Genomic DNA, 144,179 nt, shown 5'->3' with positions numbered 1-144,179 from the left:
GATAAGCTAATATGGAAGTTCACTACCTCAGGAACCTTTTCAACAAAATCCTTCTACATGCATCGCCATGAAGCCAACTTGGCGAGTTCATCAAACCAAAGCCACATGAAGAAACTTTGGGAGATTATCTGGCACAAAAGCAACTCCATCCCTCGAATTAGAAAATTCATCTGGCAATGTGTTGTGGGAGCGCTACCTGTACTATTGGTGTTGCATAAATGCATTACTTCCATCACTGCCATTTGCACTATCTGCAAATCCTAGACCGAGACTATTGAGCATCTTTTTCTAGGATGCAACTTGGCTAGGGCGGTGTGGTTTGCCTCAAGCCTTGGCTACAAGGTCAACAGCTGCCCTTTGAGGTTGGACCAGTGGATCATGAAGCTTAGTGGCACTTGCTCAACCGACCAACCACTTTTGCCTACTCCATTATGTGGCTATCTAGAAAGCCAGGATAGCTAGGTATTTCAATGTGAGGAGATAAGCCCGATAGAGATACTAGCGAATGTTAATAGACTTGTCAACTGACGGCTTGGTTGCACGGACCAATTATCCCCCTCAACTATGGAGGGGGTGGCAGAGGAGGAAGTCGACTATCCATCTTTGGACGATACTATCTACTGGGTCGACGCTTCATGGAAAGGAGGATGCACGGGAGGTATCAGAATCGTTATATGTGAGTATTCAGATACCATTTGCGGTGGAAAATTGTTAATTCTCAACTACTGTGCTGACGCTAGGATGGGGGAAGCTTTGGCACTACTGGAAGGGCTAAAAGAGATCTCCAAAACGTGTGCGACTTCAAATTATTGGCTCTTTAGTGATTCCCAAGTTGTGGTCAAGGCGGTCAAGGTTGTGGACAATTTAAATACTAGTTGGAAAATCCTAAATTTGGTCAAAGAGTGCAGACGTTGGCTGTATAAGCTCCCTCACATCAAGATCTATTACACGAGTAGGAAAAACAACACCATAGCCCACTTGTTAGCTAGATTAGCTGACCAAAATGAACCTTGTAAAATCTAGTCCCACCCACCCATGGGTAGGGATTGTTCTGTCGAGATTTAAATGAATACAATGAGTTTATGGAAATTATCTCAAAAAAAAAAAAGATATGATCGCATCTTCTTCCGAAACATCTTCCTCTAGGCGATTCTCTTCTCCCAAGGTTGTTGAAAGATCACATAACGAATTTGATTCGGGTTGTAGTGGTTTCAAATCTGGTTTCTTAGCCCTTGCCATTTAGATAAGAGGAAAGGATGTTGGAGGCTCATATCCCTAGATCCACTGATGGCGGACGAGCAAAAAGGATGCAATCGAACGATCCAAGTGTGAGCTTGGGAGATCTAGGATATTTGGATTTTGGCAAAGTGCACGGTTCTAAAATTGTAGCATTAAATGTGACAAGAAAATATGTAATGGACGATAGATATCCTCTATCGTATTGGATATTCTCCTGGGCTCCTTAGAGAAGAAGAATACTTTATATGTGGAGGTACTATGCTCTAGTTCTTCTCTAACGAGTGATCATTATTTTTATTATAAGGAAAAAGGCCACTAGGCGATGAGTTGTCACAATTCGGTGCCTATTTTTAGTGTAGGTAATTACGGCATCAATTTTTTGCTTTCCTTGAGGTTAGAGGAGAGAGATGGAATTGAGTAAGGATAACTCTAAATATGTGATGGTGAGAGCTTTGGAGGAGGTAATGATCAAATGAGACTAATTTTGGAAGGTGTATGGTGGTTACTATATCCAATGGTTGGATATCTGTAAAAAGGTTATAGATTATTATAAAAAATCTTTTGAATTGGAAGCTTGATTGGAGAGTCTGAAGCATTTGATTTAAATCTTTCTAAGTGGAGTTTCCTAATAACCATCGGATAAAAGAGGTCCAGTGAAAACGAGAGGTAAACATTAGTAATGCTTCTCTTACCTTTGTTCCTTAGAAAAAAATATATTAGAGTAACAGGGGCAAAAGAAATCCATTGGGTTAGGGTGTTGGGTTTTCCTTAACAAAGATGGTGTTTACATACTTTTGGCGTTCTAGATATTGTGGATAATATAATGTTATGTATCGTGCGTCCATTCTTGACCAAGCTCAAATGTAAGAAAGCAATCCGAGCAATTAGAGGAGGAGAATAATCTCAAAATATTCTTCCATAGTCAGAAAATTATAAAACCAGTGATCGTCGTTTCGTATCTTTTCTGATCTATGTTTTTGATATCCATGCCCTTCGTAGATTCTAACTACACCTATTGCAAAAATATGCAATATTGTAGTGAAGGTGGAGATAATTAGTGATAGTGATGATGGTGATAAAAGCGGTGATAATGGTGATGGATTTGGTGGCACGTGATGTTGAAGGAATAAGGATGAGGGGGAAGAAGTTGATTGAGATCCAAAAAAGGAGGAAGGACTCAGTAGTCGAGATAGATTAGAGCATAGTTTCTAGTTTCTATCAATCCCGAGTGGGATCAACTGAAACGGATCAGGATTGGCTATAGCCGATCCCGATGCGAGCTAAAACCAACCAGTTGGCTGGCTTTGGCCATATAGCAACAGCTATGCTGCTAGCTATAGGCAGCTGCAACTGTCAGCTGCAGTTGTCAGTTACTGTTGACAGTAGCAACCAACAGCTAGAGAGAGAGGGAAAGAGGAAGAGAGAGTGAGGGAGAGAGAGAGGGAAAAAGGAAGAGAGAGTGAGGGAGAGAGAGGGAAAGATAAAAAATAAGAGAGGCTGAGGGAGAGAGAGAGAGAGGGAAAGATAGAAAGAAAGAGAAAGTGTGGGAGAGAATTGATACTTTAAACTAACAGTTAAAGGGATAGGAAAGAATAGAGGGAGGGAGAGAGATTTTTTTTTTTAGGCTTTATATGTGAGTAATTATTATTTCTTATAATTTTTCTAAATTTTTAGAAATTTCTTAATATTTTTAAATAATATTTAGAATTTTATTTAATTAAAATAGTCCAATCTGATACAGGTGGCCGATACGGCCGATATGTATCGTTTTTTTCGAACGGCTGATCCCGATCCCGATATCGATTTTCGGAACCTTGGATTAGAGGTAACGGGCAATGAGATGACACACGGCTAGGGTTTGAATGAGAGGGGAGAAGAGTTAGGGTAGAAAAGAAAGCGAAGAAAATTCAATATTCATTCATAATCCCCAATTAGGTTGCCATCCATATATTAAGAGGCTAATCTAATAGCCAAACTAAAAAATAATGTATTCTCACCGATCGCATTCGGCTAGGATCGAGCGCGTTCGAATGTACAATTCGTGTTTTCTGTATGTGTGAATGTATGTAAGCATTTAAACGAGGGCGTTCAAACGCGACCTTCACGCATTCGAACGGGACAACCGAAATTCTTATTTTCTGAAAAAAAAACTAATAAATCGAAACAAGAAAATAGGGTCCCTAGGTTGTATCGATGCATAAGATAACTTAGTGTGGTCCGAATCACATCATATAACTTTATTATGCATCAATCTAAAGATTGTAAGGTGGTTGTAAATAATATTTATGATATACCTCAATCTACCAAGGTGATGGCTAGTGGGCTTGTTAATGAGGCGAAGATGGAGGTGAAAAAATATATCATTAAAAAGCTTATAAATGGATGCATCCAGATGAAAGCAATGATCATTTACGGGTGATAAAGGATGGGAGAAATGAAAGACACCTTTTAAAGGAGTTTCATCTATGAGAACTTGTTTACAAAAGTATAACTTATCTTATAAGGGGGGAAATGTCTTATGCAAATTGAGAAGGAGATAAAAATTAATGAGAATGAAGTTAAAGGCCCTGGAGAGGAAGAAAATATAACAGTAGTGGAGGAAAAGTGGAAGGGGAAAACAATTTCAGTGGAGAAAAAAATTTGGGACAAGATTAATATAAATAAGAAATTATTAAATTCCAAGGGTGTGAGCAAGTAAATTAAGAAGAGGAGTCTGAGAAACAAGAGTGGCAGTCGGCTAATATAGATGAGAATGATATCATTAATGCTTAGCCTAATCAAATTCATTTTCCTGAGATTAAAAAAAAGGGGTCATGTTTAACACACAAGGAGCATCAATTTTCTGAAAAAGGGAGAACAATATACTCATACCAAAATAATAATGAAACATGCTGGACAAGTGGGAGTTCTAGAGATCCCCCCAAGAAGAGGCCTTCATCCTTAGGTCCTAAAGCCAACCTTTTAAGACGTCTTAATTTTTCAAATATTTTTACTATTGAATTATTATATATTGCTAAGATCTTTGGGATTGATTTAGGGAAGACTGATGTAGAGTGAATATTTTGATAGCTAAGAGAAGGTTATGGCTTTCTTGCAATTCTTAAAAATTAGTAATGAGGATATGAGACCTGCCATACCATTATGATTAGGCAATTCTGAAGTACCAAATGTTTGGGTAAGGCTGAGAAGAGAGGTCTGCTGAGGGATATTGTGTTACAAGCACCTAAATTTTATTTATCTTCAGAAAACTAAGCAAGAAAAAGAATTTCAACGATGCTGCATATTTTAGGGAGGGGTTGTTATATTAACAATAGAGTCATGTTGCCAACCAAACCCAAGGTCTACCTAGTAGTATTTTGGTGGGATTAATTACTTTCTTGCTGGAGCAATGGACTGCAAGTGTGAATAAATACTCAATTTTTGTGTTATTAAAAGGTACAAGTGCTTATGTCATGTGGATATTTAGCACTATCTATGAGTATGGTGGTTTGGGAAGAGAAAAATATATGTTGAGATAAAATAAAGAGCCTATGAAATATTTGGACCGGTTCTTGGTTAATTGATGAGGATTTTAATTCCACTAGATCAATCATGGATAGGCGTGGCAAAATGGGCAATAATAAAAAAAGACTTTTTAATAAGTTGTTGGTGAGTTGGAGCTTCTTGAGATTAGAATAGTGTTGAAAAGGAGGTCTCTTTTCCACCCAAGAGATTTATGACAATGGAAGCTAAAAATCATGCCCTTTAAGAAAGATATACAATTAACAACATCAAGCACCAAAGAAAGCTAGAATACCGAATTTATGTGTAAAACCCTTCTTAAAGGAAAAAATTCACGGAGCATGAAATTGAATCCACTATCAAGAGAATTTATACAAAGAAGATCACCACAATAAGTCTCTCAAGATCACAAGAATGGCATCCACAATAAACTAGTAACCCTAGCTTCAAATTTTAAAGTTTAGAAAACACTTCCAATGGAGAAACCCAAACCTTCTTCAAGCAAGAACACCCTTATAGATATGAAAAAGAAAATCTGTGACTTAATCCCAATCAAGAAATTCTCTAGTTACAAACTTTTATTTTATGTAGAGAAAATCTCATTTTTTCTTGTCTTCTTTTTCTTCTTTTTCACTAAGTGACATGACTAAAAGTATCCACTTAATAAAAGTCTAACTCAACTACTTATTAGCCAAGTAAGTCACCTCATAGAGTTAATCCAAACCAATCTAGTTAAGTAAAACCCAACAAATAGTGAGAAAGAAATTCACAATGTAATATGAGAGAACTTGCTATGTTAGCCCTTACGGAATTATGTCATCCATTGATTAGGAGGATTTATTAATATTATCAAATGCCAAAACTTTGGTTTAATATGGGTTAGACCATATACCATTGGTTATTGATTTTTGCAATATGATGGAGATAGTAAAACATATGTTTAGATTTAAAAACTTCTAGATTAAGAAGAAATGGTTCACTGAAATGGTTATGAAGCGATGATGTGTGACAATAGTTTTGCTTCTAAGGGATGGATAAATAAAATTAAAGTGTCAGGAAGAAGCCAAGGGGTTGGTGCAAAATTTTGAAAAGAATAGATGTGGAGGAGATGAAAAGATTTTAGATATTATTAAGTAGGGTTAAGTTCATTTTATTTTCGTATATTTATATTTAAAATTATTTTACTATTTTATACTTTAAAAAGTTTTAATCCAGTCCTTATACTTATAACTAAAGTAAAACTGCTAGATTTTTTATTAAATTTAATCGAGTAAGATTAAAAATCAACAGCCTTATTTTGAATAATAGAAGTACGGTGATTGATAAAATTATTGGTCGAGCTCAAAGTGTTTTCTTAAAAAAATAGGTATGTTTTGGGCTATATGAACAGTGCACATGAGGTCTTGTTTCATGCAATAAAATAGAACGAGTAAGGTCTAATGCTAAGATTATTAGTTCAGCTCAAAATATTTTCATATAAAACATAACGAGGAAGGTATTTAATTTATAACACATAATTAATGATATTATGCTCTTCCTCGGTAATATACATGCGACTAAGATATAATCAATAATATTAGTGATCACTCAGTTCATATTTTATACCGTGTGCTTTCCCTAGTCAGCTTTTTTATTTTTTTCCTGTTGGTTGATAAGAATGAAATGTTTCTTCAATATCTAGTTCGAATCAGTTGCAGAAAAATAGCTCATGCAATTAAGAGAAAATATTCATCAGATATTCTCTCATAGTTAGAAAATTACAAAATCAGAGGTAATAGATCCGTAACTTCCTAATCTGTATTTTTGGTATTTACACCCTTCTCAAATTCAGACAAAAATTGGGACGAAAATATGCAAGAGTGGGGGTGATGATAGTAGTGACGGGTGGAGGTAATAATAAGGTTAGGGATGACGGTGGAGATGAGGTGGATGGTTTATGAAGTTTAAGAAATAAGGATGAAGGGGAAAGTGGCCGAGATTTCAAGAAGGAGAGAGGACTCGACATACAAGGGAGGTTAGAAGAACATCGACGTCGAGATGGCACACGACTAAGGCTTGAAGGAAGGGGAAGGGAGATTAGGGTAGAGAGGATAGAAGGAGATAAAAATCAAGATTCATTCATCATAATATTTTTGGTTGCCATCCACACCTTAAGAAGCTAACTAAACAAGCCAAAAATAATAATTATTAACCCTAGAAACAGTGAATTCTCGCTACTCGTGTTCGAACACACAAATTGTGTTCTCTGTCGATGCAAATATATGTAGGCGTTCGCATGTGGATGTTTGGCCAAGCACGTTTTGAATGCATAATTTGTGTTCTCTGTCGTTGTGAAAGCCTACAAGCATTCGAATACGTCCTCTCCCGCGTTCGAACGCGACACACATAAATCTTATCTTTTTTAAATAAATAACTAGTACAGTAAAAAAAGACTCCAGTAAGTTGTATCAGTAACATCGCCCACCACAGCAATATTGGCATGACTTTGTTCGAGATGGTGTATGGGTGCATGACTCCGATATTACGCCCCTATGACCCTGTTGCATCTTGCGATCAAACGGATGTGGACTTGGCATTGATGGATAGAGATGCCACATTGAGAAGGTTGTGTACCCATCTTAAACTTGCTCAAAACTGTATAAAGCAAGTTTATAATCGCAGCCATCGGGAGTAGGAGTTCGACATCGGCAGTTGAATGTTTGTGAGGGTGCAATCGTACTGACAAGTGACCTTGCATCTGATACGAAACCAGAAATTAGCACATTGCTACTTCGGTCTGTTTTGGATGTTAGAGCGTATTGGTCTAGTTGCATATTGTTTAGAGCTACCCGAGGGGTCGAGAGTACACCCGGTCTTTTATGTTTCATTGCTGAGGGAATGGATTGGAGATCACCAGGTCGTGGGATCAGTTCTACCCAAGCCATTGAAGGAGACAACGGTTGTGGAGCTGGTTCATCTACTTGCGAGGCGCCGACGACATCATAGTACCAGATTGGAGATAGATGTCCTAGTCGAGTAGCTTTGCAAGCCATCTAGCGAGGCGACATGAGAGCTAGAGACAAACATCTTGGAGTGTTTCCCCGACTTTGCACCTTGAGGACAAGATGGGGGAAGCGTGGTGGGCTAATGCACCCTATTGGAGTCTTTTCTTATTGTATAAGTTATTTATTTCAGAAAAAATAAGATTTTTGTATGTCGTGTTCGAATGCGGGAAGGGGCGTGTTCGAACGCCCTTGCAAACGCATGTAGGTATTCACATCGATAGATAATACAAATTGTGTGTTCAGCCACATTCAAATGCCTACGTGCGAACACCTGCATATGTTCGCATCGACAAATAACGCAATTTGTACATTCGAAAGCGGTTGACTCGTTCAAATGCGAGCAGCGAGAATCCACTATTTCTAGGGTTAATTATTATCATTTTTAACTTGTTTGGTTAGCCTCTTAAGGTGTGGGTGGCAACCAAAAATATTGTGATGAATGAATCTTGATTTCTATCTCCTTCTATCCTCTTTACCTAATCTCCCTTCCCTTTCCTTCAAGCCCTAGCCATGCACAATCTCAATATCGGTGTTCTTCTAACCTCCCTCGCCTGTCGAGTCCTCCCTCCTTCTTTGGATCTCGGCCACTTCTCCCTCTTCACCCTTATCCCCTAAACTCCATAAACTATCCATCATCATCTCCACTATCATCCCTAACCTTATCATCACCTCCACTCGTCACCACCACTATCACTCCCACTCTTGCGTATTTTCGTCCCAGTTGCAGTCCAAATCTACGAAGAGCATAAATACCAAAAACGTAGATCAGAAAGTTACAGAATGACTACCTCTGCTTTCAAAATTTTACGAGAGAATATCTGGTGAATATTTTCCCTTGATTGCGCGGACTGCTTTCCTACAACTGATCTAGATATTGAAAAGGATGTTCGTTCTTATCATGGGTCTTCTATATATGGTTATTGGCTTCTCTAAAAATAGTCTCTCTTGAAACATATATAAACCTCAGCTTCAACTGACCATTATTTTAAATATTAGATAGTTTTCAATCAATTTTGATAACTGAACATGTTTACCATTATTGTCCATCTTGTTGATAGATCAAGCAGCATAACACTAGCCATTACATTTACATCTAACTCTGTTGACTTCTTAGATGATTTAGCCGATGATGGTCCAGCATAATGGATGATTAAGGTATGATTGCTGGTGTGCACCTATAGATGTAGATTTAGCCTTGAGAGATCTACAATATTCTCGGTAAGGATTTTCCTTTCAATTTGGAGCTTAATAATTTTATTCATTAAGTCCTCATGTCCTATGAGGATATACTTAATTTTTTTTTTATACAATTGTTGAGCAACAATTGAGTCCACTTTCTTTCTTTATCTCTCCCTGTATGTGCAGCATAGACAAATAAGTTAAAGGAAGATTATACTAACACTATATTTATTTATACATACATATTACCTTCTTAATTGCTTTTTATTTTACCCTTCCATGCCATTCTTCAGGTGTGCACTTTTATTGTCTTGTAATGTCTCTTGTTTTTCTTTCAGCAAGCTAGCAAGAAAAATAAACATAGTGTAATAGTTATATATAAAATGAAAGTAAGAAAATAACTAATAATTCTAATACTATGTTTAGATTGATCTTCTTAAAAGCCCTCCACAATGTGATGCGACTAATAACTATGCTGCCCTCCTATCAAAATAGTCTTAGAAATATATATGCTTTGATGGCTTTATCATATCCACATGACTAGAACTAAATAATTCATATAAATACTTTCACAATTGGGAATTCAGTGATTATTATCATATGTGAGCAAAAGAATGAGATGCTCAACTCTAAAATGGTTATTTGGCAGCCAACAAGCTATTAATTCCTCAATTATAGCATATTAGCATTCATGATAATTCAAGTTACTGGTGTTCGTAACAGAATTTCCATATGAGGCTACTGTGTTGCTCCATAAAAACTCTAGTATTGCATCGTGATATAAGCTTAACAATGTAAAGAGCATTCCGCAATTAAGTGAACAAAACCCTATTTTATTTATGTTGATTTTTGTAAAGAGCATGATACAATAAATTAGTTTAAAGTCACTGATACAGTGTTAGAGTGTTCAGGCATTTGAACGCCTTTTGGAGATGTTCGAACACAAAATCTCGAGAGGAGCAACACTTAATTGGCATTTAGACAACCCTAGATGTGTTCGAATGAGCATTTTCCTAAGAGCAGTGGGCTTTAACAAGCGTTCGAACGGCCTAGATACATTTGTACTCATTTGCTCAAGATAGAAGAAAATAATAGGCGTTCGAATAGCCTTGATTGTTTAGATTATTTCTGCTATGTGTGTTCGAACGACTTTTCATGTGTTCGAACGACTCTTTATGCGTTTGAATGCCGTAACGAAGTTAATCAATTCTGAACTGACTTAAACTAGATTTCTCATCTATCTTTAGAAATCTATATAAGTCTTTAAAGTTTAGAAGATTGGAGGTGATTGAAGAATGGGAATTGAAGCTTTGGCAAAGATTTAAGTGGAAGTTCTTTTTTGATCAAGAAGCTACATGTTTTGAGCGTTCAAAGATTGTTCGTGACTGTTGCAACATTGTGCATCTTGTCTCGAGGTTACTAAGACAAGATTTGCTTGATCTCAAGGATTAAAGAGATCGGTGTAATCATCCACTAGAAGCAACTCATCGTGGAGACTAGTGAACAAGAGATCTTCAGATATAGCTGTGAGTTTCAGCGGGTAATTTATAAGTGGTTCTTGTACTTAATTTTGATTAGTTGTTGATTTGATTCTAATAAAAATGATTCGTAGTTTTTACCCTAGTTTGGGGTTTTACACATAAATCGTGCGTCTTTGCGTTGCTTACTTTTTAGCTTTTATTATTTTTATTAAGTTTATTCGTTAAAGATTATATAGTTGAGATTAGGGTTGCCCTAGAATTTTTCAGAAAGTTTATTTGAGAAACTTATGAATATACATATCTAAAAAATGAGATAAGTAGAGTAATTATCACATGCAAGCAAAAATGTTGGGGTTCAGACTGTATGTATATCTCTGAAACAATTAATATATGAGTCATCTTTACTTGTGTTTTGAGTTATTGTAAAGAGTAACAATAACTAATAGTGTTGCCGAAGAGGTTAAAGATAATACATTTTTATAACAATAATTAAATTGATTATATAGGATATTGAAAAGATTAAGCATGGAGAGAAAAGAACCTTCAACTAAGAATCTTAAAACAAGTCATAAATGAAAAAAATAGGCTACATAAAAGAAATAATGAATTAAACTGTACTGCAAATATGCGCAGCATAAGAAGATTTTAGGTATAAATATCTAAAGAATGAGACAAATAAAGTAACGATCATATGGAAACAATGATGTAGGATCAAACAACATGCATTACCATGAAGATACAAAATCATTTCAAATTAGGAACTTAACATGATTTATTTCTAGTTGTAGTGTTATATAGATTATTATTGTTACTTGGGTCAAATAAATAGGTAGATAAGCTAAACGATAATCTTGAATAGGATGTTAAGTCAATGCAAAAATAAATTTACGAAAAAAACAACCTAACTAACTTATATATAATGGGTACTAAATGTTTTAAGACTTCAAGTCTATAGTGGTTAAAGTAAATATACTTGAGATTATAGAATGGAACATAGGAAATCAAATTATAGTCTTAAGACTATTGTAAGATAGTTGAAAAATAAAAATCATTGAACTATTAAAAGTTGAGAGATCTTGCCAGAGAGATAGTATTATTGTAACATTCCAAAAAAAAAAAAATATCAAGCTCGCGTGATTTTTTCTTCCCCTCCATTTCTTTTTTTTCTTTTTCTCTCTTCTTCCTTCTTTCCCTCCCTCCCCGCAACAGTTTCCCTCTTTAGCATCTCGTTGGCCTAGCTCGACGCCGAACTTGTTGCTGCCACTACGGCAAAACAACTCCCGATGAGTCCTCCTTAACCGATACTAGTTAGTTTATCTTAGTTGCATTTTTCCCCCATCTTAATTCTCATCGGTTGATTGGCCAGTCGACAACCTTGGGTCGCTGCCGCGCCGGTCCTAGGAGCTTCACCTCGTGAAGCCCTCATGGTTGGTGCCCTTCATGGGCTCTTCTTGCCTTGGGGAGAGGCCACACCAAGTGGTCTCTTCTCGCCAGCTACCTTTGGTGGATCCGGCCTCTACCGATGCCATCTCCTTCCCCTAGCTAGTTGGAAGTCTCTCTTTTCGTGAGACGAAGCTTTCGACATTGTTCTTTGATGTTGGCATGGTCAGGATCGTCGAGTGACTCTTCCCCGTAGTCGCCGCCCTTAGCGTGGGCTGCCTCAGCTAGTCATGTGCCACCTCATGTGAGCTGGGTGCGTTGCCTGTTGGTTGGGGGTCACTGGCCGGGACCATCGATGACACCCCCCCTCCCCCATTGTAGAGCCCACAACCTGCCAAGGGCTCCTTGCTTAGCCTCCGATCGAGTAGCACCTCGGGTGTTGTACCCATCGTGGGTGTCAGCTGGTGCACCGGCCTTAGCCATCGGCGGTGGGGCATGCTGGCAACCACCTCCTTCCTCTTGGTGGGTTTGTTGTGGGTGAGAGGAAGGAGATAGTGTGATATGGGTGTTGAGCTAGGCTGGCTAGCTTAACTCGGGCTTAGGTTGGGCTATGACCCAACCTTATGGTTTCATTGGGTTGAACTATAACGCAACTTAAGTTGGTGGTGGGTTCGGGCTGGGTGTAGCCCAACCCATGGTGTGGTTGTGGGTTGGGTTGCCATGCTCATGTTCTTGTCAGTTGGGCTGTGGCCCAACCCAAAGGGCTTTTTCTATGGATTGGGGGCTTTGGTGGGTTGACTTGTGGTTTTTGGGTAATTGCAACTTAGCCCGTTGCCTTAGGCCTTATGCTGCCTCAAATAGATTTAAAACTTTTTATTTTTAATTTAAGTTACTCTAATCTTTCCACTTATTTATCCATGTCAACTTAAGCCGTAAACATTACTCATTCTTTTAGCAAACAATAGCTTCAATATTTTAATTAGCTAATAAATAAATTTTAATGGATTAGATAATGGCCTGAGAGTGCCATTGCAAATAACGCTTAATAGGAACTAGCTTTAGTTGGAGTTTAGCATTGTAATTATAGTTTTGATTTAAATCAATTTTATCAAATTAGTCGGTGGTTTGGGTGTATTTATATTACTTGCTCCTATCGGAGAATTAGTATAGATCGATATAGGAAGATGATATTAAGCATGTTGTATTATTTGACGAAGCTTATTAATTGAATATTGTCTATGCGATCTTCCGTAAATTTAATAATAGTGATTTGGACGATAATTTGATGAGAATTTCATTATTACATTTAATAGCGCGGTAGGCCTTGGTACAGCCATGACAGCTCTACCTGATTAATAAAGGTAGGAATTACGAGATGGACCTATCCAAGCTTGTAGTGAGCGTTAGTAAGATTATTTAACTAATTAGTGATAGGAATTTTGTGCTCATATTTTTTATTTACTTTTCTTATTGAGGTGGACTCTATACCCTATGAGGATGATCTTGTAGCGTAGTTGCAGCTAGTATTAGGAAAGCAGTTTAGGCAAGTGAAACTTCTATAGTCTAGGAGTAGTATAGAAATATCTTACCTTATAACATCATCACATTCATAGCATGCATATGTATGTGTTTTCCTTATTTTTATTATTGCACGTCATGTATGGTAATTTATTTTGCTGTTCAGTAAGATTTTTCATATCATGATTTCTACGCATATTTATTGAGCATGAACGTATGTGTTGGCACGTAAATCATGATAATGATGTGTTTCATTATTCTAATTCTTCTTATTCTAATTCTTATTCTTATTCTTATCTTATTCATGTAAATTAAGCTAAATGGCTTATAGTTCTTACGTGGGCTTTATCTTATTTTGTTATGGATATATACTTTGGACTTTTTGTATGTATTATTTACGAAAATGTAGGCTTTTTGCTTGTATATTATGTTGAAATATTGACCAGCATAAGGGGCACATATTTAGTGACGAGTGTTACAATTATGCTGAAATTTATTTATTATGAACGATGCGCAAATTAAAGACTTCCTAGATAGATATGGACCATAACTGGTTTAAATATGGGTCACCTAATATGTCCTTAAGATAGTTGGGTGATGCACACTATAAACATAGATGGTAATAACTAAATGTATTCAATAACTATTAATAACGAACTTATTTCTTATCATATGTTAAAAATGTGATAGAAGATGATAAAAATGAGTTGTTATAGTTCTTTATCTCGACCATATTACCCTATATTTAGTTACAATTTCTGAAATAGAAAAACATATCACTTATCAACTGCCTTTAATCATATAGCCAAATGAGATGTAATTTACTTTCTTGTGCATATTTTAATAGGGGTGGTTTTAAGTTTTTAAAGCTTTGATGCATAATGTTGAGCATATGTTTTGCATACGGCTGAATGGCTTACATATGCTATATTTTAAGGAAAATGAATAAAAAGATTCAATTCAAAGAATTAGTTTTGCCAACATTATTCAGGAATTTGAAACCAAGACAAATGAAGTAAGAATTATCATTCCTCTTTGTGAAGCTAGGTACAAACTTTTGCCCTAGATTGGAGGCGGCTAAAGGTATTGGCCGAAATAGCGACAATCCTATCCTATTGTAAGCTCTGTAAACTGGACTAGAATCTTGGGAGAGATTCAACTCCTCTAATAGCTAATGATATGTGAACTCTTTGAAACAAGAGAATCGAATTTTCTTTTAGGGAACCAAAATGTTGATGATATGATCCGACTGGTCCAAAGTCCGAGCTTGAGTTAGCCTGAGCCGGTGGGCAGATTAAGATAGTTGAGTTGAGTCCTTTGCTTATTATGTTTAATTTGATTATTTACTTATTTAATTAGTTTGAATCTATGCATGATTCAGTATAAATTAATTTATGATTTGTTTTAGTTGGTTTCTAATCGAGTCAACTAGTCAAGTCAAGTTAGTTAATCGGGTTGGCCTCTATAAATATAAATATATAGATGGCAACTCTAGTTCAATTATGCTTATAATAATTTGGGATCATATTGATCAACTGCTACAGTTTAGAATGGATCAAAACAATTTCTTTTAGCTATTTTTCTAGGAATTATGCCCTTTATAGGCTATGTAGACGACTTATAATATATATTAGGGCTTCAATATATATCATTATGTGTTAGGCGGCAAATGTGCATCGCCATCACTAATTCAGGCTGGGCTAAGCCTGGTTCAGTTCGGGCCGGGCTTGGCCAGGCTGAGCCATTTGATCATATTCATAGCTAACGTTCGGCTCCATTACAGCACTACGATACCGGCTATACCCAGTTACCCACAATTGAACCGGTCCGGACCGGAGTGATTTCGGCCCCACCCAAGCTATCTAATCCGGACCGGTCATGGCAATGCTGAGGATAAAATGGAGGATAAGAGCAGCGGAAGAAAGGAGAAGAGGCTTTTGCTTTCTTGGGCACTGCGAGCTGCGCGAGCGCGATGGCGTTGCTTTCTCCTTCACTCCACTACCCCTGGTGCGTCTCCTTCTCCTTGGGTCTTCGTCCTTCCTTAGAGCCGTTCAGTAATTTTTAGCGGGCATGAGAAGGTAGAAGATAGTTCTGGGAGACTGTTGGCTCGCCTTCTTGGAGCCTTGTAGAATCTAGAAATAGTGCTACGAAGAAATGGGTTTGGGGATGAAACGATTTCTATTTGTTGGATGTGTGTAAAAAAAGTTTGCTTTTTCAAACTTTTTTTAGGCTCAGACAATTCGACGGTGAGAAATTATGTCCTGGTTTCTGCGAAGTTACACAATTTATGACTTTGGGTGCATACTCCTTCTCTTATGTGTTCCTTTTTTTTTTTTCAATTTGTACTTCTTTCTTTATTGGGGAACGGTGTGATTTCTGAGCTCAGTATTTCATAAAATTATCGTCAATTTTTTAGTTTTGATGCTTCAAGTTATTATTAACAATGCAAGTTCTTCTGTTGGAGTAATTCGAAATTGTTGCATACATTAAATAGGACAACTTTTCTGAAGTCGTTTTGGTTATCTCGTCCTATTTTGGTATCAGTTTCTGTAACAGGATGTTGGAAATTTGTTGTGAATCATATTGAAGTCGTCTGTGGTCTTAAAACTTAAGTTTCAAATGCATTGTGTATTTGAAAATTAAGTTGCTCTATATTATTTTAGAGGCCTGTTACCAAATCAGGTCTTCTCGTTAACCGTGCATCTTAATCTTGATGGGCATGCTCAATTATTTTGTGAACCATTGACACTGTATCACTACAGTTGAAACTATAACAGCATTCAGTTTTGTACTTCTTCCTGTTGTGGCATGAACTTCTTCCATAATGAATAGGAAAGCTGATTCTGTATTCCATCGTCTAGCTGTACATGTACCAAATGTAATAACTTTGAAATGGCCTTCTCAATAGATCTGAAGAAACATTAATTTTCTTCAGCTAGATAAGACAACTATTTGAGATGTCAGACTTGCATCTCAAGTATTTCCTAACAAAGTTTCCCATATATTGTAGTATTTCGACTGTGGTTTTCCAAATTGATGAGTCATATTATACAAAGTAACTTCATATCTTTTCAGACCAAGGGACAGATAAAGATTTAATGAGATGCATGATCCCTATCAATCACCATGGTTATTATATGTTTTTTGCTTTTTTATTCTAATGACTTATAGAAAACAATCTAATGAGGAAAGCATGACAGTGGTTCTTTTGAAGAGAAATTGGAAACTTACAATCATCATATAGTGATAATAGTTCAGCATGGAGTCCTGTTTTTCTATTTTCACCATTTCACTGGTCTAGGATATTTCAATTCACCAATTATGCCCTGTATGCTGAAGTATCTGTAATCTTCTTGATCTTGTGCAAGAAAATGCTTCATCAACTGGTATTCATATAAGAAAGATTTGGGTATTCTGTTGTCTAAGTTGGTCAACTTGAAATTTGATAATTGGTTTTTCTGATGATCAGCAACTTGAAATCTGCCTTTCTTGGTGAGAGAAGTGCAATTCGTTCGTATGTTATCCCACCCAGTAGAACTGGGGTATTGAGGAAGCCAGTAGAGTGCAAGGAATCTAGAATTGGTAAGATGCCAATCAATGTTCCTTCGAATGTGAGCATTACGTTGGATGGCCAGGATTTGAAGGTTAAGGGTCCACTAGGAGAACTCTCACAGACTTACCCACGTGAAGTGAAAATTGAGCGAGAAGAATCTGGTATTCTGAGAGTTTCTAAGTGTGTGGATAGCAGGAAAGCAAATCAAATGCACGGGCTTTTCAGGTATGACTTCTGGTAATGAGACTTACTAACTTTACTTCTTTTTTCTTAAGCACTTCTTCATTTCTTTTTTTCCATTAGGTCCTGTCTTTATGCAACATGAAGTATAGTTATGTTTGTTGTTTGATGTTTCTCTAGCATTATTCATTGTTATGATCTTTTCCTTGTATTAAGTTTTTTAATATTTGTTGTGTCATTGCTGACAGATTTCTACAGTTACACATGATCCACAGAGTTTTATTTTCCTAGTGGTGTTTATTTCTCTCTCTGGTTAGATATATGTTTTGGCGTAAGTTTGCGCGAGGAATATATTAAATGCATTCCACTTTCAAGAAACACCTTTAACAACACCTCATTGACCTATTGTTCATTAAATCAAGAAATAATCAGTTACCTAATGTTCATTAAGATTCAAGGATTGTTGTCAAAAGGGCTCGCACAGGAATTTCGCGGTCACATGGAGATGTCGGAGGAGATGTAGAGCAGACAGGAACTCCGGTAGCCATCTAGAGAAGTTGGATAAGATGAAAGGGCCATGGCTAGGGATTTTTTGTGTGTTTCCTTCATTGGATGAAGAAGAAGAGGGGAGGAAGATGATCTGGATCACTTAAAAATGGATTCAGATCATAGAGGAAGATAAGTTAGGATTTATTATCACTTAAAGGATCCACATCCCCTAAAATATGACCCTTTATGATAAAGCAGAGTCCTTTTTTACTTATAATAGGATCCGCATCTGCAATACTAAAAATAGGATCTAATTAGCTAACCCATCACCTGTCAACTTCCTCTCTTCTCATCAGTCCGCATCTTGTGTTTCACCCTACCTCTAAGCTGGTGCAGATGGATAGATTCCAAAACAAGTATCTCTCTCTCTCTCTCTCTCTCTCTCTCTCTCTCTCTCTCTCTCTCTCTCTCTCTCACGCGCACACGCACACATGCACTCACTTAGCCATGCCAGCAGTGCAATGTGTCGGCATGGCAGTCCTTAAATTTATATCAAGGTATAATCATAGTCCCCCTACTTCTTATCATAGAGATGATAAAGGAGGGCATGAAGGGAAAGTAAATCCTGCAAGCAGCTTAACCCATTACAAGGAAAGATCAATGGATTGTGAAGGCCTAATTAGACCCTTCCGAAGAGACACAACATTGTTACCAGAAAGAACTAGTAGTTTAGGTTTGGGTAGCATGATGACAGTATTGTCTTTAGTTTTGGCATGAATCTAGGATTTTTATTTTCAGCACTTAATGCTTTTCTGCTGTTTCTGTAGATTCAGATAATCAAGAAATTTCTTAGTTAGATTTACAAACACTAAAAATTAAGAAACTCATTATCAGAGATTTCATAAGATTTTGATGTATGTATGTGGTTTTATTTTATTTTATTTGTATTTTATAGCATATGGTTTACTTGTTCTAGCTGTTATACAGTGTAAAATATTATAATTCAAAGAATACTGAGAAGAAAGGTTCTCTATGACATCCAATCCAGTACTTAAGAAACCATAACTGAAGATATGTTTTAGGAATCTCAGGCAAAATTCAAAGCATAATTCTACCCAGTAGACATTGAGATTCTCCTTTCTTAGAGCTTGAGCTGGCTGTGCATCTTCTTTTATTAACATAAATTTATAATATAATTATATTAAAACAAGTCACAATCTTGTGGGCAATTTTCCTCCCAGTTATAGCTTTATATACAAGAAACCACAGTAAGGAATTCTATTTTTCTGTGTAAGAAAGATCCCATTGTGAATATTAGTTTCAACTCTCAACAAATCCACATTTGATAAGATTCAACTGCCTTTATTGTCATGCCTTGTATGCTGAATTTTCAGTAATGTCTTCCGCAGATTGTCTATCAAGGGTTGTTGTTAGGGAACAGTGCATACTGTTACTCCTCATGCTTGAATATTTTGGTCTTTTCTTGGTTAATTTTGTTGAGCCAAGGTGCCTATGGGTGATACTTAAGTTAAGGAAATCTTTGCAGAGGAAAAGACTCAGTTTTCCTATGAAATTTTACTGCTCAAATGCCCTTTTCTTGGCAAAAAAAGAGTTAAATCTCTGGGATTTACACCATAAATAGCTACATATTCTACTATAATGCTGAGAAGAATAGGTTTGGCTAGTCAATAGATTAAGTGAAGCATTTCATGTATTTGGCTGATTGTGCGGAGCAACTCATCTTTCTTTCTAGCATCTTGAAAATGATATATGTCTAAGTTAATTCTGGGATTCTTATGAGTAGTTGAGAGGAGAGAAGGCTTTGCAGCTGGTCCCATTTGTTTCTGGGAGTAGCTTTTTAGTCATCTGGCCTCCCTGCATTTTAACTGGGTTCGCCGTAAAGTATATAACACTCTTGTATGGAAAGTTCATCTCTTTGACTGTTGTGATCAAAGTTACACATATCCCTGTAATAGGAAAGCATCGAACTTCATTTTAATTTTGTATAAGAATAGGTCTTGGAATTACTGAAAATAATCTTGGCACTTTCACTAGAATTGCTAATCAGTCAAGCTTGCTAGTGGAATTTTGTGTACCCTCTCTGCTCTTCACCAGCACCTGCGATGTAGTTGGATATTAGTACTTGGTATTTCTCAACTGGCGGCAATATTTGAGCATATTACATGACACTGCCCAATAGAACATCTCTTGGCAGTTGGCACATGATTTTGAAGGATCAGGCTTATGTAACAACAGTATCCAACACTTTTCCTCTTTGTATAGTGCCATGTAAATGAATCTTATAAGAAACTTTTGAAAAGGCTTTATTCTATGTGTTTTTATTAGTGATTAAGATATGTTGAATAGGTAATCTTTACGAATTGATGGACAGGAATTTGACACATTTTTTCTTATTTGCTTTTCCTTGCTTTCTCATCTCTACTTGCTTTTAACGTAGATTCCTTACGGATGACTTGGTAGTTGGCATCTCCAAAGGATTTAAGAAGTTTCAAGTCATGTCAACCTTTAGGATTAATCCTAATAGAACTCATTGTACTCAGCCTCTATATAATAGAGGGGTTAGGCTTCTTTATTTATTAATCTAAGTATTGAGAAATTATTTTAACTTTGAGTTTATCTTAGCAATATGAGTAAGATAACTTGGGAGCTAAAGTAAATTAATCTTCCTTCATCACCACCATCATTGCCATTCATCTTCCTCACCATCACCACCACCACCACCACCACCACATCCCTCCTTCCAACATCTCCATCTACACCATTCATCCTAATCAAAATCTACACTCCCAGATTGATTCTAGTCGGTCTATAACAATTTTACGTTCAAATTTGGAACGATTTAGAGGTAAGAAAATTATAATATTTTTATGAGAGAAAGCCTAAAAAATTACAAATCTAATGGCTTTGATTTCACGTAATTTCGAGGTCGAAATAAAAAGATAAAATTAAAAAAATGAAAAAAGTCAGAACTAGACATATTGGTAATTATTCAATGCTGCCGAGGTCATCGAAAGGTGACTGCCAAGGGTAGTGGTGGACGACCCTAAGGTAGAGTGTCTCATATAGGAAGATGGTGGCTAGGGTTTGAAAAGACAAAATATGCGGTAATTAAGGTGATGATGGTATATTAATTTACTTTTACTCCTAGTTTACTCTTATGACTACTCCTATGCTACTCTTCTTTCTCCTCAGATGGACTAAGGCTAAAATATAATTTTTAATTTTTCAATGAATGATCAAACAAAAAAGTCCAACCTTTCTATGGGTACAATGAGTCCTAGGACTAGCCCTAAAAGTTTATATAACTCAAACTAGGATTTGTCTTAAATACTTGTATGATTTAATTAGACTTGCATTAGAGGTTTATAAGACTTAATTAGACTTGCCTTAAAGGCTTACATAACTTAATTGGACTTACATTTGAAGCTTACATGACTTAACTAGTCCTTAAGAGCTTACATAACAAATAAACATGAATTAACTAAAAAATAAATAGACTCGATCCATCAAATCAATGTCCTCATAATATGATCCAACATGATCTAGTTCATATCAAGCTACCGTGCTTCATACCATCTTGTTCTCAAGGAATCCATAGTTATTTTCATACCTTCTGTCGCTCTCAAATGGCATATCCTCGACCTCTGTATGACTCTTGTCTACCACGTAGAGAAAGCTCCATGGTGGGTTCTGCTCTAGAGCCTATTTGTTTGAGCCATGGTTTGCCCTAGCCACGAGTGGCTCGAGTCAAATCCTAACCATCGGTGGTTTGAGCAAAGGTTTTAGTGCATGCGATTTAGGCCATAGCTCGGGTGTAGAAGGTCCAAGAAAGTGATCAGTCATGATGGTTTGGGCTAGTGAGTTCTGGATCGTCGCAGATAGAAAGCTAGAGTTTTTGGCCCACGCTTCCATCGTAGGTAGGGAAGGCGGTGTCGCGACCGTTGTTAGGGGCTGCTTTGTCATTGCGACGGCAAAGGGCTCAGTCTGTAGGGATGGAAGGGGCTCCGCTGTGATTGGAGGAGGGTGCTTATTGCGGTTGGGATGATCTCCATGGTTTCACCATTGTCATTGCTTGAAGGTGGAAGTGGTGGCTGTTCCGCGGTGGCCAACGGTAATGGCGGTGTAAGGTGGTGGTGGTGGGTCAAGATATTTGTCATCAAGGCTTCGACCGAGTCCTTGAAGGAAGTTTGTATCTCCTTCAAGCTCTCCTTCAAATTGATCCAAAGTTCTTTGAATAACGCCTTTGCTTATATTGGTGGCTTGTCGTCAGCAGTGGTTGCTAGTAGTGGTGGCACCGAAGAAGACCTAATCGATATAGAGATGAGTTCTTGGTCCTTCATGGTAGTGATCTCCCTCGGATTTGTCTTGGATTGCATGTTCACCAACGACGGAGGAATAGTGGCTTTGATACTATTGTTACAAATCAGATTTGGGACGATCTAGATGTACGAAAATTATAATATTTTTATAACAGAAAGACTCAGAAATCACAGATCTAATAGCTTTGGTTTCACAGATCCAATCTGATCCGGTTCGCATCACAAGCTTACTAGTGGATTTTGTGTACGCTTCCTACTCTTCCCTAGCACATGCATAGTTGGATATTGGTACTTGGTACTTCTTAAGTGCCGGCAATATTTGTACATATTACATGATACTGCCCAAGAGGACATCTCTTGGCAGTTGGGATGTGATTTTGAAGTATCAAGCTTATCTGACAACAGTATGTCAGCATCCAACACTTTACTCTTTGTATAGTGTCATGTAAAATGAATTTTATGAGAAACTTTTGAAATGACGGATGAAGGCTTTATTCTATCTGTTTTTAGTAGTGATTAAGATATTTGCTTTTAACGCAGAACTCTTACGGATAACATGGTAGTTGGCGTCTCCAAAGGATTTGAGAAGCGGCTTCAACTAGTCGGGGTCGGATATCGTGCGACGTTGGAAGGCAGAGATCTCGTATTGAACCTTGGGTTTTCACATCCAGTTAGAATGCCTATCCCAGATGGTTTGCAAGTTAAGGTGGAGGACAACACCAGGATTGCTGTGAGTGGCTATGACAAATGTTCCATTGGTGAGTTTGCTGCTGCGATAAGGAAGTGGAGACCTCCTGAACCTTACAAGGGAAAGGGTGTTAAATATGCAGATGAAATAGTGAGAAGGAAGGAAGGAAAAGCTGGGAAGAAGAAGTAGAGAGAGAGTTGTTTCTATTTTCTGATAACATGTTTTTTTTTTCTTTGTATCTTCATCATTATATGCCTGACATCTTAACCTCAGAAATTTTATTGTTCTCTGTTTTTCTTTTTTCGAGAAGATCTAGTGGTCTCTGTTTACTTCATTGGTTTGAGATGCTAAAGGATGTAGAGCTGCATTCCTGAATTCCAATTATTAATCTCATAAAACTTCAAGTAATTTGCAATTCGGGAGGACTGGAAACTTGATTACAGGATTGAATGATGATGCTGTACTTATGGACCATTGTGATATGTTTGTTCCAGTTTTCTATCTCCTATCTTCCCATCTTCTTACAGGTGCCAAATGATTTGGATCTTCTTTTCCCTTTCTTTCTACCTATTCTTTTGTTAAGATTCAATCTAAACAAGATAAAACTTTCTTTTTCTTTTTCTTTTTCTTTTTCCTTTTCCTTCTCATCCAAAACAGTTGTGTGCAGCCTACCGTGGATATTGGAAAGTGTGTTTGTATCCTATATATAATGAGATCTTTCAGAACTATAAAAAAGAATAAATAAAAAGTATTAATTATATTTTGACCTCTTCAACTGTCACTTAATATTACCTTCATCCCAAGAGATATGGACAAATGCACCCGATAAATTACTTAAAAAATAATTTAACAATGAAAAATGAAAGAGAAGTCAACTAAAGTTTTAAAAAGTTAAACTACACTTCTCTCATTCCTTCTTCTCATCTCCCTTATTTTTTCTTGTCTTCCACCTGATGACAATGTCAATCACCTCTTCCTCCAATTTTCTTCCATGGTAACTTCTCCAAATCTAAACCAATCTTCTTTCGATCTCTAAAATTTACTTTCAATGTCGGCCCTATATTTCATTCAATTTTCAACAGAAAATCTAATAATTATAATTTAGCCTGGACGCAGCAGGACTTATGGACTTTAATTTGAAGTATATAAAAATAGTAAGTTAAAATTAAGCAAAATTACTTATGAATCAACTATAATTTGCCCTATAATTAACTCTAATAATTATGGTAAATGAGGCAAAATGGATTCCATTATCCACTACAAGGATAACTGACGAATCCCTCGCATTATCTACAACTAATTTTTTTTTAATCATTCATAAGCCCACATGTTAGATATAAGCTAGGCAAAGAGTCAATCCTCCCTACATATATAGATATTTAGACTCTACCGAGCTTTTAACTACCTAATCTAGGCTTCAAGTCATATGCATTATCGAACAATTACTCTGAACCAAATATCGTCGAGACCTACTTCAAGCCACTACGCTATCGAGCTGTTTTTCTAAGCTAACCACACTGTCGAGCTATCAATCAAGTCGAGCTAAACCACCCAACCACCAAACAATTTCTTTATAATATTATTTCGGATTGGAGTTGAACCTATAACCTCCTTGGTCATGAAGAAGGTAACTACTAACTCTACTAGAGTTACAGTTAATTTTCTCATCGAAAGTTTTACACTACCGAGCCATTAATCGAGTTAAATTAAGCCACCCAACCCCTTAATCATTTTTGTACTGTATTATTCGTGGTTGGAAGTTTCACAGTGGAGCAAATGCAAAATTCCAAAGTATCCCCACCAACGGTCGAGTTTCTGATCAGAATTAACATCGACATGCACCGTGGTCCATCCAAATGGGACATCAACATCCTTTAAACCATGATTGAGGCGTCCTTGTAACACTTCAAGTGGGTTTTTGACCAAATTAGCCCTCCCTAAATTTTAATTTTTCATTTTGCAAATTTGGCACACTTTAAAATTTATATACAAAAATTAGGTGCATTTTTAAATTGCTATCTTGAGAGCATTTCAACTGAACTACAAGACATCAAATTTGAAATCCTCCAATTGGATTTTCAAATAGGTTCCAAATTTAGAGCTAGTTAAATTTGGAGTCTAGCTTCAGTACTATTTAATTTTTTAAATTTTAATTTTATCAACAAAAGTTTAATCTAAAAATTTAAATTCTAACTTTATTTATTTGTTAAATAAATTAATTAGTTAAATTAAATATATAATTAGTTTTACTAATCAATTTTTAATAAAAATAATACTGATGATAGGTCTCGTCAAGATTTTTAAAATGAGTCTAATATTATATTATTTTAAAACTTTTATTTTTGTTTCGTGTAACATAATTTCGATATATTTAATTAAAAAATAGTAATTTAAAATTATTTATGAAATTGTTTAGTCTTATTATAAATATGTCGACGAAAGTTTTCTAACAATATATTTTTATTAAGAAATATTAATAATTTTAAATATAATTATTCACTGACTTATATTAAAATTTTAAAATTTTAAAAAATTTGCAACCTATGCTGGAAAAAAATTTCAATAGCAATTATTTGACTAATTTTAAAATTTTCACATAGGAAGTTGACCTAGTTAATAACATATATTTAAAAATTATTAACTGAGATGATAGTTTTAAAAATCACATAATTTCGTATATAAATTTTAAAGTAAATTAGACGTGTACAAAAATTTAGAGGTAGACTTAAAATAGTCAAGAACTCCACTAGTTTCGTATAAAATTTTAAAGTGAATTAGATGTGTATTAAAATCTTAGGAGCAGACTTAAAAGTTAAATAAAATAAAAAAACTCCACTTCAAGTTGGATATTTTAATAATACAACAAATGAGCTCTTATTAATCAACTATTTTATGTATATAATCCTCCCCTTTGCTCTGGTTTCTGGTTTTAGAGCTTCCTTTCAGCAGTAGCTCCTGGACAGAGATTTGTAGGTTAAGGTGGTGTCTCAGATTGGTAAGTTGTTTTCTTCTTCTTTGTTTTTTATTTAATGAAAAGGAGCAGATGAACTGCTTACATTATTTGGGCCACAACGCACACCAAATTAACTAGGTAAGCTGGTTGATAGTCAATGTAAGCAGTTCATGTGCTACAGTGGGTACATGAACTAGAGCTATTGCATGAGATGAACCTATTTATATTTATTACTTCAACTCATTTATGTCTCAATAATCTAATTTATGGCACCAGAGAACTTATTTCTTAATAAACATGTCATGTTTGTGTTTAATATTCTAACCTATTTTGTACCATTTTATAGTCAAATGCATAGTTTGTTATCATGAAGTGCATATAGTTTACATATATATTAGCCACTAAAATCTATTATTAGCAAAAAGTCTCAGTAGGTGTACTAAAAAACAGTGATTATGTCAGCTACTACTATCAAATTAAATAACTAAGTCCCAGATAAAAGTGTAATAAACTCTTTTACAGCCTTGTAAAAGAAAGTTTATTATGGACTTAACAAAAGTGAAAAATAAAAAGACAAGATTCTGGGTTTCTCCTACTGTCCTACACCATGGATTACCATGTGTTCTGAAACAAATACCAGGTGTATTCACATCAAGAGTGTGACTTTCCTGTAAGTGTTTGTCATACATAATGACATGAACATCCACTTCAATCGGTACCAGTGAAGTCCTATAGGTAACCCTATCATTACAGTCAGACATTGCTTGACAATCCCCAGTATTGATAAAGCAAAACCAGTGGGCCGGAGCAAAGAGTCTCTGTCTTCAAGTTGTAGGAATTCTTTTTATTGTTTTGGTGATGAAAAAAATCGCAGGAATAAGTGAGACTAGAATTTCAAGTTTATCCGGTTACGAGAATTAAAAAAATATTCCAAATAGAATATTAAAGATAGATGAAACTAGTGGAATAAAATATAAATAAAAAAAAGGTTTACCTCCAACATGGAATTATAATTTATAGGGAAAATATATTATGTGGAGATTTAGTACTCCTTTTGTAGAGAAAAATTTATTTTATGCCCTTATAGTTTGGTTAAGGTTCAAAGTATTTCTTGGACTTTTACTTTTTGACACTTGACACACTTGCAATTTTGATTTGTATGCAATCATTGTGTCTTTCATTTGTTAATCATGTTGAGGGTGATCACCTATGAAGCTAGTCAATATTTTGACAATTTTGTCCTTCATCTTTTGTCTTTTAAAAGATATTTGCATTCTCCAGATTAAGAAATGAGTGAGATTTACAGAGAGACAGAAGCGTAAAACTCTATTTTCCTAAATTTTTCTTTTTCTTTTCCAACTGATTATTGTAAAGTAAAAAAAGACATCTTGGAATTGCTCCAAAGTTGTAAAAAAAGCTTATCTTGGAATTGCTCCAAAGTTGTAAAAAAGTTATCCCTCCCTGTCTAAACTTTCCTACAGTATTGCCTAGTGTTGACGGTAACAATTTGATTCTAAAGAGTTACAAAAATTCGATCAAAAATAAATAAATTTATATATTAGAATATAAAATTTTGAATAGTCGAGTCTAGTGTTGAACACTATTTTATTAAGATCAATTCGTCCTCCACCGATTGCTTCTGGAACAGTGAACATCGATCTCCCAAGATACAACTGCCTTGCACTCGAAAGGAAGCGGCTATTCAAATATCTTGTTGAACTTGAACCGTATTGTACTCTCTTTCAAATGCAGACTCAGACTTAAGACTCGACCCAGACTTAAAAAAAATTAACCAAAATTCTATATATCTAATTTTGCAGACTGATAGCCTATTTATAGAATTAAACAAGCTTGACGAAAGGATGCAAATAGTCACGAAGGGATGCACCATTTCGAGTCGGGTTCAACCAACTAACTGACTGATTAACTGTTCATCGAAGGGACACACTACTTCGACACAGGTTCATCCAACTAACCCGAACCAGACCAGATTTGAACCTGTATCAGGCAAAAAAATTAAAATTGGACTTGACCCATGCAATTGAACCGAACCGAGTCAGGTTGGGCGACACACGTGTCAGTTAAGTTGTATAGTAACCTTTACCCACAAAATAGGTACCAATTTTGGGGCCCAAAGCCCATAAGAAGTTTATTACTTATATATCATACTAACATTTCTCAAACATCTAATATGATACTAAACTCATTTTTTTTCTTTATTTTCCATTGCCATGATACCTATTTTAAAGCCAATTTTCATTCACTTCTCTTCATAGATTTGACTAAGTGAATATATGACAATAAAATACTCTTTGAGCTAAATTAATTTCACCATTAAACTATCATTAATAATGTGTGGGCCCCATTTAAAACTTAGCTCAAAGTTAATAAAAAATTCATGTCAAATACATGAAATTACCAACACCTAATTGGAGCTATCCCTGTTAGAGTGACACTATGTTGTTGCATTCCTGCCTTAAATGTGATATGCCTTACTAACAACATTGAACTTGAAACTATGGAGCACCTTCTCCTTAGGTGCCATTTTGCCCGAATAACCTAGTTTGCTAGCAAGGTCAGTCTAAGTCTCAGGCTTAGCACTACCTCTGGTCATCTAGACAAGTGAATTGTGTTGCTAAAGAACCAACTATTACTTAACAAATTGCTTTATGCCTTCGCAATCATGTAGGGGAATCTAGAAGGTCAAGAATGACACTTTCCAAAAACATTGAAGCCTCGTATTAACGATTATCCCAGAAGTAGCTCATATCCGACATCCAGTGAGTCATGGAGCTCCCAACCTACAACCCTAACGAGGACCCCACTAAGCCACCTAAAGGCAACCTAACATATTTGGTTGATACATCTTGGAAGGGAGAGTCCTTAAAAGGCATTAGTCTCTTCATGTGTGTTTTTCTGAATCATTTTTGTGTTACTAAAGTCGTCTTCCTTAACCATTGCGATAACGCACTCGCTAGTGAAGCTGTGATATTGATTAAAAGCATAACTACTTTGTCATTGCAAAGTGTCTCGTGACTCTCAAATAGTTGTCAAGATCATCAATGAGCGGTATGACTAGGGGTGTCAAAATAAACGAGCAACTTGGGATTGGCTCGATTAAAGCTCAAGCTTGGCTCGGCTCGGCTAAAGCTAAGTTGAACTTGAGTCTTAAGTTTAGGCCGATTTACATTTTGAGCCAAGCCCGAGCTAGAGTTTTATATATATATTTCAAACCCTAAATCCCTATCTTAACATTCACAAATCCCTTAGTCTGCCGTGCCCTCCTCCAACTCATTCTCCATTATCGGCAAGACTGCTTCTTGGCAAGCTTCCTCCTCCTCCAAGCCGATAAAATCATCATCACAGTGCACCCATGTTGTTGAGCTTCTTCGAATGGTCGTGGTGGGGCGATGTGATGGAGCCGATCGATCCATGGCGATGGCACTGTAAAGCTTTCATTCTCCGGTGCTCACCTAAGAACCTAACATTGGCCATGTGGCACCTCCAATAGCTATTGCTTGACCTTACATGGCAAACCCCGACATCACTCCATCGCCATGGCGGTGCTGGTGGAGATCGTGGCCAAATCGCCACGTCGGCATCAGCGTTGAGTGCCATGGAGAAGACTCCATTAAGTAGCCATTGTCGATCCAAGCCAACACAAAGTCCTCAATCCCTTCATTCTCCTTTTTGCCATCAATCTAAGGCGTTGTTGAAAAGAAGAGACCATATCAACCAAAGGTGTAGGGGGAAATGGATTGGGGAAACGTCGACGTCAACGACAATAGTGGAAGAGATTGGCAAGACACCGTTCTAAGACGCAATAAGGGTGAAGAGGCAATCTCTAAGTCAAAGGCAGCTTGAATTTTTAGTTTTATGTAATTTAGCTTTGTTCAACTTAACTAGCAGGCTTGACAGCTTAAATAGTGCTCTATTAACATTTCAAATTGGTGTGAGACATTTTTATTTGATAATTTAATATTACTTTTAGTATTAGAATTGTATTATTGTTATATTTACTAGTTAAATTTTAATTTCTAGCTTTAGTATAATTTAATTTAATTTAATTATTAAATTTTAATTCAGCTTGAATAGTTCTTAGCTCGGCTCGGCTCAAACCAGCTCGGTTTGAGTATGGTTTGATAATAGGCTCGATTCAGACTTAAGTTCGGCTTAGGATTGATCTCGCTCGGCTCGAGTTGAGTCAAGCCGAGTTTGAAACTCAAAAACAAGCTCGAAATAAATTTTGAGTTGAGCTTGAGCTGGAGTCGACTTGCTAAGGCTCGGCTCATTTACACCCCTAAGTATGACTACCTACTCTACAAGAATATATTAGGTGGATTTCAACTCTCCCTTCCATAAGGGTGCCATTCATGAATGTATCTCCAAAAATTGGATTATTCCATCTTTATATTTAGATAGTGTATATAAGCTACCCTTTCCTTTCTGAATGAACCACATAATAAAGAAGGCCTTGTGGGAGTGTGAGGAAGAGATGAGGATCGCCTAGTCTTTCCTTTTCGAAACGATGGGTGAGTAATCAAATTTTGATCCTCAAAATAAAATTTGATAGGGTGGGGTGGGGGTGGCGATGCCTAACCCCCATATGCACGCCACCGACAACGTATTGAGGCCTTGGGTAGTGGGTCGTTGTCCCTTCCCTCCCATTTTCTCTCTATTTCTCCCCATCATCTCTTGGTTCACTCTCCCCACCTCTCTTCTCCTCATTACACCACTCTACTCACTCTCCTACCATTTGACTATCATTGTAGTTGCTGTTGACGTGGTCGGAGCTAGTGAACTCGTTATCGTCACTAAATCTTCCTTCCTCTTTTTAATAACCAGTGGTTTTGGTGTGGCGCTTCAAGGGCGTTACTTCCTCCTCTTTCCCTTTCCACCTATGGTGGTTAGGCGTCAGTTTGCCACCGGCGAGGGGCCTGCTCTTGTGGGAGGCTTGATTCAGACTTAATAACTAGTGGTTTTGGTGTGGCGCTTCAAAGGCGTTACTTCCTCCTCCTTCCCTTTCCACCTATGGTGGTTATGCGTCAGTTCGCCACCAGCGAGGGGCCTGCTCTTATGGTGGTTAGGCTCGATTTAGACTTAAGCTCGGATCAGGATTGATCTGGCTCGGCTCGAGTTGAGCCGAGCCGAGTCTATAGCTAAAAAACATGCTCGAAATTAATTTTGAGCTGAGCCTGAGCTAGAGTCGATTTGCTCATGCTCGACTCATTTACACCCCTAAGTATGACTACCTACTCTACAAGAATATATTATGTGGATTTTAACTCTCCCGTCCATAAGGGTGCCATTCATGAATGTATCTCCAAAAAATGGATTATTCCATCTTTATATTTATATAGTGTATATAAGCTACCCTTTCCTTTCTGAATGAACCACACAATGGAGAAGGCCTTGTGGGAGCGTGAGGAAGAGATGAGGATGGCCGACTCTTTCCTTTTCGAATTGATGGGTGAGTAATCAAATTTCAGATCAAAATTTTATTAAGGGTGGTAGAGTTGTAATAACCCCCATACACACGCCACCGACAGCGTATTGAGGCCTTGGGCAGTAGGTCGTCGCCCCTTTCCTCCCATTTTTTCTCTATTTCTCCCCCTCATCTCTTGGTTCACTCTCCCCACATCTCTTCTCCTCATTACACCACTCCACTCACTCCCCTACCATTTGACTATCATCGTAGTTGCTGTTGACGTGGCTGGAGCTAGTGAACTCGTCGTCGTCACTAAGTCTTCCTCCCTCTTTTTTGTGGATCCTAGAAAATCAAGCAATCATTTTGCCGAACGATGAGTAATTTACTGTAATTGACGAGAGTATTTAATTTAGAGAGAAAATGGTAGGATAACGTAGACCTAGTGAAATTCGATAATGGAGAGTGAAGGCGTCCTTGAACAATGATTCATGAGTTCTTACATGGTTGTGCGATGATGTGGAGCCGAGGGCTTAAATAATCGTATCGATATGCAATACTATCTTATGTGATAGGTTTACGACTGAGATCTATAGTCTGCAATGATAGACAACCGGTCATATTGTTCGTTAAGTGATGGGGAGACGATTCTACCGCTAGAACCTATCCTCCCTTATAGGTCGTTATGGTTGTCAAGCATGGTAGGGTCGTTATGGTTGTCAAGCATGGTGTTGGTGGTCAAGGGCATGCATGGAAGGTGTGCCATGTGTAAACGGTGGATAGGGCTAGCTACAGTCTAGTTGGACCATGCTAGTCAAATACATGACATGCATATTTCATTTTACATTATGATGATCAGTTGCATAGTACATTTTCTATGCTAAATGTATTGTTATCTAGGAAACTTGATTAGTGATAGTGCCACTTGCTAAACATTAGACTTATCCCATATTGATATATGATGCAAATTAATTAACACCCTAGTGAGATGCATAACAGTAGTTTACCTTGTAGGGTGATAGGCCTTTTTCCTTTTATGTTCTTTTTGTACTATTTATATAAGGGGTTTATATTGTTCCTTTGTTATATTTTAATTTTAGCATGTCATCTTGTAAGGGTTTTCACCCTTTTTAATGTATTTGAATGGATTTGTAGTGACATGTATGCCTTTTTTTTATTGCTATTTTATTTTTGAGTCTTTTTGTTCTCGATGGTATGTTGTTAGGCGCCTAAGTAAAGCGATAAAAGTGATATCATAGAAGGTGAAATGAATTGTAAAATATAATTTCCCTTTTCTTTTGCAAATAATCAAATATAGGGTGTAGACGAGCTAAGCTTAAGCGAGTTGGGCTTGACTCAACTCAAAATTAATATAAGTTCAACTCAACTTTAGCATAAGACGAGCTCAATTATACAGGCTCGGCTTGTCGAAATATTGAGCCAACTCGAATCAGCTGACCAGCTCGATCCAGAAAGCTTAACAACTCTATTAATCTAATCTACTAAATCTAATTTGACATTTTCTTATATGGGACTAAGCATCTAAAGATTCCTTGTATAAAAAATAGCACGAAGTATATATATATATATACTTACTTGAGCTCGAGTGAGCTGATCCTAGTGAATCAATTAAAATTTTGAGCCATAAACTTTGCTCGATTGATTACGCTTATTTAGAGTTGGAGCCGAGCTCATAAGCGTCGACAGCCTGTCAGAAAAGACTTTTTTGACCTCCCTGAAGACATTTTTGAAGGCCTGATATATTATGGCGACTTTCATTAAATAAAAAGGAAAAAAAATTCAAATATAAGAATAGAACATTCCGGATAAATTGTAGGGTGGGTAAGGAAAAAGCGCACTGGTGCGCCCCACCTCAACCGTACCCCCAAAACAATGGGTGATCCTGGAATATGACGTGGCAAAGCAAGGGAAGGCCGCAATATACACCCAAACCGTTGGCAATGGAAGATGTGTTTCTACATATAATAAAATATAACATTACGGATCACAATAACGGCTAACATGCAAACAAGAAAAGAAAAAATGACTAGTACTATCCACCAACTATTTATATATATATATAATATAATGAGTGAATGAAAAGCAAAGAAACCATCCCACATACCTTTCCATATCAATCGGCATCGATGAGTACAAATGCGTGCCCATGTCCTCGCACGAAGCTTCCGCGAAGCTCACTTCCCTTTTCTCACTTCTTTAAAATCCTCTCACTTCCTCACTTCCAAAGCCAATTACTTCTCCCCTGCTCTCCAACAATGAAGCTTTCTCTATCCTCTTTCTTCCCCAACTCTTCCAAGAAGCACAAAACCCGCTCCATCTCCCGATCCGACGCCCCCTCCTTTGGATCCGCCACCACCGCTTCCTCAGAATCCGGTTCCACCCCCAAATCCGTCCTCCCGCCGTGCGACATCAAGATCTCTAGGCGGGACGCGGAGGCCGTGCTCCGTCGCTTCTGCCCGGACCCGCCGACCGAGGAGGAGGTCGCGGCGTTGGAGGCCGCAGTCGAGGAGCTCGCTGCCGGCGAGGCGTCGGCGGCCCTGGAGGAGATCCGGGAGGCGTTCGACGTCTTTGACGTCGACGGCGACGGGAGGATCTCGCCCGAGGAGCTGCTCGGTGTCTTCGCAGCGATCGGGGACGAGGAGTGCACGATCAAGGACTGCCGCCGGATGATCGCGGGGGTCGACACGAACGGCGACGGGTTCGTCGGGTTCGATGACTTCGTACGGATGATGAGGGGTAATGCAAGGAATGGGTGGTCGTGATGCGGAAGAGATGGAAGGCGGCAAGAAGAATAAAAGTGCTCGTCCAATGTGTAATCTATATGTGTATATATTTGAAGTCGGTTTGTGTATAGAATTGTTTTTAGTGGAAGGTGGATAACTAAAATTTTGGAGATGAAGCGTTAATTTTACCAATATCTACTTGAGTCTTTGCAAATATTTATGTATGATGATTAGATACAGTTCCGCATAATACATGGTTTTTGTGTTTATCTTCAATAATGTACGAAGAAAAATTAAGAGAGGATAACGATTGGTGGGATATATATATATATAATATGAGTTAAATTAAACAATGTATGTGTGAGAGTGTTAGAGCATCTCCAACTGAGCTTTATTTGGAGCCAATACGAAGCCAAGAGAATGCATGGTCACCGAACTCTATATTTATTAATTTAATAATATAATATATATATATATATATATATTATTTATTTTAAATTATTTAATAAGTTTTTTAGTTTTATTTTTTAATAAAATATATATGGTTCAAAAACTTTAAAATAAAACTAATATTTAATAATTCTAGAAGTTTAAACGCATGAAAATTATATTATATAAAGTATACAGAAATTAATATTTAATAATAAAAATAATAGATATTTAATATAATTTTATTTGATGTATTTAAGTAATTATATTTTAGCGCACATTAATTTTAAATAATAAAAAAATATTTATTTTATAAATAATAAAATATTATACTTATTTTTATAAATAATAAAAATTTAAAATTTAAATTAACTTAAAAATAATTTAATATTAAACCCATTTTAAAGGTATCAATGGGATATTTTTAACGATATTATTTTTATTAAAATCTGATCAGTAAAACTAATTATATACTCGGTTTAGCTGACTAGATTATCTAATAAAAGATAAAAATAAAATTAAACTTATTAAATATAATACTTATTTAGTAAATTTGAAATTTTAAAAAAATTTAAAAAATTAGAGCTGGGATCTATTTCTACAGTGAGACTCCAAATTTAGAGTTATATTGCAATAGAGCTCTTAATTATTTAATTAGTTTTTGATTCCTCAGCGCTGGAGTGAAATTTTTGTATGATAAGAAAAAGAGGCTAGAGTGATATTGTTGTGAAGTTAAGGCATTGTAATGTTACCGTGTCAACTCCGCGTTTCCAAAGCCGTGTTGGAAGCTCGGCTCAATTTTCTAATCTATATTGTTGAATATTTAAGATTTGAAAATGACACCTCTTCTTTCTTAATTATAAAATAAGTTTTACTTATAATCATTCTAATAGCACCAAATACTTTGACTGAAGTTTATCATTTGCTTGAACTCCAGATGGAGTAGAACGAGAGTTTTTGACTAGAATGAACTGATTAGCATTAAGTATAAATATTAATTAGTTCAATATTTTATTAAGACTATAATAAATTAGATTCTATTTAATAATAAGTTTGAGGAGTAATCTATTTTGATAAAAATAAATTAAAATAATACTAGTTTAGTAAATAAACTCATAGAAAGCTTCTAATTTATTTCACTACCAAGTCATATGAGGTACCCTTAAATTGATGCTAAAAGCTGAGAATGATTAGAAAAAGTAAACCATGGTAAAAAAACTATGGTATAATCTTTTAATGTGAAAAATCTCTCAAACCAAAGAGAGGAAAATAAACTATGGATCTATTCGAATCGAATCAATCTATTTATTTAAATCATAGAAAAAGTTTCAGTTATAATTACTGTAACCACACCAACGAGAACAAGAAAGCAGACAAGCACACTAAAAGACTTGCAAGAGTAAGGTAAGACTTGACTGATTGAAATTCCTCATTTGCTTGAACTCCTTCTTGATAAACTATTCCATAAGAAGAAAAGTTCTAATTTATTTTACTACTAAGTCATAGGTATAACTGATGTGATTCGAGTCAGATTGAGCTCATGGTTTGAGTCACTTATCTAGATAGAAAGTTATTTTCAGCACTTAGTTTAAATTATTTTCAGCTTATGTTAGTTGAGTTGGTTTAACATTTTAATGTGGTTTGGTTAATAATTTTGGTTTAGGTTAACTAATGAGCCTCCAATATATAATGTGGAGTACAACATGAATTAAATACGTTTTGATGAGTAAGGTTTTTTTGACTACACTGTTTGAACACAAAGAATGGGCATTTGAACATCACGTACAAACACAAATCGTGTTCGCACATATAAAGAAACTATATTTAGTTGCTAGAATGTGTCGCAAGGCTGTTCGAACGTCCTCAACAAGAATGATTGTATTAAAATTATTTTTCTTAGTTGTTTGGTTGCGAGTCAACTTCTAAATATCTGCAAGACAACTTCATTAGGATTTTATTAAAGAAATTATCATTTTGAATCTATCTTCTCTCCTCTAATCTAAAGCTTCTCCCTCCTCATTCAATCCTAGCCACATGTTATTTTGCCATTGGTTACCTCTAACCTCTCTCATCCATTGGACCCCACTCTCCACCATAAGTTACCAACACCGTTCCCCTTCTCTTTCTTCATCCAGCAGCACCTCGTGCAAACCATACCTATAATCCACAGCCACTTCATCTCCACCTTCACCACCAACACAATCATAAACACAACCACTAGATCTTTGCTGCCTTTTGACCTAGCTACAGTTCAAACCTACAAAGAGCATAAATATAAAAATTGTATTTCAAAAAGTTATAGAGCGAACCTTACTAGTTTCTTAATTTTCTGGCTATGAAAAAATGTCTGGTTAATATTTTCCTTCGAATGCACTAATTGTATTCCTAGAGCTTAAACCAATACCGAGATCGGGTCATAACAAAAATACGTGTCATAATAGATGGTAGATAAATGTTTCAATGCCTTTGATGCTCTAGCTGATCGTTAGTTGAATTACCAACATTAGAACATATGATGAAGTTCTCCTCACTTAATTAATGAAATATATATACTCTGCAAGGGAGCTAGATCTTTAGGTTGAAACTCTAATTGCCATAAGTTCTTACTTTGATGGATCACTTCCTTCATCACTTTTGACTCTAAGTCCTTTAAGTTGACGTTGGAAGCACATATGTGATTTGTGCTAGGACAAATACCTTAAATGCTATTTGGACATAATTGAAGTTTTATAAGTGTCATTCCAAACATCTCAATGTTATTGATCTCTACTACTCAAATTTAATTTCTGCTTCAAATAACCTTATTTTTTCGCACGATAAAACTATATGTGTTGTTGGAGTACCTTTTTGAATATAACTATTATTTTATTAAATTTAAATATTATTAAGAATTATCTTGACATCCTCAAATATCATATCTTACATTGTTATATCCCATTTCGGACTCTTACTTTTTATAATGAAACATTCCATTTTGTAGTTTTACGCTAAAAACCTAGTGACAATACATAACCTAATTAATAATGTATATTCTAGTTAAGTCATCTTAATTGTATTTCAAGTTTATTCATTGTTAATAGTTATGTTACACTACGAGAATGATCCTAAGATATAAAAGTGGCCAAATAACTAAGAAGCAATTTTAGGCAAATGAATCATATGTAGTCTATTGGTAGTGTAGACAGTGTGATGATGATGCTAGCTAGCATTATGATGTTTTTGATATACTGTGACATGTATATGTGCTCATACATCCTTTATTATCATCATTGTACTTTATTAAACTATTATGATTAAATATGTACTTTATAATTTGTTGCACTTTAAATATGATCATGCCATGTATGATATTAACACTATAGCACTTTCATATACCGTCAACCGTACTCTTTTACTCACTCAACTGAGATTAGAGACATATTATATATATAGATATATATTTATTTATTTTGTTAGTTTTGGGAGGACAACCAGGTAACTAGATGCGAGGTTTGAGCATGTGTAATTGTTACCTAGTATAGAGATCAGAAACTTGATGATCTTGAAAATTAATGATAACTATAAAGAAAAATTGACATATTTTATAAGCCAAATGCTCGTAATCCTACACGAAGTACGGTGATAGTGAGATGAGTATGGGTTTACTATCAAAGTCCTTAATCTAACGATCATAAATAATTAATTATATATAGTAGCCTTAGGCATGTACAAATAATATTATAATAAAATATCTATCCATTCTTATTGTGTGATGCTCTAGAAGAAAATATGATGTTAGTACTTTGTGTGGTTGCTTTGAGAGAGCATGCAATGTAATGATCTTGAGGCTCTAAAGAGTATATGATGTGATGCATGATTTACTTTCTATTGTTAAATGATGAACTATTGTTGTTGTATATATGAGCTTATTATATTATCTCTTGAGCATGATATTTACGGTTGTATTATCTATTATATTGTTTTTAAATTATAAGGATATATATTTGCTAAGTTTTATGCTCATGTTTTTTGGAAAACATATTTTCAAATCAATAAATGACATCAAGGTCATGAAGGAGCAAAGGAGGAGATTTAGTTGAATTTTAGTTTAGTTACTTTTTGCATTAGTTATGTTGCCTCACGAGAGTATATTTTTTCACTTTTAATTAAGTTATGGATATATATTTTTGGAAGCTTATTAAGTTTTGTGGTAATTTAAACTTATTATTGGGAGTTTTGTCTTATAAACTCGAGATATTTTTTAAATTGTAGTTTCTCCCAATTTTATGTTTTCATTATAAATTCTTCATATTTCACTAATTTTTTTATTGATTTGCCCTCGCCTTATATTTTGTGTCTAACAACTCTAGTTTTCTTTTAATGAAGCACAATGAAATGATATAATTATTTTAGACAAAAGATTGCGTGTGAAGAAATATAAATTATTTTAGAAGGAACTCTTCCTTATTTGATGAGATTGAATGTGAGGAAAGACTTATAATGAATTTTTTAAGTTTTTTTTTTTCGTACCCATCCTCCCCTATTATTTTTTTGTAGCTCAATTGTTGAAGTCTTCGTTCATCTCCCTACTATGATGGGGTTAAAATATTTTCAATATGAAATCTGCTCGACATTATTTTATATGCGTTGGAAAGCTTATTTAATTATCTAAAGCTTCATCCCTAATGAATATATATAAATTCGACAATTTTGGTAACTTCAAATTAATTTAAATATTATAATTAAGAAAAAAGTCTACCTACTGACTTGCATTGGCGACCAACGTACGATAACATATACTCTTTTTCTTATAGATTTTTTTAATTTTAAGTCATCAAATTAATTGAATTTGAAAATACTCATTAGAGATGAAATTGTAGAGGATTGAATAAGCTTTCCAATACAAATAAAATATCATCAAAGTTTATATGAAAAAGATACAAAGGAGTGAAAAAAACTATTTTGCTCACGTCATTCTCGTACAAACACCTATTTAGAATATTTTATACACATTGGAAATGATCAAATTTGACTATAGTGATTAGAGATGAAATTGTAAAGAGTCGAATAAGTTTTCCAACGCATATAAATATCATCATCGGAGTTTATATAAAAAATATATGAGCAAAAGAGTGAATAGAGCTATTTCATTCATATCTTTCTCGTATGAACTCTAATCGACGATATTTTATAAGCGTTGGAAAGCTTATTTAATCCTCTCATATGCAAATATATATAAGCAAAAGAGTGAATTAAACTATTTTGCTTATATTTTTTATTATATAAACTCCGACCGATAATATTTTATATGTGTTAGTAAACTTATCTAGTCCTCTACAACTTCAAATGTAATGAGCATCTTTAATTCGTTCATTTTCGATAACTTAAAATTAATTTAAAAAGTTCATAAAAAAGGGAAATGTAAGGTAGATTTTTTTTTATTTTTTATAAGTTATAATGTTTAACTTAATTTTAATTTTTAAAAATAATCGAATTTAAAAATACTCATTAGATATGAAATTGTAGAGGATTGAATATTCTTTCCAATGCCTAAAAAATTATTATCGATCGGAGTTAATATGAAAAATTTATGACAAAAAGAGTAAATGAAAGATAGTTTTATTATTTAAATTAATATTAAATTTTAAACCTATAAACTAGTTGAATTTTTAAATATTAATTAGATAGAAATTTGTAGATGACTAAATAAGCTTCCAAACGCATATAAAATAACATTAGTCAGAGTTTATATAAAAAGTATGAGTAAAATAGTGAAATAAGAGTTATCGTAGTAGAGAGATAAACAATGACTTCGTTGCAATTTTTGTAGAGCCTTTTATGAAAAATATGCACTGCAATTTTTTTTTCAAATAATAGGGAGGAAGATAGAGATGAGGACAAAGAGCTTAAAAAGTGGTCACACATATTCTCTCAGACCTAGTCTCACCTAATAAGAAAGAGTTCTCTATATTTTGCGTATGAATGGAGAATATGTCTTATCATTTTATTATACTTTATTACATAAAATGTAAAGTTGTTAAAAACTTTTAAAAGGTAAGGCAATGACAAATCGGTCAAAAATAGTGAAATAGAGAGAATTTGTAATACAAATATAAAATACATAGAAAGTACAATATGAAATATATCGAGAATTTAAACCAAGAGTCTCCTTATTATCTTCTTGTATTATTTTAGTGATTTTGACTTTTTATCCTAGATATTATTTAGAAATATCAACTAATATAACTTAGTCTAAGTTATACCAAGGACTCCATATAACTTAGTCTAAGCTATACCAAGGACTCCTCAAACATGTACTTAGTGTCAGATGACATTTAATTAGAAAAAAAAATATACTAATAAGCATATTTTGTCATATATTTATCTGTGGATTTATAGTATTTACATATTGATTTTATGTAGATTACAATATTTATCAATAGATTATATTGATTATCTATGGGATAGTGTTTTGAGTTTTTTTTTCCTTTTCTTTTGAAAGAGAAGAAGTTTTTAGAGGATGCACTCAACCTCGTACTAATTACTCTTCATATAAGTATTGAAGATTTACAATATTTTTCAGTGGACTAAGCGGATTAGATTATTTTTCTAAGGCTTATATTTTTTTTTAAATCCATGTTGGGAATTGTAGACAATATTTTTTTTTTCATTCAAGAGCTTAGAAGACTAAATATGAGCTGGACAAAAGGTCAACCATCTCTAGATACAAAAATACTTAGATCCCACAAAACTTTAGCTAGTATATTAAGTTGTTCCGAATCATCAACCTAGCTAAATCATTGAGCCAAACAACTGAACCATCTAAATCTAGCATTCTTTTAACTCATTCAAACACTCATAAAAAACACATAAATTGTTTGAATAGTGCTTACCATTTGGTATGAGGCTAAATGATTAGACTTATTCTCTCTAAAAATATTATTTCACTAATATTTAGCATAACCTATAAAAAAATTTAATACAATCCTTTAATAAATACTACAAATTAGCACATAAGTATATGAGTACATATGCTCACAGATATGGTATTCTTTATTTTTTAAAATGATGACATATGGTGTTCAAATAATTGCTTGAGGAGTGTTTGATATGAGTTAAATTAAGTTAGATTTGGTTTTACACATTAATACTATGCAATTAATCGTTAGAAAAATAAATTTTCAAATACTTATGTGAAGAGCGTTCCGTAGGTCAAGTGACTCGTTTCATATTTCTTCTCTCTTAAATAAAATAAAATAAAATAAAATGACAAAAATAAAATAGAACATACTATTTTGTTGATAATCAACTTTGCTAATCAATATGATCAACAATTTTTTTTAATTTGATGTCATCCGACACTTAATTACATGCTTGAGTGTGTGAAATGAGTAAGAATACACTAATATCTTGCAATTCACTTATTGTATAGTTAAATCATTAGAAAAATTTCTAAAAAAAATCATTAGAAAATTAAATCCTTAAGTACTTGCGTGAAGAGTGCTTATATAAGGTCAAGTATGTTTCTTCTCTTTAAAAGAATACTATTCTGCTGATCAACAAAATCTACCATAAAATCAATCCAATTAGCTGATAAATATTGTAAATTACAAATAAATATATAAGTATATATGCTCATTAATATCGTTTTTTATATTTAAATTCAAAATCTCAAAATTTTATAATACACAGATTGTATTAATATTGTTACGAAGGAGCAAGTGACGTTAATGCAGATAAAAACAGACTATATGCTTAATATTGTATTACGTAGAACTTCTCAATATCAAATAAATATCATATTTCTCATTTGGGTCTATACCCGTAAATTCATATCAAGTAGAAATCACCGAGATAATTCTTAAGCCTTTTCCTCATAACTAATCTGGTTAGAATTATTTGGAAGTGTCACTGCGTAAAAAAATGCCCAATATCTTTTTTTCAAACTTCTTAGAGAAATTAAAGTTACCGAATGTTGACTTTCAATCTAGGCTAGATTGAAATTTGATCCGGCTAGAATTACCTAATAAAGACACTACAATGATCTAAAATAGATTTGTTTCTTAGACTTCTAGATAGATTCGAGTCATCAGAAAATGAAACAACTCGAATTAACCATACGCCTCCCACGTGGGGTTCATGTGAAGGCTAGGGATCTGGCAACACATGATCAATACTGAATAAGACCAAAATAACATAAATAAAAAGAGGGTCCACACGTCGTAACAAATTCATCCAAAATACATCATTAAAGGTCCACAAATACAAAAATACATACTGAAAAGAAGATACGACAAGAGAAAAACAAAAATCCCTCGTAAATACTACAACAAGGAAAATGAAAGAAATTGGGCCTAATGACCTACTAGGTAAAATATTGAGCTCCACCACGATGGCAATCAATCTGTATCATATGTCAATTATAAATAAGTCTAACACTCAGCAAGTGCAGATCAACAACAAAATAACATAGATATAAATATACCTAACATAGAGAATGCATTAACATTTAAATAGTTGATTACCATGATACAAAATGAGCCATACACATAAAATATCTGGTTAGCATAGTCCGACCCGACACATACTAATTTTATCTACAAAATCCACTTAACACTCCTTATATTTGGCCTATTGACCATCATTCATGCTCATTTGATATACATGCCTCCAAGATTTGATATACATGCCTCCAAGAAAGGGTAGAGGAGATTCATAATACACCTTATTTGGTGAATAGCATGATTGATTGTCTATTGTTGTAGACTAAGTATCTCAATAGTGAGCCTATTAGCAACTATCATCACTACTCAAGCAACATCATTGCACACAGCAAAATTGTTGCTTAAGACTGAATCATCGCACAAAGTGAGATCAAAAGCACATAGCTTAGAATGGATTCCCGAACTCTATGTCATCAAGTATCTCTAATCTACATCATCCTACTCTTCAATATCCAACTTAAATATCTTAAGTGGTTTGACTCTCATCAATCAATAGTATATCTCCACTACCCAACGAATAACATGCTTAATTACTTGGGACTTACTGACTAAGACCTCAAGCGTGGACTCTATTATATAATAATATAGTTCTCCCACCCTTTATCCTAGCTAAGAAGGTGTTTGGTACTTATCGATAAATAGATGTTATCCATTCATAATAGTATATGTGTGCTAGTAGTATGATAATATATAATACAAATAAGTATACTGAAAAGTATCATTATCATGGAGTAGCATATATGTGCTATTATACATAAGCATGCTAATAAATATACATATCAATTATGATAAAACTAATCAAATCAACTACTAGGTTATATTAACATGTACAACTACAATATTTAGGCTATGATGCCATCGATAATTATTTTACAATACAACTTAACACATCACATCAAGTAATAGTAGCAAAGGTTGATAGTCTGAACACGTTAAATTTCCCTAGTGACAAATTGGCCTACACTATTCCTAGTTCGCTCTCGGGTGGGCACTAGTTCTGAAGATATCTGTGACAAAAGGTTGAGTTAGAAATCAATTCATAACACCCTTAACTAATTTAAAGTCTAAAACTATCAACTATAGATTAGGGCTAAGGTTTAGCCCATAATAGGCCTAGGCTATGGTTCAACCCACTCAAGGGTTAGCTTGGCTAGTTGCCCTTATGGGCTTGGGCTTGCCAGCCCATAGTCCAAATGTGCTCAAGCTAGATAGCTCGGCACAATTCGAAAGGGATCAGGCCAAGTTGGCCCGACTAAGCCCACAAAGGAGGGAGTTAAACTCCCTCCTTCGCTCGCACCTCGTAATGGAAATGGGAAGAGAATCCGATGACCACTTGTCGCCGGTAGACTAGAAGAAGCAAAAGAGGAGTGAGGGTCACCAAGGAAGGCGATCCTATCTCAAAAGTGCCTAACCATCACCGGGTGGCCGCCGGGGAGGAGGAGAAAGGGGAGATAAAAGGTCGAGATGGGTTTGGCATTGGGGAGGGAAGAAGTAATATGACAAGGCGCCAAAAAAGTGCGATGGGGGTTGGGTAAAGTGGTGAGAGGATCGTTATGGCCCGCGAAGGATGTCGTTGAAAAGCCTAAACGCCAACACCAACGTGAAACAATGCGGCATGAGTGGGATAACCCGGGTCTCACCGACGATTAATGATGGCCCTAAGCCTTACTAAGTGGCTCCCAAACTCCCTTGACCTCGAAGATTGCCAGTTGGAGCTCGTCGACCATCAAAACTCATCACTGTCCAACCATGCCGACGAGCGCTAGATTATGAACACTTAGGGAAGAGAAAGGTCAAAGGGCTCATCAATGATGGAGGCGAGGAGTGATTGTCGGACTCCGATCGCAACAATGAAAATGCTAACCGATGAAACCGAGAGGGCCCTCAATTGGAGAACGCTAAGAAAAAGAGAGAAGGATGGGAGAAGATAAAGTGGGGACGGGATTGTCGGCCCTCTACTTGAGGCCGGCCTCCCTGCACACGTATCTAGTGGTGTGTGCAGGACCACCTGCCAATCCGCCTTGTAGAAGACAAGGATCCTCCGTCGGGCAAGTAAGGAGGGGAAAAGAGGTGAAGAGTCCCTCCGGGTGTTACACAAAAAGTTGTGGAGATTCATTTATCTTGGACTATACTCGAAGTCATATCTACTATAATTTCAGTTTCCATGGTTACCCATCAATATATTTACTAATTGCATTAAGGGCAACAAATTCTGAGAGTAATATTGTACAAATATAATATAACATATGTACTGCGTGAAGAAACTATATATTTACTAATTGCACCAAGTGTGAGTGAATCCACTCATGTCTAAGTATTATACTTAAATCTCTAATCTTGGTAAGAAAAAAAAAATCACCACCTTTAAATTATACATTTTAATTAAACTATAAATAGAATTTCTATATTTAATACTAATTTAATTATTAAATTGAGTCAAATCAAGCTCAGGGAGTCCAAAATCCAAACAGGAAGCCTAATTATAAAATAAAGAAATTCACTTTTAGTTGCATCTTCTTTCTCGAGGGATCAACGACGATGGAAGGATGGTTGTCGGCGATCGATGCTACTGACGAGCCAATTGGACACCAAAACAACCCTCACCACCAATGACACCCACACAAGGTGGGGCAAGGTTGCCGGAGCCGGTTGACGATGTGAAGCGCACCGTCCATGTTTGACGACCATGTTGGTGCTTGGTTCTTCCAACTACGCTACGAAAGCCATTACCAAAGATGTCATCAAAGTACTCACGAGGAGAAAAACTTGTCTAGAAGGTGGGACACGATTGACATCGACAATGGTGACTAGATGTGACAAGCAGAAACAACAATGGCTAAGTTACATGGTGTAATCTCTCATGGAAGCATAGAGTACGTACCCGTGAAGGGTACCTCGTAACCTATGGCATTGGGATGGCCATTCTAACCTTTTCGAGTTGTCCAAAGGCGATCGGAACTCACCAGCTAGCAAAATGCCCAAACAAAGCCAAAATTCAAAATGAGGATAAACTACATTATAGTTAATTAAATTAGATTTAATAGCTTAGATTTTTATATAGGAAATTTTTTAGGGTTAACTGTTGTGAAAATAAATGACTCCACGAAAAAAATTGTGGCCGAAAGAGGTGCACGTGCACTAATAGTGCACGACCTTATTGGATATATGATATATCATTACGAAGATGAAAGAAAAATGAACATAATAATTATGATCGAAGCATAATCAACATCAAATAAAAGAATAGATAAAAATATAAAGAAAAAAAATTTGTAGCATTCTATTTTATGTTCGCTTATCTGGTTTAGTCATAAAATATATTTTTTGCAAAAAAAAACACAATAGAAAGACGGTATCTTCTCTATTTTTTAATGTTTTTATAATAAAATGTTCAACTATTTAAAATTTTCTAAAATGCTGAACAATTTAATGCTTTTTAAAATTAATCTTTTGACATTTCTATCTGAAAATAAAATGGTAAATTTATGGGCGTTTAGAAAAGGGCTAGTATGGTCAAAAACTTTATTTTGATACCCCTACAGTTCACCACCACTCCACAAACTGCGTATATATCTTTCTCGTCTCAAATACTCCACAAACTGCGTATATATCTTTCTCGTCTCAAATACTCCACAAAGGCACAAAATATCGAGTATGGCATCCTTCCTCCCCTCCACATTCGCCTTCTCTCCAAATCCCTCGAACATCCGCTCGAAGCCTCTTCGCTTCTTCTCTCCTCGGAGGTTTCAGTCGGTGAATCCAATCCACGCCTCGTCTACCGAGGGGGAACCCGAGGAAGAAGACCCACCTGGTGCTCGCGATCCCCACAAGCTTGCTTTCGCCAAAGCCGAGACTTACAAGAAGGCGAAGAGGTCGACTCCGACCCAGGATCAAAACCCAGCTCCAGATTCTAGCAATGGAGCCGATGGCGGCGGCGAGCGGGCCCCTGAAATCTCGGCGTCAGTTAAGCTCGCGATGGAGCGAGCCAAGGAGTATAAGAAAAACAAAGGAGCCGTGGGCGGGGGCGAGCAGGTTTCTGTCGGAAGTCCGACCAGTTCTGGTAATTTCTGATGATAATTCCTTTTCTCCAATTGAAGTTAAATAGAACGATAAAATCTTTTGAATTTTCACGTAGATTTTAGCTTTTTCCAATCTTTTCGATGTCAGTTGCAATATTGGTACTGGATTTGATTGCTTTACATATCCATCTGCGGACTGTATATCAAAAGTAAGAAATTTGGAATGAGAATCCTAAAAATTTCGGAACACTTTTGCCTTTGTGCTTGCATTTCCTCTGTCTTATATCCGAATATTATATGCCAGGAAATTGCTGCGGAAAATGTAAGGAGAGGTAGAAATAGATATGTAGGAATTAATGTATTCGATGATGTCTTTGATGATAAAGAGTACGAAAAATATTTGGGATGTGTAGAAGTGGTTAATTTAGTTGGGTTTCATGTATATCTCTGGAGTTAAAACTTACGGAGTCATCCAGAAAAGAGCTGCCAAGAAAAAAGGCAAGCAAATATGCAAGATAATTATGTCTTTTAGCAACCAATGCACTGGTTAATGAGTATATCTAAGGACCATTGATGAGATTTTGATATGAAAACGCAACTTCTCTATGTTCATAGCTTAACTGTATATGCATATACCTTGATATGATATTATTGGTAATTATTCAAAGGGTGGTTGGGGACCTATTGTTTTCCCCTCTTCTCATTACGGCATATCCTCCTCCATAAAATTTTACGCAAGCATCTAGGACTTTGAAGAAAGAAGTTGTGGTTACTCATTAGAACTTTTCTTTTGTCTTTTTTGATGTTGATGATGGATAATCCTCATTTCAACCTTTCAAGGTTGGCAAATTTTCTCTAGACTTATTTATCTTATGCAACCTGTCCTGAAGGAAAGTGGGCCGAGATATTAGTGTAACATATGGAATTTATAGAAAGTGATAGATCTACTCGAATCATATGCAAATTAGATTCTAATTAATAAATTGCCTCAATTCTTCTCAAGTTATTTCAAAGTGGCACAAATAATAACTTGGGAAACCAAGATTCTAAAACTCGATATTGGGATCGGGGATAAACTGTTAGAAAAATTGATACATATCATCTGTAGCCTGTATCAGATTTGATCGGTAGCCTGTATTGATCGTATTGGTCATATCGGTAGCCTGTATCAGATTTGATTGTTTTTAATTATACAAAACTCTAAATATTACTTAAAATACAAAAAAATTGTAAAAAATAATAGAAAAATAAGAAAATAAAAATTAGTCACACATGAAACCTAAAAACTGAAAAAAAAAGTCTTACTCAAAACTATAATAAATTTTGACTTAAATTTGACAAATTTTTATATTCGTAAATTACTATCGCAAAACAATAGTGAAGAAAAAGATTTCTCTTTATTGTTGTTCCATAATAGTCATTGAGGAATATAAAAACTTGTCAAATTCAAGTTGAAATTTAAAAAACAGTTAAAATTGGATGAGAAAGAAGGAAAAGAGAAATGAGTAAAGAAAAAAATCACCTGAGTTTACTAAAGTGTGGAGTAGCCGAAGGAGCTCATCAATTGCAGTTGAGGACATTAATTACTAATGTCTTTTAAGTTAGATAAATTTTATATTTGACCTAAACCTTAAAAAAGTTTAGTTTCGATCGGTATGGTCGAGTTTTAGCAGATACAATTGATACAACTAAAACTGGTTGATCCCAGACCAAATTCAGTCACTAGGTTTGTTTTCGATCTGAATTGGCCGATTTTAAGATCCAAGGGAAAAACTGAAATTTCTTTTTGATTTCTAAAATTTGAAGTGTAATTTATATAGATAAAGCATCAAAAGGAAACAAGCATCAAAATGGGTTAAAGAGATTCAAAATCAAGTAACTTTGGGTAGGATATGCTCAATACTTAGAAGCATTGATCTCCATGGATGGCCATGAGAGTGTATTGAGATACTCCCTTTTTATTGTTGTTGATAATTCACTAGCAAAATATGCATCAACCTATGCTAACCGGCAAGGCAACTCATGGTCATAATTACTACTTCTTAGAGAACATGAGTTATTTGAAAGACTTTAGGGCATTGAGATAGTAATGTATTTTATATAGAAGCAAGGTGTAGAATGCACCAAATCTGAAGGCAATTGATATAACCCGATCCCAGATACTGGTTAGGTTTAACGGGTGCGGTCACAGAATATCTGGATCTACTCAGTCAGAAAAAAAATATTTGCTAAATATTCTTCCAATGTCAAAAATTTACAAAACCAGTTAGAATGACTTCGTGACTTTTCGATCTATAACTTTTGTATTTGGCCCCTCGTCAGATTCGAACTCGACATAGGTTAAATCTGGACGAGTTTTTGACAGTGGTGTTAGTGGCAGGTGGATATAATCTTGGTTTAGAGAGCTAGAGGTGGAGTTGCAAGTCTGTAATGGAGGGTGGACAATGGGAGATAGTTGGGTATCTAGGATGAAGGAGGAAGGCTTAAGGAGGTGGTGATTGATGGCGGTGAGACAGGAGATGAAGGAGGGAACTAACGATGGTGGCTTGCGGCTGAATGAAGGTAGCAGCTGGTGGTGACAAGATGGTGGACAAGGGCAAGGTGTGGCCTATCTAGGTGGTGGCTGGATGTGGCAGGGTGAGAGAGAAGAGAAGGGTGGAGGAAATTAGTGCCCAAAGTAGATGGGATGCTGATGAATGAAGTGGGGAGGTAGCTAGTGGCCTTTGTGGCTTGCTCGGCTAGGTTTTAATGACATGGGAGGGAGAGTCTAGGTCGGAGGGGGAGAGAGAGGAGAGAATAGAGACTAGGGAGAATGATTCAATTACTCAAAAGTTGCCCTAACCTGATTGCACTTCACAATATGTATTGAAGGCTAACTGGTTTAATTCAACTAAATACTTAAACCAAGTATGAACAACCAATTAAACCATCTAAGTCATATGCTAAAATAGAAACCAATTGATGCTCAAATAAAAATAGACTAACTAAGATAAGTGACTCGACTCAACAAGTCCAATGTCCCACAAGGTGGTCCGACCTGACCTGGATCACATCAGTAATGCTTTGGGGACCATAAGGACTATGCCAAAATATATATTTAAGTAGGCATCAATTTTTTAGTAAATTCTGAAAGCTATTATTGCTGCTAGATCTCATTACCCAAGAGCCAAATTTAATTGCAACATTAGGTTTAAATTTTAAGAAAATTCTACAACTGACTAAACCAATGATATAGTTCCCATGGAAGAAGCATATATAAACAATAGTGAAAGGTGAATCCATTAGCTACTGTCTTTTATCAAACATGCTTCTATTGTTTAATTAAGGATTTTTGTTATTTTTTCGTAAGCAGAGCTAAGAACATTTATGTATTGCATTACTCTGGAAAGATTTGACATTCATTTTTATGTTTGTTCTTGCTCATACATTGGTCATGATCACTGTCCTTGGTAATTTCATATTGTAGGTAAAGGGAATATAACAACTTCAGCAGATGACATCTTAGACAGCAAACTAAGTAAGAAGGAAGCCTCAAGAATTTCCAGCATTGACTTTTTGGGCCTTGAATTCTCTGAGAAGAAAAGTTATAGAGGTGCACCACCTGGTTTGGTTCCAGTTGTGGAACCTTTTCTGGATGGTGATGTGCCTGAGGTGGAGATTATTGTTGGTGATTCTAGCAAGTTTGATGACTCTGCAGCATCAACCAAGATGAAATCAGAGAAAGATGATAATGCAGTCCTATACAAGCCTAAAGTATCTACTTGGGGAGTGTTTCCAAGGCCGAACAACATTTCAAGGACGGTATGGTGTTACTTGTACGTACCTCCACTAGATCTATGATCTGTCCCTTCTCTTTCTGTTAACATCTATAGCACACAGATGTAGATTCTTTTGCATTTTATAGTCTTTATTTGTTAATTGCCTTAGAGATCCTTCTTAGTTCTCTTTCTTCTTTTATTTGGTTGGTTGTGTGAGATATCATCCATAAATGCCATATGTAGTCGCAAATCTAGGTTTATGGTAATTAGACCAATGATTGCCTTCTGTTGGCATGTGGTGGCACGACTGGCATGGCTAAGAAAAAGATGAGAAGAAAGAGAAAGGAGAGAGGATATGAAAGAGAAAGAAGAGAGGAGAAGAGAGAAAGGAAAGAGGGAGATTACTTACCATGCTATCATCGCCCTACCATTGCTCGCCTTCATTCTACCATGCTGTAGCGGGAGGAATAAGACAGATAGAGAAGATGACCCAAATGGGTCGAAATTAAAAAGATTTACTTTATGATCTAACTTAAGTAGAATGAAGGCTACAAAGATGCATTGTTTTCTATTGATCCCTACTTATCTTCCTTTCAGTTAATTTCATCTCATATCAGCTCTTCCTATGCAAGAACTAGTAAACTGTTGAAGGTTATCTCATAATACAATGAATATCTCTCACCCCAATAACTTGCAAGTAACAATTAACATTTTGCAAAAACGTCCTTTTTTTTAGTATTACGAGGAAAGTAATCTCTTATCTACTATAGTTTGGTGTTACATCAAATTAGAGAAAAATGATAACAAAATTGTAGAGTTCAAAGATCTTTATATGCATAGATAATATCCAATCTTCTCTCTCTTCACCCTCCATAGCTTGTGGTATAATATCTTTTTCATCCAAGTCTAATTCAAGGATGGTTGTGCCGACCAGAATAGGGGGTGCCAGTGACGTACCAGTACGTGGCACGAGGGATGCTGCATGACACACCCTCTTGGCTTGTAGCAGTGACTCGCTCACCATCTTTGTCATCGTCAGGTGCCCGATGTCCTTATCACCATTGTCGTCACCCTTCGCATGCCCTAGCTCGACGAAGAAGACTACACAGAAGCGGATTGAATAAAAATGATCGGCTTTGTAGATCTGACTTAAATTGCGGATCTTTTTAAGTTATAAAAATGATCGACTTTTATTCAATCTGCTTTTGTGTAGTCTTCTTCGTCGAGCTAGGGCATGCGAAGTGTGACGACAATGGTGATAGGAACATTGAGCAGTGACGATGACGAAGATGGTGAGCAAGTCACTACTACAAGCTGAGAGGGTGTGCTATGCAGCATCTCTCGTGCCACATGCTGGTACGTCATTGGCACCCCCCATTCTGGTCGGCACAACCATCCTTGAATTAGATTTGGATGAAAAAGATATTATACCACAAGCTATGGGGGGTGAATAGAGAGAAGATTGGACATTATCTATGCATATAAAGATCTTTGACCTCTACAGTCTTGTTATCATTTTTCTCTAATTTGATGTAACACCAGACTATAGTAGATAAGAGATTACTTTCCCAAAAATACTAAAAAAAAGGACGTTTTTGCAAAATGTTTATTGTTACTTGCAAGTTATTGGGGTGAGAGATATTCATTGTATTATGAAATAACCTTCAACAGTTTACTAGTTCTTGCACAAGAAGAGCTGATATGAGATGAACTTCACCGAAAGGAAGATAAGTAGGGATCAATAGAAAACAATGCATCTTTTATCTCTTATTCACCTATGAAAGCTAATGCAAATCTGAATAAATCTGGAACGAATTTATTTTGATCACAAAGTACCTAGAACAGCATTTTGGGCCAAAAATTAAGTTTACTTAATCCTATGAAGGAATCATTTTAATCTGAAGGTGAATACGTGAGGACTGCAAATCTTTGCTCTCACCCTAGTCACCCAGGTGATCCTGGCAACAGTAATTATGGTCAAAATTTGGTTGAGTTTCAGCAATGTTAAAGGTGAGGAAAGAAGATACAGTAGCAGCTTGGGAGAACAGGATTCAGCAGAAGCAGCAGCAATGAGCAGAGGGAATGCTAGCAGAAAAACTAGTCTGCAATATTTCATATATTCAACAGTAGAAACAGAGGAAATTTGGAGAGGAATAGAGAGGGAAATCAGAAAGGCAGCAGCAATAGGTGGAGCAGAAGAAGAGGGATTCTGTGGGCAGAAAGATATGGAAGATAGTGTGTGAGCAGCTTGACCGCAAGGGACAAGAAGGCCTATATGACAGAAGGAAAAGAGGAGTGGAGATTCTGCAGGGGCTTTTCACATTATATCATCTGTCCTTCAATTGGTTGCCACATAAAACTAAGTTTAGTTTAATTTTCGCTCTGTTTACATTAGAATAAGGCTAGGACTCCTTCCTTTTAGAATTCTAATATTCAAGACCTCCAGAGATGGTCTCTTTTTCTTAAACAGTGTCCCACCTAATTATATCAGGAATGCAAGTTGCCTATCAACATAGGGACTCCAAAATATGGTTGACTTGCCTATTTTAACAAGGAAATCTATCTCTAACTTAGGTAATTCCATATTTCAAGACCCAACTGAACTTAGGTTATGTCAACTTGATGTATGCAACAGTAATGATACATCTGTACGGCATGGATACCGTGAATCTGCACGTGCCCACCTTGCTTATTGACAAGGTAATTAATGTTTTCAAGGAGAAAATTTTCCGAACTGAGTTATTAAAGTTTTAGACTCGCCTGGTGCAAAACAACATGATACTATGTCATTGAAATCAAGAAGTTGCATACTTTAATTCCTGCCATGTTATCAGATTGATGTTTCAATTCAATCTCTCCAACCATTATGCTAAGCTTTGTGTCAAGGCCCTCTTCAGTTTTCACCGAAATGGGATATCCCTTCTTGCCAACAAACATTTTGTCAAATATCTATAAGGTTGTGATTTCTGCCTCTCTATAATTCTTAGAGTAAGAAAAGTGGCTCTATCCAGTTTATATCATATTTGTGAAAAATTCTTTTGTCAATGATCCTGTAGGAAAGGAGAAAGTTCATAGTTGATTTGTACTCTTCCATTTTTAAGTGTGACCATTTTCAAGTTCATGAGTGATAAGCTAAATCTTGACGTTCTTAAAATATTATACTAGTAAGTACTGGTGCACGAGTGCATCCGAGCGGAGAAACATCTGCCACCTATCTATACCACCACCAACAACCATGAGCTTAAATGGTATCATGTTTCCTTACTACTTCCTTTCACGTCAATTTTGTTTTCTCCTTCTCAATGAACCTTCTACTTCAGTAAATTAACTCTTTCATATTGGTGAGGAAAGCTCTTTTTATTTGAACTTGAAACAAGGAAAATTTTGGCCATGTGCTAGAGAAGAAGATTCTTGATTGAAAAGATTTACAATGAATTTCAGATTCTTGAAACAAGGAAAGTTCTTTAGAGATGACCCCATGTGTGGCTCAGCAAGAGACTTAAACTTAGAAATTGTGTTTTGGAAATTGAAAATGTTGAATATTGATAAGAAAAGAAATGCTTAATATTCTTGGTACTCCGTGTATATCTCAAGAAAGAGCTAGAGTGTAAGTGAAGATAGTTCTCCAATTTCTTGCATAATATAAGTTGTCTTAGTGAGCAGAGAGAAAGATATTAGCATAGATATTTGCTATGGAGTTGCATGAAATAACTTATGTTGTGCTACAAACCTTCTCAATGGTGTCAACATATAGAGTACATAATAAGATCTATAACACTAGAGCAATAATAGCATTTTCTAGATGAGAATTCTCCTGTGTCCCTGAGAGTTTGCTGAAAATTCTTCTGTGTTTTACCTATTTGTTTTCCAATATCGAATGTCGAAATTTCTTTCTATGGTGTAACCAGAAGAATCTAATAGATTTTTTTATCTATAGGATTGTCGTGCTGCTGGTGTGCCGGCACCTAGCACAGGCCATGTAAATGTCACTCTCCCATGTAGAGGTGTGTCACCTCGTGCCAATGTGTGTCATTGTCTATCACTCGATGCAAGTAGGGTATCGAGTAGCATGTCCTGAGTGATGCCTGATACCTATTTAGCATGCTCACAAAGATCCCTTTTTTGAGGTCTCTTAAGTAGTATGCTTATTTTCCAAAACCAAAAGAAAGAAAAGGAGGAGAAAGAGAGATTTAAGAGAGGAGGTCAATCCCAGGTTGGGAACTTCAAATCCCATTTAAAGATATTCTTTTCTTATTTTTCTCTTCCTAATTTTTTTGTTTAGAAACCAAATCCGAGATTAATCATCCTTAATGTAGCAAAATGATGTGGCAAAATGAAGCTAGATCTATTATTTATAAAAGTTATTCTACATTAATCTAGCAATTTGTATTGGATCTATATAAAATACTCTTCAAAATATAGAAATCAAAGGGAAAGAGAAATTATTTGATAACTATTTGATATTATGTGTTGAATCATATTTCTATTTGACTATTGTTATATCAAATTCTTTACAACATTATTTAGGGATAGAAAACATAAAGACTTTAATACATATATTAGAACTTAAAATATGTATAAATGCCTAAAAAATCTATTTAAAGGCATGGTAGTAGCACATTGGGGTGTGCTAGTGGCACACTAGGGCATGCCAACTGGGTATTAACATGACACGTGCTACTGATACGGCAATCCTTGAATATATATATCCATGTCCCTTGCTTATATTATGTCTAAGGGCCAACATATTATATATGATGTATATATACTTCTCCTGATGATAAAATACTATAAAATTGTTCTTCTCCTCAAATGGTATCAGAGCATAGGCTTTGAGCTCAAATCTTGTCAAGTCTATCTGTTATTTAAAAATATAAAAACCTCCACTCATTTGAGTCAAATCTACTTCTTAGTTCCATCAAAATATTTGAAGGCCAAAAGTGAGAAAGAGTATTAGAATATAAAATATATTCATACATCCTTATATTATGTCTAAGGTGATGTGTATATGATCTCTTAATGAGAATATACCATAGAGTTATTCTTCTCACAACAACCATCATTATGCATCTATAATTGTCACTAGGTGCTTGGAGATTGGATGATGTTAGTTGCTAATACTTAGCCTTTTCTCATAATATAATCTCAAACCAATTATCAAATGGAAAGGAAATAGGTATTCTATGGGTAAATATATTTTACCCTCCATGCTTTGGACCAAAATCACTTTACTCTCTAAACTTTGTTTTGCATCACTATGCCGCCTTTGCATTTTTAATTAAGTTACAACTGTTAGGCTTTTCGTCTGAATGTAACAGTGTTTATATTTTTTCAATTTAAAAATATTTAATAGTTTGAACAAAAATTATTTCACCTCCCTATATTTTTATTTTATATCAGTAAGCTGCTCTAAACTTTCTCTTTGAATACATATTTTATTTAATAGAAACAGGGTCATTTAAGTCTTTTTCTTGCTCTGCTAATGGCGTTTGTATTTACAGTTTAGTAAAAGTATAGGAGACATAGTAATACAAAACAAAGTTTGGAGGGTAAAATGATTTGGTCCAAAGTACAAGAAGGTAAAATGTATTTGACCTTTGCTTTGTGATGTCATTTCTGTTGCTTTACTCGGGTTAGTCCTTTCACACTTACTGGATCTGGTTATTTACTCTTGTTTTGTAAGATAGTGGTTTATGCTCAACCATAATGAACTCTAAGGGTGTTTTACAACCAAGTAATGTCCTTGGAAATAAGTTGAAAATGCATTGATGATTATGATGATCTGATCTTCATATCCACATTTTCTCCCATTTAGGATTTCATTGCATCAGCTTTTATTGTTTGAAGTTAAAAAATATCTCCTTCTTTCTTTCTTTCTTTCTTTTTTCTTAGTTTGGTGGTGGGCGAAATATACAACCTGGGGAAGTGCTTGAAACTGCTGAAGATAAAGCAGAAAAAGAAAAACGCAGTAAGGAGTTAGTTGCTGCCTATAAAAGTAAAATGGGCTTAACAATTGATGCAAAAGTAAAAGCTGAGTGCGAGAAGGTATATGTGAAACATAACTTATTTGCTTCTGCATGTTTATGGATTACCATATGATGCATTGCCTTGGTCATTTATTCATCTATATTTATTTCATGATTGTTTCTTTTCTATTGTATACCTTTTATGTCTTCTGGCTTTATTTTTTTATTTTGTAGGAGATCTTTGTTTTAGAGTAACACTGGATCAGAGAGTTATTATGGTATAATGTTTCACTTTGGTTTGATTTGTGAACAACTTTTTGATGATGTAGACATACCTAGAATAAGAGTAAGCACAGATTGGAAGGAATGTTATAAGGCCAAAGGCATGAAAGTATAGAAATTAATGGTGAACCTTCTACTAGTCAAATTAGTGAAGCAGATGAGCAAGCTGTTCACTAAATCATGCCAGACTATGTATTTATATTCAAAATTTTCATGGAAATTACTTTTATGTTGAATTTAGTTCCCCTTATACACGTATCTTATTTGTATTTGTATGACTTGTTGAAACTAGTTACTATGAAATTAGCTCTAAACGTTGCCTAAACCTTAGTGAAACACCCAAACCTCCAAATACACGTGTATACCGCGTGGGTAAATCCCCCCACGCTGTGCATCACGTGACCTGTCAGTAAAAGGTTTCCACAAGGCACATAGCAATATAGGTTCATACCATAAATAATCTCAATAATATGAGTCCAGATACAAGTTCCACAGGCCACAACAAGCTTCCAAGATGCATATCCAAAATATAACTCTAAGGTCCAAAATACAACGCCAATCATAACGCTCTCGCAGGAGCTCAATACAACTAATAGACATAGACATAACTGAAATAAAGGCAGCTACTTCTCGCTACCCGCACCTACTTCCCTTAGCTCTGAAATGATGCCACCAAGAGGTGGTGAGCACACAGTCCAGCGAGTAGAATCTATACAATCTATAATAATAAAATCACAGGTGCATATCCAATGCACGCCTATAATTGTTAGCAATAACAATACGCTTGTTTAAATGACTTATCATGAGTTAATAAATCAATACAATTAATAAAGACTACACGTCACTATCCCGGAACATGCCAACTCTTAATCATATCAGGATAAGTCCACACAGATATAAAACTTGATACAATCTTTTATTCATACAAATCTCAATCATAGTGTTTACATGTTATGCTTAGTAATAAAAGAGTAGTTTAGTCATTTCATGCTCACGAAGACATTAATCATGTTTTATTATAGCTTACCGAGCCATTCACCACACAGTATAGATATTCTCAAGAAAATCATCTATCATCTCATATATCGAGGAGGGATATATATACATCTAGCGGTAATGTCACCCACAGATGCATGACGATACTGTATGTGACCGATTGTCTGTGGTCATCAGACTAATGACCCCGGTCGTGGGCCCATATCTCACTCTCTCTAAATCATCACCGCCCTCAGCGGGAGAATCGGGAGCCCTCGGCTTATCAATGAACGCCTTAACCCTACGTTGTCGGGTACCGCTAGAGATATATCTCCACTTCACAATTATGTTCTTCTATCATCATAATCTAGTTCTGACTATACAGTATAATTACTTGAACGCCACATAGACTCTCGACCTCAGGTGTAGGCCGCTAATAGTATAGTCATATATAATACACTCTACCCTTAACCCCGAGCTGAGTGAGTAGAGGCACTGCCTAGTCAGAACCCGACTACTAATGATAGGTGGAAGTGTTACAGTGTCTGTGAGTGTATAAGTCATATCATAATCATCATGATCGTTACATTCTATATTCACAATAGATATTTATGTAAGAGTTTATCACATAGGATACATGTAGAGTATCGTTACACTAATGCATATGCTAACATTAACATTCTCATAATATCATAATGAGTAAACTATCAATAACTGCACATATCAAGATATATTATGGTATACTAGATACATGCATTAATACTAACATTTCCTATAGTGTCATGGAAGGTATAATAGCTGTAACTACATTATTCTAGATTTGTATAAACTCTACTCGCCTGGGGGGTCTCCATAGTACTCTAGTTTTTCTCAACTAGCCAACTCCTCTGAAATCCTAAAATCCTTCTCACGCAGTGTCGATCCTATTAATTCACGCAAGTAAAGCCATACGTAAGGTTAGTGAATTAATAAAATTAATTACCTTATTAGAGAATTTAGGTTTAGGCATATACATGAGTCAATGGTCCCCTAAGGTGAGTTCTATGTCATCCTAAAATTCACACTATTTAAATGATAATAAATTGTCTTTAAGGGAGTGGTTAGGCTAATTAATCAAGTGGAATAAAGAAATGAGGCTATAGAGTCTAAATAACCCCAAATAGGCCTAAGCTAGGGTGTTGGGTTGGGCTCAAGCCTAACCCAATAGGCAAGCAAGGTCTTGGTGGGCTACTGCAGCCCACAAGGTTAGCTGTAGGCTGTAGTCCAACCGCAGCCCACCAAAGGGTTGGATTGGTGGGTTGCGGTCTGTAGCCCACCAAAGCAGCCTACTAAGGGGATGGGTGGGGGTTAAACAAACCCCCACCCTCCCACACCATCTCCTTCCGAGGGACGAAGATAGAAGGGGGAGAGAGAAGGGCCCGGCGCTACCGGTGGCCCACGCCGCCGGTAGCCCGCCCTCACGGTCGACGATCTGCGACCCTCGCCGGAGGGGGAAGGATGGCTAGTCGGAGGGAAAGGAAGGGAAAGAGAAGGAAATCGAGGAGAGATAGAGACGCCGCGACCATTGAGGTCGACGACGCTGGTGATGCAACCACGCGGTCGAGAAGGGTAAGGCACGGCGAAAGAAAGAAAGAAAAACAACAAAAAAAAAGAAGATTTACCGAGGGGTCGCGCGGTTGGTTTCGCCGGCCGTCGGCTCCGGGGCTTCGTCTTTGGCGTTGGCAACTCGAGAGAGAGGAGAGGGAGAGAGAGATGGTGCAGTGGGGGAGAAATACGGGAGGGCGTTGGTGGTGTGCACGGCAGGGGAAGAAGAAGAAGAAGAAAAGGAGAAGAAAAGGACGGGGGTGGTAGGGGCGCTAGGATGCACACACGCGCTTGGCGCATGCACGGGTTCCCCCCCCCCCCCCCCCCCCCCCGGCATTTTTTTCTAAAATTTTTGGGGTGTTACATTTAGCAACAAAGATAGTAATGGCTGATTGTACATGTACAATTGATAGGAATGGAGGTGTAATCGCTCCATTCCGGTCTACTTATTAAAGGAGACAACGTTTGGCCACAAGAGAAGATTCGTCTGAATGGACAAATCCTGAGCTGGACATTCGAATGGCCTTCCTAACATTGGAACCCTAGCGTTTGAGAGCAAAAAGGGCCTTTGGTAGTGCTTGAATAGCCTACCTAGCATTTGAATGCCAATATGATTCGCTTCGAGAAATTCCTAATGCATTCGAATGCGACGCTAAGTTGATTTATTTCAAAGTTTGATTAGGTTTAGCTTATTTTCTTTCCTTAAGTGATTAGTCTGATTGAGAGAATATATATAAGTTGTTTTATGTGAGTTAAGGCAAGCAATAAAAGTATTTTCTTATCTTATCCCTTCTCTCTCTAAGTCTAGCCAGAGGGCTAGGGTTTGTGATCTCTTTTCACCATTATTTTTGCTGTCATATTGCTTTATAAGGCTCCGTCGGATCTGAACCTATCAATTTGTATCAGAGCATTTGTGGTGAATTGACGGAACCTTGCACTTCAACTTATCGCAAGGGTTAGAAGGATTTTGAAGACACGGGCAACATTGGTTGAGGACCATTTCGATGTGCCAGAGTTAAATCCTTATCAACAAACAAGAAAATAATTGGAACATGAGAAAGCCATACAGACAATCAATAACAACATAGAAGAGATGAAAGAGCAGATGCTTCACATTGAGAAGATGCTGGTTAGGATGGAGGGAAGATCAGCGGCTGCTCATGCTAGAGGGGTTGAGGGGGCTAGATTGGGAGAGTTCAACCTCGAGTTACCCGTTTGGACTTTCTGAGTTCTCAGAGGAAGATTTTATAGGCTAAATATTTAAGGCGGAGCAAGCTGTAGCAAACAAGAACTGTTAGTGATTATTAGAACGATTTTGAAAAACTGGCTTTGAGAGTCTATTGATGGTTGGAGTTGGCATTGTTGGGTTGTTTTATTGGAGGGCTATAAGAGGAGATATAATTGGAAGTGAAACCTTTTAAGCCTCAAACGAAAGCTCATGCCATAGGCCTAGCATGGGTGCACAAGGATCGACTTGTAAGAGGGAGGCAGATATAGGCCGACCGGGGTTTTTACCTATGGTAACCGCAAGGCTAAGTTCGATGCTACTTATAGACGTCAATGAGGGCTTGGCTGGTAGGCATTGTACAACCTACAGCTCTACTGAGTAATAATTTTCAACAATTGACTTATGAGAAGATGTTGGAGCAACAAAAAAAGGCTTGTGCTTTGATTATGATGAGAAGTTCATCCACGAACACCAATGCAAAGGAGAACACTATTCATTCTCATAGTTAATTTAGGCTTTGATAAGATGATAGATATGGAGGCTACCGAAGTCACTCTTAAAGAGATGGTAGAACCATTAGAGATTACCTTGCATGCCTTATCAAGATGTCTGGTGCCATGAACCTTATGGATTACAGGATTTTTTGAAGGAAGACTGGTGTTAGTGTTGATTGATAATGGGAGTTAATTTTGTAAGCAACTCGATCATTCAAGAGCTTTGGGCAAGATAGAGCTTGGTACCCATTTTTTCGTATTGGTGGCTGACAGAAATAGGTTGGAGTGCAAAGAGATTTGTCATGGTGCAGAGGTTATATTGCAAGAATATGTATCCTTTAGGATTATAAGGCTTCGATATTATTTTGGGGATGCAATGGCTGCAAAGTTTGGGACTAATTATCTTTAACTAAAAAAGTTCAGTTGTGGAATTCAATGGGGGTGGGAAGAAGTACTGGTTGCAGAGGGATTTAGGGGCGGGCCTTCGAATAAGGAAATGGACTCAATGTAGCGGATGGTGTGTCATAAAATGAGGGTATTCTTGATAATGAAGATGGAGACAACTTCAATCGAGCCGTCAATAACCTAGAGAAACCTATGAGATCTAGGTCAGATGGTCTGGACATTACGTAGTGCCATTAATAGAGGGGAAGAATTGCCATTGAAGGATGTTATATGGGAAGATTTTGAGGAGCTAAAGCTTCGGGGTCTACATCTGAAACTTGAAGACAAGGTTCATCTTCAAGGGGAGCGGAGTGATAGAAATAGAGGTCCAATCACTCCATTCCAGTCTACGTATCAAAGGAGACGATGTCTAGTCACGGGAGGAGAAGATTTGTCAGAATGGGCGAATCTTGAGCCGTACGTTCGAATGACCATCCTGGCGTTCAAGTGTTGCTCTTGAGAGCAAAAAAGGCCTCTGGTGCATTTGAACGGCTTTCCTAGTGTTTGAACGCCAATCCTGTTCGCTTGAGAAAATTCCTAATGCATTCGAGTGCCCTTCAAGCCGTTCGAACGCCTGATAAACGCTAAATTGATTTATTTCAGAGTTTGATTAGAGTTTGGCTTTTTTTTTTCTCAAGTGACTAATCCAATTGAGAGACTATATATAATTGTTTTATGTAAGTTAGGACAAGCAATGAAAGTATTTTCTTCTCTTATCTCTTCTCTCTCAAGTCTAGCCAGGGGGCTAGGATTTGTGATTGCTTTTCACTGTTATTCTTGCTGTGATATTGCTTGATAAGGCTCCATAGGGCCGGAATCTATAACAAATGCGTTGAGATATTTGTGTTATGGGTTAAAGCCTAAAGTTTAGTGGCCTCTGAGTGCATTTTATTCAGTTTGTAGTAGTACTGAGACAAGGGGATAATGATAATATATATGTACTTATGTTAAATAATTTCATTCACTGATGTATGTAAGAGCTGATATACTTGATCACCAATACCACATTCTGATATGACGTGCTACTTTAGGAATTGTCCTACATGTTTTCAACTATCACCAAGCAGGGGAGTGAATTCATATCACTATTTTAGTAGTCTAATTTAGTAGTCTTTTTTTTTTGGTCTGTTATATACCAGAAATAGTCCTATTCATGCATTTCTTCTCAGATAGCATCTTCTTCTGTTTAAATATCAAACAATATGATGGAAATCCTATGATTATTAATTCTTCATTTTAAGGCTTTGAAAGAAGGTGATAACTTGATGGAGCGTGGAAAGCTTAGAGAAGCATTGCCATATTATGAAAAAGTAATGAAAGATGTGATCTTTCAGGTACTTACAAATTGCAACTATAATTGTTCTATTCTTCCATGGAATTGCATTTGTTCGATGAACTTGGATAAGTATGAAAAGAAATGCTTAATTTTCAGGTTCTCTAGATTTTACTTTGTTGCTATCCAGTTTCTTGCCTGATTTTCAGTAAAAATATACTATTTGTTGGATATGAATTACATACAAGTTTGCAGAGAAAAGGAAAAAAGAGTACTTACTTTATGGACATAGAAGTAAATTTAGGTTATTACTAGAAAATAGAAGTATAAGCATAGTTTGCTATTAATTGATTAGGATTTGTGATGGTAGTAGATGTGTTAGTAAACAACAAACGTTAAAAAATTTATACATGCTTGATGCTTTTTGTAATATATCTGTACATAGCATTACCTAAGTGGCCTTCATTCAATGTCTGTCTGTCTATCATGCCTACTATGTGAACCAAGGATAGACATTCCTAGCAGCAAGACCATGCCAATTGGTGTCTTTTGTCACCAGCTTGGTGGCATGGATGGTGGGTGCCATGTGTCCCTTATTGCACCCTTCTATTGAGTTTATATGGGTTGGGTTCCTGCTGGTGCCATGGGTGCAATGGGGAGTAGGTCTGGGAAAGAATGAAGAGGATTTTATATTTATACTTCTTCTTTGCTTGAAAACTCTTTTGGAGCTCAATATGAGGTAGAGAAGGAAGAGGTGATTTTGCATCAAATCACTGATGTTATACCCAGTTTCTCTCCAAAGGTTTTTCTTATCTCACCTAATTTTCTCTGTTTTCCATTTGAAATTTCGGTTAAGTTAGGGGAAGATGGATTCTTTCCCTAATTTTTGTTCAGATTCAAATGTATGAAAATAATTATGGAAAGTGGGAAAATTGCAGTCATTCATTTTCCTGTTCATCGTATTGGCTCAACTCGTCAAACTTGTCTCTGTACCTATCAACTTGTCAAATTTATTGGGAAGGTAGATAGCTAATCCATATGGCATATTTGCTATAGCATTAGGAGATATTCTCTTCCAAGTTCTCTATCTTGTTCGACTAAGGTGAAGCTGCCAAAAGTCCTTCAGTGCTGATCCAATGCTATTATGCTCATCCCAATTAAATTCATTTAAGTCCTACACACCTGCTACCTGCAATATTATGTCTGTCAAATGCTGGTCTATGTCAAAACCATTGTACAATATCGGGTTCAATTATTCACGAAATCTGCTGCTTGTTTTTCACTTTTCAGTATTTTTATAATGATCAACAATAATTTCTCTGGGGATTTGGGATAATTTGAATCATGATGGTTGATGGCTAAAGTAAATCATATAGAGCAAAATATCAACTTTGAAAATTCCATCCTACTCAATGGATCATCACATGGTGAGAGTAAAATCTATCAAAACAGTAACACAACAAACATCTGTGTGAGATACTGTAGAATCAAGACTACAATATGACTGATGAAAAATACCTTGTCCATGTGCAACTTTGTAATTTGTATTAGTTTCTATATCTTTTCTGTTCCAAATTCCATTTCTCTTGCCTTAAGATTTTGTTTTTTCTTTTTATTCATTGTGATACCTTTTATGCAGAGTGAACTTCATGGCAGGGCTGCTTTGCAGTGGTCTATTTGTCAAGATTCACTTAGCAGGTATTGCCCTTTTTCTCAGCCCTTTTTCATCAGTGCATGACTATCCTCTTTCTGCATCAAAGATTTTGGTAATTGTGGTCATTGTTAGATAAAGATCACTGATGATCAATTGAACTGTTCTCAACTATTGGCTCAAGATCGGGCGTGGTGCGGTTTAGGTGGGTGGATCGGCTTGTAGATCTGGTGGGGCCCAAGTGCTTGGACGTGGTTAATAATGTTAGGGAAGATCTAGGATGTGATAAGGAGGTCTAGGAAGATGGTGTTGGCAGGGTGTGGTGGATGAGATTTAGCCTCTGGTGATACCGTTATAAAAGTAGGAGGATTTCTGGATCTGTGGTAATGATTGGTCTCTAATGGTGTCCAAGATGTGGTGGACGTGTGGTTAATGGTTCAAAGGGTAGGGAGGAGGGTTGAGAGAGAGAGAGAGAGAGAGAGAGGAGTGGTGGAAGAGTGCGATGAGGACAAGGGAAGAGATAGTGGCAACGGTGGAGCCGTGGAGGTGTGTGGTTGTTTGGTAGCAGATTCTTAGGCGGAATTTCGAGAGTAATTCTAGAAGATCTACCAATTAGACTTTCTTGGAACATTGGTTTGCTGTTTCTTTGGAAGAGAGGAATCCAATGCATCCAAGATATCAATATTTAACTAGATAGATTGAGAGTTATGGTCAAAATAGTGACCAAAAATCGGTAGCACGTGATGGATGGGCTGACGGGAAGATTGTGATCAAGAGCGAGGTAGGCCTATCCAAGTGGCACTTGGATGTGGCAGGGAGATGGGGAAGAAGTTGGAGGAGGTGATTGGTGCCCAAAGGGAAAGGGAGGTCCGACAAAGGAAGGAGGGTTGCTGGTGGCCAAGGATGAGGCTTGCAGCTATGGTTGAGTCAAAGGAGGAGAGAGGAGATTAGGGAAATGATCAATCTTTAATTCATGCTTAATTTAGGTTGCACTCCATATTATATATTAGAGGCTAATCGGTTAATTCAAACTACTTGGTTAAACCAAGTTTATGATTAATCTAACATTTAATCAAATCGGTGCATAATATGACCTGTCAATAATAGGTATTCACAAGGCATATAGCAATATAGATTCATACCATAAATAAACTCAACCATAAGAGTCCGGATACAAGTTCTATAGGCTACAACAAGCCTTTAAGATACACATCCAAAATACAACTCTAAAGTCCAAAAATATAACGTCAATCATAATGCCCTCGTAGGGACTCAATACAACTAATAGACATAAGCATAACTAAAATAAAGAGGCAACTACTCCTCGCTACCCGCACCTGCGTCCCCTAGCTTTGAAATAATGCTAGAAATAACAATACGCTTGTTTAAATTTAAATGATTTATCATGAGTTACTAAATCAATGCAATCAATAAAGACTACACATCACTATCCTGGAACATGCCAATTCCTAAACTTATCAGGATAAGTCCACACAAATATAAAGCTTGATACAATCTTTTATTTATACAAATCTCAATCATAGTGTTTACATATTATGCATAGCAATAAAAGAGTAATTTAGTCATCTCATGCTCACCAAGGCATTAATCATGTTTTATCATAGCTCACCAAGCTATTCACCACACAGGATAGATATTCTCAAGAAAATCACCCATCACATAATCATCCATCATCTCATATATCGATAAGGGATATATACACATCTAGCGGTAATGCCACCCACGCATACATAACGACACTGCATGTGACCGGTTGTCTGTAGCCATCAGACTAAGGACCCCAGTCGTGAGTCCATATCTTACTCTTTCTAAATTATCACCGCCCTCAGCGGGAGAATCAGAAGCCATCGGCTCATCAACGGATGTTCTAACCCTGCGTCATCGGGTACCGGTAGAGATATATCCCCGCCTCATAGTCATGTTCTTCTATCATCATAATCTAATTCTGACTATGCAATATAATTACCTGAATGCTATACAGGCTCCCGACCTCAAGTGTAGGCCGCTAATAATATAGTCATATAAGATACACTCTACCCTTAACTTTGGGCTGAGTGAATAGGGGTACTGCCTAGTCAGAATTTGACTATTAATGATAGGTGGAAGTGGTGCAGTGTCTGGGAGTGTATAAGGCATGTCATAGTCATCATAATCGTTACATTTTATATTCACAATAGATATTTATGTAAGAGTTTATCATACATGATACATATAGAGCGTCGTTACATTAATGTATATGCTAACATTCTCATAATATAATGATGAGTAAACTATCAATAACTGCACATGTCAAACATAGTACACTAGATGTATGTACTAATACTAGCATTCCTATAGTGTCATGGAAAGTATAATAACTATAACTACATTATTCTAAAGATTAGCAAATTAATAGAATTAATTATCTTATTAGAGAATTTAGGTTTAGGTATATACATGGGTCAAGAGTCTCCTAGGGTGAGCTCTATGTTATCCTAAAATTCACACTATTTAGATGATAATAAATTGTCTTTAGGAGAGTGGTTAGACTAAAATAAAGAAATAAGGTTATAGGGTCCAAATGACCCCCAATAGGTTAGGCTGGGGTGTTGGGTTGGGCCCAAGCCCAACTCAATAGGCAAGGGAGGAAATAGCTCGTGAGCTGTAGTCCAAACTATTGGTGACTTCTCTCTTGAAAATATTTTAATTTTAGTATTAACTCTTAAACAGAGATCAAATTAAAAATATAGAATATAAAAAGATAAAATAATTTTCTATTGTGCAGAGAGAGAATCGAAGAAATAAAAAGAAAAAGCCGTTGTGCAGTGAAGAAGAATAAAAGAGTGTGTAGAAGAAAAAGAAAAGAAAAAAAAAACTTGTGCAATAAATAAGAAAAGAGAGGTGGTTGAACCATGGAAGAGAACGAAAAGAAAATAATTGTTGTGCAACGAAGAAGAGAGAGAGTCAAAGAAAACAAAAATAATAAAAGCTATTGTGTGGTGAAAAAGGAGGAGAGAGAGATTGGAAGAAAAGATAAAAAAGTTGATGTGTAGTGAAGAAGAAAAGAGAGTGTGGAAGACAACTAAAAGAAAAAAAAAGGTTGTTGTGCAGTAAAGAAGAAGAAGAGAGAGTGGAAGAAAATGTAAAGAAAACTAAAAGAGCTAGTACAATTAGTGAAGATAAAAGAGAGAGAGAGGGTGAAAGAAACAAAAAAAACTGAGAGAGAAAGAAAGATTTAAATTTTAAAAACATGTATCCAAGGTTGTGGAAGTTGAATCTGCATTGCCAAAGTTCGTCGGAGCTGAATCTCTCTATTAGAGAAACAACTGGTATGGTAGGGAGAAAAAGAGTGAAAGAGAGAAAGGGAGTAAGAGAGAAGGAAATTCATAGTGGATTAGGGACGTCAATTATTAATGTCCAGATTCATTATGGATCTGGCTAGTTGACTCGAACTGGCCGATTCTGATTCAGATCGGCTGATCCCACCTGATCGCAGTCAACTGATTAGGATATGTTCTAGATCGTAGTCAACTAATCCTTGTATTTCATAGACGATGCCATGTTGTGGTGGCGTCGACGATCGACGGAGATCGAGAAGGGTCTTTGCCATATCGACTTTTGGGTGGACTTGAAGCGCGAGCTAAAGGCGCAATTTTATCGCGAAAATGTTGAGTTCTTGGTCTGAAAGGACTTGCCAAAACTGAAGCATAGCGGGATTCTTGCCAACGATGTCAAAGAGTCACTCGTTTGATATTGTCCATCTCAAACATGTCGGAAGACAATCATGTGTTTTTTTTCCTTGATGAATTGCAGCCATGGGCATACAAAGAGTTGGTGGCCATAGGAGTTAATAACCTCAACACCGCCATTTCTATTGTAGAAAAACTTTCTAAATATGAGCAGAGAAGCGATCATGTTGCCAAGCCAAAACCGTTGACATTTAGCGATGGCAATAGCAATGGCAATGACAATAGCAGCCAAGAAGTCTGCAAGGAAGGTGTCAAGAAGATCTAAGGATAGAACGAAGAGTCGACATATTAGCCCCAAAATGCAAAGATTTTATGCTATATTTGTGGGGATAACTATTGGGCACATAACTGCCCAAATCGAAATAAATTGTATGCTATCCAACTCGCAGAGAAAGAGGATAGCGGCAATGACAAGATGATTGTAGCCATTTAACTCATCAATACCATCCAAGGACAGACTTAGGATGGCAAATCCCTTTAAGAGAAGGGTCTAATGTACATTAACATGAAGGTAAATGATGAAGCCACTCGAGCGATGATCGATACTGACGTAACCCACAACTTCATGCCACTCGCGGAGGCCAAACAGCTTGCCTCAAGCTAGAGAAGGAAAATAGCCAAGTGAAGGCTATAAACTTTAAGTCTTGCTCAGTTTTAGCCATGGCCAAAGACTTAGAAATTCAGCTTGGCGCATGGACAAACTGACATATCAGTGACAAATCTTGAAGACTTCCAACTCATCGTCAGTTTGGAACTCCTTATTGCTGCCAAAGTCATGCCAATGCCATATCTTGGAGCGGTGAGGATCTTGGACAAAGTTATGCTATATGTTGTACGAAATAATAAATGCCAAAATGCGCAAGACATTAATGACAAGAAGTAACGAGAACGCAGTTGAAGAACTGCGAGTGTGCAACTGTGGCGGCCGCACATTAGGTGGGGGAGAATATGATGCCCCATAGAAATTTTAGTTAAAACTAAAGTGTCATGACAGTCTAAGTGCATCAGCGATGCAGTAGCAAAGCTAACTCAAATGATACTGCGATATTTCGCCCAGGCTTGATCGTATTCACTACTGAATAGGCCTTAAGTTTATCCACTGTTGAATCGATAAGGGCAAAGGATAACACCTCTTTGATCTTTTTAAATATCTAGAAAAGATATTTGTTAAGGTAACTTAGTAGCTAAGTTTTCTTTTCTATATAAAAGGCTTGAACTCGCTAGCTTTTCTCTAAGTGTTAGTGAAGGCTCTCTCCTCTTTTTTACTTCTATACTGACTTTAGTTTGAGGCTTATTTCATCTTGCGAAGTTGAAGCATTGAACGGACTTGCCAAAACGCTCGGAAACGTTAAGTCCGTAACAACTTGCTCATCTCAAGTCCATTTGGCCGTACACGCATGAATAGCCATATCCATATTCATATGCTTGATCGCCTTGGCATGCATTGATATAGATTTCGATTACCCTTTTGATTCAATTGTAAAAGCTATATAGTAGAACAACAGTACCATCTATATTATTATTGTTTTTTTCATTCATATATGCTTATTGTACTACCAATTGAGTAAATCCATTTTACCCATTTATATCAAACTATCAGACTATTTGGGATACACCACTTAAGGGTGAATCGACAAGTTGTTCCATCAAAGGGTTCATTTACATGATATATCCTTAGGGATGCTCATACGAGTTGTGCCATTAAAGAGTTCACCTACATGATCAGCAAATCCACTCATTTGATCCTATCTTTTGGAAGGAAAGACTCTTCTTGACAGATTGTCTTTCATTTGGTTCATTGGTTAACTATGAACATCTTCGCATCTTCATTTTCATCCTAGCTCTTCCCATGTACGAATGATGAGTTGAAGTGTTTCTGTTTCATTCCTCGCCAACCTCAGTTTATGTCATGGGTTTCATCTTGGTTGAGATCTCAGTTTATGATGCTATTGATCACTCGTCAGTAGTCAATACTATATGTGCAGAATATATGTCACTAACATGGACTGATTTACAGACTTATTGTCCAAGAAAATGTCGTCTCACCTCATGTTCAGAATTTATTTGTTTGCCCTCGAGTCCTTTGATTACTAAAATATAAAGAGATGCATAAAGTGATTTTCAGCAATATGTCTACTATATTGCTGATACTCAATAACCTTAAGACTAAATCTTATATTATTCTGGGCGAGAACTTGGTCAATAATTCGGGAACCATCCTGTCTGAATGTCAGGATTCTCAATTTACATTAAAATCATATACATTGATAACTCCTGGTAAGGGCAGCTCGCTAAATCTTTATCTACTGTCTCGTTTTGCACTTATGAGGAGTTCATACTAAGTCACATCATCAAGTCTATGAATTATTATTTACCAGGTTTAATTTCACATCTTTAAACAGATTAAGCTGAGGCTCTAAACCTTTTCCACAAACTTTAGTGCAAAGGGGTCATTCGATTCACCCATCTAGGGCCTCCGGAATTCTGCTTGCATATTGCCGTACCAATTCGCAAAAATCTATATCTCCATCTTGGCATCTTTATGCATTCATTGCAGCAAAGACCTATAATGTAATGGTGTTTTATTCAGTTATGCGGACAGGTCATTTATATATTATAATGTGAAATAAAGGTTGCAATTTTTATGTTTCAGTCAAAATGTTCATGTTTATATTATCTACTCAAGTACTAAACAAAGTTAATACTTTTTATATCGAATACTCAAGTTTGACCATCTTACAAACAAGTGACAAGTTGTGGTGCGCTGCATTATAATGATGATGATACTGAAATTGAAGTGCAGTTTGTATTATTTTAGTTCATTTTTCCTTGAACTTTGTACATTGACAGGCCAAATGAAGCTAAAGTAATGTATGAGAAACTCCAGTCTCATTCAAATGTCCAAGTGAGAAAAAAGGCAAGGCAGTTCATGTACAGTTTTCAGGTAAAAGATTATATTATGGGATAAAATAAATTATCCTAATTAGTTTCTTGATATAATTGAAGCTCAAGGAGTGAGGAGTACTTTCAACTATAAAATCAAGTAAGCGAATTTTCATGGTTTCATATGGTTATTCTTTTTCTGTTCTTCCCCAAAACAGGCTATGGCAATGATGAAAGTTACTAGTTCATCACGATCAAAAACAACTGGATATGAAACATATTTTGATGCATTTGTTGACAATAAAAACAACTACACTGCTAAAGAAGAGGAGCAAAATGAAGATGGAATAGAACAGGTTATCCCGTATATTATGTTTCTAATTTCCCCGATATTTATTTTGCTTCTGATTGCTGTAAGAAAATCCTTTCCTTTATAACCTATTGACAGAAATACAATTATATACAGCATCATAATTCTTTTACATTTGCTCCAATCCTTTCCTTCATGATCTAATGACCTAAAGATCTTATACACAGCACTGTAATCTTTTGCACTGCTTTTTTCATGTTAATACTCGTGTGTATGTGTGTGTGTATCACTATATAATTGTCTTAGTTTTCTAGATGAAAAGACATACAAATGTTTGAAATATCTACTGAAAGTCAAATATGATATATTTAATATATAGTTCTTGCTCCACCATGCCGTGGTGGATTACCTTGAATAATGGATAATTCTTTATGTAAAATGTGAAAGCTGAGCTTATTGACCATATATTGGAGAGATTGCAGCACAGAGGGCATTTCTGGTATAGGTTTCCATTGGAGGGACTTACCAGCTATCAGAGAGGAGAGGTTAGATAATGAAATACTGATGAACTCCCTTTGACCATGTCTTATCAATGTTTTAGGAAGAGAGTTCAAAGTATTGACTCCTTTTCACTCATGAGAAGTTTGTTTATGAATAAATGCCCTTATCTCTATCTCCGCCGTCCAACTTTAAGTTGTTCTGGAAGCGCAAATGACTGCTTAAGGTAGAAGGTTATTGAGAATTTGCTTTTATGTTGTTTATATAGTTATATCTTGTATTGATTCCTAGTATGTGAACTCAAACTTTTAATTGCATTGCCTGTATGTTTTTCTTGATTTGGACTAGGTTACCTCAATAATCCACGGTTTTCCTCTACATATTTTGGGATATATGCTGAAAGTTCATCCAGCTCCATGTTAGATCAGCTATTTGCTTATCAGATCAAAAAAAAAAAAAAGAAAAAATAACCCAGATATCTTTGATCTGCACCCATGCTTCAGTATCAATCTCAGATGGCAAACTGCAGGTAAGATTGAGGTGTGTCACAAGTTCATAATTTGATTAAATCCTTTGCTATCTGTGAATCGGCAGCAAAAGTATAGTGATTTGTTTTATTCTTGCTTCTTATGATTCCATTGGGTTTTATTTGCTTAATATTTTTACTGTTTATAAATCGAGCTCTATGAGTTAACGAATATGTATATAAAATATCTTACGGTTAGATTTGTTAATTAAACTTAATTAAACTCATAAATTAAATATACTAGAAAGATTACGAAAATAAACCTAATCTATACTAAACTTAATTAAATCTAGCCTAAACTCATTCAATCCAACCTAACATAATCTAATAGTATTTTATAATTTGAAAAAATAATTAAATTTGACACAATATTTTTATTTGTTTAAACGGTTTAACTCAAGTTATTTTCTGTATATATTTTAAAAATATAGAATGTTATACGCAAATTTCCGTTCAACTTATGATACGAAGATCGCTTTTGTGGCCTTGTCGTTTACAACTCAATCAAATGTTACTCAACAAAAAAGAAAAAGAGAAACTCTTTTCAATGTACTTTTATTCGTTAGTTGTGAACTGTCAGGTCCGTTGTAGCGTTCATTATGGACCGAACAATTCACCAACCAACCAATAGCAATGGCAGATATGGATTTTCCAAGATGATCAAGAACAATCACGAGAAACAGTAGGTAGATCTTTGATTCCCCACTTCTTTCAAAGCCTCTTTTTTCTTTTTCTAATCCTTTGTAGGAAAATTTATATAAAACACACTACTATATGAGTACTCGAAAGCTCTTATGCAGATGACTTAATTATTAAATTAACTATATGTATAATTATTATACTACCCTCCTCTAGTAAACAACCTTATTAATGGGTATTTTTACTATTTTTCTCATTTTTTTTCTTATATTCGACCGGAGAGTTATTTAGACGAGAAATTATTTTTTCACTAGTAGTCTCAAAATTTATTATCCGAAGAATAATATGAAAAAAAGGGCGGTGAGCAGAGATGGGTGGTAGGAAAAGGAAACATTTTCATGGTAATTACATAGCCCACAAGAATATTAAGACCTCCTCATCCGAACAGGAGAAGATTCAACTTTCAAAGAAAGGGAGAGTTTCGGAATAGATACTTAAGGTATTTACATCTACTATTAATAATAGATTTACATAGGGAACTGGTGGAAAAGATCCCATTAGTGTTCAATGTCCAACAAAACATGTCCTGCAGATCAGAGGAATGTAAGGATTGTTTGATTACATCAACAGCAATAATTTCATGTCCCATGTAAGTAACTCTGAATCCTCCCTAAATATGCTCCTCTATTGCTGCTAATTTTTTTGAACTTGTATTTATTTTATATGTCACATTATATTATCAGCTCATTTAATATTAAAATATGGAGTTGAGGTTGATTACTATGTAGGCCAATCTAGAAACTAACTTGCAGTAATTAATAATTAATGCAAGTCTAAAGTAGTTTAACCATATTCGAACCATACGACTACTTACAATCAAGTAAGTACTTGGCGTTGTATGTAAGCAGGTTATGCTGGCACTTGGCTAATAGATGGAATAATTTAGTAGAATGGTACATATTTTCAAAAGAAAAGTATTTCATATCCCCTGAAAATTACTCTCCATTCCCATTGATAAGTAAACTTAATTGCCTCGGTTACGTTAGATCAATTCTATAGTAGATATTTTTTTTATTATTCTCAAAATATGAGATATATATTCTATAAATAATTATTGTATGTTTATGTTTGTTGTAGAATAAGAGTGTAATAATTATGTTTAATGTGATATAAAGTGAAAAAAAAATATACAAAAAATGTGTTTTATTTTTTATGAAATTATTATAGATATATTTTGATTTGATACAAAGTAGGTTGATATGATAGATGTCAAAAGTAAATTAGTAATTTGGTTAATATATGGTATAAGATGTAATTTTGATAAATGGTATTTATATTCTAGAATGGAGTTATTGTGATGTTTAATTATTATTCTAGAATAAAGAGTTATATTTTAGAATAAGAGAAAAGTTATTCCTAAAGTGAACAGAAGGTAAGTCTATTTCAAATCAAGTTTGAATCAAGCCCGAACCAAGGTAAAATAGAATCTTGAGTTGTCTTCGTCTTTGTAAATTTAAATTAAGTATATAATCATAATAAATTTTATTTACTATATATATTGAGCCAAACTTAATGAAACCTTATCGAGCTAAGTTCAACTCGGCCTTATTATTTTTGATAGCCCCGTTAGTATTAGCATTGGATTTCAGAATGCCATCATCTAATCTAACTTTAGTAGAGATAAAAGTATATTTTACTCTTCCATTGCCGTTCAATCTTACCGCAACATATTTTTATCTGTGTCATATCATATGTCAGTAATTTAATATTATATTATAAAGCTAGTTTATAAATTGCAAAAAAACTCTTAAAAGAGAAGATGAGCCTGCAAGTAGGCTTGAAAATAAAAAAAATCAATTAGTGAAGCATATTAAAAGAGTTTTATTTCTTATATTCGTTTTGTCATCTAACCTTCAGGAGCTATTATGCTTGCAAAGCATAACAGTTGGTTTGAATTTACAATCAGAAGGTTAGGTGTCGCACAGACCTTATCTACCAAAAGAAAAGATTTAGCCAATGATAAATGATATAACACGAGTTATTCAATTAGCCCTCATTCTGTCTGCATTATTCACAAGTAGAATAAGAATAGTATTATTCTGATATTCGCTTTTTATATTAGTATAAGGAGTAAAAGAATTACTTATCTCAATATTAGTATAGTAATATCTTTGTAAATTTTTGCCTTAAAAATCTGAGATACGTTCCCGGTTGCACTTTCCCCCGTTTTATGTTTCTATTGCAAATTCTTTCTATTTTACTATTTTTGACTGATTTGCTTTTGTTGTATTTTAAAAAGTTTATGACAACTTTACTTTTTCATTTAATAAAGTATCGAGAAATGATAAAATATGTTTTCTACTTATACTCAAAACTTAGAGTATTTTGAAGGAAACTATTTCTTATTAGGTGAGATTAAGTACAAGGAAATAGCTATAACTGTTTTTTGAGCTCTTCGTCCTTATCACCATCTTCTTCCCTATCATTGAAAAAATACAATGCGATGTTTTCTTTATGAACATCTCTCTACTACAATAACTTTTATTTATTGCTTTGCTCTTATTTTTGACATATGAATCTCAATTGATATTACTTTATATAAGTTGAAAAGCTTATTCAGTTCTCTACAGCTTCTCTAATAAGAATATTTAAATTAGACTATTTTAGAGGCTTAAAATTCACTTACGCTTGGTCTATACAAGTGAACAGTCTATGTAAGTGAGTAGATAATTACATAAGTGAATAGTTTTATTTACTATTTTTCTCATATAAACTTAGTAAAATTATCTTTCATTCACTCTTTTGTCGTATATTTCTTATATGAACTTTATGTTATTTTATATGTATTATAAAACTCATATTCCACTGCAAAAAAAGCTCATATTTCATTGGAAAGCTCATGTTTTACACTGTGATTAGAGTTTATAATGAAAAGATTGTACTGCTATCATAGTAGGGAGATGAATAAAGATTTTAAAAATTGCACTACAAATTATTTTTTAAAATGATAGTGAGGATGATCGGACCCACCGACCCGGTCAATCTTAATAAAGAAGAGTTTTTCCTCTAAAATACTATATATTTTGCGTATGAATTAGGATCATGTCTTATCATTTCTCTATACTTTATTAAATAAAGAATGTAGTTATTAAAAACTTTTAAAAGATAAGGCGAGGACAAATCAATCAAATGATAATAAAATAAGAAAAATTTACAATGAAAACATAAAATGGGAGAGAAAACGCAACCTAAAATATATCTCAGGTTTCTAAAGCAAAAGTCTCAATATCTTTTTTTGTTTACTCTCATCTCCCGTATAATATTTTTATATTTATTAACTACTATTTACCTTAAAAAAGATATCACTTTAATTAACTATCATCTCAATCACTCCCTCTGTTTTCCACCTCTATATCTTTTCTCATCTACCTATTACAAAAAGTGCTCTAGTAATCTATCAATTCTATTGTTTTTAACTTTATACCACATCAAATATAATTAATGCTAATATAATCTCTTTCATGCAAGTATAAAAGATGAGCATAGCTTACACGAGGATAAAACTTAGTGCATAATTGGACTCTCTATAAGCTCATAATCTATATAAAAAATATAGTGGGCAAAAAGAAATCCTTAGAGAAAGGCATCGAAAAGAGGTGGGCATAAACTTTATGATCTTTTCTTTGCAGGTAGGGGGCGGCGACCCGTGGGGCCCGGAGAACCTCATATCTCCGGAGCTCCGCCACTACTTTCTGCCGACCACCTTCAGGTGGGACACCACCACTAGTAGTTGTAGATTTTCTTTTGTCCTTCTTGTATCCAAAGCCGCACGTGACGGCAACCGCCCCCACTCCCCCTTCTCTCTCTCTCTCTCTCTCTCTTCTTCGCCGGTGGCTGCGCGTATCGTCTCTTTCGTCTTCTGAACGCTTAGAAGTAGACACGTGGATTTGAGGAAGCGTTCGAGGGTGCCAATGTTTGACCCAGCGGTGAAGATTTCAAACGGAATACTTTCGTCGTATTCTCTAATAACCTTATTATCAAGGAAATTTACATATAGCACCTTATCTTTTAATAGAATTATAATGTATATTTTATATTTTTATTATTTACAAATTGAGCCTTATAATTTAATAAATTTATATAAAAAATATCTTGATATTAGATCAGTTAGTTAAACTTAACTAAATCTCTTAATTAAGTTAACTATACTAAAAAGATTATACAAATATTCTCAATCAAGTCATACTGAAAGTATTTTAATTATTTTAGAAATAAAATATCTCTACTTAACATAATATTCTTATGATATTAGTTAAAATCTAACCCCCAAGATGTTTTCTGTATATATTCATTAAATTATATAGTTCAGTTTATAGAGTGAAAAATATAATTTTATTAAAAAAGTGGGGTGTTATATGCAAATTTAAATTTCTTCGTTATTAAATGACACCTGTCGGCATATGGAATTTCAACTTTGAATAATATAATTATATATAGTTATTAGGAACGAAACGAATTTGACCTGATTGAAATTAGGTGACGAGCTTAGCCAATTGAGTCACCAAGTTGGACCCGCAGTTTAATTTTTGCTTTTAACTAATCTTTATATTTAAGTACATAGAAGCAATTAAGTTATACAAACTTAATACTTTAAATTTAGAACTAAATTATCATTAGTATAAATAATACCTATCCGAGTAACGGTCCCAGTTCTGATTACTTTTATAATGACATAGCATCCCCTATAGGTATATGTTTATGGGTGAGACGAAAGAGAAATGTTTGAGTATAATTGTCATTTTATTTGTGATTTATCGATTTCTCTTCTTAAACTCGCATGAAGTTAACTCGATCCGATTCAGACCCTAACAGGATTAGCTATTCCAGGAGGAATAATCAAAGCAAATTATAAGATTAAAACCTTTCTTTCAATTATTGTCTCTCAACCTCACTGTTATTTCACTGATTAAGACGCTTGGTTTCTCTTGAGAGTGCCAAAATTGTGTGAGTTAAAAGTGTAATTATCTCAAGTTATTACAAGGAGGAGAGTGAATCCTTGGAAGATCATCACCCTGAATATACTACCAGAACCAATGATTTATGATCAATATGGTACTGAGACAGGAATTGTTAAAAAGCTCCAGTTGTGTGCATTGCATACAGGGTACTAGAAGGTTTACATTACAATGTGAAAAATGACCACAAGAAGCCAATTGTAGGGTTTCCAATGTGTCATACCTACTTAGGAAAAAAAAAAAGAAGAATCCAAGAAGCAGATAAAGGTGGTTGATGATGAATACAAGAGACCCCATTTACAATCCATCACCCTTAAAGTGTGTGTCAGCATCAATCTTCTCCATTCTCATCAACTTTGGCTTTGCCCTCTGACTCACCTTAAGCAAAGATAAACCCTCTAACAAAACATCAAACTCCAGAAGAATCTCTTTCTTCTTGGGTCTCCTTGGAGGCTTGGAGTTTCCTTTCACCAACTTCATCCCCCCAGTACAAGACTTCCTTTCTTCCTTGTACTCCTTCCCTTCCAAGGAAGTACCAAAAGCTTAATTAATCCAGATCTCAACTTGGGTGTCTTCTTCATTCCACCATGGTTCAAAGAAAAGCATCCAACAAGCCTTTTAAGCCTGACAGCCCTCAAGATAAAAGTAGCAAAGGAGGAGCTGATACCAAGAAGAAGGTGAAGCATCTCAGCTCCATCAAGACCATGGACATGGAGAGTGGATGTGATCATCTCAACCACCAGGCCTCATCCTCATCCAAGAGGAAGAAGACTAAGAAGCTTTCTGCAAGCAAAAAGTTGGATGGATTGCCTAACTATATGAAGCCCACAAATAGTTCAGTTGCAAGAAAGGAGCAGCTGCAGGTAACTCATCACTCCCCAGCTGCTACTTGTAGAAATAGAAGCCCAAGGAACTTGAACAACTTGACTTGTTCTACTACTAACCCTGCAAGAATCATAAAGAGAAAACCCAGTTTGAAGCCAATTAGGCCTTCAAAGTTGCACATGAACAGGGCAACTTGCTCCTCAACCATAAAGGATTCCAAGTTCCCCAAGTTCTTGGACCTTAATCCCGGCGCCACCGAGGCCGAAGGGACTTCGGTGTTTAAGGTTTGTCCTTACAAATATTGTTCTCTTAATGGCCATTGGCATGAGCCTTTGCCTCCTCTCAAGTGTTTCTTGCGATCAAGGAGGAATTTGATGAAAACCCAACAGAGCATGAAGCTGAAAGGCTTTTCTCCATTCAGAAAGAAAGGGCTAAGGACGGGGCAGAAGGACATAGACACTGGGCAAGGGAGTGTTAGTAGAACACATTCTGGTTTAAAGATTACCCCCTTGATGGAAGAAGTAGTTAATGATTTCTTTATTGAGATCTATGCTAATCCTAAAGATGGCAAAACGGAAGAAGAGGACGTAAAAAGTGCTGTAAATGAGAGAACTGAGGCCATTTCTGATATTAGCTTTGAGGACGATGGAGATTCGCATAATGATATTTCAATTCCAGAAATGGATTCAATGATGAAATCTCTTGAATGTGTGAGTTGCGACCAGCAATATGTAGCTGAGGACATCTCCCTGAAGCTACAAACAGAAGATGATGAAGAGCAGCATTTGGAATGCTGCAGACTGGAAGAATCCGGCAAAACTTGTCATATGGGTCTTGTAGAGGATCTAAATCCTTATCCTGGTAATGATACTGATAGCTTTGATTGCACTGTTGATGAATTGGGTCCTACACCAGGATATTCACCTGAGAATGATGATCCTAATGATCTATTGTCATTTGAGTTATTCTTTGCTTTAGACACATATGAGACTGCTGAATGCGATGAAGAGATATCTTGCGACATTCTTGGGAATCAAGTTGATGAATTGTCACAGGGAAAAGATCCAAATTATTCATCAACAATAGAGGGGAGCATTGCAGATGCCATATACAAGGAGATCCTGGAGGAAGATGAAGAAAGTGAAATAAGAGATTCTTTTCCCGAACAAGACGTCTGTGTCATAGTTATCTCAGAAGATGAAGCAAATGACAGCTCAGAGAATGATATCACAAATGAAGAAGATAGTAATGAGGGAGAAGACACAAAGACTAGCTCCTTGGTAGGTCAGCTTTCCATCACTAGTCAAGGATTTGATACAATCAGTAAATCTCCAGTAGAAGGTGTTGCCATGCAGGAGGAAGTAGAGATCACAATAAGCAAAGAGGAAGTTACAATTAAAGAGCCAAGTATTCAGCTGGAGAGCGAGAATTTCTCTTTCTGCAACCAATCCAATACAGGGGAGCAGGATGAAGCCAGTGAAGAACATGAATGCACTGGCGCACATGATGCATTCGATGTTCAGGATGAAGATGCATCTGAAATTGATGACATATGTATTGCTTTCAGTGCAATGAGCCTAAAAGAAGATAAATCTAGTGATGTCCTCACAGTGAATAATCTGCAAAAGAGAAGGTTTGACATTACGAGGAGGAGAAGAAATGAAGAACCAGAAGAAATGAAGGATTTCAATCCACGGGGACCGCGGTTCCTTCCAGTGGAACCGGATCCTGAAGCAGAAAGAATTGATCTCAGGCATCAAATGATGGATGATAGAAAGAATGCAGAGGAATGGATGCTAGATTATGCTCTTCAGAAGGCAGTGACAAAGCTGGCTCCAGCTCGAAAAAGGAAGGTAGCACTGATGGTTGAGGCTTTCGAGACTGTTCTACCTCTACCTATGTATCAGGAACCGATGCAGCATGTCACAACAAGCTTCACGCAAGTGAGACCAATCCAAGCTTGCAGCTAATGGTGTTAGAGGTAAGAATAGTGAGAAAACTAACTTTAGATGGTTATCTTGATGTTAAGAATCTTGGGTGTACTTTATTATATCTCCTTATTTGTTTCAAGAAAGACTTTCTTGTAGATATATGCTGAAATCTAATCTCAATTCCAAGCGAATAAATCTGGATCACTGCAATATTAGAGCCAGGGACCAGCACTAGAGAAGAGATTGTCTATAGCAACAAGTTCTTTGGCGTTTGAACTCCTTACAAGATGGAAGGGTATCATCTGCAGAGAGTATACTGAAATGTAAATGTCGCATAATATGTGATCATATGGTTAGTCACATTGATGGATGTGTGCTTTTTAATTTTTAACAAAGGTGTCTGATTCTGGAATTCTCCTGTAGATAATATCTTTACATATACTTAACGTTAAGAGATCAGAACGTGTGAATGAATGGAGATAGTTGTGCTTAAGCTATTATGTCTCTGAATATCTCCAGTTGCATTTATAGCAAATCCAGAAAGATGATCATTAAAAGAAACTTTGTCTATGTTCTATCCTTATAGAATATAACTAAGATCTGGAGCATGACCCTTTTAATTTTGGAAAGCTTTATTTATGGGCATGGAGCTTAATAAGCTATATGTGCTCAAAGATTGCACTATCCTTTAATCTATTATCAGCATATGAAGAAATGAACAGAAGATCCTATGCTGCAGAATAAGAAGACAAACATTCAAACAGTATAGTCCATGCTATTCAACATTCCCAATAGATCAACACTTATCCAAGGCCCGAGGCTAACACGCACTTATCCAACTCATATATAGACATATATAAGAAATAAGAATAAAAATAGATGTTGTATTTGTAATCCTATGTTAATCCTTAACTTGTTTCTCTTATAAATCTGCTAATTGCGTAACAGTTTGATTAATATCACATTCAACATCTAATCTATATGTGCATCCGAATTAGGTGAACATGGTGGCCAACTTTACTATCAGTTAAGGATTCATGTCGTATTCGAAAACGAAACGTAAACTATCTGATATATGTGATCTGCTTTCAACTCTAGTAATTTTTGTAGAGAAAGAAATCTCTCTAAAAAATACGAGTGAGTAATTCTAAACTTTTAAAACTGGAGGGATATGACGAGTGATTCTAAAAATTAAAAATAAGATGCAAACATCAAGAGTTCAATCTATTCTTACTTTGAAAGGGCAGTCATCTTGGCTGAAAGGATACTGCCATAATATCCATTGTGAGGTTCGGCATCGGCCATACCACCTCCACTGCTCAGCCATACCATACCCAATCTGACCTCCAATCTTAAACCCAGACCTATTGATTAAGCTTAGCCTAGCCCAGCTCAGCCAACACACTCTCTCACGAGCCGATGGGTGGTAACGGGCTAAATTATTCTAGCCCGGCTCAAACCCAACTTGGCCCGATACACTAGCGAGCAAGCTAGCAAATACAGTGTCTAGCCCGGTTGGCTCGGCCTAACCAATCCAATAATCACCTGTGTCTGTACCCTCTTATACCTTAACACCACACCCATTTAACGGAGTGTGGTGATATTTTAGCTTAATACAGCTCAATTTCTTTAAAAAAAAAAAAAGTGTGGTACACCGTACACCTCAAAATTTTATAAAAAAGAAAGCAAACAAAGTGTGGAATGTATAGTGCATTGGAACTACCAACCACCAATTCCGTCTTCTCTCTTTTATCCTGATTAGTTATCTCCTCGTTCCCTTTCTTCTCTCTCCGCATTGCCATGGCTCTCAATCTCTTCTCTCGCTCGCTTCATCACCTCCCTCTCCCCCTTGACAAAACCCAGAAGGGCTTTTCAATTCGACCATCCAACCGCAAGCCCCTTTCGAGCTCTCTGCTCCCCAAAACTGCCTCATTTCGGAGCTATGACAGCCATGGAAGACTTGTTACTCATGCAGTGCAGGAGGAGCAGTCCCAGTCTGCGAAATTGGACGAGACCCAAAAGCCCAAATCTCCTGAATCCTCCTCCAAGCTGGTTCTTGTCGTCGGAGGAACCGGCGGCGTTGGTGCGAAATTTAATCTCCTTCTGTTTTCCTTGTCTCGTTGATCATATTATCCTACAGATGTTCTTATCATGTAGAAGTAGAACTAGCAATTGTTGAATATGAACTGTTCTGCTTTAATTCAATATGCTCTTGACGATTAATTTGAATTTTGATGTATTATAATAGTTGATTTTTTAAACCAATTACTGATGAAATGTTATTCATCCTCGCACGAGTATATCTTTATTAACATTTGGTATAGGACTTTGGTTCTAGTGATGATTTAAGTAAGTAATCAGGATTGGATTGACAATTTGATAGGAGTCACTTTTCTTGTTGTTGGATTCGGTCGCTCAAACTGTTGCTTCCATTGACAGGGAAGTCTTTCCTGCCAGTTATCTGTCAATGAGTCAAAAAATAAGTGAAATAGCCGTGATATTTAGCCCTACATAAAGGTTAGATGCTAAAAAATGGGTTCACAATTTATAGGTTTAAGCTTTTGGGTGGATAGATTCCATTATGTGTACAAGTATCTAATCCTAGTTAGGTTAGGATTGTGGTGACTCCTACATCCTAAGTGTTTGGGTTTCGCTTCCCTTGTTGTTGCTGATACCTAATAATTGAAACAGGGAATATGGATGAGCTATACAGCATGACTATTTATGTTTATGGATTTTAGATATGTTTGCAGCTTAGGTTGTGCTTTCTTCTTGTGAGGTAAAGGGTGGTGGATCCACCATTTCATTTCACCAGTAGTAAACTTAAAACAGAAGGGCAAGAAGACCGATAAGGAGATAACAGTGATAGTTAATGACAGAGAGTGGCAAAATCCACACCTTAGAAATCCAAAAGTCAATGACAGCACTTAATATATTTACCAACTACAGATAAAGGTATCAGTTTATTTTATTTTTTCCCTTCATTTTGTTGTTCCATATTCACTTCATCAGGTTCTGTGATGGAAATAATTGTTGTAGTTCCCTTCCTCCTAATTGATGTTGAACTGACTTAACACATGCCATCAATGGGATAAAATAAGTTTTTTCTCTCCTAAACATCTATAGAGCGTTATTTGCTTTTTGTCAAGTTATATGCTGCATTCACCAGATGAACTTTCAGCATGCCTAATGAATTCATATTGTAATGAAAAGTGGAAACGCTTCTTTCCAGGGCAGTTGGTAGTTGCATCATTGCTAAGCAGAAACATTAAATCACGCTTGCTGCTGAGAGATCCCTTAAAAGCATCTTACCTGTTTGGTGAACAAGATGACAGCATTCTAGAGGTATGCACATATCAACCAAATTACGTCTCTGTAGTTATCCAGTTGTACCTTTTCCTTTTTAATTTTTTTCTTCCTGGTGCATTGGTTTGTGATAGATATGTGAAGGAGATACAAGGAATCCTAATGATTTGGATCCAGCTTTCTTTGAGGTTTTTCTTCTTGATTCCTATAATAGTTTCCAACCTAAATACATAAGAATTTTGTACATGATTGAGTATTAAATCAGATTATAGGGCTCTTGTTTCATAGGGAGTCACACATGTGATTTGCTGCACTGGAACTACAGCATTTCCTTCAAAGCGCTGGGATGGAGACAATACCCCTGAACGAGTAGGTAGGACTAGTGCTCTTGCCCTAGGACATCATTTTTCTTTTCTGGTTAATTTTTTGTTTCTCGGTGTATTTTACTATTATTTCGTTTATGTGGCATTCGAGAATACACTTACAAGAAAAGAAAAGGAGGGGGGAGAGAATACTGTGCCTAGAAAATGTTTTTCAGTTTCTTAGGCTTAATTATTGGAAATTTGGAAATACAGTTCCTATGCTTAATTTCTGGCAATTTTGTTAGCGAGCTATATTATGGTATACTCCTTGTAAATGCTAATGAAATTCTTCTCCTTTTCCATAAATGTCAGAAATAACTGCAAACCTTTCTTGACTTTTTATGTAGCCAGTTGATTATCTTTCAAAGAAATTTGCTCCAAGATTAATTGCAGAATATTTCAATTATTAATATTATATTTTTACTTAAGAGTTGTTTAAACAACTTTGTTTAACCTTAAAGGATGATTCTTTTTTTGAAGATTGGGAGGGCATCCGGAATCTTGTAGCAGCAATTCCTTCGACATTGAGCAGATTTATTCTTGTCTCATCTGTTGGTGTCACAAAATATAATGAATTACCATGGAGGTTTGTTTCCTATTTTTTCAGAATTCAGAGTATTGAAGAAGTTATGATATTTAAGATTCTAAATTTGAATTCTTTATGAATAATTATTTGCAGTCAAAGCAGCTTTTTATCAATGACTTTATAGTGGAGTATTGAGAATGTTTAAATAGTTCATGCTAATCAGTTTTTCCTCATAAAATATGTTTGTTGTTTCTACTGAAAGCAATATGTTTAGCTCAGAAGATATTGGTTTCGGTTGCATCTTAGTGGAAATCACTCTCAAAACTAGCAAGATTGGTTTCAGGGGTAAACAATGAGCTAGAGCTGAGTTTTGTCCAAAATGGTCTCAATGACAACTCTTTTAAGTACAGTTCATATTGGTGACTAGATTTTGCCCTAATCCAACTGTACCAACCCAATAGAACTTCTTCTGACAAGCTATTAAGCCTAATGTAATGCATTGGAAATCTAAGAGAGAATAAATGCACACAGGTTTTCGTGGGATTTGGCTTGAATATGATATCTTTCACTTTGCTCCTTTCCGTCCCTTTGGGCAAATTTCCCTTTGAGGCTAGAGTATGATTTACTATGGCACTGTAGTAGTCAAGGCAAAATTATTCAATAATGCAAAGCATCTGTTTATATCTATGTCTTACGCTCAAATCTGCTCTTCTTATCTCTGCAAGTGACAGTGACCATTTTCATCATGTCATATGAGTCTTTCTTTTCTTTTCTTTTTCTTTTTTTGTGCTAGTTTATCTATATTAGTACATATGTTGTGTTGTATACAAATATTTTGTTTTTTTAATATATTTAATAAGACCAAAACCCCATCAATACTAGAGAAATGCAGACAAAACCTATGGGAACTCGAAAAGTTTCTTTTTTTTTTTTCTCAAGAGACCGAAACCATAAATTTGAACCATGGTTTTCCTAGACTTCAATCTTTGATACCAGAAAAGGAGCGTCCGAGCATGAGGTTCCCACAATGCATGTTTTGGGGAGGTGCAAGATTATTCAGCCCCACTTCCATAACTAGAGCGACTATGTGCAGAACTTGAACTCCCCCACCGCTCGGGACACATTAAGTATGCCTAAACTACCATATGAAGTGATGGCATCAAAAAGATAAATATATGTCTTTCTAATCAAAATAGAAGCGTTGAAAAAAATTTTTAATGGATTCTTTCTAAGCAATTGGGCATGAGATGATTTCTTATTAGTAAAGAATTGCTGATTTTTCTAGATTACTAGTATGTTGTACCTTTGAGAAATAATAATATGTTGTAGTTTTTAGGACTTCTAGAACTACCAAGTAAATATATACTATTATAAGGTGTTAGAATCTAAAAGATAAAAAAAAACACTGTTCTCTTGATGCTTATGCTTTTAGAGTATTTAGTGAGCAAAAATGTGGTATCACCTTCTGAGTTCAAATCCTACTAGGCTTGCCTTATCAATTAAATATAAAAAATCTCTACCCAATTAAGTTGAGTCCCATGTTAGAAGTAAATTAAGCTTTTAGAATAGTTAGTAAATTAACATAAGGAATTGTAGCTTTTATGTACGAAACTTTCATCTTGGCATACTAAGTAACCTATCATTAATACATGTCATCAATGTAATGATTTTAATTTACTAAACTGGTACTTAATGTCCTTTTTTGGAGGATATTATGTATAGATTATGTAATTCTGTAAAGGTATGCATCACCTTTGTCCTACTATATGTGCAAAAGCATCAAGTGTATCATATGCCCATCCTCTCTAATATGCTTGTTTGCTTTTTTATTTATAGATGAAGTCTTCCTAAGAGCTTTTGACTTTGGCTTATCATTTGTAGCGTTATGAACCTCTTTGGTGTTCTTAAATTTAAGAAGATGGGGGAGGATTTTGTTCGCAACTCAGGCACTCCCTTCACCATTATAAGGTGCACTATACTTTATCTCAACATAAATCTTGCTTCCGTATCTACTCAAAATAGGTGTTTCTAATTGACAGTGCCAAACTACCCTCAAATTTGTCTTTCTTAGTTAAGATGGTTATCTCTGTTTGTCAGGCCGGGAAGATTGACTGATGGACCCTACACTTCATATGATCTCAATACACTACTTAAAGCAACTGCTGGAGAACGAAGAGCAGTTGTCATAAGTCAAGGTATTGTTTTGATTGTTCTTCCCAGATGGAGATCTCAAACATATTAAGAATTTTGTTTCTTTTAATTACAAGTATGTACAAATTCATCCAGTTTTCTGCATGTTCTGTTATTTGTCTGTCATATGAATATCTTGTAAACTTGTGCTACATGAAAAACTCTTACCATCCTTCATTCATCTAGAATTTTATTCACATCTTCCAGAAATTTTCATGGTGAGAAAGCACTATAAAACTTTTTGAACATATTGTAGCTTTGACATACATAGGATCAATGTTGGTAATCGCCATTTTTATGTGACTTCTTAAATTTTAAATTTTCACCATCTATATGAAAACGCTAACTGTGGTCGAGATGGATGTTATGTGGTAGATCCTTTAGGAGGATAATTCCCACTTAACGCATTTTGGATCTTCCTGTGCATGCGTGCTAAAAGATCCTACAGCTTATCCATCTGACCTGTCCCTCTTTCCCTGTAATGAAGAATATTTCATCAATACTAGGAAAGGGAAAATAAGAAATAAAAAAAGATTGACATGATATTAGAGATAGGTTAAGTCTACATTGATCACTGCTGACATGTCCATAGAAGCAAAGACATAGATGCTAATTTAAACAGAACAAATTACAAAAGCATCAGGTTTATATGAGACAAACCTTTTATAAACTCAAACTTTTCTATATTACTTGGCATCGAAGGCCATTGAAATCGAGAAAATGGTTCTTATGATAAATAGATACGCAGTAATGTTATTCGAAGAAGGATATGATCTTATATTAAGCACAACATAGACTATTGAGAACATGGATGAGTGAAGTACTTCGTTGAATGCTTTTGGTTCGGTCCGCATAAAAAGGGCTCCTTCGAGCTTTGCTTCTGATATGGAAGGCATCTGTGGGTTCTTGCTATAAATGAGTATAGCATGAACTGTTTTGAACTGCTAAATATAAGATATTGCTTTTGCCAAGTTCTAAGACAGATTTTGAAGTTGATCCAGTTGTTTTTGGTTGCCTATTGTCACGACCCAAAATAGGAATCATGACCGGCCATGCATCTCAATATGCTTGAGATGCACGAAGCCTTATTAATACTCTCTAATATATAAATAAAATGAGAACATGCTTTATTAAATTTTATAAATAATTGTAATAAAAATAAAATTAAATAAAACACAATGTTAATGTTTTTGAGTCTCTAAACTAAATAAATAAAACATCTAATCTAAAGCATAAAATCAAAGGAGCGGAAAGGTAAATAGGTGAATCCTAAGTGGAGGTGGAGTCCGGGTACATCTCGCTCAGTCTCCCCGCTGACTATTACCTGAAATAAATAAACAAATACAAAAACAATAGAACCCATAAGCCAACAACTATAGCTCAGTGAGTGGAATCCACTCGAAAACTAAATAAATTTTAATTCATATTAAAGCTGAATAAATTAAACTAAAAGCAACAATATCCATCACAATATGCAATAGGCATGCTCTCTAAATAATAACAATGATAACAATAGAGAGATGTCACATCTTGTACCTTGCATGTTTTCAACACATTAACATCTTTTTGATATTTATACTGTCATATGTCTCAATGGGTCTAAACCCTGTGGATCCACATCAATTAGAAGTCACTTCGAGATGACGCTCGGGACTTTTCTTTATAGCTGATCCGGTTAGGGTCATCAGAGGGTATCACCCTGTGATCAACACACTCTGTCTTTTCCTCTAACCGTTGAGAGAAGTTAGAGTCACTTAGGAAATTTTCTCATTTTTCCTAGGGACTGTTCCCTAACCCCGTCAGAATCACTTAAGAAAGTCACCGCAGTGATCTAGTTTAGGACTTTCTCCTGGACTTCCAGATAGACTTGAGTCACCACGGAAAATCGTAAACGATTTATACCGGGACTGTTCTCTAAGTCATATCAATACTAGTCTCATTTTTCTTTTCACAAATTTCAATATTAGCACAAAGTATGGTGATGCACTGAATATAATAATTAAATGCACATAGAAAATAAAACAATTAAATTTTCGCACGTACGGATGAAATAAATAGACTTGCACACAGAAATTGCAACAATTTAATTTTTACACATGAGGGTGAAATAAATAATTTTCACACAGAAAATTTATATGGTCTGATAAAAATACGAAATACAATAAAATAAACACGTGAGTGAACCCACTCACCTGAGTCTAGGCAAGACAACCGAAACCTCAAATCTCTAGCTCACGTACTAGAATTTCACCACCGGGAATGAGTGTGGTGGTTCCAATTTCCTCCGGCGACGCTCCGGCTGGCCGATTCCACGGCGACGACTCCGACGGTGAGGAAGAAGCGAAAGAAGGGAGGAAGGAAAGAGAAGAGGGCTAATTTATAGATTAGAAGAGGATTAAATCTAATCCGATTTGGATTAGATGAAATCCCCCCTTATCAGCCTTGACGCGTGCTGGAGAGGGAGAGGGGAGGGGCACCCTCCTCTCTCAACCCCCATATTTTTATTTATTTATTTATTATTATTCTGGTTCAGACACCAATTGTATACTCCGCAGCAATAGTTTTTCTCATCTACGCTCAGTTGCACCTAGTGTGAGTTTGCTTCTTACAAAATATGGCGATTTCCCTGTTATGCTAACAGTGATGTATGAGAACTAGCAAAACAGTCTAGTATAGTGATCCTACAGACTAAATCCTAGCATGATGCAACATTACCGCTCAAGTACTTTCCAAAATTGGCATGCTTTTAATGGAATCAATGTTCATTTATGGTATCCTGCAGTTCTAACTTGTAGTCAGTAGTAATGTCTACTTCTTATCCAAAACTAAGTAAATAAAGAGGTAGATACCTATATATTCATATTCTTAGACAAACCAGGTCTGTTTTTCTATCATTTCCACGACACACTTGTAAAGTTTTCATGTGATAATTATCATGGCTGGATGCTATTATGCTAATTTTGCTTCTATTTAATTTATATATATATATATATATATATTTGTTCTAATAGTTACACTTTCTTGTCCTATTAGGAGACAAACTTATGGGAGAGGTAAGCAGACTAGTGGTGGCAGAAGCCTGCATACAAGCTCTGGATATAGAAGAGACTCAAGGACAAATATATGAAATCAATTCTGTTAAGGTAGTTTTCTTACACTTGATTAATGTCTTTATGAAGCTTTATGAAGCTTTTTTCTTTCAAGTTAAAAAATATGGGCATTCTCTTTTGACCCTCAGAAGAAAGCAAATAATTCAAAGTGCATGATAATCAAAAGGGAAAATTATATTTAGAACCACATATTCAGGCTACCTGCTTTGTTCCCTAATTTTTTTCCTTTTTATTCACCCAAAAACACCCTGGGTTAATTTAGTGGAATCAAATAGAGAAATATGCCTTGAGATTCAAAGTGGAATATTGTAATTCCCTAAAATATTCTCCTTATCAGGGCTTCAGAATTAGTTATGGTGAATTTAAATTTAGAAATTTATGTAATGTTCATGAATGTTCCTGTTACCCAAGGTGAGTGGCTCCATGAGGAAGGATGAAAATGTATTTTGCAAAAAATAGTTAAACTCAAAACCTACACTGCTAAAATATACTGTGTTTGGTTCGAGGCAAAGCTTCGAACTTAATTAGCTGATCGACCCTATTTCTTAGTCTTAATTTAGATATTTTAAACGAGACTAAGAAAATATAGTGTTTGGTTATGAACTACGTTAAAACATAATTATTACTCATGATATGATTGTAAAAAAAAAGTGAAAAAGGAGGAAAATAAATAATGTATAAAATTAATGGACCAAAATATCCTTTGACTTTAATGATAAAAGTGATGGATTTAAATTATGTCAAGAATAAAATTGAAATCAATTCGAATTTATACTAAAAATTTTATTGTATTTAATAGGAGTGAACTTGGTTAAAAATAAATAAAAATATATTTAATTACTGAACTTAGCTAGAAGTTACCCTCCGAACTTAAAGCAAGCAACGGCTAATATTTCTAGTAACTGAATGCATTCATATTTTTTTTGACTGTGATGGTTAGTTAAGATTAACATTTTGATACCCACTGTAGATGAAATAACTTGAACAGTTTGACCTCTCTGTATAACTGAGACAACTGAAATGGACTACTGCAGGGAGAAGGACCTGGAAGTGACCCTGAGAAATGGAGGGAACTTTTCCAAGCTGCTCAAACAAATTAGTTGGGCAATGCGCAGCTTATCAGGAAGAGTACTAAAAATATTCCATGATCTTAATCTTGTCCATAGCAAGGTCATCATCCTCTCTGTAAAAAATTTAATGCCGTAAAATTCTTTGTAAATCCATCATTTGGGATGTAACATTTGTATCTAAATTATACTGATCATCTCCAAGGTTCATTTATAATTTGCATTCTTATTCATTTTTGGCAGATATTATTGTGAGCAGGGAAATTGAATCAACCTCATCAAAAGCCATAGTTTGACTCATGTATCAACAGTTACTTCCTCTTTAGAAGTGAACATGAAGTCTAGTGCTGGATTATTAATAGTTCGATGTTAGATTATTACTCAATTAGAGTCAGCAATTGCCTCTCCTCATCCTTCTATCGCTCAGTGGTTATTAGCGATTTATTAATAATAGTGGCTTAGTTAAAATCCTTATGTTACTGTGGGATAGTAAACACATTAAAATTTAATATAAAATTTTAATGTAGTTTGGTCAAATACTCAAATATCGAGTACGGATTCAGATCCAAATTGAAGCCCAATACTCCTGACAATCCTATAAATCTTTCGACAACTGGTCAACGGACAACCCAACCCTGTAGGCTTTCTCCGACCCAACTCGATTCTACGTCTAGATCTGTCCGAAATCCGAATTCAGAGCCGGGGACAAACATTTTGAGAAATTTTCCAGATTCGGATTTGGATTTGGGTACCGTTAAATATAAATCGGTCGGATCTGGATTCAGATTATCTGATATCTATTTACCCGCAAATACAACTAATTCTAATTAGCCAACCCTATCCTATCCTACCCGACCCGACCCACTAGCCCAATTTAACCCTAACTCATATATAACCAACCACCCCTCCATCCGACTCTCATTTCCCCACCTCCATCGCACGCTGCCTCCGTTGCCCGTCGCCGCCTCCCTCTCGCTCATACCTACTTCAAGGAGATTCACTCCGTCGATTTCCGAAGAAAGGTGAGATTTTTCTGCACCTTGGTTTGCTAATACCTTAGTTGGGTCTTTCGGTTTGGTGGTTAATTTGCGAGAACTACATTTAACTTGTAGTAAATGTGATTAGAAAGCTCAGTTCTTTATTATTTCTTAATAAGCAAGCTCAAAGTTTGGTAATTGGTGCGGGTGCAATGACGAATTACTTGTTCTATTCTGTTTTTTTTCTTTCCTGGTTACTATGCGTTCTTGGTTTTCAAATCAGATAACCATATAATGTAGGGATTCAAGCTACTCGTCCACTTTGTCCCTGTCAGGCCAACTCCAAACACTTCACCTACAATGCTCTACATCGTTGGTTTAGGCCTAGGAGATGAGAGAGACATCACTCTCCGAGGGCTTGATGCCGTTCGAAGCTGCCACAAAGTGTATGTCGAGGCTTACACTTCTCTCCTCTCCTTTGGCCTTGCCTCCGATGGCCTCTCCAAGTTGGTACGTACAACTTCAATGGGTTTCTCTTCTTTCTCGCTTTTCCCCATTAGATGTTCGTCGAAATGCTTACATGGGGATGGATACCGATTAATTGAACCAGGAGAAGCTTTACGGGAAAGAGATTGAGGTGGCAGATCGAGAAATGGTGGAGGAGCGAGCTGATGTCATGTTGCAAGAAGCTCTCGAATCTGATGTGGCTTTCCTGGTTGTTGGGGATCCTTTTGGGTATGGATGCTTCTTTTATGTGGTAATATGAATTATAGATGCAAAGTATAGCAAATTTTTCTTGATGATATTGTTTTGATTTTGCCTTTTTGGTAATTCAATCTAAATTAAATAGTCAATTGGGGAAAAGGCATTTTCTTTTCTACATCATCTTTGCCTGCCTATTTTGAGACCCAATCTGACCTTCTTAGCTAGCCAGAGAAATTATTATCTTGCCTAGTATAAGGTAGTGTTTGTTTCATCATCTTACTATCCATGATTTCATCATCTTTTTGGTGTTTTTAATTGACTGCCTAACATTTGATGCAGTGCAACAACACATACCGATTTGGTTGTCCGTGCAAAGAAATTGGGGCTGGAAGTCAAGGTGATACACAATGCATCAGTTATGAATGCAATTGGAGTTTGTGGATTGCAACTCTACCGTTATGGTGAGACAGTTTCTATACCTTTCTTTACCGAGACTTGGAGACCAGACAGTTTTTATGAGAAGATTCAAAATAATCGACAACTTGGTCTGCACACTCTTTGCTTACTAGGTGTGTAAAGCTTTCCTTATTTTTAAATTATACTCAGAAGCCTTTAATATGTGAAGCATGAAGTCATAGTAATTTGAGAAAATGAGCACAATTAGTCATGTAGTGGCTTGGTTTCTTTGAATGTGATATTGCATGTTGATTTTGGTTCTAGTATGAGTTGTTGATGAACAGAACTCTGGAAAGTACTTAACTTGGTCAAGGAACTTCTATGCTTTATATACTGTCAATGTAACCCGAGCTAAGGTTGAGGACTGATCCATCAACTTGTTATGCAAGATAGGAGTAGAAGCTGCAAAGAAGAGAACTCTGATTTACCGCTGATGTAAATATTAATCTGATACGTAATTTATGAGAAAGCAGTAGAATATAGAAAAAGCACACTTGAAATTTCATCATTCTTTGTGGAAAAGAACTTTGTCAATATATTTTTAGCCTTCAAAAGATATTTCTCTAGAATTTTCTTTGAGTTGCTCACTTCAGCTATATTTGATGATTAATGGAGATGCTAAAGTTCTTTATTCTCTTATTAAATTAAATTTATGAACATTGGTTCATCAAGTAAATCACTCAGTTTGATGGTTAGGGTTTGTTGGTGTCTGGATCAAGGAACCAACCTCTTGCCTAACAGGGGTAAGACTGATATCATTTTCCTTTCCAAGACTTTGCTTTGATAGGAGCCTCATGAACTAGGATGCGCTTATCAATTATCTAAAACAGAAACTAAAATGTTTATGTACTCAAGAAATGGTGCACATCTATGTGAAAAACTAGCCATCAACTTTTTCCTTTTTTAAACCTAGCTGTAAGATCTGAGCAGTGCTGAATGTCAGAAATGGGTTCAAATTCTCACGATGCTTATCTTGTCATGTCGAGGTCTGCTTGTGCTGAAGTTACACACATCAAGATTTTACATGATGATCTTATGTCTTATTCTTTTTTAAATTGCAGATATACGGGTAAAGGAACCGTCATTTGAATCGTTGTGCAGGTAACCCTCAAATCCTCAAGGTTTAGTTTAGAGTTTCCTTGGCTGTGTGGAACTACACTTTTGGAATAGGTTTTCTTCTAATCTTTAAATGTGTCATAAAGTACTACATGTGCATGCCCGTCCATGAAACATTATGCAGTTAGATATATGTTTGTGTTGTTGAAGTACAACTGTCCTCTCAATACCAATTTGGTTCTTGTATTTACAGAGGAAAGAAAGTTTATGAACCACCAAAATTCATGACAATAAACACTGCTATAAACCAGCTCTTGGAAGTGCAGGAAATGCATGGAGAATCAGGTACTTTTTTTTACTTGACTCAACCATATAAAGCCTATGAGCTTATTACCATAAATTGCATTTACTTTGGAGCACAGCTTCTATAGAAACCTTTCTGGTTTCGGCCATTGTTTCAGATCACATTATCCGGTATCAACTGATACTTCAAAGCATGAGTCCACAGTATTTGTATTAAGTTAAACCCACAAAATTATAGAAATAATTCATCTTTGTTTCAACTATCATATCTCTTAAATGGTTACAATAAAACTGATCATTCAATTTCAAAATTATCTGAGAGCATGAAATAAAGCATGATTCCACGAGTGTATATATTTATAGGTAAGAGTAGCTTCATCTGTTGCTAGCTTACATATACACATTGTATCACATGGAAGTTGGATGTACAACATTGTCCAAGATAGAAACCAGCACCTTTAAGTAGAGAAAAATTTCAGTTTGGAAAAAGAATCTGAAACAATTAGGGAAAAAACTTAAAATAGGTACTGGGCCAGCTCAGTTGTGCTCCATCAACTGAATTGATAGCACAACAAATTAACCATTTGAATTAACCTTCAATGTGATACAACAAAGATAAAGTGTAAAAATATACTGTCGCAATGCATGGGGTTCATGCAAAGATGAAGTGTCATTTGCTAATTATGTGAGTTACATGGATCCCTTTTTACAGTTTAGATCTAGAGTATTTCCATGAGAAACGGCATTATAACCAATGAAATGCTCTGGGATATTGAAGACAATTAGGCGAGCATAGATCAGATATTAATTATCTTAATAAAGCAACAAGAAACTTGATTTGTACCATGAAAATCAAGAGGATTTGTAATGTAGCTTCATGATACATGCATCTATGTCATGAGTGACTAATATTGGTTGATTTTCAAGGTTAAGATGACAAAAGCATATTTAAAATTATTAATTCTTTTTAATTTTGAAGTTTCTCAAAGTATGAAAAAAGATGCTCATCTGTTTCATTAGTTATGTTTAGAGACTTTGAAGATGTAACTTGATCTATGACACCAGAACTTGCAAGTCTTGCATATAGAAGGGGAAGGAATTATTGTAGTTGTCCCATAATGCACTGATGTCTAATCGTTGTGAATAAAAAATTACAACACATATCTCAAGGAAAGTTGCTTATGTCTATAAATGCAAGTCCAACGTAGTACATCATGGTAATTTCTGGTATTGGTAATTGTAATTGGGGATTTCCCCCTTCTCTCAAAATTTACTTTGTTCAATCTATAGCTTGTAATGAAAGAAATTATTCTGCTGGCCTGCTTACCACAACCTAAGACCATTTGGATGTTGCACTTAATGTTTTCTCTTGCTTCATCGAAGACTTTATAGCAATTACTATGTTCTTACTAAGTTTTGTTCAAGAAATGAAAGAAAATATAGTAGAATACTTATGTTTCTTCTTTTTGGTTGTCTACCAGTGTACAATGCAGATTCATTATGTGTAGGAATAGCTCGCCTTGGAAGTCAAGATCAGATGCTTGTTGCTGGTTCAATGAAGAAATTGCTCGATGTTGATTTTGGTGCACCTCTTCATTGCCTCATTATAGTAGGAGAACTTCATCCTGTGGAAGAAGAGATGATGCAATTTTACTTAATTAAGTAATCAAGTGGAAAAGACTAATCTCTAGCACTGGTGCTGATTAACAGCTGCCTTGCAAAATTAAGGTCCGTTTTTTTTAATAATAACTTTTGACAGATGCCATGTTTCCTATGTTTTTACATTTTCTTTATTCCTGCAAGTCATTTATTTCTTTAAAAATTATGGACATTGGCCTTTTGTTTTATCTGTTAAGCTTTTCATGGCAGTTATTCAGCGCCAGAGAGAGCTCCACATGCACCATTATGTTGTTTCTCTTGACAACCTTTGCTAATGAGAACTTTTTGCATGAGAAAATGATCTGTATGTATTATTATAGCATCAAAAATTGAAGCATGACTAGGAAATACATTTGCTCTATAATGATAGATCATATAAGTAACAACAACAGCTACAACAATAGCAGTTCAGGAAGATCCTTACATCACAATCAGTTAGCTCCACAGTGAGGTCCTTGTGCATGCGACATTCAAGAGATTTTTTTTTTCCATGGCATGCTGCATGCAACTAGTCTTTGGTGCTTGTTCTTGCCTTTTGCACTTTCAGCTATTGATTAGAATTCCTGCTTATGCCCATGTTATAAGTAGTATTCATGGGGCATTTCCAAACCATCTCAAGTGATTTTAGCTCATTCATTTCCTGCTACCTTAACTTTCTAGATTCAACCTTTTGTTGTTTATAGTGACATTAGTTGTCCATCTTAGCAGCTTCATCTTTGTTATGAACCTATCTTTTAGCTACCCTTTATCTTTAGATAATCACTGATCTCATAGTTGGTCTTAATTTCTCTAAGATGGTCTTAAGTGATTATGTAGCAGTTTTCTACCTCGAACTATTATGCTATGACCAAATGGCCCAGCAACCTATTACTACCACCGAGCTTTTAATCTTTTAGTTTATGATTGTAGATTTATTTTAGTGCAAAATTCTCTACAAAATCAGGTCCTATTATGGTATTTTTTTTTCCATTCCTGTACTCTCAAACACCTATTCAGAGTGAAATTACTCCATACTAGTCTCTAGTGTACTATGAGCTCTTTGTTGGGCATTGTTAAAACTCGTAAATTTGTTTCTGAGTAGTGTAGTGTAGTCTGTTCTTTGACCAACAGTATCAGCAGAAACTTTATGTGCAAGCAAATGATTAGTGTAGAATATGTCAGTGTTTTGATTCAAGAACTCATTAACAATTTGACATGCAAATCAAACATTTCCTTTTTCTTCCACTACTGAGACATATTAACGTCCTGCTTTTTTTTCTTATTTGCAGCCATCATTGGAAGAAATGTTCTTTTGTTGTAAGATGATCTATATCCTCCAAACTGAAATGTTATCTGTATCCCCCTATTTACAGAAGAGGTGAAGGAAAGAAAAACGTATCCTTGTTTGGGTGTGAGAAGAAGGGTGATGTGGAATTCTTTTTCCGTGGATCAAAAATTGGTTCAACACCACACAGTGTCCAGTTATTTATTCATGTAGAATTAGGGACTTGATTGCTCCCTCTTTCACACTAAAGAGGGTGATTTGGAATTTTACTTTGTTGAAATTGATACCAGATTAACAGGTAGCTATGTATTTATGTACAACTCAGTGACATGATTTGCAAAATTTAAATCTTCACACCTCGTGATGTTTCAGCATAGTTAAATTGTTGAGTGTATAATCTCTGTAGCTGCAGTTTACATTTGTGCTCTCAAAATACATTCACATGAATTTGAACATATTATTTTTCTAATCTTCTGTAGAAAGTTGAATATAGCTCTTCTTTATTTTAATGAAACTGAATGAGGAGGGGGGATCCTATTGGATCTACTTCGTTCGACCTTTTAGATTGTGCAGCTAAACCTTGGCCTTAAGCTCATAACCTCTTAGTATGGCGGTTGCAGGCCGCAGCTAGGCAATTCTACATGTTTAAATATCTGCACTCTTCTCTTGGAGTTGTTAAGTATGGTCCATCGATTCCTACTGGGGATGATGATTACTCCACCGTTCTTGGTAATTCGTGGATTTTCTTTGACTTTCCTGAATGTTTGTTTACATTAATTTTTGAGACAACGCATATTGTATGAGAATTTCTGATTTTGAATCTCAACAGCACAAATAAACTTAGTGACTTTTCTCAAAAAACCCAAAAAAAGAACAAAAAAATAAAATAAAAAAGAGAAAGAAAATGGGACCGATATGCACTTAGGAATAAAATAAAAGGTGAAGTCTAAGAAAAAAATATGCAAGCTATGTGCATATCCACTGGAACATTGAACCAATAAAAAGTTAGAATTTTCACTTTTCATTCAGGTAGCTTAATATATGTTGCTCATAAATCCTGTTTATATCAATCGTAAGTGGAGCCTGCTTAGGCAAATTCCAGCCTAGTCTCGAGTCGGGGCTTAATATACCAGTTAGAGAGGCCCAGGTAGTGGCCAACCATTGGAGGTCCATTCATCTGTCTCTGCAGTGCTGCATCAACCTGATAGTATCACAGGAACACGAAACTTGGGAATGAAGATATGATCATAGTTGACTCAAATTTCAATCGCGGACGACCTTCTTGCATGAATATTGATACAACAAATCGTACATACAAGGCCAACTTCATACAGATCTCTCACAGCAACTAGAACAAAAGCAAACTGGAGAGCTTACTGAAGAGAGCTGTTCAATATTTATGACACGAGAACAAGGGAAGACCAAAATGATTTCAGATTTATTTCCACAGCATCGCCAGAACCAAAGAAACAAAAATATATCTGAAAGATGAACAAATTTTTCTTAGGAATATACTTTTTGGGCTCTAACTGAGCTTTTAGGAAATAACAGCAGCCTAAAGAAGGTCAAAAGAGTAAGAGAGAAAGCAACAAATTCACGAACAAGTCCGTTCTCTCATTTTGCTTGTGGATGTGAAGCAATGAAATCGACAGCAACCTTGATGGTGTCAATCTTGTCAGCCTCGTTGTCAGGTATCTCAAACCCAAATTCCTCTTCCAGGGCCATAAGAACCTCCACAGTGTCCAAGCTGTCAAGGCCAAGGTCCTTCTGGAAATGAGAATCTGGTGTCACCTGCACAAGACCAGTCCAAAAGACACTTCCTATCAGATTTGAGCAAGCAGCGTTCTGACATACATTGCCATTTAGATTAATTTATCTGCCACCAACTTCTCAACATTATGCAACAGTCTACCAGAAAGGCAGGAATTTCAACTTTCAGAAATGATTATGTCCAATATTTAACTTATATAAGAATTTTATGAATCCTACACATTTGTGCAACTAAAGTTGAAAAGAAAAATTACCATTGGGTGCAAAATTACATGGAATCTAAAGGTTTGTGCAATTAAATGTGAAACACAGATCTAATAGAGAATGATGGTAGGGTCTAGAGACCTAAGAATCAGTTGGTATTGATGCATGCGGTAGGCTATAGTAAATTGCTTACATCCTACAGTATATCAGGATGCCCTTGCCTATTTCTACAAATGATGATGAACTAATTTTGCCAAGAGGCTTGCAGGAATTGCTTCTTATTAGAATAAATGGAAGACAATAGACAAGAATCTGAGAAAAGAAAGGCAATGATGCAACAACTGGAGACTTGATCTGAGGATTGGTCTTCAAGCCTAGATTGTGATACAATTTTATTTTTCGACAACCGCTGGATATGACATATCACTGATCAAAGTACTGAAAATGAGTTGCTTGGCAAAGACATATGGCCCATAAATTAGCAAACTGAAGATTTCTAATAATATTGTGGAACAAGTGGATAGGATGAAACTAATAAGTTCGAACTACAATATGAATATCTTGGCCAGCTTAAATTGAATATTAATTGATCAAAGAACACCAAACATTTGGTTTCAACTGAAAATTGATGGATTGAGGAGCACGAGAGATGAGGACAGGTATATGACCTTTTCTATAGATAACCAATGAAGTAAGGTGGTGTATTATTCAAGTGTATCTATGTAGAGGGCTCAAAGCTGCAGAAAATAGCTAGTATCTCTACTAGCATATGCTGCTAACAGGGGAACATAAGCCAAATTGGGAACATTTGAGGAAACTAAGAAAAATAACTTATATTTCTCTTAACACAGTCAAGCAGGCAAAACTAAAATTAGTCCTCATATATGTGTGCCAGGTTCTCTGTAAATAAGAACAAGTCATCGTTAATCCAAACTCTGGAGAAAAATACAAAGTGATATATATTTTTTTCACAAATCATTATGGCACACTTGGAGCAATGTAGGTAACAATGAGTACCAAATGGAATTTGTGGAGTTTGCCCTTAGAGACCTGAAAGAAAAGCACACCAAAGGACAAAAGAATGTCAACAGTGAGATGATTTCAACTTTTAGCTCCCAGCAATCTTTGTACAAGATTTACTTCTCTTCACTAACACATGATTCTGTTACTCCTCGTCATGTACAAACCTACTGAATTTCATAAGTTAATCCATAGCACAAGAAGCACCATTCAGAAAGGTCAATGATATCTCTTATCTGATGATGACTGTTCTGAGAAGCGGTCAAATGCAACTGCCTCATAGTACAGGATTTGCTTCTCTATTCACCAAAACATGATTTGGATACTCAATGTAATGCGTCAATCTACTTAATCATAGAAATTAATCCATAGCAAAGGAAGTACCATTTCAGAATGCTTAGTTACACCCCTTATCTGAGGAGCACTCTTCTAAAAAGCAGACAATGTGAATGCCTCTGCAATTACTTATGCAATTTTAATACAATAATACTTATAATTTATACTTCCCCTCTTAGGGATAGCCACCTTAGGCTCTAATATGAATAACTAAAGTTTTGTTATTTAACTTCTTTAATAATACCTATTATTAGTTTATTACAGATACGCAATGTGTCCTTGAATAGAGAAAAGAGCCTATCTTCCACATTCCTATTCAAGATCTTTCATTTCTTGGTTTCCAACTTTGCTTTACATATATTTAAAAATTTAAGGACTATTAAAAAGTCAACTTTTATAACACTGCTAAAGGTAATCAAGCAAAAGTATCACTTTTGCATGCTATGGTGGGTATCATTCTCGAGTTATAAGACATTAACCTTTAATGTAAGTTATATGTATGTATGCAAAAAAAAAAAAAAAAAAAAAAAAAAACCTCAATGTGCATGACTACACAACAAATTCCAAAATACATGATTTCCTAGAATCTCATAAAACTAGGAAAGATAAACAATGCCAATGAAGAAAGAGACTAATTGCTCTGACCCGATAGGTGAAAAATCCACTTAGTTTCTGTTCTCTAGATCTGCTTGCTATGCAACCACCAGAAGAATGCAGGAAGACTTTTCTCAACTAATTTGAGTCTTAAATTCAGCATATAAAATGTAGAAGCTCCAAAATATTTGTTTGCTAGAATCCTTATAAGAAGTTAAGAAGTTGCCTGCTATCTTTTTAAAAGGGAAAAAGTAACCTCTGAACAACCAGTTGACCCAAATGTGGCCTCACTCAATTAAAAAAAAAAAAGACTATAATACCAACCCAGCATCACTCCCAATTCTTGACTAGACCACCTCTCTCTATAGAGTTTTTTTACATGTATTTAAGTAAATCCTCCAAGATAGTTATGACCACATATTACATGGAATCTCCTGTGATTCTCCAACAACATCTAAGTTAGAATTTAAAACCAACTCAGAGAACTTACTTATCAAGAAATTCCAAAAGAACTTCAAATTGATCGTTCATTTTTGTAGGAAGATAGGCCTCTAAGGTAACTTATTTGTATAGTGCCATGTCTATATGACATCACCGGGTATCTTATGCTGCTCAAGCATGCACTCACAAGAGATGTCACTGTCTTACAGAGTTTTCACTTCTGAACAGCCATGTAAGCTTACTTAAATCAATCATCATAAAATAATTGACATGGCATTATACTATTATCCATAAAAGATATTATTTAACCTATTAGGCTTTTAGGTCTTCCATTTCCTAGTGAATCTGTTTTATCTACTGTCTAGATAAAGGACATTAAGAGTCAAAAAGAGAATAACAAGGGTTCACAATATCCTACTAGTGGTAATTCCTTCAATTACGGTTTGTCATGCCGATCAGCACCTAGCATGTGTCACACAATGAGTGCAACCTGAAATCTATTAAGGCAAGTAAAATTGGTCTCTTTGGCAGCAATAGCAATACTTTCCCAATAAAAAGTAAAAGTTGGAGAAGAAGAAAAAGATATGAGAAATATAGGAGATCTATAAGGGATATAAAATATTCTTCTTCAAAACATATCAAAAGGTAAAATTTTATTTCATTCTCTTGACACTTTAATACATATATTCAAACCAAAAATATGTATAAAATTCTAAAATATATATTAGAGGTATATTAGTGGCACACTCGCATATTGGGGTGCCCTGTAGTGATCGACATGTGTCATGTCATGCTGTGCCAATAGAGTATCGGCATGGCACATGCCACTAGCTTGACTACATCACAATCTTTGCCTTCAATGTCCCAAACCAAGGTGACATCTAAAATATTCATGTATGAGTTGGCATAAACAACAGAGTAAACAATTCAAAATAATGGCATGATAGGCCTATATAAGAAGGGACAATAAGTTCTCAATCAATTTATTTTGTCTGAAACAAGCTAGATTTATGCCAACACTAGTTTCTTATTGCACTTGCATTTTTTTTAATATATTAAGATTCCTTAGCCCCTAGATAATCAAGTGTTGGATCATTAATCCTTCTTTGTGCATGTCGCTATCATGATCTCTAATAGTTAATTGAAGGAAATTCTATTCTAATAAAGAAAAAACAACGTAATTTTAGAAGGTATGCAAGAAGTGTATCAATTTGTAGGGGTAAATTAAGACATGACATGAACATATTGTTCCCAAAAGAGAAAAAGACAAGCACATTATGATCTTGGTAATCACTTCCTAAGAACACAAACCCCTTAAATTGAAGGTGGAAGGCTGAATTTAAAAGAGGCTTGATAATAAAAACACCCCATGAATTATAGAGCGGTATCACTTACTACTTTTCTTTGTGTGTGTTACAAAACACAACCCAGCTGTTATGACGTTGTTGACGAAATTTGACCAATTACCCTTTTACCCTTGTAATAAAGGTCACTAAGGCACCAGTAGAGGAGTTTAGTAACCCTATACCCTTGGAAGGGAAGGTTTTTCCTTCCATCAAAGGGATAAATCGCATGGCAACCCTGTTGCCCTCTGCTCTTCTTTGATCTTGGTTAAGCTTTCTTCCAATTTTGATTTCCCTTTCTCATTTAATGATATCATCCCACATTTCACTTTGAAAGGGAAGGAAGATCAAAATCAAAGTGTTTCTATTGGAAAGGTTAAACTAACTACAAAATATCAATATAATAAAGCTAGAAGGTAGAGAGGGAGGAGACAAATTGGGACCCCATGGTAAGAATTCTGATATAGGAACTTGAGAAAGATAATAAAGCTAAAAGTTTGGGGAGAGGTGTCAAACTTACTTTGGCTTGTTGCACTAGAGAATGTGGAGAGAGAGAGAGGACACTAGATAAGGTGGAGAGGAATGAGCAGAGGGAAGAAAGACGGGTTTCCTTTTAATTCAGAAAAAGGTGCTTCGGCATATGACATGCTTAAAAAGAGGATCCTATAACCTTCTATATCCAAAATTTAAAAGTCCGAACAGATTACGTATAGGAGAAATTGGTGGGCATTGAATTATTGATAGTTCTGATCTACCTCCTATTAGGTCATCTCATGGAAGTTTCTCAAAATTTGTCAAGAAATTTGGGGTCCATAGGCCATATACAAGAATCTTAATGAGGGCAATGCCACATATATCTTCCCTATTAAGATCTCATAAATGGCTGGAGCCTCTGTAATGAGGCAATCCTTTTCTGCACATGAAATTCACAAAGTCTGAATAAGAATTAGGCCAGCCTTAAATAAGTAAATTGGTTATTATGGAGTGGTATTTATGTAGGTATATCTTATCATAGGTCACCTCCTACAAATCCCTCTAAACTCTGGGATAAAGTTTCATGCCAAATCAGGGAAAAATGAATTCCTCAAACATTTACCTAAAACTAAAGAAACTCAATAAAAATCATATGCAATGCGTATGATTGAAATTCTATTACACTTGACAGAAAATATGGAGCAAAACAGTCTTAAATTTCCTCATCTTTCTTTCATTTATCATATTCAAATTTAAAATGCAGCTTAGGAATTCAAATTTACAAAGGAACATAACAGCATGTATATTCATTGATCAAGTCTTGTAACCATTCACTGACATATACAAACAGCCTTCTAGTTCATAGTCCTTGAAAAAATTTAATGATCCAAGTGCACAGAAAATTCAAGCAAATGAAGGAGATAATGACTAATAAGGTCGCAAAGGAGAGAAGAAGAATAAATCTATGGTACTAAGTGGGCTTCAGTCCTTTTTCATACTTTGAAGAGTCTATAACCGAATATATAGAAAGGATTCACCATCATCATAAATCCTAACATCTGGCATCACCTCTTATAAAATGGTCACTCCATCCTTATCCTACCTTCAAACAAACGCCTCTACTATTACAGTCCCAAAACAAGTTCAGCAATGAGCAAAGATTAACTTAAATCATTATAATTTCAACAGTTAAAATACTCAATATGCAAGTACCAATATTGTGTGGTACATATGCAAGTACTAATTTGAGAGGTTTAACGCAAATAAGAGACCACAGATAGTATAAACAACTACTAACTAAAAAGCATCCCTCCATAGACGGCATTCATGGAATCAAACATCTCACATGCATAAAACTGAAATGATCCAGTAACCGAAATCTACCTATTATTCAACCAGCACGGGATAAAAACGAAAATTACGAATTAGAAACTAAGGGAAAAAATAGATCCCGATGTAAGTGAAGCGATCTGTTGTATAATACCTTGGCGGGTTCGACCTTGTGGAAATTCTTCACGACGGTGATGATGCGATCTCTGACCTCGTCCTTGTCGAGGAACGTCCCCTTTACCTCCTCCGAGAATCCCCGCTGGAAGAGGAGGAGCTTCCCGCCGGAGAACAGAGCCGGCGCAGACGCCGGAGATCCGACCGGGATGCGGATGTGCTTGAGGAGAGCGCTTCTCGCCGCCGCCGCGAAAGCCATTCGATAAAATTCCGCAGAGAACACTCGAAGGTTCGAAGAAGTGGGGAAGGAGAGAGGGGCGAGTCTAGCGGAGCGAAGGGAAATATGAGGAACGCACGTGAGGCTGGCACGTGAGGATGCAACGTAGTGGTCTAGTTTGGACTTCGGATACGGGCTAATTCAAACCCGACCCGTCTTTTTATTTGTTAAACTATGATTCATGCGACTAAGAAAAGAAAATGTAAAAATTCAGCATAATAAGGTGAAAATTTTGATACTTATTTATCCTGTCTATTAATTAGTTTTATTACTCGTTAATAAGAGAGCTTTATAAATGGAAACATTACATTATGTTAGTTAGTATATCAATAATTTTTGGGTGATTTGCAAAAAAAAAATAATAATAAAATACTTGGTTTTTATTTTTATAACTTATGTTGTTCTGTTTTCCCTTGCAAAAATAGTTTTTTTTTTTTTATAAGTTTGTCATTCTACTACGAGCAGATGCATCCAACAGTCAAATCATTTATAATCTATGAGTTCGAATCAGTGTATGGAAAGACGATCGCGAATTATGGGCGATCACTATATCGTGCAGCTTATTTATGGGATAGAGTGCCTGTGGTTTTAGTACGATTAAAATTTTAGTCTGTTTGTATGTTATGTTTGCAAAGTCAAGACCGACCAATATGATTATTTACTTTTTTTACATGGGAATGTGTCTTTTATCATAGATGGATGATTTTTCTCAATACAATAATATTTTATCACAAATGAAAGCTTGTTCATAGACCTAAATCTGCCTATGTAAATGGACAAGTTATAAAATAGACAATTGATCCAGACTATATATCATATATAAATGTTGTAAACTTTCTTAAGGAATTAGAATATATTCTAAATTTCAAGTTGTATTAAAACCATTCTAGATATGACCTAATTATCGGATTGAAAGAGATCAATAATGACAGAGATATTTTGAAAATGTTAGTTATGTATGTTGGTATTGAAAGAATGGATGTCTACATTAATGTGCCACATTTGGATAGTAATAAAATGCTTTACGAGCCAATACTAAGAGCCCATTATATCTCAACTAATGCTAAGGCTACTTCTGAGGTTGAGGATGAACATATGAGAACTAATGAAGAGATCTTGCTAAAGGTTTTAGAAATAAGTTAGGACAAAAGCAATATTAGTAATGATCAACATATGAATGTGAGGAGGTATCAATTGAGATTACTCAAGCTATATATATTGAAGATCTAAATAAGCAGGCTACTAATAAAGATAATGAGGCTGCTAAAAATGTGTTGAAGAGGAAACTAATCTATGAGAAAATAAGCTAATTTAAGAGAAGATGAAGCAAGTATGAGAGAACATGAATATGAAACTGATATAGAAGAATACCAAACTAGATTGGTGATTACTCAAGTAGTTCTAATAGGGAATGGGATAGTTATAATCTAAGTTGATTCTTGAAATAGTTTTACCAAATGTGCAATCTTTTAGGTCATTGCTTAAATAATTTTACATTAGAGAAAGCTATCAACACAAGTTTATAAAGAATAAACCGTCTAGAGTTATAAATTGTTTCTCCAAATGAAAATTATCAATTTAGATGTCATGCATCTCCAAATAGGAATGACTAAATCTTATTAGATTAAGAATCTAAAAGGGTCTCACTCATGTGAAAGATTTTAAATCAATTCAAGAACCAACTATAAATTATTGTCAGAGAAATATGTGGAGCAATTAATGGACAACCCTGATTGGAAAGTAAAGGTTATAAAGAGGGCAATAAGAAGAGCTTGGATGTTGAATATTTCAAGTATGCAAGTTTATAGAACAAAGAGGAATGTTATAGAAGCAATTTAGGGCAATCATAGAGAGTAATATTAGAAGTTGTGAGATTATTGTAAAACAGTGACAAGCAAAATTCTGTAAGCACAACTGCAAGTAGAAAGACCTACTACTAATGAACCATCAATTTTTCAAAAAGTATCTATTATATATGTTGCATAGGCCAAAAAATTTCTTGATGGTTGTGGACCTTTCATTGGCTTAGAAGCTTGTCACCTAAAAGAGTCATATGGTGGACGATTACTTATAATCAAATATATCCATTTGCCATTGTAGTTGTAGAGGCTAAGTATAAGGATAGCTAGAGTTGGTTATAGATAACTTTATTTTAATAATTAGAAGACCAAATAAGAAGAGACAGATATTTATTTCAGATAAGTAAAAGTATATATATTTGAATTATTTCATTAACAATAATTAGTTTTTGAGTTATTTCAAAATCAATTAACTATGAATCATTTCTTACAAATATATAGTAACTAGTACAAATATTTAAGTAACTAATACCTTAGGGGAAGCATAGGTATTGTATTAGGCCCATGTATGCCAATTTTTCTAAACTATTCAAAGGCAAAGAATACAAAGATCTTATACGGGCAGTTGTAGGAACTTATAAAATCCATAAACTTTAAGCATATTTAGATGCATACAAGGTAGTAAATTAAGATGCTTATGCTTGGTTGATGAAGGATAATCTTTCTTGTTGGGCTAAGAGTAGATAAAATCTTAAAAGTAAGTATGATAGGATTGTGAACAATATAAGTGAAGCATTTAATATATACTTGAAGAATAATAGGAATAAACTAATCATTTTAATAGCAGAGATGATAAGAAGGGAGTTGATAACTAGATACAATGAGAAGATGCAACTTAGTGCTACTTTCAAACATAAAGTTTTTTCAAAAGATTTAGAAGAAGCTGAAAGAGAGGAAGACAAAGACTAGAGAATATGAGACTATATATGCCAAAAGTTTTTTTTAAGTCAAAACCACATTCAAGTCTTGTATATTGACCCAAAAGCCAAAATATGGGCATTTACAAAATTTGGGACATCTCTGGGATACTATGTTGTCATGCAGTTGCTGCATTATTTATTAACCAAAGATAGCTAGAAGATTTTTATTGTTGATCTTGTCCTTGAAAATTTTGAACCATATGATTTATCCTATTCCTAATCAATCAAAACGGCTACATACAACTTTTGATATGTCATTTATCCACATTATAGAAAAGCCCTTTATAAACCTAAGAAGAGTAGAGAGAAAGCTGAAGATAAATATAGAATTCCTTATCTTGGAAGGAGACATACATCTTCAAGGCATAGATATTGTAAATAATATGACCACAATATAAAGACTTGCAGAATAATAGGATCAGTTGAAAATATTAAAATAACAACAAGTTTCAGAACAAAAAGATCAACACAAACATTTAGAGGTAAGAGCAAATTCAAGATGAAGATGTCCAAATCCTAAACTAAAGTTTAAGTTATATGTTACAATTTTTTAGCAAACTATTTTTTAATCATCAATATTTATCTTTCAACAACAATCGTCTTCAAAGGGCCAAGGTGTGCAAGATAGTGGAAAAGGTCAAGAAAATGGAAGAGGCCAAAAAAGATGAAGAAATAAGGAAGTGGAAAAGGTCAAGAAAGAGGACAGAGGCCACAACATCTTAGGTACTCAAGAATTAGTAGCCAAATGATTTGTTCAAATTAGTACTTATTATGGACGATGCTAACTTAAAAGTGTTGTTAGACATGCCGGTGGTTTAATGATATCAAACGTGTTGATGCTTTGGTGATGTTAAATTTTTGGTATGTGGTTAATGATAAACTTAGTGTCATAATATGTTATTATTTATCATAACATATTGTAGACATGTTTTAGTAATGTTAACATTTATGGTGATATGAAACAATATTTACATGATGTAAACATGTTTTAGTGATGTTAACTATGGTAATGTGAAAAAAAAAAATTAATTTTGTAGTTCTATGCGTTTGTTTCAAATGTGTTAATGGTACGATGATATTAAATAATATTTGCAACTAATTTTATTGTTTAGCTGTGAATCTGAATGCATAGTAATTTTAGAATTTTTGTACTCTTCATTTATTTTCAACTAGTAATAAGTTCAAAGCAAATTTATGTTTGACAGATTTCTTAATCCATTGCCAATATAAACCAATAAAACTAGACTTACTACTAGAAGATAAAAAAAATAACAAATAGACTCCTTTCTCTTTATTTTAGAGGATACAATCAACATTTGCAATTTCACACCTCTTTAGCAATTTTTATTAACTTCTTCTAATTTTTAATTAGCTTCTTCTCAAATTGTAGACTTATAATCTTTTCTTGATGCCATCAATCTTTTCCTTAACCAAACCTTTGCTTCATAGATATACTGGAGGATTCCACCTAACAAAAAAAAACTACCAACTGTTTGGATTCTACAATGATGAATGGAAAAAAAGTGGTTTGATTAGTAAGATTATCTAGAAATCTTGAATCTAACCTAGTAAATTTATACTATGTAGGAACTTTTTCCAAGATTATTATCTATGAAAGAAGTTATCAACACAACCTTTATTCCACGATGGCAATACACCTTCCCCTCCCCAATTGGCTATGATTGATAGCTATTGATGGTGCTATAAGTAGAGGCCATCAATCCACAAGTGTTGGAAGAGAATGGAAGAGAAATGAAGCTTTGGAGGAGGCAAGAAGGGGAGCAGCTAAGCTTTTGATGAGCAGGGAAGAGGAGAGAGAGCTAAGCTAAGCTTTCAATGAGAAGGAAGAGAGGAGCAGCAAAGCTTTTGGATGAGAACGGATGCAGTCCTGCTGAGTTAAAGATGTAAGGAAAGAAGAATAAAATTAAGCACTTTAGTTAATTAGATTTTATTAAAATAAGGAATGAGGGCAGCAGTGTTATGAAATGCAAAAAAAAAAAAAAATAGTCATGAGCTAAGCACGTGACAAGTTTTTGTCAAAATACCTCACGGTAGAAGGTCATTTTTTATAATCTTCATTAATTTAGGGGTGTTAGTGTCAAGTTTTTTTAGTTCAAGGAGTCATTGTGTTATTATGTAATTATTCATGTCGTATTAGTGTTATTTAATCTATTTTTATGCATCATTAGATGAATAGTGTCATTCTTGGCTGATACAAAAAAAAAATATGATCACATTGAAGATATTTTGCTTTACAATTAGTGATAATATCTTGAGCATCTTTTGTTTTAATTTATTTGAAATATTTTTAAGCTTCAGATTTTAACCTCTTAGAAGTTCTTCAGAATTGGATAAATGTTGTGGAGCGGGTGTATTGGGTGTATGAGTTAGATCTTCAGGTTCCAATTTTATTTGAGCATGAAAGAAATTCATATTAACAAAATTAAGAAAAAATTTGCCATAATAATAAGCAGAAAAAAAAATGAGCAAAATAAGAAAAGAATTCATTTGCTTGCTTCTTGTTGACCCTTGATTAATCTCAATTTGTTAATCTTGCCTCAAAACTTTCAAGCCTTCAATGTTAGAGTGAGTCTTAAGATATTTAGAGAATTATTATCTATTTATAAGCATGAGAGGGAACTTAAGATTATCAAAGTACACCTATAAATTATTTTTTTATTATTGTTGAAAAGAGTAAAATAGTAAAAATCATAATATTTATTGTTTTACTCCAAACTAGCCTACTTTTAGATTTTCCTTTTATTTACCAGACCTAGACTACATGCCTATTAACTAAATATTATATTTCCATTGTTCACGTGTCGTGGACTTTGCGTTGATAAGCCTATGCATGGGCATAATGGGCCAAGTTATAGGCAAATATAATCGGTCGGGTTGTGGGCGAGCATAATGAGCTGGACTGCAATAGCAAAATGGGTTGGGCCAAGCGAGTAAAGGCATGGCCTCTACCGCCCATTACCATTTTGAGCTAGGATCAGGCTTAGCCTGGTTAAAGTCAGATAGTTTTGAGTTGAGCATGAATGGGGTGGGACGAATGTTCTCACCTAGGCAATGATTATGGTGATAGGCCCATAATTGAGGTTGTTAGTCTGCTTTGACGGATGACTAATCAACTTCGATGGGTGATAGACAAACAATTCTATCTTTAAAGTCTATCCTCCATCTTAAGGTGTTAATTTTGCACGAGTACGAGTGTTGGCCGGTGGGTCTAGTGTCTGGTGTAGTACGGGTAATGATCAGTAGACCTTGTGTCATATGAATAGATGGACTTGTTATTACAAACCAAATCTACACTGATTTGGATGTAAGAAATTTGTAGTACTTTTGTGGGTGGTAGCCTCATGAGTTACGGTTTCAATGGTTCTAGTTTCACATGAATCAAATATCGTGATATAAAAAGTTATAAATAAAATTGTAAAGGAATGTCAGAATGGGATAAATAAATAAATTTTCAATGTTGCCTGATCATCGAAGGGTGGCAGATGGTCAAGGGTAGTGGTGAACGACTACATAGTAGAGTAGCTCATGGTTGAAGATGGTGGCTAGGGTTTGGATGCTCGAAATGGTTTTATAGTTAAGACAATCTGACGGCTATAATAAAAGATAAAGACGATAAAAATAATTTGGCTAGACTCAAATTTATTCAATGATAATAATCAATACATGTTCACTTCTATTATAAAAGTAAATATCATAGCAAATTGGATCCACATATGAATTATCTATTTTATTTAAAATTTAAAGTAATAAAATAAAACTAACTAACTCAATTTGATTCGACTTGACTCAACCAACTCGATTAACTTAACCTACGAGGTCGAATAGTAACACTTGTAAATGTAAAGAAAGTTAGCATATATGGAGCCAAACCTTGCTAGTTAATATAACTCATTAACATGTCTTATGTTGTATAAGAGATGATAGAATATGAGTTCATTATTCATACATTATTTGTCGAGTTAATTTTTAGTATGAGATGCATACTACATGAATATGAGTTGAGATTGCACGGGATCATTTTTTTGGCTATTTGTGTACTTTGAATGTTGGGTAAAAATTTATGAATCTTATCACGCCATGTATTTTCTTATAAATTACCATGCTAAAGATAGTATCACTTAATAAACATTAAACTTTTCCACATTTGACACATGATACAGATTGATCGCAATCGTAACGAAAGCTTTTATGACGATTCACCTTATAAGGTGCGAAGCCTCTTTTATTATTATTTTATAATAGCATTGTAAAGGGACATTTTTTTTTCCTTCATTGTATTTTCTCTTCAGCATGTACTCTTTATTCAGAATTTGTTTTTATACTATTAATAAACATGTTGTGGCTTGCGGATTTTTACGTGTTTTTATTTTTTATTTTATGCGGTGATAATTGTATATCGCTAGCTCTTCCAACCTTCACATGGTCTATGTTACACGTGAAAGACAAACAGCAGGATTGGGGCATTTTCTTGAAGCCCATTGTGAGTGATGTAAATGAAATGATCTCATTTTTAGATTTTCTTATTCTTTTTTTTTTTGGTCTGCTTATCAATAGATTTTATTAGTTTCTCTATATAATTGTGATCTATGAGATTCAATAGTTCTCATTTGTTTGATATAGTAATTTTTTTAGTTTATCTATAAAGATTTTATTAGTTTATTTATGTAGTTGTGATACGAGGAGTTTTGTAGATTTTAATGAGAGTTAAATATATTTTAACCTCGTGTACTTATGTCTAAAATCACTTCATTCATATACTTTAAAAAGTCTCAAATTAATCCATATACGACTAAAATGAGATCATTAGCTTTTCCATCAAAATTAATTTAGTGCACCCAAAAAAAATTTAAAATTAGATGGTAGGCTGAATTTCTTCTTTTTTTATTTTTTTATGAACAAAAATACCCTTCCCATTTTATAAAAGCATTTATATCTTTAAAAATACTCACATGTTTTCTTCTCTTACTTTCTAGATAGTTCTTATTATATGTTAAGTTTTATCAAACCTAGTTTTTATAAAGTTTAATAGTTATATCATATCTAAGAACAAGACAAATATAAGGTTTAAATAAATTCAGATCAAAAACTCATCTATGTTGCCTAATAAACATGATGAGGTATTTTGGTCATTTGAGCATGCTCCATTAACATTGATAGAAAAGCTGACGATTTTAGTTTAGTCGTAAGTACATAGGAGTAAAATAATTTTGGGCACAGATACAGAAAGGTAAAATATATTTAGCCCTTTTTATTTGTTTATTTATGGAATCATGTGTTATTATTCCTAGAATTTGGTGTTAGTATTTGCATATTCTATTGTTAATATTTATGGATAGTCATGCCGGTCAAAACCAACGTCTCCGAATCGACTAGAGTTCAAGTCTTCTTTGATAGGGCTAAATCCTCCTTCGGCCGGTCGATGCACATCCTGGTGACCTGCGTCGGGTTCTCTACCCCACAATCGCCGGCACAGATCTCAAGGACTGAGACTCCACCTTTGCGATCAATACTCGAGAGGGGCTTCCTCTATTGCCAAGAGGGAAAGCGACGGCAAGTGGATGGTGGTAGTGTCATCACTAGTGATGGCTCTGTCCCCCGGTACGAGGCATACATGGCTTCAAAGGCTGCGATGGAAATAATGGAGGCGATGGTGTGGATACCTGTCGAAGGGGCTGAAGGGGACGACGATCACGACAAACTGCGTGGCACCGAGGCAGTGGGGACTGATGGGGAGGCTCAAGAGACATCATGCTAGACGGTGAATGATGAGGGTGCCCGGCCCGAGGCTCAGGACCCGACATCATGCGGCACGGGCCAGCTAGGCTTGACCCCGCCCGTCTGCTACTCTTTGCCCTTCTGCTATGGCTACAGTAAAAATATTTTGGTATTATACTGCACGAGGAATAAGCCTAAAAATAGCTACTCGATTAGCTCAATAGACCCCCGGCCCGTCTGATTATCACCTCTAAGCAGCGGCAGCTACCTATGCTCAGCCCAACATGCTGGCACGTCAAGATGGCACCAAATATATACACATCCCCTATCGCTTGTCTCTATGCTCGTCAAAAGTTGATCAATGGTTGATGTATAGTCCGTGGTCGCAGACTCGTCGCTGCTGAGTAGAAAAAGAGCACGGAAAGCTTAATAATTTCTCCGAAGGACGAAAAAGAAATCCTTCATCTTGGAAACAAAGCATCCTGCTGCGAGGCCCCCAGCCCTGCAATTCTTCCCATTGAACCACCTGGAAGTCTTAGTTCCAATTTCCAAAGCCCCACCCCAAAAAAAGAAAAACTCTTGCAAGAATTGTACGGTCCTCTATTTGGGGATTGATTTGTCATCTAGCTTCACGAGGGTGCCAAGGGAAGTGGAAAAAGATCCAAGAAAACAACAATCCAACCTCCAGGATGAGACATAACTCTGTCTAATTTTAGTAGGATTTGATAGTTTTTATATAAATTTGTTAATGAAAACTTTTTAACATATTATAAATTATCGTTATGTTCTTTTAACATCACTCTTTTAGTTTTGGTAGAAACGGGAATCAATCCCAGAATTCATTTAGAAAATGAAATAGAGTTCAGTAAGAAAAAAAGGAAAAAAAATTAAAGATTAAGAGAAAAACTAAAAGAGATTGAATCAATCTTGCACTTAGCGAAGATAAAATAACTCCAATTATCTCAAAAGGTCTTCAAAGTTACTTCAAGGTCTGTTCTTGTGCATGCCTCTGAAAGAATCGATCCATATTAATTTCACTCGTGGCATTGGGTTTATTGGGTTGAGTCTATTTATCTAGTTGAGTATATTAAAAGTAATAAAAGTATTTTTGTTGGGGCGCATTCGAACATAAGGATCGCGTTTAAACGGGGATGCGAACGCCTGCACACGTTCGTAAAAATAAAGAACGCAAATTGTGCATTTGAATGAAATCTAGCCGTTCAAACGCGGTCGTTCGAACACCCTTATACGTTTGCATCGATAGAAAACGAAAATTCCGTATTCGAACGCGATCGATTCCTTAGGGTGAGTCTCTATAACTATATGGAAGAAATCCTAATTGGAGTTTATCTTAGATAATTGAATTGGCTTTGATATTTATTTCCTTCTCAACTTGTCTCTAGCCATTGCGCCCTCTCCCACTTTCCTTCTTCTACCGCCTAAGTTTTTATCAACTTCTAGCTTCCTCTTCTACAACAACTTCTCCCTCTTTACACCAAGGAGTAAACCTAGCATCTATCTAGTTATTAGAGAGTTAAGATAAGATCTAATTGACCTTTGGCCACTATTTAGTCGATTTAAGATCTAACCATCCAAATCCTGTGATCTTGGATTCGTTGGAAAACTCTCTCTAAGAGCAACAACATATCCAAAATTCAGGAGAATCTTTCTGTTAGATTATTCGCAGATTCCTTCAAAAATTACGAGCTTTATCGAGTCTAGAATCGTTGCGGATCAGATTAAGCCGGTTCATAAAAACCTCCTAACTAAAACTTGTTTTAAAATGAGTTACCACAAGATCAAAATTAAACATGTCCCAAGTTTGTCGGACATTTGCTCTAAAATATCGTGGTTAAATTCAGAACGAATGTTTATAACATATTCCCGACAACTAAAACTTTTTCTCTTGAAGTTTAAGATACAAAATATTTATAATAATTATATGGAAAAGGATTCCCCTTGCCACTATTAAGTTATTTCAAAAAATTTATATAAAGGCAAGACAATCATTTCTTAATCTAACGTTATTTCCAATGGTAATTAGGTAGATTGTAGAATATTATTTTTGAAAGAGCTCAACAATTTTAGTGCATTTATGTTATTTTGAGGATAATAATATCATTTCTTGATAATGTGAAAATTAAGTTTTCATTGCTAACTATATAAAAATTCATTTATTATATATATATATATATATATATATATATATTCTATGTATTTCTTCCTATATTGGATATGCAAAATAATATTTGATTCATTTAAAATATAGAATTTTAAAATCTGTGCCCATTTAATATACATGACTACAATCCTACCACTAACCATGTTGTTATTCTTTAATATTTCTAAATTATTCTACTAATTATGATGATTTATTTAGGAATAAAATGTTTACAAGTGGGCATTTAGCAAATTTATAAAGTAAAGACTACTTCTGGTGACCTAGTACTAGTGTGTGTGTATATATATATATATATATATATATATATATATAATAGTTGGTGAACAAATATATTTTCTAAAGATTGTGTATTTCTTTTATATGATTGTTAGATCTGTAAAACCAATATGTAACTAGAAAAGTGATTCAAGCTCAAGCTCAAGTAGTGTGATACTTGAATATGTTCCCGGCCTTAATTATAACTCCAAACCTAGCAAATAAAATACCTTTGGTTTCCATTATTCTCATAGTTCATTTTTTATATTTTAGGCAACTTTCTAATCAAAATATCACTTTTATGTCATTCTGTCAACTGACACAAAAAGCGTTTTTCTACAAACTAAGTCGGTAATCTTGATAATATCTTATATTAGATTAAATATTAAATTTGACAACTACAATTCTTATTATTATATCAGAGTTTCTGAGTTCGATTCTTTTTATAGTTAAACTGTATCTGTCAATATTCTTATTATAATTCTAAACCCTACAATTATAGTCTATTCTCATGTAGAACATCCTATTAGTTTTATTTATTTTTTATATTTTACCCCCTATTAATAAAAAAAATATCAAATGATCATTTTATGTCAGCATTCTCTTTTTTTTTTTTTTTGCTTTAAAAATAAAAGTAAAATTATCTGAAATAGTCTAAAGTTAATCATACGATGTTCCTGTGATATTTTTTGACAAAAATCTAATTGATAAGCAACACAAGGGCAATTCAGATACTTTCACATAGTTAAAAAAGTTAATATGTTATGAAAAAATAAATAAGATGATCTATGTAAAAATGAACAATAGTTCAAACATTTAGATATCCTAAGAAAAATTACTCTTTTACTATGGTTTCTAAACTATCTACTAAAGTCACTAAGTGATTTATTAAGAAAATTTCAGGTATAGGCTCTTTACATGTATACCCTTAAAATAAATTTATTTAGTTTTATACCCTTCTAAATTTACTCCTCAAATCTTATGTTTTCTGCACAAATACTCTCGATTACTCTCAATAATTAAATAGAAAAAGACAAAAACACTCTTAACTAAGAGAAATGTTTAAATTAGAATAAAAAAACATTTTTATCTTTTACCTAAATTGTCCGAATTTTAGGAGGTAGATAATATAAAAAAAATGAGGATTTTAAAGGATAAATATGCACACATCAAAAAATGTGATTTGAGAGATATATATGTAATTATGAACTTTAGATAAGTCTGTAAGCAAATAAGAAATTTTTTCTAAGAGTCTATATGCAGAAAAAAAAAATGCTAAACAATTTAAATACTTTAGTATAACGAGGGGAATAGAAAATTGGTTAACAACTTTATAAAATCATCATTTTTGCTAATAAGTTTTCATATATTATACTTTTATTTCTACCAATATCTTCTACCTTTTTCATGTGTTTCACTAATAATAGGTGTGATCCGAGCTTGATCAAATCTAATTTTAATCAAGCTTGAATTGAAAATAGTATTTAGCCTAGATTTGTGATCAAACTTAAATTAAAATTATTTTAATTCAAGTCAATTTTGAGCTTGATCAAACTTAATTTAGGCTTAAATTAAATTAAAAAAAAGGCTAATTCAATTATAAAATTATAAACTAATACAAATCTTTGCAAAAAAATATATGATAAGATTAAGTTCAGAACTAATTTCTATAAAGTACTGCTTATATTATTTATATATATAGATATATAGATATTATAATTATATCAAGCCAACTCATAATCAAGCTTAGCTTAAAATTATTTTCAAACATATTTCAAAAATCAAGCTGGTCAAACTAAGATACTTATTTTATAAATAATTATTCTTACATTTACTTGTATTCTAAAATAGACATATAATAATTATTTATGATATAATATAAAGCGAAAGAAAATATATTTTATTTTTATAAAATTAAGATAAATAATATTTAATTTGATATAAAGTAGATTGATGGTATAGATATGAATGATAAATTAGTAACTGTGGTATAATAATTTTGATAAATAGATATAGAATAAAATTATTTAGAATAATATCTAACATCGGATAAATAAATAAATAACATCGGATAAATAAATCCGAGATTTAGAATTCCCAAGTCGACAAGGAAGGCGCTTTCGGGTTCTACCGCGCCTGAAATAGTAGACCACGCGTATAGTGTAAAATGTTGACCAAAGCTGCAGCTTCGGATAAATCCGAACCTCGAGGCTCGGTAACGCATCTAATCCACTATAAATACCAACCTCCACCACTACCAATCATGTAACCTTTCTTCAGATATTTTCTCATCGACCATTTCGATCTCCAAGAGGTAAAATCTAACTCCATAAGATCTCTAATTCGTATCAATATGAATCCAATGGTCGGATCTCTGAAGGCTCGGTTCGATTCTTCCTTGATCTGTTGAGAACGATTTGGTCGATGATCTCTGGCCTGGATTTTGGAGATATTGGGAAATTTTTGAGTCAAATTGGGTTTGATCCGAGGGCAATCGTATAGATCGGCGGTTTTCCTGCTTTGTTGTTTGTCTTGATATGTCTTGATCTTGTGAGATTATAGCGTTGACTTCGAAATCTATGCGCACTTTGATATTTTGGATGATCTGGAGGTTTGACCTGAGTTCTTTTGGTCAGATCTTGAAAAGTCGAAAACTAGTTGGTTTGGATCTGCTTATTTTATTCTTAATTGCGTAATTCGATCGGTTTCTCCGAAGCCCATCGTTCTCGGAATTCAAGTTGTCTTCTTGTTTAGCGTACTTCCGGCATCGAGTACCGTTGATTTCAGTTCTTCATCAAGCCCTTTCCATCTTTGTTCTTTTAAATTTGGTGATCGTCGCCTAGAAGCAAAGAATATATCTGAACCAACTTCTGAAGTAGCGATTGATCGGGAGAGACCTTTAGCAACTTGGTCTATTTGTTAGTTTGATCATTGAACTGGTATCCTTAAACAAAGAAAAACTATGTTGTTGACTGTTATTACACTTGAAATGGAGAAGTTATTATCTATGATCTCCTTTTGTTAGTCATGGATCATAGGTGCCTTTGAAGATATCGTTGTACTTTATTTTGATGTAACTAGTGGTCTTGGGACTTGCCCATTTTATATTTGGGATCTGATTCACCAATATCTTTCATCTTTAGAGCGACTGCATAAAGTTTCACTAATATTTGTTATCAGCAACTGTAGTTATTTTATCTCTCCTTGCATTCTGTTTTACTGGTATTTTATTTAATTTACAGCTTAATCACTTACGGATCATAGAACATTAATGTCTCCTTCTTGTCATCATTGTTAAAAATGGATAAGAGAAAGGTAGTGCAATTGTGATGATTGAACATCATAATTTAGATAAGAGTAAGGAAATTTTGCTAGGTGTACAACACGAGTTATTCATCATACTTGTTCCGGTGAATTCTTAAGTGGAATCTATCTTTGGCTAGTTAGGTTCTTACTGACTTGGTAAATTTCCATGATTATTTTTTTCTGATGAGGAAATGAATTTAATCTAAGATTGTCTTTTTCTTTTCACAGAGACTGTTTTATTGCTTGAAGAATCAATGATTATCATGGCAGTACCATCAGGAGCAGCTGGAAGGTCAACACTGAATCCAAATGCACCTCTCTTCATCCCGGCAGCACTTCAGCAGGTGGAGGATTTCTCCCCACAATGGTGGAAGCTTGTAGAAACAACAGCATGGTTCCGCGATCACTGGTTTCATCAGCACCAGGAGCAAGAAACTTTCGATGGTAATCACAATGATGAGGATCTCGTGGACCTGCTGCCAGACTCTTTTGATCTTGGCATCACGGACGAGTTGTCCATTATGGAGGCAGAGTTTGATGCGGCAGAGTACTCCTATGGCATTGACACTAGGCAAGAAGCAACGGGTGATGCTTTTACAAAGGAGAACTTGAGGCCTGGTATGTCTCAATGTAACAGTTGCTACACCTGAAACTCTTCCTCTATCTAATGCTTGAGTATTAGCTGACTTCATTACTTTCTTACAGGTTTAGGGAGTAATGCAGAGGCAGTTATCAGGAGTCTCAATTTGAAATCTCCTAAGAATGGAGTAACCAGAGCTCCTGTAGAATCACCTGTGTATCGTGAGAAACCAATGCAGTACCTGAGCCCCAAGAGCAGCGTTCGTCGCATCATTCAACAGCCTCGCTGAATACCATCTTTCAACAGCCTCGATGAAGACAGTCAGAGTTTGATGGTGTCGCTGCGGCTGGAAATGTAGATCTCCTGTCTTGCTATGTGAATGTAGTTGTACTTTCTTTGTGTACAGAACTAATGCAGTTCTAGTGTTCAAGTTGTCATGGTGGTTGTTTCAAGCTGTTCCTCAGAACTATGAGAAAAGAACGAAGTAATGTAGAAAATGCTGTACTACGGTCCAAGAAAAAGCAAAATATGCAATGTTAGAAATATTTTACCTTCATCCGAAGTTCTTTCGAGCTGCTTAATGAGAGGATGATGTGTTTCCTAAGAGTTTCTGGACCAATCTAATTAAATATAATTTATGATGTTGCAAAGCTACAAAAAGTTTCAACAACCTCCTATTACTAAGTTTCACTTATTCTAAATATATAATTTGCTCTCCAAACATTGCTCTGGTAGAAATGTCTATGGGGACTGGGTAAGGAAGTTGAATGAATTCAGTAAAAAGAATATGAAACCATACTTGATTAGTCATCTATCCAAACCTGATTCGGATGCTAGAGTAAGGAGTATTCCAAAATAAGTTATATTAAAAGATATATACATGTAAGTGTTCGATTAAAAGGCAGGAAGGACGTAAACCATAATAAGTGCGTAATATGGGGTAAGAAACCGAAACATCCCTTTTCTTTTTTCTTTTCTTTTTCTTTTTCTTTGGCCAAATATTGTAATATTCATCCACTTTTAAGCCCTGTTTTAGATTGAAAGCAAGATTTTACTTCTGCATACAAGACATGCTTATTTGGAGCTACTCTCTTACTTATTTGCCTGCACATAAAAGAGTACGTGTTCATTTGTTCTTGTCGTTTTAGGAAGATATTTACGGAATAACCCCATCTTTTGGCCAAAACATTCCTCTAGTCCCAAAACTTTATGATCGCCTTTTAAGATCCTAAAATATTATGGGAGGGAGATTGGACTATACTCAAATTGATAAGCAGTTTGGGTTGCACTCGACATATCATATTATATTGGAGGTGTACTCAATTTGACCCAATTCAACTAACGGCTATGACCCAACTAAAACAAATAATAACTAGTTTGACTTAACCTTACATGGACACACTCATACAATAAGCAATTAAATCTGGAATGCAAATAAGAAAAGACTTAGACTCATCCTACTCAATTGGACCACTAGCTCAGGCTAACTTGGAGGAGTCAAATTCAAACTCCATTCGGACCTAACAATCAACCATGACTCTATCCACCTTGACCTCAAGGTGAGAACTCGGGAAACATTTTCATATCTGACTTGACTATTGAAATCGACTAACCCATTAATCATCCATACCACTCAATTAACACCTCAGTCACCAACTACCCGTCTTGTGAGACTCGACATCTAGATTGGACTTGAATTGGTACGAGCTCACTAATGCCCATCATCAGAACAAGTAATGTTATCTCCACATGCTCGGTCTGTGATACTTGTGCTCCGAGCCTCGGTACATGGAACACTAGATTAGAGATGATCATTAGGCTCGCCCAAATTTGGCTCGAACTTGCCTAGTTTAATCCAGCTAAGCCCGACCCGAGCCCGAGATAGTAGTCGGCCGTATGGGCTAAGCCTTTGCTCGCTTGCCTCAGCCTGAAAGCCCGACCCACTACTGTTATCTATAACCCAACCCATAGTGCATGCATATTTTTATAATTTTTTTAGTCCCACATTGGATATTTAATAAACTATATATATATATATTCTAATGAAAGATAACTAAAATGTCTTTATATAAGCCCATTAAATTTGGCCCAATAAGATATAATATTTTTTATATTTAACTTATTATGTTAGACTCATTATATTCAACCCAAGCTCAATATCTAATGGACTAGTGGGCAATAACGGACTAGAATAGAATATTCTAGTCCAATTAGCCCGAAAAGTTTAGCTCGACCCACCTAATGATCACCTCTACACCAAATACACTCTCGACTCCACTACTAGATGAGTTGTTACATCACAAATCCGATGTGCTCCTCCACCAAATAGGGAAAAAGGTAGTCATAGGCTAGCTTCTAATTCAAGATCAGTCAGAGCGACCTAGAGTGATAAGGTTAGAGTTGGACATAGACCTAATCTCCAATTTCAAAAGTTCGCATCTAGTGTTGCCGATCAATACTTAATTCATCCGATTCTTGATTGCCATCAGATTAAGCCAAACCTGTCAAAATAAGTCATCCCAATCTGGTAATACTAAGTCTATCATGGTCTCCTCCTCCTTTGGCGATATCATATAAGGGGCTAGATGCTCGTACAATGCCTATAGCGGTGTAGTCGATGATGTTGTAAGACGGACCTGGACCACCCCCCCCCCCCCCGAACAGATATAAAGGCTACTACTGAGGACAATCACCCATGATGCAACAAAGGTACTGCTCCAAATAGTGATCAATACCTCTAATTGTTCATATATCTGGGTGGTAGGCTGAGCTTATCTTGAATGTGCTCCCCTAAAGAGCGAAGAACTCCTACCATAATTGAGTCATGAAGATCGAATCTCGATCTAAAGGCATACCATGCAACTTGGCCACATCTCGTATATATGTCATAGCCACTTTTCACACGATGCACATTTCCAAAAGTACCAAAAATGGGCATACTTGGACAGTCAGTCCACCACCACTAAGATGACTATATTATGGGGGCAATTTATCAATGAATTTATGGCTATGTTCTCCTAAACATGTTCCAAAATCTATAATTTAGGTATTTATAAATTATTTCATATATTATAATAGAATATTTATTTGCTGGTACCGTTTAAATTAACGGAGGGTGTAAAATAAGAATTACAAGAAAAAAAGTAGGGGTAAGTTACAAAAATGTTGAGAACCGGACCAAGATGGGAATGGGTTGGTTATTTGGATTGAAGAGAGATCTTGATGATGGTTGGAAAGAAGGGAAAGATGATATGTGGATGAGAATATTGGCGAATACGGATGGAGATAGGATGAAGGAAACGAATGAGTCGCTCTTAGAAGAAGTAGGACCCCGACAAACAAAGAGGAAGGTCTAACCAATGGAGGTTAGAAGACGATGTGAAGTTAGGAAAAGAAGGAAGGAGAGAAAGGAGAGAGAGATAGGGAAGAAAATATGATTTCATAACATAACCCCACTAGGGTGCACTCCATAATACTTAGAGGCTACCATTTGGACTCAAACAATAGAAATAAAACCCTAGAAACAAAGTGTTCTCACCATGGTGCGTTCGAACGCGCTCAAGGCCGTTCGAATGCGAATTTTTCGTTCTCTGTAATTGCGAACGTGTGTAAGCGTTCAAACGGGAGTGTTCGAATGGACTCGAGGCCGTTCGAATGCACAATTCTTGTTCTCTATATTTGTGAACGCTTACAGGTCGCGTTCGAACGCCCCCTAGCAAAAAACTTTAATTTTCTTCCAAAATAAATTTATTTCAATTAATACAACCTGATCCAACTCTAGTTGTATCAAAAAATCTCAAAGTCGGGGTGTGAATCATAAAATAAAAATATAAAGTGTGATTTATAAAATTTCATATATTTTAAAACTTAATTTTTATTTATATAATGTGTCTAGATTTTGTGTAAGAGCATATGCATGAAATATGAGATATTTAATGAAGAATATTGAAATGGAAGATTGACTTTAAAGTCAAAAATATTTAAAATGATCTTAAGATCATCATTTAAGTGCTCAAACGGTGTCATGACAGTCAAAGTAGTATGAAAATATACCCAAGAACACTAGAAAGACAATTCTAGATTCAATTTTCTACTCAACCGTTTGAATTGACTATAGGGCGTTCTAACATGTTTACATAAGAGCGAAATAGACCTTTAGGCATTCGAATAGCTAAGCCTATTGAGTCCAATTTATTATGGGCATTCGAACGGAATTTCGTACGTTCGAACAACCCTACAAAAAAACACAAGTCTGGACTGACCTAGATTAGTTTTCTCGTCTATTTTGCAAACATATATAAGTCATTGAATCCTAGAAAAGGTTAAGAAGACTAAAGAACATGAATTGAAGCTCTAGCGAAGATTTTGTTGGGAGTTCTTCATTGATAAAAATAAAAGATAGGATTTAAATGCTTAATGATACAACTCGTTTGTCTCAAGGGTTTTGAGACAAGTTCATACGATCTCAATGGTCAAAGAGATCGGTGCAATCAACCACGTGAAATAATTCAGCGTGGGATCTAGCAAACAAAAGATCTTCAGATATAGCTGAGCAATTCAGTAGGTAATCTATAAGTGGTTCTTGTACTTGCTTTTTAGTAGTGGTTGATTTAATGCTAGTGACAATGATCCATGGTTTTTACCCTAGTTTGGATTTTTCACATAAATCTCGTGTATTTGCGTTGCTTACTATTATCATTTATTATTTTATGTTAAGTCTTCTCATAAGAGGTCATATAGTCCATATTAGGGTTTGCCCCAGATTTTTCAATTAGTATCAGAGCAATCTTTCTTGTCTTAGAGAGATCCTTTTATAAGTTGGACTTTTTGAGAGAATGTATTGATAAACCTCCAATATTAGATAGATCTAATGATTCATATTTGAAAGAGAATGTATGATTTTTTAGAGTCTCATGAGGATAATGATATTAATCTAAAGTTGATGAGATTTTTATGAAAATGATTAAGACATTTTTGAAAAAAATTCTAAACGTGGCTCAAACAAAAAAAGCCTAAGAGCAAAAAATCAAAGGGGAGTAATTCATTGTTACAAGTGTCAAGGTTTCGAATATATTGTATAAGAATGTCTAAGCTGATTTAAAAGAAAAGGCAAAACAATGAAAGCCACTTAGGATGATGACAATGAGTCGGGTGGAAATGATTTTGAAACATTTGTAAGAATGTGAACACAAATAAAAAAGAAGACGACAGAAGATATGAACATCTGAACGGCGTATTATGAACTATACTAGGAGTCATATAAATTAAAGAAGAACTAAATTAATACTTTTGATAAATTAAAGCTCTTAGAAACTTAAAAAGAAAAATTACAGGTTCAACTTAATAAAACTTTAGAAAAATTGAAGAAGTTAGAAAAAGATAATGAGGAGCTTAATGATCTTCTTGCTAAGTCTAAACTAAAAATAGAAAGACTTACTAAAGAAATTACCTTCTTAAAAGGAAAAACTAAGCTAGACGAGATCTTGAATGCACGAACTACTAGAAAAGAGAAGTATAGTTTTAGAAATATAGGAAACTCTAGTAATTATATGACAATTTTTATTTCTACAGGCACTCATGAGCATTCAAACAAAATATACGTACTCGTGACTCACAGTGTTCCATCAAAACCAAAGAAAATGAAAGGTACACCTCAAGAAAATAAGAATAAAGTGTCTTCAAATTTCAGAAACAATACTCACATAAGAAAATCTAAATTAATACTTATTTGTCATCATTGTGGAGTTAAAGACATATTAGGCCACATTGTAAATTTTTGTAAAACTCTAAACATAATTTTTATTATAAGTTGAAAACTAAACAAATTTGAATTAGAAAAAAAGACCTTTTAGCATCCCTCTAGGATGATGCTATTGAGTGATCCATTAAGGAGATATGTTAGCTATGAGGAATTTGGTTGCTTATTTATATTCTTTAGCTATATGCTTTATGTATATATCTTGTTTATTAGTTTTAGATTATTTTTTAGATTGTTTGACAATTTGTGAGTTTCAGGATTTCTTTTTTAGGTTTAATTATTTTAGGTTTCTCATTTTTGTTTTTGTTTTGGATTATAGTTAGTTTTTAAAAAATAAAGAAAATGGGAAAATTAAAATTTTTGATACACTTAGTGAATTAGAGTGACTCTTACGACAAGAAGTCCTACTATAGAATCATTACTGGAGTCAGTCACTTGTGTTAACACTCGATATATTATTTCTAAGTGTCTTTACTTACTCTTTAGGGATTTTTATAAATCACACCCTACATTTTGCCTATTTTGTGATTCGCACCCCGTCTTTGGGGATTTTATAACGCGACCCTTCCTTTTTATAGTAATGTTCATTTAACACCCTGAGTTAACTTAACCTAACTATTATCAAACAGAACGATACCAGAAAGAGAATATTCTGTTATAATCTATTATATAATTTATAATATTCCTAAATTACCCTTGTACTCATCTCTAATTTTATTCATAACTTAAACCTTTATAATTTATTATCTCATAGCTCCCCAAACTATGAAGAATATCCCTAAATGCCAAGCTGACCTCAAAGCTTCCAAACCCCAAGCAGTAGCTCCCCAAACACCAAGCCATTGGAGTTGAAGGAGCTTATAGCCGGAAGGTTGCAGCTTGGAATTAGAGCTTCCCAAAGCCTACATCACCAAAACATCAAGCAGTCGAAGGTTGAAGGAGGTTGCCTTCCGAAGTTGCCCAAACGACAAGAGCTTCTCCAAGCCTACATCACTCCTCCTAAGTTGGGATTTTGAGGTTAGTTTCTGTAATCATTTTTGGTTGAATGCCATTTTGGGGTTTTAGGGTTTAAAGACAACTCAACCCCATTTTGGGATTTTAGGGTTTAAAGATGATTCCTTAAGGGTATTTTAGTAATTTTTGAACTAGAGTCACATAAACCATATAACATGGTTAATGTTAGTTAGCTAAGTAACGTTAGGGTGTTAAATGAATATTATAGGAAAAATGAGGGGTCGCGTTATAAAATCCCCAAAGACGGGGTGCGAATCATAAAATAGGTAAAATGTAGGGTGTGATTTGTAAAAATCCCTACTCTTTATTACCTTCTATACATATTCATTGTAGTTATTGTGATTAAATCTTTGTGTAAGCATTTTTTAAAAGGTTTTTCTTTAGATATCTCACTCATTATGTTGATATTTACTGTTTGACATTTTTATGTGGTTCACCCTTCTAATATATTTTTTTCTTGTTAAAAAATTAATAAAAAGGGCTACCACATGATTAATGTAAAATCGTCTTAAAAATGTTTAATTTGACACTGTGCACCTCTACATAATTCATGAGTTATCTATATTTTTAATATGGTGCATTGCAAGAAAATGGCTACCTAACTCATATGTAAAAGTTATCATTGTACTAATATAGTTATTTGATATATAAAAAAGATGTGGGGAAAAATAGGGAAAAATGAAAATTATTTTTGAATTGAAATTTGAGATTGTAAACTAAATTCAGATTGACTTCAGTTTAGTGTCTCTTTTTTATATTTGATATCTTAGAATTATCTTATATTTTCATCATTTACTATGACGAATTATCAAGACACTACAATTTAATTTTTTTTAACAGTTTCGAGTAATCAAACCGTTTAGTCTATAATATGCTGATATAAATATTTGTGCATCTATTTACTCTTGACTTTATAATAAATCTAACTTTTTAATAAGTCAATTTGAAATTCTTTAGTGCATCAACCAAAAATACTTAAATATGAAATGTGAACTAAATATTAAATCTTTTAATTTGTGAATTATTTTTTACTTTGAAACTTAGAAATTACATTAAACTTAGAATATTTTGTATGTTTTTTGAATTTATTGGGTGAAAATGATGTGAAATAGACTATGATTATGAGGATGAGTATAAGTGTCAGAATGATTACATGAATCAAATATAATTTTGAGTGATATATTTTCTTTCATACTTTCATATTTTCTCATTTTATTAATTGCATTCTTCGTCAATTTATGACGGAAAAAAAGGATAATAGTGGAGTGGATTTGTTAGTAATTTGGGATTAGTTTGCTATATATATATATATATGCATTTCACTTAATATATATATATTGAAATTATGTAGGATATTTGACGGCAAACAAAACTTATGTTATGCTTTATAGGATGTATATATTATTATGTAGACACTTTGTATCGTAGAAAATTATGTTTTGTCACAAATTGTCGAAAGGAAGATTGTTAGGTTTTATTAATACTTATGTAATTGGTAAATTGTATTTCAAAACATAATTTTAATTTATATAATGTGTTTATATTTTATGTAAAAGAATATGCACAAATTATGAGAATTTGAGCAAAAATATTGAAATAGAAGATTGATTTTAAAGTCAAATTATTTAAAGATCGTCATTGAAGGGCTCAAATAGTATCATAATGATTAATGATTAAAGTAATATGAAAAAATATTCAAGGGCATAAGAACAACGGTTCAGTATTAAACTGTCTACTTAGCCATTTGAGCGGACCATCAGGCTTTTGAACGCAATTGCCTAAGAGTAAAAACGATCTATAGGCGTTCGAACAGCCTTTGCAGGTGTTCAAACAACTAGGCCTATTGAGTCCAACTTATTATGAGCGTTCGAACAGAATTTCGTACGTTCAAACAGCCTTAGAAAAACACAAGTCCTGGACCGACTTAAAATATTTTTCTTCTCTATTTTGCAAATATATGTAAGTACTTAAACCTTAGAAGAGGTTGAGAAGATCGAAAAATGTGAATTGAAGCTTTAGCGAAGGTTTTATTAGTTCTTCACTGATAAAAAAAGAAAAAATATTTGAATGCCTAAAATGTTTTTCATGATCATTTCATCATTATTCTGTAATATGCAAAATCACTATGAATTACGTTCTACAAATTAGTCTAAGCTTTCTTTAATAAATTAAACTATTCTATCACTTTTGCCGAAAGAAAAAAAAAACATGGACAGTATAAGTGTTTACTCTCTTTTATCTCACACATATACTTACATAGTAAATTCAATAAACTCTTTGCATTTATTACTAATGACTGTGTGAGCTAAAGAGCCTGTCAATGTAGTAAATTGACAGCAAAAATGTTTGCTGTACTTGCGCTTTCTGGTGCACAGCAAAACTGTCAATGTTAGCTCAAGCCATTATCAATTCTGTGTTACAGTAAACAGCCTTGCTCATCACAGACTTCATCCAGAAATTGCTTAACGGGATTAGGCTACCTGCACAACTAAAGGCCTTCTTTATGTAACAACTGAAGAATCAATAACTGTCAGATTAATCTCAAGCATCTTATCTTCCTTTTTTTTAAAAAAAATCAAGCCTCTACTTGTTCCTGTAAACATTCATTCCTCTAAACACGGAAGAGTGTGAACCAATGAGAAAGATGATAACTCTTTATGTATTAAGTTCTTAATCTCTTTGGCAAAGTCAAATCAAAGAGCCAAATGGAACACAACCCAAATATACTTACAATATCTAATTATGATTAATCATACAACGCAACAGTACAAAGAGGTAGTAAATTAAATGCAAATGTTAGTAGAAGGGACCATTTACAAAACATTTTCTTGAAGAAATACTACTACAACTTCTGTGCAAGCAGTTCAATTCAGAATGGGCAGCTCTCTCTGTCTAGGAGGTCCAGACAAATGTTTTTCAAGCTCTACTGTTGCACATATAAAAGGTCATGCTTTCAAATTTCCCTGTGCTTGTTTAGAAGTGATGAAAAGGCATCATCATCAACCACGACCTAAGACTCGGGATATCCTGTCAAAGAATATGCGGCACATGGTCATGCTGAATATCATGTCCTCCTTCATCCAATCTACAGCTATCCTCTCCAATGTTCCCAATGAAGATACACGATACATCAAATCACCTCCTCCACTTTCATGTGCCACCCAGGTAAGGCTGAAAGTGTAACCTGCAGTTATTTCAAACAATTTACATGAACAGATTATCTACTTAGATCACTGCAAATAGAAGATGATCAAATAAAAAACTTAGAACTAAAATCAGTCTTTGGAATACTTGTTATAGCCATTTAGGTCAAAAAAGTATGATTATCAAACCATGAATCCCTCTTTGTAATGCCAGAGGCTTTTCACAGGTTTCTGTCATTAGGTAGAGAAGTAGGATTTTCCAAAGTTCTGATCAAGAATGTTAAATGTACCAACCCTGAATAGCAAAGCAAACTTTGAACTTTGCTAGCAACTTTAATGCCTAGTATGTTGTATTCATTTTCTTTTTGATATTGTAATCGCCTACGAAATGAAAGTAGAGGAATAGAACTATGTCGGGGATGATCGTGGAGTTGAGTGATTGAAACTAGGGTTCTATGAGAGTCAGTTTCAGAGCATAGCTGAACTAATTTCAAATCTAAAAGATTCAGGTTTACAGAATGCACATGAATTCTCTTCAGGTCAAGTGGCGGCAGCCGAAGGCAGGATGGACTAAGATCAACACTCACAGGGCTTGGTTGGTGGGTAAAAAGGGAATAGGATGAGGATTCTGCAGTCCAGACAGGCTGACGGAAAATTCATGCGGTCCTCAAATCCTCAACCACAGTCTTGCATAAAGGAGTAGAAGCAAGAAGGTTTGATGGTCAATAGAAACAAAAAATATTGGGGGGTAAAAATTTGATACGGATCTATAGAGGTTCTCCATCCCATTTTCTTGATAATAGATCTTTAACAAGCTCAAATTCCTAGTTTAGATAGATAAAAAGAAGAGTTCACTGACATTGTTCTGGAAAGCAGTCATGACAGCCACCTTGGCAGAATATAGCTTCCACTAACACACTGAGCTTCATGGCCTATCATGCCAGATTGGATTCATGGTGGCCACTATGGCACACATTGACGGTAAATATGGCAGGTATGGTGGCGATATATCGCACATGGTGGGATATGGAAGGCAAGAAATGAATACATGCTTACTAGGATCTAACATCAATTAAAACATGGTAGGACACAGGGAGAAAATAACTAAATAAAAAAAGAAACAACAAATAAATAGTCACCAACAATCAGTAGGGTTAGTATCCATTCATGTTCACTGAAATGTAATGGTAATAGAGACTAGATAATTAGTAAAAAAAAATTTCTTCCTTTTCTCAACCTTTTCTTATTAATTCTCTATTATTCTACCCCCCTTCCCCCTTTTCTTTCTCAACCTAATTTCATGTCTTCTTTTCTCTCTTTACAGATGATTTTCTATCAACATATTTATAGTATAGCCATCTAACAAATATAAATTAGTACAAAAACTTCGAGGTCTGCCCTGGGTTTGTAGCACCTGCCACACGTCCGCTACTTTGTGCACCATTAATCATCTTGGCCCCTTTGTTCATGCGCCAGACTTTTGGAACATTTATTTCATAAGAGCCTAACTAAATACTATTTACTGACTTAGAGCAACTTAAATCAATTCTAAATCTGGGATAGGGCGGAGGAAATAGAGACTTTGTTTATCTGTTCGCCAATGCAGCAGTGAGATAAACAAATCATGAGAAGCATAAGCAGACTGAGTGAGCATGGTTGGCAGCTTAGAGAGTTCTATATTTCTATTCACTACAAAAGATAAATGGAGACATGCATATATAAAAACATGTGCAATAGTTATTATGCAACTAAAGACGTGAAACATGTATATCAATTCTCAAGTTATCATCTCTAGAGCAATATTGCACTGTAAAAAAAGAAATAAAGACTTACTGCAAGTGAAATAAATTCTATAAACCTAAATATGAATACGTGTACAAAGATGTACTTTTAAGTTTTCTAGATAAAGGACATACGAGTATCAGTAGGTTTTGAAGGAATCCGAGCTAACAAACAGATTAATACTTGAGCAGTGAAGCTAATTGGATAGTTATAGAATCGAATACATAATGTGTTACAAAAAGTTGAAAGGAATGCCAGCTATTAAGTACAAAATGAACAATATGTGCTGCAGGAATGAAAGACTGACAAGAGAAGTTGGTTTTACAGTTACCACTCATATCATGACTGACTGAAAGGCATAGCTCTTCTTCTTGAATGCCAACAGAAAATTTCATGCCGACTAAGACTTCAATAAGTGTATGAAACACACAACGAACGGAACCTTTTCCTGTTTGGTCTTCTGAAAACAGCAGTTTTTAAAAGTCCAGACACTTCAAAAAACAGTATGAATACTGTAAATTAAGCAAAGACATACCTAAGCAATTCAAGTTTCTTCTGCAGCAGTCTGGCTAAAATCATCAAGAAAATAGAAGGGGCAAAAAGACATTTATTATACTGACAGTCCTTCATAGTTACACATGCAAATCAAGAGCAAGTTGTTGGATGTTTATCACTGACCTTATTTTGCTCCATTTGGCAGACATCATGAGGAAAAATAGCTGCTTCCTTGTGTTGAAGTGCACCTTGATTGGTTAATGAGTTCGGTATCATCTTCTCTCCTGGACTTCTTGAGTTCTCTCTTGATCTCATTGTAGATGAGTTTGGTGTCCTCTTTTCTGCTGAACTTTTAACTGACTCTTTTGACCCTACTTCATTTGTTCTGTTAGGAGATCCCATCTGTGCAATATCATTGTTCCTGCTCCTCTGTGATAACAAAAGCTGAAGCCTCCCAACTTCACTAGAGAGCTCTTTTGCTGCAAGGAGATTTTATCTATAACAAATGGCGACAAGAAATATATGCGCAAGGCCTCACATTAAGCTATAATTGTATTAAGTATTATTTATTTAAGGAAAATAAATGTCTAGGAAAGCAACAATGCTATGTCTGAATCATCAAGTGAAGAGCTGCAGTGGTTAACATTTAAAAAAATATTGAATGTTACATCAGTACTGGGGGAATGTCCCATGGCTACACTGTAAAATGTTGGAAAATAAATAAATGGAGTTAGTCACTGGAAACTGAATATCCATTGTATAAAACATCATTTCCATTCATTCATTACGAGCATGTTATAAAGTTCAGCAAACACAAACTGGTTTAGTCCTAGATTGATCTCAATAGACTATTTAATTTTCATGTTTCAGATAGGCTAACAGACTAACTACTTCCACTCAGTTTTCATTTTAAGTTTTAAATTTCACTGGAATTGGATGAAACTATATATTAGGTCATACTTGTCTGAAACCAACCAAAACCAATTATTTTCAATCAAGTTTACATTTCAAGGGCATGAACAATGTGGATGTTAGTCACTCAATATAAGGTAGTAGCAATTGTAGAACTTACAGCACACCAAATCTTCTAACCTTCATTTAAGCTCAAATATACAAATATCAAAAGTTGGATAAGGTCAACTGCATAAGCTCTCCATATCAGTCTCTTTATTTCTTCAAAAATCAACTAGTCTAAGGAAATGTCAATGAAAAGCTAAATAGAGTGCAAATTATTGGCTTATGCATACCAATAAGTATCAAAAGAATAGATTACAAGAGGACGGAAAAAATGGAATGATGAATTTTATTACCATGGTTCCAAGTTTCGTCCGTCCCCGAGTGAGATCGTAACCGATCCCGATCCATGGCCGATACGAGCTCTCCCTCTCTCTTCTCTCACTCCATCTCTCTTCTCTTTCTAATTTTTTTTCATTTCTTCTCTCACCAGTACCCCATCTCTCTCATTTCTCTCTACTCTCTCCCTCTAGCGTCTCCCTCTCTCTTCTTCTTCCTCTCTTTTTTTCCAATCTCTTTCTCTGTCTGTCTCTCTCTATGCTTCAATCTCTGTTACTGCAGCGAAAAATTTGCTGCAGCAACAGAAAGTGAGATGGAGAGACAAGAGAAAGAGGGAGGAAGAGATTGAGAGGGAGTAACAAAGAGAGAGAGGAAGAGATCGAGAGGGAAAGAGAAGGGAGAGAGAGAGAAGAAATAAAAAAAAATCAGACAAAAAAAATTACCTTGCGGCAGTAAGAGAGGGAGGAAGAGAGATATTGAGAGAGAGATTGAGAGAGAAATAAAAAACTAAAATTTGCCTTTTGGCAATAAGAGAGAGAAGGTAGAGAGAAGAAAGAAAAGAAAATTAGAAACAAATAAATATACCTCGGCAGTAATAGAGAAAGGAAGAAAAAGAGAGAAGGAGAAAGAGAAAGGAGAGCCAACTCGATATTCATCAAAGTTTTCAACAATGTATTGAAAAGCGGAAAAGGCGGCCGCCATGGCGAGGCGGCGCACCGGCCGCCCCGCCACTCCGCCTGGCGCTCGTAGAAGGCGGTTTGCCGCATTGGCGGGCCGCCTGAGCGCCAAAAGGCGCTAGCAGGCCTCGCGGCCCGATAAGGCAGGTTGGCGCTTCGGCCCGCCAAACCCGCCTTATCGGGTTTTTCTATAGTGGATCGGATTATCCAATATCCACTAAAAAAACTTAACCAATACCATTAACCATTAATATTTCTTCTCTCTCTCGCTGCTCGCTGCGCCCTCTCTCTCGCTGCGCCCTCTCTCTCTCTCGCTGTGCCCTCTCTCTCTCGTTGCGCCCCCTCTCTCTCTCGCTGTGCCCTCTCTCTCTCGCTGCGCCCTCTCTCTCTCTCGCTGCGCCCTCTCTCTCACTGCGCCCACTCTCGCTGCGTCCGCTCTCGCTGCAGAGGTATGGGCCCCTCTCTCTCTCTCTCACACAATCTCACTCTCTCTCACTCTCTCCTTCTCTCTCTCTCTCTCACTCCTCTCTCACAGTTTCACTGTCTCACACCGAAGTAGTTAATTTTTTTTTTAATTTTCAATTCTGTCTAAAGTAGGTAAATCTTAATCTATTAGTTACTTAGTGATTATCTGATAATAATGATAATATGTTCGTTAATTAGTTAATCACTTCATCTGTTAATGATGGTTAATTACTTAATTCAAAAATTAATTTAGTAATTATCTGATAATATATTTTTTAGTTTTTCTTCTAATCTTCTTCACAATTATCTTCTAATCTTCTTCACAATTAGAAGAAGATTAGAAGATGGCCTTTATGTTATAATTGTGAACTTGTTATGAACTTGATAATTTTGAATTTTTGATTATATGTTATTTGTTATGGACCTTATAATTTTGATATGTTTTATCATATTATTTTGTTATGATTGTGAACTTGTTGCTAGGAACTTATGGTTGTGATAATTTTGAATTTTGAATCTTTGATTATGTATTTATAGTTGTGAATTGTGGTAATGTTATTGTGGTTGTGAATTGTGATTATGTTATTATGGTTTAGAACTTGTTGCTATTTATGTATTTATGTTATTATGGTTGTGAATTTGTGATTATGTATATTATATATGTTTATTTATTTATTTATAATTTTTTATATTAAAAATGCTAGACCGCCTTGTCACCCGCCTTGTCGCCCGCCTTCCGCCTAGGCGCTAGGCGGTGGGGTGACCGCCCGCCATCCGCGGCCGCCTTTCAAAACATTGGTTTTCAATAAGTTAATATAATTTTTAGTTTTTAAACTTCATATGTAAATAATTATTATTTTCTTATCATTTTTCTAAATTTTTAGAAATTTTACCGTATTTTTAAATAATATCTAGAATTCATATAATTAAAAAATAATTTGATCCAATATGGACGGCCGATATAGCCGATACGATCGATAAGACCGATACGTATCGGTTTTTTGAATGACCGATCCCAATCCAGATACTGAGTTTTGGAACCTTGATTATTACGTTACAATAAATATGATTGGGAATTCAAATGGCAAAAAAAAAAAGAGATTCATTAGCTTGTTACCTAATAAGCATGGACATGGGCACAAAACACAAATACAACACGATACAAACATATGGAAACAAAAAAATCTTAAAAAAAATAGGATAACACATTTAGTACATAACAAAATAAACAAAAGCATTATATATATATATATATTATTGATACATTTGAAGAAATATTTTTCTAATTTTTTAATATAAATACATAGGGCATGCAAAAACTACTCATGAGAGAAATATAAAATGTACAAAATACCACAAAGATATCACAAGTCAAAAAATTATAATGCTAACATGTGACAATAAAATTCAATATTATGAGAATAAATAACTAACTACAAGTAGTTAAACACAGTGGATAAAATAGGTGAACCTGTGATTTTTGCACTAATTTTCTTTAATAATAATTTTCTTGAATGCACGAATGTAGGAAATTCCTGCAATAGATAATTTTAATTATAAAATTTTGTACAATATGATAAATTTTATGCTAACGCATGTCTCAAGAATGTCCAAAAGTGTCTAAGGAGTGTCCAAAATCATTTTATATTTTTCAAATATCGGATATTTCTTAGAATTGTTCAACACGTGTTCAACAAGTGTCCTACAAGTGTCGGACGTGGATACGACATGTTATTTGAAGTGTCCGTGCTTTTCTAGCTCATTACTTCGTACAAATAAGTTTAATAAGATAATAGATAAAAATTAGTTGACATGCTTGTCTATTGTCGTTCTCTCATATATTTTGGGGATTCCATATATATCCCATTTCAAAGGACAAAAGTTCACAAAATTGGGATTATTTCGAAGATTGGATGTGGTCACTAAGTCATGATCTTGCACAAACTTCATTCTCAATTTTATGGGACCAACTTGGTAGTTTCCACCAACTGTCCTGGACTGGAACTTAGTATTTGACAGTGGACTTGATTCTGAGATTGGGACTTCTCTGGCTTGAGTTACTTCTCACCCACACAACTCATTCGCTGATTTTGCAATATCAGTAATTCCATACCCTCAATTGGTTTAACCTAAGCTTATACCCCCAAGCTTGTCTCGAAGATCTGATCTAATTGTATCAGTTGATATAATTGATTTCAAGAAGTTCACAAACAACATTACTAATTGCATTGGCTAGATCCTCATTTCCATTGAATGCTCTAAAAGGCGGTTGAACAATGCATGTCAGTCAAAGGAATACTAGTGCAAATGTGTTACATAGTTAGAAACGAATAGTATACCAAGATCCAATAAGTCACATGTGTATTCTATGTTGCTTAACAACTTAACCTTCTGCGGGGGGCATAGGAATTGCAAATGCATACATACGCCTGTGTATGGGCCACTCTTTAGAATAGTGTCTCTAATGAAAACAAAATGATGTATGAATTAATCAGAAGATCCCTATGATTGGCTAGAATCCGTCACCTGAACAAAGGTAGATGTTGTAGATCATATCTTACATTTACTGATACATTATGTAATTTGCTAACTATCAATCTTGCTTCCTAAACACACATTGTCTGACCAAAATCAAATTTTCTTTTGATACATTCCTTAAAAAAAACTGATCTCTGTATCATTTGTCTGATTTAAAATGGAAAGAACCATATTCAAACTTCTTTATCAAAGCATAAAATAGCACCACTTTACTCATCATCATAATCAATAATAACTATTTCCCTCCATCGACTTGTGCACTCTAGGGAAGGCAAGATGGTTGGAGTCTTACCTTCAGTACTGAAGAGGACTTTTCCATTAATTTAAACCTATTACTACATAGATGCAAGGGGTAGAACTGGCTGTCACACTACGTGATGATGATTTAATTAATATCAAACTCAACAGGAGATATAGTTCCACATTTGTATGAAGTAAGAACAGACCATCCTTTCTAGTATAGAATATCGTATCCTATCTTCATATTCCATTGATGGTTCTTTTTTCTTCTACTTCCTACTTTAGATCATGATCAGTTAAAATAGAAAAGAAATATTCTTGATACATGATAGGGACATAAGACATGCGCATAAAGGTTTCTACTATGGTTTAGAGTTTAGACTTCGGAGATAGAGCATCTGACAACTCCAGGATTTGTACTACTCTAATGACAAGTGAAGCAATATATAGTCACTGGACAACTGAAATATGCACCACTATGGTGGTTTGGAACATCTATTTCTAGTCACAGAGTAATCACAACCTCTTACTAATATGTAAAAAATTATCCTTCAATGAAACAAAAGAATAGGCAACTGGCTCCACGAGTTCCTATATCTTACTCTTTTGGGTCTCTTCAAGAAAAAGCTTTTCACTTTCTGCATAACGCTCCTGCAGTGAAGACCTGCAGTCCAATATATAATGCTTAGTTATTAATTAACCTTCTCGGTTCTTAAAAACAAAGCCACGTTCTTTATAGCATGTAATCCAATAAGTCTTACAGCTCAGTGTACAGCCGCTCATTTTCATTCTTCAATTCTTCAATCAAGTCCTCTGTAGCTGCACAAGGTTCACTGGTTAAACCGTAAGCTGCTAAATGATCCCCTCAAGTTGCTATTGGCAGATGGCTTATATATCAACACACCCAATCATAGAAAAAATTACTTAATTTATCAAAGATTCAACTGTGTCTTCATAGAAGCCAGAAAAAGATCAATAAATGCACAGGTGGTGCAGGGGCAAAAATACGCAGTTGATTTTTTTGAAGGCTATAGGCAATCATGGAAACCAAGAAAACCCCATAATCTTTATTAAAAATTCCAGATAGGTCCCCTTCGAAATGAACAAAAGATAGCAGGAAAAATAAACAGATGCAGAGAAAATACTAGAGTGTTTAACTACCTGATCGATGAATTTGAAGGGTAATAATATACCAACACCGCAAAAATCATGGAAGAGCACAATGCTTATTAAAGATTTCAATATTGTCTTCATCAAACGAGCAAGAAAGCAGAAAATTCAACAGATTTTCAGAGAATTTGTAGAGGAGAACAAGTACCCAATTGGTAATTTCTTATCTCGGCATCCCTTTTATGGTCCCACTCCTCTTCAAACAACTTCCTTTTCTGAACAAATCAAGGTTAAAATCATAAGGAAACAAGAAAAAGGTTACAAACTAACGAGCTGTAAACCTAGGTCGAGGTCAAACTACCTTCAAATTCTTGTACTTCTCATATAACGTCGCATTGAGCTGCTCCATCTTCACCAGAAATCAAGGTAAGAACAACAAAAGTACACTAATCACACAGACGAGAAAAAGAAAACAAAGAGCAGCAGGAGGATGGAAACCCTAAATCTCAGAGCGAATTCTTGCGGCGAAATAAGTAAAGAAGGAGATCAGAGAGTAGAAACAACAGAGATCTGAGTTGAGACAGAAGGGAGAGGAGAAATGCGATACGCCAATCGCGGGAAGAAAGAATTTTGAAATGGGGGTAGAAGGGTTTTTATTTTGAAAAACGAGAGTTGGAGACTCTCTCTCTCCCCTCTCTCTCTCTCTCTCTCTCTCTCTCCCGACAGACGGAAACGGAAGGAGAGTAAATATCGTTATTAGGTAAAAGGGATGTAACCAAGCCGAGCTCCGATCGAGCCGAGCTCCAATTGAGCCGAGCTCCGATCGAGCCGAGAAATAGGAGAATTTGAAGGCAGTTTGACCTCGTTCTAGGTTTAGAGGTCGTTAGTTTATAACCTTTTCTTGTTTCCTTCTTATTTAACCTTGGTTTGTTCAGAAAAGGAAGTAATTTGAGGAGTCGGACCCTAAGACAGCCTTTTGAGGAAATTAGGACAGTTCAAACCAGAGTAGACTTGGAGTTGGGACTAATTATATAGTATATTAGTAATATAACCTTACGAGCCAAGCCCAATTGAGCTGGCTTAAAATTAAATTTGAGCCAAGCTTGATCAGACCATATCGAACCGAACTTGAGTCGGCTTAATTATTTTAACAGTCGTACTCATAAACAAGGCCATATCAAATCATGTTCGGGCCAATTTCATGTGTGGATCTAACCCCCGCTAAACCTAAAGGATCTTCGGGTCAGACTCTAGAATAATAAACTTGAGCTTGAAGTTTGGGCTTGCCTAGATCTTGTGATTGATGATAGTTGTGACGAGGATGATGAAGGCAAGATGATTCATTGTTGAATTTATATTTATGCTCCATAGGTTTTATGATAAGAAGAAAGTAATATAAGATTAAACCCAATGTTTGGCACTTTTTATACTTCGTGGGTGCAATATTAACAAATTCGCTCATGATCAAGTTACGACCTAAGAAAAAAATAATAAGATTAATTTAATTATTTATCCCTTTTCTAATTATTACAATTAAACATCATTCTTGTCTTTTTTTGATTCAATATAATTACATCTTATGCTTCATTTTTTTTAGTAAAAGGTAAAAAAATATTACCCTTAAAAAAGGGCACAAAAAACATTGGTATCTTATAGGAGATCCAACACATCTCTATAGAGAAGAGCTAACAAATTCAAGTTTACCTAAAAGGGAAAAAATTCTAAGATCTACCAAGCAGTGCACAGATATCCGGTTAGCCTCCTTGAAGCAATAAGAGATAGAGAGGATTGGTAGAAAATTCAAATGCCCCAAGGGAGCCCTTTTGCACTGAAGAATATGAATCAATACTTTAGAGACGATTCAACAAAGATGTTAGTCATTGGTTAAGTTTAAAGCTTTCGAAGGCCCAAAAGAGCATCTCAGTCGCTTCAGTATGGAGCGGATTCCAAACTGAAGCACTTAAGGTTCTCGCATAAATGGGATTGCCAGACTCATTTCAACAAATAAAATCGAGCCCACCGTGAGCAAAATTTTGAGTGAAAAGAACCGTTCATGTTGATCTTTAAGACTCTTTGGGACAGAGTCTAAAAGGCAACTCGACATTGGACATACAACCGATCAATAGGTTGATGTTAACAAACTAAGGTTTTAACATCAAAAGGCGAGAAAAAGAAATCCAAAGATTGTGGAAGATATCAATGGATCTACTATCACAGGTGAATTTGAGCAAGCTATCATGTAGACTGATCAAAGAATCATGGAAGTGCTTATGAATTACTTAACTCTTTTTTTTTTGTCTTTGTCCTAAGCTTACACCATGGTAGACAAGTCCCATACTTAGCAAGCAAGAGCTTAACCTTTATTTTTCAACCAAATACTAAACAAAAAAGAAAATTAAGATAGCATCATCCTTTATTCGATGATAAGTCTCTAGTTTATTATATCCTTAATTTTTCTAATCCAGTAACGAAATAAGGTAAGACAAATGCAATAGAACTTGGTTTACTTGTAAGTTAATCACTATTCTCATATCTTCTATTTTAAGAGCAATTTAGTATTTGATTATTTATACTAAAGTAACCATTGCACCTCTTCTTCTTAACTAGTAGTGATAAATCATAAATTCTGGTCTCTTAATCAATTTTGATGGTGCCCTATGAGGCTTTGATAGGATGGCCACTAAGTTTCTTATCAGAAGAACAACCAACCCCTTAGCATCTTATTTTAAGACCTTATATTCTTCTCTATCATACTTTGATTCAATGACTACAATAAACTCATCCCAACATTTCCTTTTTAAATATTGAAAAGAGTTATCAGTTGTGACTAAATGTCATTTTTACATAATAATCAAGATCAGTCAAATTGATATAGGCAAAAGAAAAAGATATCAAAATAATCTCTTTCAATTAATATTTGATTTATCACACTCTATTTACTTTATTCATCATATAAAGTAGCACTTTGAACTAACAAATTATACACATGACAATAACAAATAGAGAGGTTAGTATATGGATCCATTACATTAAAACATATATCCTTTGAGAGAGTTATGATGTGTTTAGAAGAGGGATAACATAGTTTAATCCCTATCTTATTCCTAGAGTTATTCTAGATAAATTACTTTTCAGAAAAGATAGATTATGGACACATTTGGGATTTTAAGAATAAAAAAAACAGTACTTTTATCCCTTTATCCAATGATAAATAGTTTTACTAAAAAGATGGAACCACTGTTATACTTAAATTTATCCCCATTTATGTTTAAGATTTTACTGGTCAAATGAAATAAACAATCCATAGTCCTTCCACTTTCAACTTGTGTTTGAAAAGGGATATATTAGCTTTGTCCTATTTACTTTATACCTAGAATTATTTCAAACACTTTACACTTTGATGTAAATAAGTAACTTTAAAAAGCAGAAAATGTACCTTTATTTCTTTATCATAGAATAAATAATTCTACAAAAATGGTAGAGCTACTTCTTCCCACCAATTTATCTCTATTTATCCTTAAAATTTTACCGATGCCGTGGAGAAATTGTTTACAACTATTCCACGTTCAAACACAATTTGAACAATAAGTAAATAATAATACAGTTTAATACTATGATACGCTGAAAAATTCTATGGTTGCCGTTGGTTGTAGGATTAGATAAGAGGAGATAAGTTATCTCCTAAGATTATTAATCTCATATTACAATTATAATCTATTGTTTGGTTTATACAAAACTATATATGGGATAAGTAAATAAAATTATATTATTATCATCAATGAAAAAAATTAGTAACATCAATTATTATTTAAAACTATTATTGATTATCTCAAACTTAAATTATATTATGTTAATTATAAAAATTAAGCACATTATTGAAACATTTAGAATTAAAACCAAAAGTAATACAAATAATGAGTAAGTTATATAAAAATGTAATATAGCAATCCTTTAAGAATATGGAATATAAAACTAAACAAATAAAAATAAAATTTGAGTAATTATTTATATATCTAAATATATTATTTCTTATTCAGACTCATAATTTAATCTCGTACCAAATATTATAGACCTTCTACGAAAGTTAGACTATATTTTAGTTATTTGCATTAAACATCAAGTCTTTGTGGAATTGAGATTAGCATTGGTTGCATGGATGGCGTGTGCACAGTAGAGTTGGCTCATGCACTGGAGATGAACTGATCCTTGTTTTAGTGAGTTGGTTATGTGACAGATTTGTGTAAGTGCATGAATTTAATACTCCTGAAGTTTGGAATTTTATTTAGATCTGGTGATTAGTCTCGTAGTTTCTCTCTTAGGGTTTTCCATATAAATCTCTGTGTCTTCTTTTTATTCTTTTATCTCTTTTATGAATTTTGTTTTGTTCATTTAACTTGACGTCGGATTATGCCAACACATAGTATTAGAACTTTGTTTTTACGAATACATAATATATATAAAAAAAAGAGGTTTATTTAAAGATTTGAAAAGTCTTACAGCCTTTTTGTGAAGATTGAATGACTACTTTTGGGAAGCTTTTGAGGACTACTTTTGAGGACTACTTTTGAGAAGGTCTGAAGGACCATCCTTAGAAAGCTCTGTAGAGAGTTTTTTTTTTTTTGTTTGTTTGTGTAATTGTTAGAATGGTTATTCACTTATACATATAAAAATGATAAACAGAAATTTCATTACAATATATCGATTACAACTTAATAGAAAAAGTAATAAGGGTAAATAGGATAAGAATCCTAGAAGCAAGCCCCACACTTGGATGCAGTACAAACTAAACAACAGTTAAGGCAGATATCATAGTAAGTGCTCAAGCATAGTGAAAACAAAGGAGGTAAAGCAATGCTCTAATAGCAAGCCTCTCACTTGGCAAGTTAGTCAACACTACAGATGGAACAGCATGAGCCTTGAGAAGCTAAGCACCCAACTAAGGAGCTGACTTCAACAGAGATACAAGCATGCTAGTGACGAGGTTCGGTGAATTTAACAAAACACCTAAGAACCCCATTTGAGTAAACCTATGAATCCAACAACACCACTAGCAAACAAGGAGGAGCGAAAGGAAACAAACAGTGAGGGAAGAGGAAGGACCTGTTGCCTATTGAGTCCTATTACATCATACATATTTAATTTGAAAAATTAGATGGCCTAATATAGGGAGAAACAGGGCATATACTAGCTTTGACGGTGATGAGAGCTAGATGAGATGAGTTCGAACGTAGCAATGGAGGCCGAGGTGAGTCAAGGCAAGGCAAGGC

General features: G+C 35.2%; 10 protein-coding genes across 16 annotated transcripts; 8 read left to right on the top strand and 2 right to left on the bottom strand.

Annotated features, from left to right (window-relative positions):
* The first annotated feature begins 15,228 nt into the window (after positions 1 to 15,228).
* On the top strand, positions 15,229 to 23,007 carry LOC140776490 (large ribosomal subunit protein uL6c). The gene is made up of 3 exons (XM_073120214.1): positions 15,229 to 15,349; positions 16,812 to 17,120; positions 22,445 to 23,007. Exons 1-3 carry the CDS (start codon positions 15,315 to 15,317, stop codon positions 22,779 to 22,781), a joined length of 681 nt encoding a protein of 226 aa, XP_072976315.1. The 5' UTR covers positions 15,229 to 15,314; the 3' UTR covers positions 22,782 to 23,007.
* A 10,209-nt stretch (positions 23,008 to 33,216) lies between these two features.
* On the top strand, positions 33,217 to 33,884 carry LOC140776045 (probable calcium-binding protein CML35). The gene has a single exon (XM_073119594.1). The coding sequence runs from the start codon at positions 33,247 to 33,249 to the stop codon at positions 33,751 to 33,753; it is 507 nt and encodes a 168-aa protein (XP_072975695.1). The 5' UTR covers positions 33,217 to 33,246; the 3' UTR covers positions 33,754 to 33,884.
* A 12,333-nt stretch (positions 33,885 to 46,217) lies between these two features.
* Positions 46,218 to 71,660, top strand: LOC140776249 (uncharacterized). Its single transcript, XM_073119887.1, has 7 exons — positions 46,218 to 46,686; positions 50,112 to 50,446; positions 56,296 to 56,448; positions 62,618 to 62,710; positions 64,289 to 64,347; positions 70,900 to 70,993; positions 71,151 to 71,660. The coding sequence occupies exons 1-7, from the start codon at positions 46,281 to 46,283 to the stop codon at positions 71,367 to 71,369; spliced, it is 1,359 nt and encodes a 452-aa protein (XP_072975988.1). The 5' UTR covers positions 46,218 to 46,280; the 3' UTR covers positions 71,370 to 71,660.
* A 6,605-nt stretch (positions 71,661 to 78,265) lies between these two features.
* Positions 78,266 to 81,180, top strand: LOC140775769 (uncharacterized). Of its 2 annotated transcripts, none has more exons than XM_073119193.1 (2): positions 78,266 to 80,726; positions 80,821 to 81,180. In XM_073119193.1, the coding sequence occupies exon 1, from the start codon at positions 78,508 to 78,510 to the stop codon at positions 80,713 to 80,715; it is 2,208 nt and encodes a 735-aa protein (XP_072975294.1). In that variant the 5' UTR covers positions 78,266 to 78,507; the 3' UTR covers positions 80,716 to 80,726; positions 80,821 to 81,180. The 2 variants fall into 2 exon arrangements, with proteins under 2 accessions (XP_072975294.1, XP_072975293.1); XM_073119192.1 differs by having other exon boundaries at positions 78,267 to 80,726; positions 80,833 to 81,180.
* Positions 81,181 to 82,396: 1,216 nt separating this feature from the next.
* LOC140776766 (uncharacterized protein At5g02240) lies at positions 82,397 to 91,470 on the top strand. Of its 2 annotated transcripts, none has more exons than XM_073120615.1 (9): positions 82,397 to 82,759; positions 83,909 to 84,021; positions 84,117 to 84,170; positions 84,271 to 84,355; positions 84,825 to 84,930; positions 86,752 to 86,838; positions 86,968 to 87,065; positions 90,094 to 90,203; positions 91,205 to 91,470. In XM_073120615.1, exons 1-9 carry the CDS (start codon positions 82,477 to 82,479, stop codon positions 91,268 to 91,270), a joined length of 1,002 nt encoding a protein of 333 aa, XP_072976716.1. In that variant the 5' UTR covers positions 82,397 to 82,476; the 3' UTR covers positions 91,271 to 91,470. The 2 variants fall into 2 exon arrangements, with proteins under 2 accessions (XP_072976716.1, XP_072976717.1); XM_073120616.1 differs by having other exon boundaries at positions 82,479 to 82,759; positions 83,914 to 84,021.
* A 642-nt stretch (positions 91,471 to 92,112) lies between these two features.
* LOC140775321 (probable diphthine methyl ester synthase) lies at positions 92,113 to 98,031 on the top strand. 4 transcript variants are annotated; one of them, XM_073118543.1, is made up of 8 exons: positions 92,113 to 92,259; positions 92,515 to 92,724; positions 92,825 to 92,949; positions 93,259 to 93,488; positions 94,437 to 94,476; positions 94,685 to 94,776; positions 96,216 to 96,462; positions 97,746 to 98,031. In XM_073118543.1, the coding sequence occupies exons 2-7, from the start codon at positions 92,575 to 92,577 to the stop codon at positions 96,398 to 96,400; spliced, it is 822 nt and encodes a 273-aa protein (XP_072974644.1). In that variant the 5' UTR covers positions 92,113 to 92,259; positions 92,515 to 92,574; the 3' UTR covers positions 96,401 to 96,462; positions 97,746 to 98,031. The 4 variants fall into 4 exon arrangements, with proteins under 4 accessions (XP_072974644.1, XP_072974641.1, XP_072974642.1 ...); XM_073118540.1 differs by having other exon boundaries at positions 97,662 to 98,031; XM_073118541.1 differs by having other exon boundaries at positions 92,140 to 92,259; positions 92,498 to 92,724; positions 97,662 to 98,031.
* Positions 98,032 to 98,905: 874 nt separating this feature from the next.
* On the bottom strand, positions 98,906 to 105,604 carry LOC140776803 (acyl carrier protein 2, mitochondrial-like). The gene is made up of 2 exons (XM_073120661.1): positions 105,323 to 105,604; positions 98,906 to 99,448 (listed from the first exon to the last, which is right to left on the bottom strand). Exons 1-2 carry the CDS (start codon positions 105,539 to 105,541, stop codon positions 99,272 to 99,274), a joined length of 396 nt encoding a protein of 131 aa, XP_072976762.1. The 5' UTR covers positions 105,542 to 105,604; the 3' UTR covers positions 98,906 to 99,271.
* Positions 105,605 to 113,697: 8,093 nt separating this feature from the next.
* LOC140775659 (NADPH-dependent aldehyde reductase-like protein, chloroplastic) lies at positions 113,698 to 114,114 on the top strand. Its single transcript, XM_073119045.1, has one exon. It carries the CDS (start codon positions 113,698 to 113,700, stop codon positions 114,112 to 114,114), a length of 417 nt encoding a protein of 138 aa, XP_072975146.1.
* Positions 114,115 to 118,708: 4,594 nt separating this feature from the next.
* Positions 118,709 to 120,953, top strand: LOC140776309 (protein EARLY RESPONSIVE TO DEHYDRATION 15-like). The gene is made up of 3 exons (XM_073119973.1): positions 118,709 to 118,825; positions 120,046 to 120,435; positions 120,523 to 120,953. The coding sequence occupies exons 2-3, from the start codon at positions 120,072 to 120,074 to the stop codon at positions 120,684 to 120,686; spliced, it is 528 nt and encodes a 175-aa protein (XP_072976074.1). The 5' UTR covers positions 118,709 to 118,825; positions 120,046 to 120,071; the 3' UTR covers positions 120,687 to 120,953.
* Positions 120,954 to 129,812: 8,859 nt separating this feature from the next.
* Positions 129,813 to 139,621, bottom strand: LOC140776537 (uncharacterized). Of its 2 annotated transcripts, none has more exons than XM_073120272.1 (8): positions 139,274 to 139,621; positions 139,121 to 139,187; positions 138,564 to 138,621; positions 138,405 to 138,466; positions 132,773 to 133,068; positions 132,630 to 132,663; positions 132,426 to 132,551; positions 129,813 to 130,353 (listed from the first exon to the last, which is right to left on the bottom strand). In XM_073120272.1, exons 1-8 carry the CDS (start codon positions 139,319 to 139,321, stop codon positions 130,169 to 130,171), a joined length of 876 nt encoding a protein of 291 aa, XP_072976373.1. In that variant the 5' UTR covers positions 139,322 to 139,621; the 3' UTR covers positions 129,813 to 130,168. The 2 variants fall into 2 exon arrangements, with proteins under 2 accessions (XP_072976373.1, XP_072976372.1); XM_073120271.1 differs by having other exon boundaries at positions 132,426 to 132,554; positions 139,274 to 139,620.
* Positions 139,622 to 144,179: the final 4,558 nt, after the last annotated feature.

Source organism: Typha angustifolia, chromosome 14, assembly GCF_048772165.1.
Source record: "Typha angustifolia cultivar Huaian chromosome 14, ASM4877216v1, whole genome shotgun sequence".
NCBI lineage: Eukaryota > Viridiplantae > Streptophyta > Magnoliopsida > Poales > Typhaceae > Typha > Typha angustifolia.
This window is presented reverse-complemented; position numbering and strand designations above follow the sequence as displayed.

What these genes read in the sequence shown, in the direction of transcription:
- LOC140776537 (XM_073120271.1), bottom strand. Translation starts at nt 139,321, where the DNA reads ATGGAGCAGCTCAATGCGACGTTATATGAGAAGTACAAGAATTTGAAG. An exon ending in AGAAGTACAAGAATTTGAAG is followed by an intron (nt 139,188 to 139,273) that starts GTAGTTTGACCT and finishes TGATTTGTTCAG; the next exon opens with AAAAGGAAGTTGTTTGAAGA. An exon ending in GAGCGGCTGTACACTGAGCT is followed by an intron (nt 138,467 to 138,563) that starts GTAAGACTTATT and finishes ATTGGACTGCAG; the next exon opens with GTCTTCACTGCAGGAGCGTT.
- LOC140776249 (XM_073119887.1), top strand. Translation starts at nt 46,281, where the DNA reads ATGGCATCCTTCCTCCCCTCCACATTCGCCTTCTCTCCAAATCCCTCG. An exon ending in TGTCAAGATTCACTTAGCAG is followed by an intron (nt 64,348 to 70,899) that starts GTATTGCCCTTT and finishes GTACATTGACAG; the next exon opens with GCCAAATGAAGCTAAAGTAA. An exon ending in AGTTCATGTACAGTTTTCAG is followed by an intron (nt 70,994 to 71,150) that starts GTAAAAGATTAT and finishes TCCCCAAAACAG; the next exon opens with GCTATGGCAATGATGAAAGT.
- LOC140775769 (XM_073119193.1), top strand. Translation starts at nt 78,508, where the DNA reads ATGGTTCAAAGAAAAGCATCCAACAAGCCTTTTAAGCCTGACAGCCCT.
- LOC140775321 (XM_073118543.1), top strand. Translation starts at nt 92,575, where the DNA reads ATGCTCTACATCGTTGGTTTAGGCCTAGGAGATGAGAGAGACATCACT. An exon ending in GTTGTTGGGGATCCTTTTGG is followed by an intron (nt 92,950 to 93,258) that starts GTATGGATGCTT and finishes CATTTGATGCAG; the next exon opens with TGCAACAACACATACCGATT. An exon ending in GCACACTCTTTGCTTACTAG is followed by an intron (nt 93,489 to 94,436) that starts GTGTGTAAAGCT and finishes TTTAAATTGCAG; the next exon opens with ATATACGGGTAAAGGAACCG.
- LOC140776766 (XM_073120615.1), top strand. Translation starts at nt 82,477, where the DNA reads ATGGCTCTCAATCTCTTCTCTCGCTCGCTTCATCACCTCCCTCTCCCC. An exon ending in ACTCCCTTCACCATTATAAG is followed by an intron (nt 86,839 to 86,967) that starts GTGCACTATACT and finishes TCTGTTTGTCAG; the next exon opens with GCCGGGAAGATTGACTGATG. An exon ending in ATGAAATCAATTCTGTTAAG is followed by an intron (nt 90,204 to 91,204) that starts GTAGTTTTCTTA and finishes GGACTACTGCAG; the next exon opens with GGAGAAGGACCTGGAAGTGA.
- LOC140775659 (XM_073119045.1), top strand. Translation starts at nt 113,698, where the DNA reads ATGCCGGTCAAAACCAACGTCTCCGAATCGACTAGAGTTCAAGTCTTC.
- LOC140776045 (XM_073119594.1), top strand. Translation starts at nt 33,247, where the DNA reads ATGAAGCTTTCTCTATCCTCTTTCTTCCCCAACTCTTCCAAGAAGCAC.
- LOC140776309 (XM_073119973.1), top strand. Translation starts at nt 120,072, where the DNA reads ATGATTATCATGGCAGTACCATCAGGAGCAGCTGGAAGGTCAACACTG. An exon ending in AAAGGAGAACTTGAGGCCTG is followed by an intron (nt 120,436 to 120,522) that starts GTATGTCTCAAT and finishes ACTTTCTTACAG; the next exon opens with GTTTAGGGAGTAATGCAGAG.
- LOC140776803 (XM_073120661.1), bottom strand. Translation starts at nt 105,541, where the DNA reads ATGGCTTTCGCGGCGGCGGCGAGAAGCGCTCTCCTCAAGCACATCCGC. An exon ending in ACAAGGTCGAACCCGCCAAG is followed by an intron (nt 99,449 to 105,322) that starts GTATTATACAAC and finishes GGTCTTGTGCAG; the next exon opens with GTGACACCAGATTCTCATTT.
- LOC140776490 (XM_073120214.1), top strand. Translation starts at nt 15,315, where the DNA reads ATGGCGTTGCTTTCTCCTTCACTCCACTACCCCTG. An exon ending in CCTTCACTCCACTACCCCTG is followed by an intron (nt 15,350 to 16,811) that starts GTGCGTCTCCTT and finishes TCTGATGATCAG; the next exon opens with CAACTTGAAATCTGCCTTTC. An exon ending in CAAATGCACGGGCTTTTCAG is followed by an intron (nt 17,121 to 22,444) that starts GTATGACTTCTG and finishes CTTTTAACGCAG; the next exon opens with AACTCTTACGGATAACATGG.